This window comes from Hesperophylax consimilis, chromosome 17 (genome assembly GCF_061612785.1).
Source record: "Hesperophylax consimilis isolate HC1 chromosome 17, BYU_Hcon_1.0, whole genome shotgun sequence".
Classification (NCBI taxonomy): domain Eukaryota; kingdom Metazoa; phylum Arthropoda; class Insecta; order Trichoptera; family Limnephilidae; genus Hesperophylax; species Hesperophylax consimilis.
In genome coordinates, this window is record NC_142852.1 from 24,043,192 (window position 1) to 24,187,370 (window position 144,179).

The 144,179-nt window shown below is 34.7% G+C and overlaps 2 protein-coding genes and 1 long non-coding RNA gene across 3 annotated transcripts; 2 read left to right on the plus strand and 1 right to left on the minus strand.

Annotated features, from left to right (window-relative positions):
* The first annotated feature begins 19,475 nt into the window (after positions 1-19,475).
* On the plus strand, positions 19,476-31,147 carry LOC149416303 (uncharacterized). The gene is made up of 5 exons (XM_089642115.1): positions 19,476-19,615; positions 20,752-21,448; positions 22,381-22,558; positions 24,131-24,212; positions 29,785-31,147. The coding sequence occupies exons 2-5, from the start codon at positions 20,796-20,798 to the stop codon at positions 30,048-30,050; spliced, it is 1,179 nt and encodes a 392-aa protein (XP_089498241.1). The 5' UTR covers positions 19,476-19,615; positions 20,752-20,795; the 3' UTR covers positions 30,051-31,147.
* A 9,361-nt stretch (positions 31,148-40,508) lies between these two features.
* On the minus strand, positions 40,509-62,741 carry LOC149416304 (uncharacterized). Its single transcript, XM_089642116.1, has 8 exons — positions 62,586-62,741; positions 54,843-54,931; positions 53,960-54,069; positions 52,110-52,323; positions 48,821-48,892; positions 43,863-43,940; positions 42,549-42,641; positions 40,509-41,014 (listed from the first exon to the last, which is right to left on the minus strand). Exons 1-8 carry the CDS (start codon positions 62,725-62,727, stop codon positions 40,802-40,804), a joined length of 1,011 nt encoding a protein of 336 aa, XP_089498242.1. The 5' UTR covers positions 62,728-62,741; the 3' UTR covers positions 40,509-40,801.
* Positions 62,742-73,160: 10,419 nt separating this feature from the next.
* Positions 73,161-81,629, plus strand: LOC149416305 (uncharacterized). The gene is made up of 3 exons (XR_016303680.1): positions 73,161-73,444; positions 77,980-78,150; positions 80,237-81,629. It is a non-coding gene; the product is annotated as an uncharacterized LOC149416305 (long non-coding RNA).
* Positions 81,630-144,179: the final 62,550 nt, after the last annotated feature.

Sequence of the window (144,179 nt, forward strand, 5' to 3'; positions counted from 1 at the left end):
AAAACGTTGAAGATTCTCGACTACGAATTTAGAGGTATTGGGTTGAAATAATATACATAATACATTTAAGGCGATGCACTACGTCGTGTAATATTTTAAATTGAGCCGCTATCAATAACAACCCTTACGTAGATGGCGATAAGGTTTAAATTCCCGCTTAACACCATCCACCTGTTTTGTTTATGCAAAAAAAAGACATGACCAAAAAGTGCCTTTTATTTTATTTTGCGGATGTTCAGGCATAAATATTTAATTTTTTCCGATCATTTTATAAATTACTTAATTTGCCACATTATACAATAAAATCATAACCGAAAATGGGTTCGTAAGTAGGAGATTTTGAACTTTAAAGCAGTTTTTATAGGCCTTATACATTATTTTTTTCTGGGCTTATAAAAAGACTTATCTAAAAAATACTCGATTATTTCAAAGGCCAAGATGTATTCTATTCGCAGTATTTAATTAAAGCATCTGAACATTTCTAGGCGACCAAATTTTCAAACCAAAAACACATGATTTTGCATTACTACGTAGAGCATCGCCTTAAGAGGAAGCTACAGGCCAAAAATGTGTATATTCTTGGTATACCTTATATCGTATGTAATAGGCATTAAAATCGCTTGACAAACGGATTCTAGAAACGTTCGATTTCAAGCAAAAAACTGGTTTTTATTTATTATGTAAATAATTTTATAAGAAAGCAAAAAAGTTAATCAATTGAAACTGTCACAGATATTTTTTGCCAGTATACTGTATTTTTTTTAAGTTGTTTCCTTTATGCGTTCATACATATTTGTATTGAAAAAATTTTTTTTTTGTAGTTTGCATTTATATTTTTTATTGAGTAATTTATTATTTCATTTGTATTTTACTCAAGCGAAACGATAGGAAAACCTTCAATTTATCTAAAGCATATGTTTTTGTATCCATAATGTACACCAACTCGTTACCTATAAAGATTAATCAAAATAGTGATTTGGCATATATGAAATAGTGTTTTACGAGAATCCCAACTGCCAGAGAAATAATGGAATTCCCTATTGGGGTGTGGTGTGAGGCTGAAGGTAGAGGAGAGGAGAAGTAGACGGAGAAGAGGAAGGTGACCTGGCTATTCAGATCTGGTCACCGAACACTACCAAAGCCATTTAAAGCAACGTTTCAACTCTCAGTGGGGTCTTACACCAGGGCTATACTGAGAGTATCGTCCACACTGGAACGTGCCGCAAATATACTATATATTATTTTAAATGAGTAAACTATGAAATAACAGAATTTAATAAAATATAATTTACTTACGCACGCCAGGATTTGAACCCTAGACCTGCAGCTTGCTAGTAAAGAACCTCACCCCGGTGCACGGAGGCCAACTAATAGTAAATGTTTTATTTATTTTTTGTAACAAATACGTATAAGCATGAAATGTTCACTGGGATCTCCAGTGCAGAGGATTTTACTTAAACGTTTTTTTTTCAAATTTAGTGTTATTGATATTGTTGAGTTGTTTCGGTTTTAGTCTGTATTTTGTGTCAATATATTATCTGTTTCTGATCTCCTTGTGTTTTACAAAATACATCCTGCTTTTTAATTGAGATTTAAATGTTGTTATGAGTATTGAATGAGGGATTTTACTGTCGGGTTTAGCAGCATAGTATATTTTGCCCAAATGTTGTATGATGTAATTGCTTGTTAAATAGTTTTAGAACTGGAGATCTCGAGTTCTAGTATATTATGTGTTAGTTATTATTTCTTATGTTTCTTTGTTTAACTGTTTAATTGACATGATGTTAAGATCGTTGAAGATTTTAACATCATGTTAAAATTTGTTGATTTCTTATAGGTTTGGTCAGTGCTAGTTCTTATAGATTTGGTCAGTGCTAGTTCTTATAGATTTGGTCAGTGCTAGTTCTTGAAGGTTTGGTCAGTGCTATTTCTTATAGATTTTATCAGTGCTATTTCTTATAGATTTTGTCAGTGCTAGTTCTTATAGATTTGGTCAGTGCTAGTTCTTATAGATTTTGTCAGTGCTAGTTCTTATAGATTTGGTCAGTGCTAGTTCTTATAGATTTTGTCAGTGCTAGTTCTTATAGATTTGGTCAGTGCTAGTTCTTATAGATTTGGTCAGTGCTAGTTCTTATAGATTTGATCAGTGCTAGTTCTTATAGATTTGGTCAGTGCTAGTTCTTATAGATTTGGTCAGTGCTAGTTATTATAGATTTGGTCAGTGCTAGTTCTTATAGATTTGGTCAGTGCTAGTTCTTATAGATTTGGTCAGCAATCGCAGCGGGAGGGATAGATTATTCGTTTCCTACCCACCCCTCACATCACTTTTTCCTTCTCAAAACAGCCTCTCCTTTAAAATACCCTCCACGTAGCATCTCCAAAGATGACACAGGCCCTGAAGGAAAATATTTTCCTCAGGGCCTCCTGTGTGTGATGTCCAGTGTTATTTTCCAACATTTGTAAAACAAAATGTGGTAAGTAAATAATGATAATAATAATTACAAAACGCTTTATCTAATTTTTACACATCTGCCCATATAAATCATTAAATGCTAAGTAATGGCTTCACATTTGTCCAACGTCCAGTTTCCTTTGTCAAATATCCAACTTTAATTAACAAAAAATCGTTACATTGTCTTAAATCTAAAATTAAAAACTTGTTTTCTGTGTAATTTCAAACATATCTTTCTAGTTTTAATCATTTTGAAGAGTGCATAGATGCAATCAACAAATTAAATGAAGACCTACAAAATATAGCGAATGGCTGAAATTAAACAAATTAAAACTAAATGTAAACAAAACAAAATATATGGAAATAAGCAACAAAACGCATAACACAGACTTAAAATTGACAATTAATGATGAAAAAATTGAAAAAGTTAATGAAATTAAGTACCTAGGTAATACTCGATTCAAAACTCACTTTAACAGCAAATTTTGAATATGTGCTAAAGAAGGTATCAAAACAAGTCAATTTTCTTAGAAGATTAAGAAATAAACTAAATGGAAACACTACAGAACTGATTTATAAAACTATAGTTACTCCACATTTAGATTATTGTTCTACTATGTTATATTAAATTTGGCCAATGAAGGAAATTTGAACAAATTAGATGCTATACAGAATAGAGCCATGAGATGTATACTGGGAAAAGTCAAATACGAAAGCATTAATCAAGATGTTCATAATTACGAAACCAGAAATGTAAATATAATTAGATTGCCACATATGAAGAAATCAAAATCACAGAACTGCCTAATGTACAAAGGACTAGAGATGTATGATGAAATGCATAAAAGTCTGAAGAATTGAAGAATGAATGTATTTAAAAAGAAATGTAATGTTTATTGAAAAAATATTTAAAGTTACAAAATGAAATATTATCTTTCAAAAACAGACATAAACCCTAAAACGTACTTTAAGAGGAAGCTACAAGCCAAACATGTGTATATTCTTGATATACCTTACATCGTATGTAATAGGCATTAAAATCGCTTGACAAACGGATTCTAGAAACGTTCGATTTCAAACATAAAACTGGTTTTTATTTGTTTTGTAAATAATTTAATAAGAAAGCAAAAAAGTTAATCAAGTGAAACTGTCACAGATAATCTTAGCTATATTACTGTATTTTTTAAAAGTTGTTTCCTTTACGCATTCATTCATTAAGTAGTTTGCATATATATTTTATATTGAGTAATTTATTTTTTATTTGTATTCTACTCAAGCGAAACGATAGGAAAACCTTCAATTTATCTAAATCATATTTTTTTGGTATTCATAATATACACCAATTCGTTGTAAAAATTAATCAAAATAGTGATTTGGCATTAAGCTTCGCCTTAAAAGATTTGGACTTCTAGTCGTAAACAGCATTATTGCAATTTAAATATTTTATTATTTCTATAATGTGATTTTTTTTACAAAAACAGCGCTGTAAAAAATCATACAAATATTATTATTATAAGAAATCGTTTCTGTGTACGCACGACGAACGTCACGATACAAACAGCGCGGCCGAGTCTAAATACACATACATTCTAAAATACTGTGAAACGCGTAAAACACACATATACAAGCAATAATACTGTGGTGTGGAAGCGATCTGTAAACAGCATCCAATATGCTAGAACGTGCGTTCTTTCCGCGCATGCGCACTGAGACCCGCAAGCCAATATCTTCGTCAATCTTATACGATATCAATGACAGCATCCAACGTACAAAAACCGTATTTAATGCTCATATGTATAATGCACAGAATCGTATACTCTATTACTAATCCATTGGATTGTATGCGCGCGCTGCTTTGACAGTTTGCTTTGAGCTTGAATACTGAAGTCGAATTCTTATTGAATATTATTAACATGCGATTTACTTTTTAATCATAATTTAAATAAATAAAAATGAATACCCAAAATACGATGGATCCATAGACATATGAATATTAGTAGACCTGCCCTAAGTGATTAAAGCGTATTATTCCCCACTCCCCATACCGGTTCCATTGGAGCCGGCTGGGCTCGCGTATGGCTTCCCGTGAATCTTGAGAATGTGACGTCATCATTCTTGTTCGAACTAGCGTCGAGCTATGGTCGAGGCATTTTACGAAATAACACGGCAAAATGGTTGCTTGTGATATGAAAACTTGTAAAAATAGATGTGAAAAAGAGAATAAACCCAATTGTCGTATAACATTCCATAAGTAAGCATTATTTTACTTTATTTTAAGCTTATTCACACCGTATTATATGGATCAGTTTTAGAAACATATACTATCACATCACAATGTAGCGATTCTCAAGTGTGCTCATCGTTGTTTACTGGGGTAAGTAAATTATGAAACATTTGTAAAAGTGTCTTAACTAAATATTCTGAAACTAACTACGACTCTGAAAATAGAAGAAATTTACTTTGCCGAATTTGGACTTCGCAAATTAGTTAATAACGTGGCGAGTAATTTGCGCTCCCATGTAAAAATGTCTATTCATTCAAAAGCAGATTTTACTTTTAAGAACTAAATGGTGATATTATAATGCGAGATGCCTATATCCTGTCAGATTGATTTATTGACGAATCACAGTCAGCTTTACCCCCTTCGTTCTTCAACAGTTGATTTTACCCCTCACCTTTAATTTCTAGTCTATATATTCTTATGTCTGTGGATGGATCCTTCGCCAACGTGTTCTAAATGATAATAGTGAATTGTTTGGTTGTATAATTGAATCATTAATGCGAAAAAAGTTTTGTGTCTCGGCCATTTGAAAAAAAAACAACTTATTCTGGATACTGGAAATATTGAGTTATGGAGCTTAAGGCGATGCACTACGTCGTGTAATATTTTAAACTGAGCCGCTATCAATAACAACCCTTACGTAGATGGCGATAAGGTTTAAATTCCCGCTTAACACCATCCGCCTGTTTTGATTTATGCAAGAAAAAAACATGGCTAAAAAGTGCTTTATATTTTATTTTGTGGATGTTCAGGCATAAATATTTAATTTTTTTCCGATCATTTTATAAATAACTTAATTTGCCACATTATACAATAAAATCGTAACCGAAAATGAGTTCGTAAGTAGGAGATTTTGAACTTTAAAGCAATTTTCACAGGCCTATACATTATATTTTTCTGGGCTTATAAAAACACTTATATAAAAAAATACTCGATTACTTCAAAGTTCAAGATGTATTCTACTCGCATTATATTTAATTAAAGCATCTGAAATATTTCTAGGCGACCAAATTTTCAAACCAAAAACACGTGATTTTGCATTACCTACTACGTATGGCATCGCCTTAATGGATTTATGGAGATAATTTTAGACAGTACCTAATTGTATCTTGTTCGTGGGCTAGCGTCTAGATGTGCATATTTGATATCAAATACGTAGTTAGTACAAGTATAAGCAATTGATGTCCAGCATCCCTTCTACAAAAAGTCACCGACCGCCACTAATGCGTAGTCTAGTTAAATACGATATATAATGTAGTTTTTTTTATCGACAACCAAGAGGATAACATGATACAAAATTATTGAATGTAGAAAATGTCGGGGGTGTACGAGGAAGACACGAATTAGATAATTATGTAGAATGTCGGTAAAATGTGAATGCGAGATGAACAAAGAAGGAGAATGTAAAAGGTGAATGGAAGTGAACTAGTGAAAAAAATACTTATTACAATACAATTATATTATTTATACCTTAAGGCGAAGCTTAATGCCAAATCACTATTTTGATTAATCTTTACAACGAATTGGTGTACATTATGAATACCAAAAAATATGCTTTAGATAAATTGAAGGTTTTTCTATCGCTTCGCTAAAGTAGAATACAAATAAAAAATAAATTACTCAATAAAAAATATAAATGCAAACTACTAAATGAATAAACGCGTAAAGGTAACAACTTTAAAACATACAGTATTATAGCTAAGATTATCTGTGACAGTTTCATTTGATGAAATTTTTTGCTTTCTTATAAAATAATTTACAAAATAAATAAAAACCAGTTTTTTGCTTGAAATTGAACGTTTATAGACTCCGTTTGTCAAGTGATTTTAATGCCTATTACCTACGATATAAGGTATACCAACAATATACACATTTTTGGCATGTAGCTTCCTTTTAAAAATGCACCCAGCTTTCAGTTGGACAAGAATTCACAACCTCAACACCATTGATTACCCCGAACAACTCCGGGCACACGTTATATATTATATACTGTAAGTACTTACATTCAAAACGATTATCGCCAAAAAACTGAAGTTCAGAACTGTCCGCAACTTTTTCATGGTGAATTTCTGTTTGAACAGAACGCTAATGAAATTCACAAATTTAAAAGACTCCGTTGGAAAATGCTTACACCAAATCACAAAACTCTTTCTAAACTGTCACCTCGTGCAATGATCTTTTGGAAGATTGAATACTGTTTTAAACTTGTGGACATTTAATTATTCAACGAACTCCGCACAATAGTGCCGTAGTTTTGTTTACAGACTTTGTTTGAGTGCTTTGGCGTAATTGCGATCCGTTTGGCAAAATGATTGATAGCATATGTGGAACAGTCTGTTTATACAGAGTTTTTGGATGGGCATAGAAGAAAAATTAACGCAATATAATGATTATTCACAGCGCAATTAATATGTTTGCTTAATTTTTTAATGGGAATCAATTGAAGTACAATGTAATCATGGAAAGTTGTATCAAATACACTGAAATATTAATAATAACTCCAGCTTCTGATATTTCCCATACATTCTGATGGCAACATTCGTTCCATGTTCCTAGCAAGACAGTTACATGGTGGTACATACTTATTGTAGCAATTCTTCTATTCTTTTATGGGACCAATCCAAAATTTAGTCAAAATATATATAAATTTCATCATGTAAATATATATGTCATTAACCTTTCCTTATCTATGGTTTGTTTCTAATAACTTTAATAACTCTATAAATATAATAAATTCTGTGTTCAGATTTTAGGTATTCCTCCGTTATACATTTATGCACTGAATTAAAAAATAACATATCACATAAGTTTCAAATTCAATTAAAAATAAGAGATTTTTGTTAAAAATCAGAAACAAATACACCAATACAATCAACCGTGTGATACTGCTACGCGAAGAGTGTGCGAGGAAATGACACGCTATCGATGTCCCGCTTTAGTTTGCTACGCGGGAACATGATAAATCCACACATCCGCAGTTGTATCATCGATACCTACGACCGCATAGCTGTGTGTGTGCCAGACGCCAGCCAGTCGGTCGCGGACCGTCGTTAGATGTGGCCCCCTCGCACGTTTTTCTTTAGCATCTGCCGATGGTTTGTTCATGTTTTCAGCAATTAAATTACAATTATTATCACTTTTGATATGAAATATAATAAACATAAGCGATAAACTATGAATATTCATATTTTTCCGATATTAAATCCCTTATTTTGAGATGTGTATTGACTACACAGCACCAGAACGTGAGGATTTTTTTAGGACAGTACCTACTAGCCATAAACATCATATTCTATTATAGCCTCTTGAAGGACAGATCTGATCGGTGCGTCAATACATTATAAAAGTATTTTTATCTTTTTTTCTATAATGCGTAGATAAGTGATTTGTTTGTCATTGGAAAGATAAATAATTATTCTTCACAGTTTGTATCAAATATTAATACATTATTACATATATAAATTTTTTTTAAATTTTCAAAGTGCATGATTACGAATTTCGGCATTTTTTCATTAAGTTGAAAGTTAAAAAAATATTTATATTTTTTTATTGTATAAACAGTATAAAAAGTGAAGTAACAGTTTTATTACTTATCACCTGCAGAAAAGAAATATGTTTTATAAATATCGATTTTTTTTTTTAATTATGGACGTTCCGAGTCAAAATGTCCTGGTTAGTTTTTTTGCTAACATTTTCATGTTTGATATTAAAAATGTATTGTTTAGAAAGGTCAATATTTTTTTTAATGCAAATATTTCAAAGATAATTTAATCTAGTTTTTAAAATAGTATTTCTTTTAATGACAACTTTAAAAATAAGTAATATGTAGGATATTTTAGATACCTCGGGAGCTTTCCAAAATTCCAAGAAAATTCACAAATGTCGTTGGGACTAGTTGGTAATTTTTTTTTTAAACCTGAAGTGTTAAGAGTTAGTTATAGGCCTTAGTCTTAAGTTACTTACTAGATATAAGTCAGTAGTTATGAACCTTAGTCGTAAGTCATTAGAAATAAGTATTAGATGTAAGTCACTAGTTATTATGAATCCTAGTTGTGAGCCAAATGTATTTATTATTTAGTAAGTATATTTGTACAAGTCCCTTGAGATGATTTTTCAAGAAAACGACGCTATATAAATTATACAAATATCATTATTATTAACAATATTGCATGGAAAGTTGGCGTTTTGTCTTGAAATAGACCAGATTTATTTAGTAAAACAGTTTAGCTCTGGATGTGCATAATGAAGTTGTTTGATGTCTGAAAAAATATATTTGATAAGTGCCAGCAAAGTAACACGAAAAAAAATTATTATACCTAATGATAATTATTATTTGAATGTATATATTATGTCTGAATTGTGCTATTTTATTTAATCCAAAGGCATAGGAAATATCTAGTACGGATATGTGCTATTTTATTTAATTCAAAGGAATAGGAAATATTTAGTACGGATATGTGCTATTTTATTTAATTCAAAGGAATAAGAAATATCTAGTACGGATATGTGATATTTTATTTAATTCAAAGGAATAGGAAATATCTAGTACGGATATGTGATATTTTATTTAATCCAAAGACATAGGAAATATCTAGTACTGATTTGTGCTATTTTATTTAATCCAAAGACATAGGAAATATCTAGTACTGATTTGTGCTATTTTATTTCATCCAAAGGCATAGGAAATATCTAGTACGGATACGTGCCATGTTATTTAATCCAAAGGCATAAGAAATATCTAGTACGGATACGTGCCATGTTATTTAATCCAAAGGCATAAGAAATATCTAGTACGAATATGTGATATTTTATTTATTTGTGTTTTAAATTATAAAATAAAGACAATTGAAGAGGCCATCAATGTTGCATGAATTATGAGGCAACATTGGAATTTTAATTATTAAATACATAATTTTGTTGAATAAAAACATAAATTAAAATCCTGAATCGATAGCTTGCAATTTAAATTTACGCTCATTTCATGACACCATTACATATACTCAGCTGTTAAATGTTTTAACAAACTCTCTAAAGATATAAAAAAATCTTTCATATGGATGGATTATATATTATATATTCAAACTCCGACAATAAATTCAAGCTTTGGACAAAGATACTACCAATACCATGCTATAAATACTTTCAACAGTCTAACACTCGAAAATAAAATTGAGGAAGGCAAAAATAATTTCAGACACAAAATTACAAAATGGATTAATGAACAAAAAAGACAAAAATACCAAAATTTCATAGCATAAAAATAATAAAACCTAACACACAAAACCAATATAAAACACACATCACTCACAAACACACAAGATTATATTTATTTCTCTTTAACTGTATTATTGAGTATATTATAAAATGAAGGCCTCAGCACGGGCAATCCATCCAGTGAGGCCAACATTACTGGATAACTATGAAATGTAGAAAAATATTGTATCAATATTTAAAAAAAACTGTCATGTTTCAGGTTATTTACACATTCGACCTTCTCAGTCATGGACGTCGATGTAGGACTGCTGTTGAAGGGTTCCGATTTATCACAATTGATTGGTTTCTCCTCGGAGTCTTTACAAAAACACCCGCTGGACATCTTGTATACAGACCCTTACCCCAGCGATCTCACCCTCGTTCTGTTGGCAGCCAAAGTCTATACACAGAAGAAGTCAGGAGAAACGAATGAAGTTTACGCGAAGAGACTAGTTCTTCCCGATGACTGGAGTCTCCTAACCACCGGCTGCAACCCGAATTGTACCAATGGATACTTTGGAGTGGCATTTGTGAACGTCAATTTACAGCAAGTGGTGGTGGCCCATCAGGGAACCATTTTAACCAACACGGGAGCGCTGTTCACCGATGCTTTCGGAATCCTTGGAACCAAATATACGTCGTGTATGAACTCCGCAGTCACTTTTGTGGAGCACATAAGGCAAGTAATTCATTCTGTTAACACTCAACATGGTTGGAGTTATAACCTGGCCATTACAGGACATTCCCTCGGTGGATGGCTGGCGCAGATAACAGCATTCATTGCCAAGTTTGTGACAGTGTCTCGCGGCGCGCTGGTGAAGAACTCCAACTGCGGAATTCACGCCAAGACCGTGGTGTTCGACAGTCCGGGCGCTAAGTCCATGTTAGATAAGATACGTGATGACTATTACAGCAGATATGATGTCGAAGTTTTGGACAAGTTGGATAGGTTAGATATATCGCTTTATGTTTCGGCACCAAACCGTATCAACACGTGCGGTGCGCATGTCGGAACAGTATTATATCGTGTTTCAATTGATTTTTCCAAATTCGATATTAACTATGCTTCGTACAATGTGAAAACTCACGAGATTGATAATTTCGTGGATGCTTTTAGAAACAATTACCCTATAAGCGAAGTATTGGATTGGGCCAAGGATAAATCTGAATATTCTTTACTGTTTAAGAATCTGCCGTTGATCCAGGACAATAATTACCACACAGATTCTAAAATTCATAAAAATTTTAACTACTTAGATAAAATAATTAAACGCTACCAAGTGGTTCCACATGGGCCTCAATCGTACCGTGAAATAAACGCTAAAAATCATCTCAATGTTTTTTCTGAAGATGACCTCTCCTCTTGAAAGTTGGCCTCTCAGAAGCTGGGCGTACTGTACAGGGCCCGCAGATACTTTAATAGTCACAACTGCTGACCCTGTACAAATCGCAAGTGCGCCCTACTGTCGAATTTGGCAGCCATCTCTGGTCCGGAGCCCCTAAATACCTGAAAAAAACCCTTGACTCTGTGCAAAAACGGGCGGTCCGTTTGATAGATTCCCCAATCTTAACAAACGGACTGCAATCTTTAGAGCACAGGCGTCAGGTAGGTATGCTGTCCTTGTTCTATCGGTATTACAATGGAAGATGCTCTGAGGAACTAGCGTCATTGATCCCTTCGGCACCGGTGCGTAGTCGGGATACACGCCAAACGCGCGCCCAACATTTGTACACAGTTGACATTTGTCACATGAGAACGGGTCGCTTCTACGATTCGTTCTTAAGTTCAACAGCTCGGCTGTGGAACTAACTGCCGGCCTCTGTGTTTCCTCCCTCCTACAACATGGGACTCTTCAAGACCCATGTTCACTCCTTCCTCTCCACAAAAAGACCCTCCACACAGCAACCCCAAAGATGACATAGACCCTGAGGGAAATTATTTTCTTCAGGGCCTCCTGTGTGGAGATAATATAAAAAAATATATATAAACTAATGTTTATAAGACAAGATTTTTTATGAATAGCACAAAGGATAACAAATCATTATAAGCAATAATTAGCTGCCTGAAATATCCATGCAAATTGAAAATATCTCCCGAGTAAAAATATTACTTCAATCAAATAGAACATATTTGATTATTTGGCTTGTTGGAAATAAGCCGACGTAGCTCAGTGGTCCAAAGCACCTGACCGGACATCAGAAGGTGCGGGTTCAATTCCCGTTGGCGGCATTTATTTATACTCGGGAGATATTTTCAATTTGTATTGATATTTTAGGCGACTAATTATAGCTTATAATAATTTCAAGTATTTTAACATAATTTTTGTGGTTTGAGTTCCTAAACGTAAGATTATTTAATATTTTAATTCCAATAAATATTACGAATTTTTTATAACTTTATAACCATTTTCATGTGATAATCTTGAAAAAAATAATTGAATCTGATCGCTGCAGCAATAATATTTGTAAAAAAGCTCAGATTTATCTAAATAAAAAGTTTTTTAATTAGTTTTTCAAACGAGAATGTACTTTTGATCAGCTGTATGAAGTGTTGGTCTACCGCTTGAGATCTATGGAACTCTCCAGCATTTCATATGTAGACATTTACGGGTGCGCCTGTTCTCACATTGCCGGAGGATTGGGGGCGGAGCTACGAAATCCGAACTTCACTTCATATCTGCCCGGCAAATTTAAACCTGTGACAATGAGAACTTGGCTTTCTTGGTTGGTTGTTATTTCTCCATAAGACTGCATAACAATTACATCGAAGAAGGCACTTTGTCATAAAAATACAAGTAGTGCATTCAAGTTTAAATGATCTTAAGAGTTACTAGTGAAGTAGGCCTATCGTAAAGGAATATCAGGATAGGTCACGGATTAAACACAAATTTCTTCTACTTTGTGATTTTATTCGGAAAACCTAGAATATATAAGATTAAATAACAATTGTGAGGTCAGGCTTCTGGCAGAAAGCTTAAATAATACAAACATAACCTTCAAATATCAATACAAACTACCAGAGCTAGGTAAGTTGGAGGTTAGTAATAAAAAGTACAATAACCTATCCTAGTAATGGTTTCGTAACCAGGAAGTAGAAGGTTAGGTTAGGTTAGGTTAGGTTAGGTTAGGTTAGGTTAGGCTAGGCTAGACGCTGCACGCTCTGTGATTGTAGTAGGGTAGGGCTACATACCTTTTCTACCATAACTGGTTCTGGTTGAGAATGAAAACCCTGAAGCCTTCAAGTCAGTATTGAATGCAGCGCTTCGTTTCTTTCAACTCAAAATCTCCCTCATACTTGAGAGATTTTCGAACGTCGAACCACAGTCAAACTTCAAGACTTCAAACAAATTATTCAAAATCAAGTTGATTGTTGCCAGCCTTCGTGTACACTCGGCAAACTTCGTAGTTCCGAGCCGCTTTGAGCCTTCGTGTTCACTCGGAAAACTTCGTAGCTCCGCCCCCAATCCTCCGGCAATGTGAGAACAGGCGCACCCGACATTTACCGCAAGCAAAGTAACAGTCGTAAGTCGCGAAGCCATTTGCAAATAATATTTTATTATCAGATGAATTGTCTTATTTTCGAAATGCTACCGAGGTATCTAAAATGTCCTACAAATTACTTATTTTTTAAGTTGTCGTTAAAAGAAATACTTTTTTAGAAACTAGATTAAATTATCTTTGAAATATTTGCACTTGAAAAATATTTTGATCTTTCTAAACAATAAATTTTTAATATCAAACATGAAAATGTTAACAAAAAAACTTACTAGACATTTTTAATCGGAACGTCCGCAATTTTGAAAGAATTCGATATTTATAAAACATATTCCCTTTATGTATGTAATAAGTGATAAAATTTTTACCTCACTTTTTTACTGTTTATACAATAACAAATTATAAATAATTTTTAACTTTCAACTTAATGAAAAAATGGCGAAATTCTTAAAAGTGAACTTTTTTTTAAATTTTATTCATGAAATAATTTATAAATATTTGATACAAAATGTGAAGAAAAATTATTTATCTTTCCAATGATGAACAAATCACATTTCTACGTTTTATAGAAAAAAAGATAAAAATACTTTTATAATGTATTGACGCCCCGGTCAGATCTGTCCTTCAGAGGCTATAATGGAATATGATATTTGTGGGTAGTTATGTCCTTTCAAGACCTGAAGGGTTAATTAAAAAATCAATCTTTTTTCTCGAGCACATGAATAATATTCACAACAATATTTTTACAAAATAGCGAAACAATTTTGAATTCTCATAGAGTAAAACTGTGTTACACAACGGAACTTTTAACATAAAAAAGCCCTGGACGGAGCAATTCGAGAACAATTTGAAGAAAGGAGAAGATGTATGAAAATTGCCTAAACCTACTAAAACTTTTAAAGAAATATCCCATTCCTTGTCTTCAAATAACAAAAAAATTACAAGCCATTCTAACTGCACTAAAAACACTAAATAAAATAATAATATTTAATTATGCACCACTTTGCATACAAATCATCCCAAAAGTTTGTCATACAAGATGGCTGCTAGAAAATTTCTCCTTACCCTAGATTTTTCTTTAATGCCGTTCGTACAAAATCGCACCAATGCTCTGTCAAGAGTTTTTAAGGTCCATGAGAAAAATCACGGATAGTCTCACAGACATTCAAATTAATACACGAGTCAATCAGGGAAAAGTGAACAAACCAAACCATCGGTGATTCGACAGTAAACGAATCTGACAGTATACAGGCAACTCGAATTGTAATATCACCATTCGGTCCTCGAAAATAAAGAAAACTTTACTAAAATACATATCTCGAGTCGGGTAAACAAAAGATCGGATTTGTTTACAAATTGTAATATTTCTTTAACAGTATTTAGTTAGACACTTTTAAAAATCTGTTATAATTTACCCACCTCAGTCAATTTTGGCGTCACTACGCCAGGCAATTCGTTTAAGAAAGAATTTCTTATGATTACACTTAAATTCAAAGCAAATTGAAGAGTATATTGAGCTGAAGTAGTAAACAGAGTCACATCCAATTATTATTTCCATTTATAATTGTTATTTTGTAAGAAGTTAGAGAGAGAGAGAGAGAGAGAGAGAGAGAGAGAGTGAAAACTTTGTTTTGACAAAGCATATAAAAATAATTTACGTTTAATTTTCTTCTTTTCCTGGTTTTGGGCATCGGGTTATTTTTATTATTATTTATTCCAGAAACATTCATCTCTCTCTCTTTCTCTTCTAAATTAAGATAATTGTTGTTGCTGATACCTATGTTTTGTTACTTCATGAAAACAAATTATTTTTTACAAAAATTCCATCCATCTTTTTGTTTTGTCTCTGAAACGTTTTTTTTTTGTTATCCTTGCTTTTTTATATCAAGTGGAAGATTGTTATATGCTTTTATTGCCTGGTATTTATGGTGTCTTAGTCCAAAGCTTGTGTTTACCGTCGGAGTTTTTATGTCATTTTAATGTATGTGGTTAACAGAGATAAGTCATGGGAAATGAAAGAAAAATCATATGTGGAGAGCGAGGAATAGAACGAAAAAATAATAAAAGTGTAGTGAAGCATGGAATTTTACTAAATGCCACAAGAAGAATATGCTGTTTAGGTAGTCAAAAAAATGAGGTGGTAATATGGAACCAGTTGAAAATGACTATATGTTAAAAAAAAATCATTCAAGGAGATGCGAAAATGACTATATGTTAAAAAAAAATCATTCAAGGAGATGCGAAACCACTTTGAAGTCAGCGCACAAGGTAAGCTGCTTGCAAGTAAGGGTAAGTTTACGTATTTAATCCCCTCCTCTTTAAAATAAGTTTGTACAAGTGTGTGATTGCACTTCGCTTCTGTAAACATGAATAGCTGCAGTAGCAACATAAAGAAGGTTTTCTCCGCGTATTGTTTAAGTGTGATGTTTTGAAGTTTCCTTTTGTGAACATGAATAGCTGCATACAATGGGTCAGCAGTCAGCGTTTGCGACATTAACTTCCATTCCTTTGAAAATGAATACTTTCAGTCGTAACATTAAAAATACTTTTATCCACTGTTTTAAATTAACCCTTCTGTGAACATGAATACTGCATTAGGAACATGAAACAGGTTTTTCGCCAATGTCAGTAAGCAAATGATTTTCGAGCATTCCAAGCATGCGAATAATATCCCGTGTGGGTTCTCGTATGAAAAACTAATTTATTTAAGCAAAAACACTTTTAAGTGCATTCCGAGCATGATAATGGTTTCTCTCTAGTCTGGGTTTTCAAATTAATTACCAAATTGTTATTTTGATTGCACCTGGGTATGCTTTCCGAGCAAGAAAAATAGTTTCTCTTCAGTGCGAGTTTTAGCTTGATAAACTTTCATGCATTCCGAGCAAGATAACGCTTTCTCTCCTGTGAAAACGTTACGTCCTGTTTAAATATGTTGATGTTATCAAAAAGCATTATCAAAAACATGGTAAAGTGAAGATATATATCCTGTGATGCCATGCCACGAAAATTAATATCGGTAGATGTTAGTTGAAAAATTCGGTTGATTGGTGGCAAAAATCGGTAAGCCATTAATATTTGTAGGATTGTGGCCTTGTGGGGTGGCTAGAGAATTTCCAAAAACACGATTTCCCTATAATAAGTCGCATCCTGTGGGGGAGGGAAGAGAGAGGGTAGCTAGAAAAATTCCAACTGGTGGATTTTTATTGAATACGGTAGTAGTTGTGACGAACTCGTAAAAACGATCAACTGTCAGACACAAACTAAATGGCAACTAAATCAAAATATTCAAAGTGATCTTAGAAACTTGTAAAATAAATTAAGGTGTTCAAAACTTATCTGTTAGAACTTTTTCATACGGAAATACAACACAGATGGCTCAGAAAATTATTCATTGAAAATGTTGTTATTTTTTTAGCTTAACTCGTTGTCCCACAGGTCTGTAATCAATCAACATAAACCAAACGCTGCAACATCCTGAGCAGAAAAGTAAGTTCGCTGTGATAAGGTAACGATCTGCAGCGCAGTTCCGAGTGAAGCTTTTCTCCGGAAGGCAGCGCAAGGTCTTGCAGCATTCGGTTTATGTCGATTTGCTAACAAATCCGTGAGACGACAGGCTTAGTTTTCATTGGTTTTCATATAAACAACAATAATTTCAGATGATTATTTTGTTGAAGTATTGTAATTATCTACCCCAATTTTAGCAAGAGACTTTTGCCAACTTTTTACGTATTATTTTTATACAGATTTTTCCAAAAAAATTCAACAGATAATACAAAAGTAACGAAATGGAGTTTATTGCAATACAATAAATAATACAACTGTCCCTCGCCAGATATAATTATTTCAATTGTTTTTTCGTTAAAAATCTATTATTCATCTATCCCATTATTAGTATGGACACGTTCATTTTAGCCACACCCAAATAATAAATAAGAAACGCATTGTGTTGAGGTTGCCATGTCGAGAGATTTTTCCCTACATCAAGGGAGAAATGAAGAGTTCCAGGAGAGAAAGGGAGTTTTTGATCAAATCTAGAGATATAATGCAATTTTTGTTATTTATAAATAATACGGAAATAAGCCTAGTATGGTAGTTGAGAAAATCACCAAAAATGTAATATTATAAAAAAAATCAATTTTCGTAAACCACGAGTGAAAGATACGAATAATATTTTTGTTACATTATCACTATGAAAATATTATAACCATGGTCTGCCCTAAGACAAACGGCGATTGGCGATACTTAAAACCTCAAGTGCGTTGTGTTAGGTTATTATCAGCGCCTTGGCTCCTCGGTGCCTTGCCAAGTTGGTGCCGTTACGAACTCCTTCAATTGCGCCTGCACAGTAACGGTCCTGATTATAATGTAACTGAAATTAACAATATTTTAACGTAACTTTAACATAGCTTTGAACGAAATTATAATATAACTAAATGTGAATGAGGCAAAAATTGCGTACCAAGACTGAGTTGTTAAGTGGTCCGTCCTCTCCGCCTACCCCAGCGGAGAAACGGCAACATGGTTAGTTAGTTAGTAAACTGAAATATGGGTGAAAACGCGGGATTCTATAAACGGAATTTACGGAATACTAAATGGGGTATTTGCTAAGAAAAAGTTACCAAAAATAAGCTAGGCTATCAGCTGAAGTCCACAATGGTGTTAATAAATGATAACCAACCTTTTTGTGTGGCAGTGAGGCATCTAACTGGCATAGGAAGAAAGAAAGTGATTGACTGCTGTAAAAATGAGATCCACGAGTTGAAATTCCCCATGTAATTAACCATGCTCTTTATACCTTGTATAATAAAATATATTAAATTATTTTTAATTTTCCATAACTCTAACATCGAAACTTTTTTGGATTCACTGCCCATATTTAAAAGGAGCGTCATGTCAATGATATAACTGTTTAATGCATAAACGCATCCCTTCACAGATCACCACTTCTCACTCCTTCTAACACACTCACACATACACATTCACCTTTACACTACGTAATATGTCACCCAGTAATATTGTTATTAAATATACATACCACGAAAAAACATTACAAGTAAACATATTATAACAACAGTGTAATATTTTTAACATCTGTCAATTGTCTCATCACTGTAACCCATGTTTCTATACTAATAATAATAATAATACTACCAGAATACGGACATGTGTCTAATGTGGTAGTCGAAAAGCATGTAAAAAACTGAATGCAAATATATTTTACGAATAAAGGGAAAAAAATAAAAACCTTTCTTTATTTTGTAATGTAAGGTTATTGCGAAACGTAAGTCCACATTGCACCGTGTTACCAATTCGGAGAGCTGTAGAATCAAATTAAAGTAACGACAATAAAGGAACGATATAGTATTACTATTTGAGCATGTAGAGTGGATGGACGGGAAAGGAGTATAAGAAAAAAATGAAGGGAAAGTGAATGGTTTAATTTTATTTATCAAATACACTTTAGTCGGGTCAGTATATTGTCATGAGTTAGAATATAATTTTGTGTAATAATGTCGCCCACATCACAAATAGGCGTATATCATATTATTAATTTTTTAGGAGAGCCAAAAACTGTAGTTTTTTTTTGCCGGATTCCACATTATTTAAATTGGTTAAAACTGCATAATTAAAAGTACTAGAGAAACCCGCTAGCGAAATATTAAATAAGATGTACAAGAATCCGACAAAAAAACAGTTTTTTTGGATATACTAAAATAATTCTAAATATGGGATACGCCTGTTTGTGATGTGGGCAAAGATATGAGATAATTTATGAATGTGAATGCAGAAACAAATGTGCGCCAAGGTGGAGTTGTGTGGTGATCCATTAGCTCTGCCTACCCTGCCGTAACGGCATGTGGAAAACTTATTTGTGAGTTGTTAGAGTGATTGTCTAAAATCTAGGGATTTTATTGCATTCTAGGGATTTTTTATCCCTTTTTATGAGGTTTTTGATCTGGCAACATTGTATTGTTGCTTTTACATTCTATTTGACGTTCTCTTGTTTTTGTGAATTGTGGATAATGTGGCCAAATAATATCTTATAAATAATGTTATTCTGAAATAAATAACACAAAAAAACATTCTTAACAATACATTATTGATGTCATATTATATATAAATTAATCTCAAAGGTAAGTAATTTGTTTTAGCTATTTTTAAAATGAAGCCGGAATTATCAAAATCTTACTTTTTCTTTCGCTTTCCGTTGTATTTTACATAAAATCTTTATTAGACTCAAATATTTTCATAGCAGTTGTTTTAATAAGTAATTTGTTATTGTCAATCGGTTATATTTAATTAATTTAGTATTGTTTGACGTTTGAGCGTCTCGGTCATAACCTCAATTTCGTTGTTAAAAGTAAGGCAGCCGAGTTGATTTGAACACAGGGCACACACAGATGCAATGCTAGAGTACAGCATGTTTAAATCTTGTTTTCGTAAACTTTTCGAATTCCGCGGCATGCAAAGGCTCTTAAAAAAAAACAACACTTGATTTCAACTTAAATATCTAATGGATACAACTATTTAAGTCGGGGGTTTAAGTGAACATTCACAAAATACGTTTTTATGTTGTTAGTTTGGGTTATTTTAATATTTTTTTGCGTATTTCTTAACCTTCAAACTTAACTTTGATAAAAAATGGAACTTTAATGCATCTCACGACATAAATAGTTATTTGTTGTAGTAATTAAGTTGAAACCAAGTGCTATTTATATAGTTTTTTGCGTATTGAGCAGCGTAATTCGACAACCGTCTGGAGCGAGTGAGACAATGGCATCTCCAAGTAGGGTATTTTAGGCAGAAGTAGTGTAGAGTAGAAGAGAAATGTATCTTGCTTTTAAGATCTGGGTAAAATTCTATAATTTCGCTTCACGCTTTATATGCATAAATGATCGAAATAACACTGTTTCAACTTGATTACTACGAGAAACGGTTAATATGCAGAATAATTTAATAGAAGAACCATTGTGCTTCAGTCAGATAACAATGAGAAGAAGTGTGGCGAATGCGAGGGGACGCGGGGGACGGGAATCACGCTGCCGAACGCTGGGTACATGCGAAGAGGTATTCAGGTCTGAGTTCTCTGGGTGTGGTTGATTTGAAAAAGGAGTAGCAGTGGAATCCCGTAAAAAAACTTGGGTTCAAGAAAGTTAGTTCCTTGGTAGGAAGGTACAATCCAATACATACCAACCAAATTTTTTAAAATAGCTATAATATTGTAAAAAAAAACTTCTGGTTTTATAAGTTGATTTTTTTCTATTTTCAGATTTGTGCCGAGTATCTGAACTATTTTAAAACACGAAAACAAAGATGGACAGCCAAGATCTCGTTGCTTACTTAGCTCAAAAGGGTTTCAAAGTCCGTAGCGTCTCGACGGTGGATTCTCTCGGTAACACACTGGACAAACGCCCGGCGGACACAACCAAAAACCTTCCCATAATACGTACGCCGATATCCAAAGGCATCAGCGGAATGCCGAAATGCCGCCAGTGCTATAAATCATTTGCGAATAATATCGCTCTACGAAATCACGCTAAAATCACCCATTTTGAAACCATAGACGACGAGTTTTTAAAGCTCGATGCGAATTTGGGTGACGAAACGCTCGATGGGGATCAAATTGAAAGCAGTATGCCGGTCGGGAGTCAGTATCAAGTCGTCGATTCGAGCTTCATCGGCGATGGCACCGACGCCGAAACCGCCGATGAAATCAGCTATGTCATCATCAAGACTCCGAGTTCATCGAATGTGAGTTATTCCGGGCCGAATCGAAAGGCTAGAAAGGTGGAAACACGTCCGAGAAAACCGTACGAGAGTAGGATGAAACAAGAAATGAAGGATGTGAAAGTGGTGGAGTTTGGTGGACCGTTCCGGTGCGTGCAATGTGACGACACTTTCAACGAATGTTGCCAGTACTCTCAACACTTTCACAGTATGCATTCCAAGAGAAAACGCCTTACAAGGTTGGTGCATTCAATATATTAATTTCTTATAGAATGCAAAGTAAAAATCCAGAATCACATTGTTAATATGTGTTATATCTCTGCCTTTACTTGCAGATTTAGTGTGTTGGGAACTCTTGATAAAGTAAAAGGTTTTTTACAATAATTGCGTGTATTTACGTACAATAAATAAGTCTGGATTTAGCTACACTGTTCATTACCCGAGGGTTGGTAATTCTCTGTTTCTAGAAGCTTGAAGTCTGACAATGATACCCCACAGGCAATTGCTACACACTCTAGCGACATCTGTCAGACTCTGGAGTAAGCTTTCTGACTAGTGCCATCTATCGCTTGAATACCCAACTTATTACCATACATCACACCCTCCCCGACCTAATCTGAAACCCTAGTCTACAAAAATTACAATACATCATTATCACAAGTGATGCTATACAAACAAATAAATAAGATTTAAATATTTCACTTTAACACGATTTTACATTCTAAATTCAACAACAAAAGACATGATTTAAAATATTTTATCTTAAGTATTTCTGTTTCTCTGGGAGGAACGTTCAGGACGCCTTGAGCGAAGTCTTCCGTCCCATGGTCTTGGTTGAGTACTAGGCTGCTCTCGATCTTCCATCGGTAATCTGAACTACCAAACTTTTTACCATACATCACAATATGTCATACAATCTTACTTCTAAAAGAGATAAAAATGAAAATTATAAAATAGTCTCCTTGTTGTTGTCCTTGTTCTACCGGTATTCTAATGGAATATGCTCCACGGAACTAGCGTCATTGATCTGAACACAGCCAAATGCGCGCCCAACAGTTGACATTTGTTACATGAGAACGAGTCGTCTCTACTGCTTGGCTGTTGAACGATTTGCCGGCCCCTGTGTTTCCTCCCTCCTTTGTGAGTATAATGCTTTTTTGTTGAATTCCAGATGCCAGATTTGTGAGAAGCGATTTGACCACGATCTGGATGTGTCGCGGCTGGGCACGCTGTCCAGGGGTGTCGATGAGGTTGCTGCGCCGAGCGTTCTGCTCGCATGCCCCGTCTGTTCCGAGACCTTTTCCAGCGCGGCCCTGCTGCAGCACCATCACAAGGCACATCACTCCAAGGTGAGGGAAAAGCTCACATTCTCTTTTATGTTCTTTCTTAGAGAGATTATCAATTTTTTATTTTTTTATTGTTGATACATTATTTTACAATATTTCATATTTTAATTCAGTAATTTAATGGCCTCACTGGGTTATTTACCCGTGCTGAGGCCCCCATTTTATAATATAAGAATTTATACATTTAAAAAAAAAAAGAAAAACAAAATTAAAATAAAGATAAAGTTAAACTAAAAATAAAGATTAAAAATTAAAATATAATTATCACACTAAAAGAAAAATATTAAAAGAGAATGTAAATCGGCATTTATAATGATTTATGTTTTTGTGCATGTTGCGTGTTTTATATATTTTTTTGTGTTGCGTGTATATGTTTTATTCTTTTATGTTATAGAATTTTGGTAATATTGTCTTTTTGTTCTTTAATCCATTTTTTTATTTTGTGTTTGAATTTATTTTTATTTTTCTCAATTTTTGTTTCAAGTGGAAGTCTGTTGAATGCTTTAATAGCGTGGTATTTATGGTGTCTTTGTCCAAAGGTAGTGTTTACCGTCGGAGTTTTTATGTTTTCTTTGTACGCTTGTCTGACCGGTCTATTAGTGATATTTTGTGTTTGTTGGGGTTTGTTTTTTTGGTCGAAAATGTAGTTTAGTAGTGTTTTAACATATAATCGGCGTATATCAAGTACGTCACAGCTTTTAAATATTTGGTCTGTGTCGGTTAGTTTATGTTTTTTGAGTATTACTATTATTTTTTTATTATTTCATTGGACTGTCTGGGTAAATTTGCGACATCACAAGACGCAGCACTCCAAGATGAGGGAAATGCTCACATTATCTTTCAGTTCTTTCTTGATCGGATGATCAATTTTATTGGTGTGTCTGGAGTCTTTGAATCAGCAGATCTTTTGTAAAATTGTGACAACAAGACGCAGCACTCCAAGGCGAGAGAAATACTCACAGATATAGTTTATTTTTATTTATAAATATTGTATCATCATTTGGCATACGTAGTGAGAGAGAAGGAAGTGGGAAGGCGAAACAGATGGGCTAGAGGAAGGTTAGGTTAGTTTGGTTACAGATCTATTTAGATCTGGTTACAAGGCGTTATACCCGGCACTCCAAGGTGAGGGAAATGCTCGTTGAATGCCAAATTCTTACATTTTTTGCATTTTAATTCTTTCTTGAATAGATATATTCAATTTTATTGGCCTGTCTGGGGCCTAGGAGTCGAAAGGTCTTAATAATAATAATAATTGGGATATTTTTATGTTAACGAAAAAAAATTCTATAACGATTTGCAATGTGCTATTTTTGATTTGTCGCCAAATCGACATGTTTGTTTTTATTTGTGAATTGAATCGGTCGACGTTGGTGACAGCCATCTTACTGGAAATTGGCTTTTTCTATGTCATAATGATGTTGTAGTCAGTTGGAACCGTTTAGAAACAGTGCGGTTTTAGATTGTTTTTAAAATCAATAATTACAAATGAAAATATTAAATAATTAGAAACCAAGGCAATACGTTGAGTTAATTAAAAAAAAATTACATTTCATGGTACTTTGTCTGTTGCAGGTGAAACCATTCCAGTGCAACCTTTGTTCCAAAACTTTCTCCCAGGGAGCTGGCCTCAGTCAACATTTGAAGATACATTCAGGTACAATTACAGTTAAGTTTTTCAATTTGCTTGATCACCCCTCTCTCTCTCTCTTAATGTAAATACAGTATTCTCTTAGTAATCCGCTGCTCGATTATTCAACAACTACTATTATGATCTGCCGTTATTTTTACTAGTTGAAAGCACAAAATCAAGCTCTGTAATTGGCCGGTATTCGTATGTCGAATTCAGTAGTACTTGTCGTTCCTAGACTGGAGAGCGCAGCCAAGTACGCTCGCTCTAGTTATCGTACTCGTACACGCGCAGTCTCTATACCTCCGCGTCTACTTTGGTTTATACCAGGGTACATTATTGTTGTTTTAGGACATGTTCTCTTTGTATTCTAGCTACTGTTGTATGAGTTCTATTTTCGTTTCTTTCTGCTACGTTTTTTTATTTTAAAATTCTCTCGAGACATGATACTTGATTTCTTCGGCACTGGTGCATAGTCATGCCCAACATTTGTAAACGATTGACATTTGTCACATGAGAACGTATTGTTTATACGACTCCCTCATCACAGCATCCCTAAGAGTTAACCCATTCCACCACTAATAATATGACTAATGACTTAACCTCTCAGACAAAGACTTTTATCTACTATGTGTTCCTTTGAGAACTGTCAAAACGTGATAATTTTTGTGTTATTTACGAGTTTTGCTAAAAACTTCATAACTCACGTTTTGGGAAACGTAGCCTCATTCTAAAAAATGTTTTGGAAATATTATGAAATCCACTATCGCATTGTGTAGTTATACGTAAATATTTGCGTTTCTAAATATACATTTTATGAAAACGTCAAAAATATGTAAAAATCGCTTACAATTATTTCAAAGCCTTGAAAAATGTACTTTTTTCTGAGTATCATAAAGAAATAACACTTTATATATTGAAGAAATATAATTAAAAACTATTAGTCACCTCAAAATATTAACCGTCCAAACTAAAATATTTTTAATAAATTATTTAGAAACGCAATAAATTATGAACGAACAAGATGACAGATTCAATCGGCTTAGATAATGAAACTCTACGTTCCATAGATATTGTTGAATACAGACGCGTAGCGTTATTCATTATCGATACTCTGTTTTTTAAATCATGGCAATCCGTATACTAGTGATGGAAATAAATCGATTTTTGTAAAATCTCCCGCGTTTACGTGAAAAGACGTTCTAATGTCTTGACCGCTATTATCATATTTACGTCTTTTGACGTTCTAATGTTCTGAGTGGTTAAGTAAAAACACTATTTTATTATTACAACTTTTATTTCAAAGAAACCTTAAGAGGAAGCTACTAGCCAAAAATATGTATATTTTTGGTATACCTTATATTGTAGGTAATAGGCATTAAATTCGCTTGACAAACGGAGTCTAGAAACGTTCGATTTCAAGCACAAAACTGGTTTTTATTTATTTTTTTAATAATTTTATAAGAAAGCAAAAAAGTTAATCAAGTGAAACTGTCACAGATAATCTTAGCTATAATACTGTATTTTTTTTTAAATTGTTTCCTTTACGCATTCATACATTTCTATTGAAAAAATATTTTTTGTAGTAGTTTGCATTTAAATTCTTTATTGAGTAATTTATTTTTTTATTTGTATTCTACTCAAGCGAAACGATAGGAAAACCTTCAATTTATCTAAAGTATATTTTTTGGTATTCAATATGTACACCAATTCGTTATAAAGGTTAATCAAAATAGTGATTTGGCAGCTTCGCCGAAACACTAAACTCCACATAAAATTAAAATGGTACAACATAGAACTATAATTATTTTTTTTGTAATTTTGATATTTGTTTAATTTTGTGGTTATCGTGGTGTATAAATGAAAGATCTCTCCAACTCAGGTATAGTGTTTATTGATAAGTTGAAAGCTGATTTACAATCACAATATTTCACGTTTATTTATACACAAATACTATGAATGCTCGCGAAACTAGGTCGTAGTACTCGTAGGTAGGTGCAGCCGACGATAGTAAATACTGAACACTAATAATATGCTGGCTGCGTCGGGCTTATTTATATTGTTCGGTCGGTGGCAACAGCAGGTAGTTAAACGGCAACTAAATCGAGACCACTCGCTCGGTCTGGCCCTTTCCCGAAGTTTCGACGGCGTGGCAATTATGCCTAGGCCGTAGACTCGAACCTTCTGGCGAGTTCTCGTAATGTGTAAGACCGACTTGCGATATTATTGTCGTCGTTAGACAAGTAGGTGCTTGTAGTACGTAGATCACTTTGTTTACGATGCGATTTGGACTGCAGGTACATAATTCGGGAGTAGGTACTAAGTAGGTCGAGCGGTTTATTATTAATTAGTTAATCTAGATTTTTCTCGACGCTACAATTTTCATCTCCAGGCAGTTTTGGAAGGGTATGGGTATTTTTTGAAAAATTCTGACATGTGGAGAGCCACCAAGCATTTCTCATATTCCCAACGTGATTTACAAAGCCTGGACGGGTTTTGTTTGACAGGATTTGGAGGAATTTGTCTGCCTGTAATCGTAAAGGGAAAGCTCCTCCAGATGCCCTTCCTCGCATTTTGATGGTGGTAGCGTAATATTCTTATGCGAGGTTTGTTCAAAAGAAAAGGTGAATTTCGAATTTTATCGAGAAGTATTTATTTATTTAAATATTGAAGACAATATTAGTGATTTCTAAACGAAAATCTGAAACAGAAAAATCAGAAAAGGATACGGTCACATCTAGGACTCGAACCCAGGACCCTTGTCTTTCCGGGACACTGCTCTACCAACTGAGCTAATGGGACCCTATTCCCCTCGGTCACTTTTAACTGTATCATACTTCGAATAAGAACTACCAACATAATTTTTTAACCGCACATTTAAAAAAAATAAGATAGGTTTATCTAAAAAGACGCTGTCTAGATTGCATTTAGTTCGGGTTCAATCTTGCGATCATACATAAAGATAGTTGCCAATAAAAATGTGCGGTGAAAAAATGAAGACAATGTTGGTAGTTTTTATTCGAAGTATGATACAGTTAAAAGTGACCGAGGGGGATAGGGTCCCATTAGCTCAGTTGTTAGAGCAGTGTCCCGGAAAGACAAGGGTCCTGGGTTCGAGTCCTAGATGTGACCGTATCCTTTTCTGATTTTTCTGTTTCAGATTTTCGTTTAGAAATCACTAATATTGTCTTCAATATTTAAATATTACAATTTGAGGTTTTACTCAATAAAGTTATTCCGAAAAATAAATATTTATTTCTTCATCAATATCCATTTTCTCCCCTTCAAAGTAATCCCCCTCAGATATAATGCAATTATGCCAGCGCTTCTTCCAATCCTCGAAGGTTTGAATTCTGAAATGCGCTTTTCGGTATGGCCGTCAGCTCGTTCTTCGATTCTGACTTTATCTCATCAATTGTGGCAAAACGCTTTCCTTTCATTGGTCTCTTCAGTTTCGGGAATAGGAAAAAGTCAGAGTGAGTCAAATCTGGTGAATACGGTGGTTGAGGCATGGATTACGGTGTTGTTTTTGGCCAAATAATCACGAACAAGCATTGATGTGTGAGCTGGTGCATTATTGTGATGCAAAATCCACGATTTGTTTTTCCACAATTCCGATCGTTTGAGCCGTATTGCTTCACGCAAACGTTGCATTGTAGTATTCCTTATTAACCTTACGACCTGTTGGCAAGAACTGATGATGCATCACCCCATTGTACTCGAAGAAAACAGTTAGCAAAACCTTCACATTTGATCGAACTTGGCGCAACATCCTCTGCAACTTCCCTAATAGTGATTCGACGATTTTAAAGCGCTTGTACCACTTATAAACACTTTTTTGAGACAAAGTAGACTCGCCAGATGCCACAGTTAACATTTTAACTGCGTTGGAGCACTTTATTCCATTTTTAACGCAAAATTTAATACATATTCTTTGGTCCATTTTTTTCAAAAGTAAAAAATTGAAGAACCCAAAAAAACGTGACTAACCTTTCCAGTTGTCAAAAACAAACCACTGATGCAAAATGGCTGATAATGCTAACATATGATAAACATATGTGTACCAACATAACAACAAAAGAAATTCGATAATCGAATGTACACAGCCCGCAAAAATGCCATGTCGGCCAAATAACACAAAAAAAAATTGTATCCCTTGGAGTACCCCCGCATTAGTGGAAAGGAAGCCAAGCACTGGTCATTTATGTCGACTCCACCCATCCAACGATTATAATCCATGACTGCCTTGTGTTTTAGAATAGGATTCCCAGTTTTGTAGTCTTTTTTACCCGTATCCGTCGTTAAGTTGTCAATGATTTTTTATGGATAAAATGACTACGGAAAGACAGACCGGCGCTTCGACGGCTTCGTGTATCAATGGGTTAATATAAAAAAAACTACATATTATGTAACTAATTTCTGTAAATATAAGGCAATGTCCGTATGTGTGTGCCCTATAGACTGTTCTTATTAGTGCCAAGAGTGTTTAGATAGTGATTTGAATTGTAGAAGTCCGGTACGCCCAAGGAAGAATTTATTTTTTTATATTTTTTTTATATTAACTCCACACAGGAGGCCCTGATGAAAATAATTTCCCTCAGGGCCTATGTCATCTTTGGGGATGCTGTGTGGAGGGTCTTTTTGTGGAGAGGAAGGAGTGAACATGGGTCTTGAAGAGTCCCATGTTGTAGGAGGGAGGAAACACAGAGGCCGGCAGTTCGTTCCACAGCCGAGCTGTTGAACTTAAGAACGAATCGTAGAAGCGACCCGTTCTCATGTGACAAATGTCAACCGTGTACAAATGTTGGGCGCGCGTTTGGCGTGTATCCCGACTACGCACCGGTGCCGAAGGGATCAATGACGCTAGTTCCTCAGAGCATCTTCCATTGTAATACCGATAGAACAAGGACAGCATACCTACCTGACGCCTGTGCTCTAAAGATTGCAGTCCGTTTGTTAAGATTGGGGAATCTATCAAACGGACCGCCCGTTTCTGCACAGAGTCAAGGGTTTTTTCAGGTATTTAGGGGCTCCGGACCAGAGGTGGCTGCCAAATTCGACAGTAGGGCGCACTTGCGATTTGTACAGGGTCAGCAGTTGTGTACTATTAAATTAACGTATTATAACGAATTAACGTTAATAAAATGTAGTTTTTTTAACAGCAACAATGGATTTCATGATACTTATTTCAGGATTTCATGATACTAATTTCAGGATTTCACAATACCAATTTCAGGATTTCATGATACTTATTTCAGGATTTCATGATACTAATTTCAGGATTTCATGATACTAATTTCGGGATTTCATGATACTAATGAAGTAAATGATCGAAAAAGCCAGGGAAGCCCGATGAAGACATGAATCAAATAATTATTTATGTTAAAATGAGGCGTACATGATGAACAACGAAAGAGGCGTAAGGAAAATGTATGACGTGGAAGTGAACGGTAGAAGAAATCGAGGACGCCCGAGGAAAACATGGCACGATCAAGTGAAATAAATACTTCAAAGTGCGCCCAGTTTTCAGTTTCACTAGAATTCAAAACCACAAAACTTTAAAAAGCATCGTATAAATAAATTTTCTTGTTTGTTGCAGGAGTGAGACCGTACGCTTGCCAGGTGTGCCACAAGTCCTTCACGCAGAAGGGGGGGCTGGATCAGCACGCGCGAACGCACTCGCCCCGCCGGCCGTACGCTTGCGTAGTGTGCGCGCGCGGCTTTCGACAGAGCGCTCACCTCTCCCAGCACATGCGCACGCACACGCGCCTGCAGCCTTTTCGCTGCGGCCTGTGCGAGCGCTCCTTCAAGCAGTCCACACATCTCAACTTCCATCTGAGGACGCACCACTCTCAAACAGAATAGACACATGTGAGGACATATATATACATGTGAGGACGCACCACTCTCAGGCAAACTGGGGAGTTGTTTGTTTGTATAGTATATTTGAGGACACAGACGAGAGTTATTTGTATATTATATTATATTTAAGGACACACTACTCAGGCAGACTAGAGAGTTACTTGTATAGTATTACATATATACTATATTTGAGGACACATTACTGTCAGGCAGACTGGAGAGTTATTTGTATATTATATTTGAGGACAGTTTACTCTCAGTTAGACTGGAGAGTTATTTATATATTATATTTGAGGACACTTTACTGTCAGGCAAACTGGAGAGTTATTTGTATATTATATTTGAGGACACTTTTCCCTCAGGCAGACTAAAGAGTTATTTTTAATTAAAATGGTGTCACAAAATAATTTTGCAGTGTTTGAAGTAGTTATTTGTATATTATAATACGTTGATGATAATCTCTCATCTCATTGGTTGACACCGAAGCAATAAACCAATGAAAGTTTGGCGGTTAGCCCAAAGTAATAATAATATTTGGCTAATTTTAATTGCGCCGTTTTTGTGAAATATCACCTCAAGGGCGCTGTACAATATATTTATTAAATAATTAATACTAGAACTACTGACTTAAAACTAGTGACTTACAATGTACTACGTAATTGTATATCTTAAAAAGTCCTCACAACCTCGAAACTTAAATTACGACAAACTGTCAACTAGTTCAAAATAAAAGAAAAATTAGTGTCTAAACCTGATTTGTATAAAGCTACGGATTTCAGATATCATTACTATAAATGTTGAACAAGAGTGGACTCAAGTGGGATCCTTGTGGAATATAACTGCACAAAGTTTACGCTTAGTTTAAGCTTACATCAGATGAAAATGATCATACATTGGACAGATGATCAATTTCATTGGCCTTTCTGGGGCCAAGGGGTCGCAAGTCGTAGATAAATAGGCGACAATATTTTTTTTTTTAAATCGTTATACACAGACAACACTTCTGGAGACCATTAATTCACTGGTTGTTGTTGACCTGTCGATCTCTAAATGAATTTTCTTCCTTAGAATTAAAGCAACTAGTTTTTAATTTACTAATCAATGTCTTTATAGTAATTCAAATAAATATTAATTATTGTCCTTTTTTTATTTAATTTTGAGAGGTGTATAATCAAAACCTCTGCCATAAGTCACCCCAAGTGGCAAGATACGTCCGGAAACTTAGCAGTGGCGCAATGGGGTGAGGTTTGTCCAAGTCTTGACGACGGATGCGTCAGCCCATCTGCTGCGTGGCGGACCTGTTTAGGGAGACCCTTTGACTTCTCCAGCCGGACTCTCTCTAATGAAAAACTACATACATGACTAGTTTTTGATTTATCAATGAACAACGCTTCAAGCCTGCAAAAAAGGGTCTTGTTAAGCTGCTATATCTTCGAAAATAATACACATTTTTGAATGATTTATTTTATTTAAATTTAGTAGTATAAAAGTACTGTCTGAAATTAAAGCTTACCTTGTAATACAACTTCATAAACTGAAGTTGTATTACAAAATGCAAATCAAGTGTATTTCTATATCAGGTCCAAAACTGACTTTAACTTCAGTTTTTATATCAGGTCCAAAACTGAATGTAACTTCAGTTTATATCAGGTCCGAAACTGACTTTAACTTCAGTTTATCAGGTCCAAAACTGACTTTAACTTCAGTTTATATCAGGTCCAAAACTGACTTTAAACTGAAGGTAAAGTCAGTTTTGGACCTGATATAGAAATACACTTGATTGCATTCTGGGATATGTATCCATAATTGATATAGATTTTGTGTCAATAATGATAAGGGACTTTTAGATGGCAATATTAACAAAAGTTACACTAGGAAGGCTGAGAGTAATTGGTTCAATTCACACGTTTGACTTTACTATTGAAAAATAGAGCGCCAGGTGATTCTTCCAGAATGCACCGCCAAACATGGAACTTTGGGGTTCTGGTAAGGAGACAATGAAAGATGATAGTGTATTGTGTCACAGCGCTTATTGCGAGTCTGTGGAATTGCGCAGTTGCGAGATGACCGGGACCGATGAGGATGACACCAGGTGTAGGCGGCGAAGCAGTGAGTCGACACTGCGTTGGTGGAGACCGGACTCGTGGATGTGTTCAGCACTGGTGAAGACGTGGAGTCTTCCGGGTACTCCAGTGAGAACGAGGTAGCCGAAAATGTGATGGACCTGGTCGGCAGATGAGCGGGAGATGCAGGCCGGGACGATGCCGCGGAGCCGAAGCGCAGACCGGCGAAGTGGTCGCAGGGTCTAGGCGCGTGAGGTCAGCGGTGGCCAGGAACGATGGCCAGGGCGCGAGAACATTTCATAACTGTAGGTAGGAACGCCGAACGCTCGCATTTGTATCTTATCCGAGTTCCCGCTATAATGCATTTATAAAAGCAAATTACATATAAAAACTTGTAATATTTCTTACATAGGCCCAATAATAACTAAATGGTTGATTGGACTGGGTAGAGGAGAATCTGAAAAAATGTTAAAAAAACGTCACATAATAAATAGACCTAGACTAATCACACACTATATATATCTTCCATTATTCTAATTATTGCTCATACACAATTGAAACATACACAACAGCTCAAGTTCGACTCTATCATAAGATTGTAACGATTAAACATCACAAATTAAAACATTAATGAGATATATTATAGACATAGACAAATCACACACTTACTTTCACATATTTTTGGTTCCTTGGAACGGGCAATTTGCCTAGTTAGGAACCAATAATTTCGACCTGATAAGGTACAATAATCTATAATCACTAAAAATATTTTAATATATCTTGTATCATATTGTACTGCGTGTAAATCTAAAGGAATAAATAAATGTGTTTTGTATTGGCGATCGTTCTAGAAAATTCTCGTAGCATCGCTATAGAACCAATACAATATGAGCTCAGGGTGGAACATAGATTCTCTCTCTCGCAAGATCGTGGGGACTGCTTTTTTTGTATGGTATAATCACAGAGATAGGAATTAATAGACGAGAAGATAATGGCGAGGGGTAAAATCAACTGTTGAAGAACGAAGGGGGTTAAGCTGACTGTGATTCGTCAATAAATCAATCTGACAGTAAATAGGCATCTCGCATTATAATATCACCATTTTCTTCTTAAAAGTAAAATCTGCTTTTGAATGAATAGACATTTTTACATGGGAGCGCAAATTACTCGCCACGTTATGAACTAATTTGCGAAGTCCAAATTCGACAAAGTAAATTTCTTCTGTTTGCAGAGTCGTAGTTAGTTTCAGAGTATTTAGTTAAGACACTTTTACAAATGTTTCATAATTTACTTACCCCAGTAAACAACGATGAGCACACTTGAGAATCGCTACATTGTGATGTGATAGTATATGTTTCTAAAACTGATCCATATAATACGGTGTGAATAAGCTTAAAATAAAGTAAAATAATGCTTACTTATGGAATGTAATACGACAATTGGGTTTATTCTCTTTTTCACATCTATTTTTACAAGTTTTCATATCACAAGTCAACATTTTGCCGTGTTATTTCGTAAAATGAACCGATGATGCCTCGACCATAGTTCGCACAAGAATGATGACGTCACGTTTTCAAATTTCACTTGAGGCCATACGCGAGCCCAGCCGGCTCCAATGGAACCGGTATGGGGAGTGGGGATAATACGCGTTTAATCACTTAGGGCAGGTCTACTAATATTCATATGTCTATGGGTATAATATAGATGTGGAATTGCAATTAAAGTCATCATATATTTAAATGTAAAACATGTAGAGAATATACAAGATATACCTGTGGACCATGTTAAACCTGATTCTACCCTGAACTAAGAAGTTTGCTGGCTGGCAAAGTCTCCGATTCCTCCCTCAGCTGCGGTCAGGTCTGGAGTCATCCATCCCCTGGGATAGCTGTACGTGATGTAAAGGAGCTGACCATGTGTAGGCTCCGTGATCTCCATGTGGTAGGTAATGATGAAGACTCCCAAGTCTTGATAAATAACAGCTTTAAGGTTGCGGATAAAGCATGTGACAGTGTTCTAATCATCCTCCATCACGGATGATAACGGATATCGCCAATAAACTCTGATTATGTACGGTGAAGATCGGTCGCGTGGCTGCCATTACTAAATTTGAAATAACATACTTTATGATCTCTCAAACGTTTGAATATAAAACTAGCACAATCATAACTCTATCGGCCGTGCAATTAATATAACACTTGAATACACTGTTTGAATGCGTATCGTCGATATTTCGACGATTTTCGCTTCTTTAGTACGCGTTGAGAGTTCAGCGAGCGAGATAGCATGTGTGCTTATTTCAATTACAAAAACATTGAATTACGAGCTGTGATTTCACCGCAAAAATACGTAGGATTGTAATAATTTTTTCCCTGTTTTTTAACACCCAATTTTAGTACATATTAGAGAAAAAAAAGGCCAACCACTCAAACGGTTAAGTCACATTTTACTTATTTTAAAATTCACAATTTTCGAATAAATCGAAATGACGTCGTCCCCCGTCGACATTAAATCGAGAAGTCTGAGCGATGTTGTCGTTCTGTGTTGCCTACTGTAACATAGAGCGATTACAATAATATTTTACCGACCAGGTAAATATTATAATTTAATTAATTTAATAGGGGGTCGGTCGGTTTAATGTTAGAAAATAATTATTTCATAACAGACCATTTAGTGATGTTTTGTGTGTAAAATATATATATGTATTTTACAATGACTAAAGAAAATACCGTTATTATTAGTGTATGAATGTTATTACCAAAGATATTAGAAGAACGAGATGTGCTATGAGCAGTTCATACTGTGTGGAATTGTTTTGCCCAGTGTCGCCGGTTTTGTTCACCAATACTACTGCACGCCTTCGCTTACGCTAAGGTATCCGCACTAATACATAGAACAGATTACTGTGCGTACACGTCCCGATACTGTTCAAAGTACCCTAATTAGGTAGTACTCCGCCTACGGTCCGGCGGCCAACATAGCATATCTCGTTCTTATAATATCTTTGGTTATTACCCGTTTTACAGGTTTTAATTGACACAGATATTGAAAGAAGGGTAAATGCAGGTAACTCCATTCATGGAGGATTGAACGCAGTTGGCGCTAACAAAAAATTGTCCAAAGAAGCGAAGCTAGTAGTCCACAATGGAGTGCTGGTACCTACCCTGATGTATGGAAGTAAGGCATGGAACTGACAGAGAAAGGATGAAAGTAGACTGAATGCCGTAGAAATGAGATCCCTGAGGCGTATGTGTGGTAAAACCATGTATGATCGTGTGAGAAATGTGAAGATCTGCAAAAAGTTCAAGGCTGATGTAAGAGTAATGAGTAAGATTAAGAAAGGGACGCTTAGATGGTTTGGGCATGTAGAGCGAATGAGCGAAGAAAGGAGTGTAAGGAGAATTTATGATGCCAATGAGAATGGAAACAGACAAGTTGCTAAAACATTTCATTTGATTGAGTATTTTATATACAATAACCTTCAGGTTTTTAAATATTTTTACCAACAAGTCCCAACGACATGGTGAATTTTCTTGGAATTTCGGAATGCTTCCGAGGTATCTAAAATGTGCCACATATTACTTATTTTTGAAGTTGTCAGTAAAAGAAATACTATTTTAGAAACTAGATTAAATTATCTTTTAAATATTTGCATGTGAAAAAAACATAAATCTTTCTAAATAATATTTTTTTAATATCAAACATGAAAATGTTAACAAAAAAACTTACCAGAACATTTTGACTCTGAACGTCCATAATTGTGAAAAAATTCGATATTTAAAAAATATATTCCTTTTGTGTAGGTTTTAAGTAATAAAACTGTAACTTCACTTTTTATACCATTTATACAATAAAAAAATATAAATAATTTTTTAACTTTCAACTTAATGAACAAATGCGGAAATTAGTAATCATGCACTTAGACAATTTAAAAAAATTTTATTCATGTAATAATATATGAATATTTGATTCAAAATTTACAGAATATTTATTTATCTTTCCAATGACGAACATATCACATATGTACGCATTATAGAAAAAAAGATAAAAATACTTTTATAATGTATTGACGCCCCGGTCAGTTTTGTCCTTCAGAGGCAATAATGGAATATGATGTTTGTGGCTAGTAATGTCCTTCCGGGACATGAAGGGTTAAGATAGTTTTAAATTATTTGTACACAACACATTTCTTTTTTAGTCAATTTAATTTCATTAGAATAAATAAATAAAAATGTATCCAAAAGTTTTAAGTACATTAACCGGTCAGCAACGTAAGCAGATATACACGATAAAATAACGATAGCAGTCAAGTACAATAAGCGTGTTTACACGTCAACGCGTGTGTTTCCACAAAAATCGTCATAACTCCGTTATTCTTCTAGTGACATCCCTAAAACAAAAAGTAGAATATTCGTATTGAATGAAGCTTCACATCTCTATTCAAAGTTATCCATAGAAACCCGTAAAAAGACCTACTCAGTGGAAGCAAATTTTACCCGCCAAATCGTAAAACGACGCCAAGAAAGCCGTTTGACGTGCCGAGTTTAATTACTTTTTTAAAAATATATTTTGTATGAAATGGTCAAAAAGTGAAGTGACAGAATTGTTTATTGTACATTTGTACGATGAAATAAGTGTTTTTTTTTTACATTATCCGTGATTTTAGTATCGTTTTTACATAAAACATTACAGGTGAGTAATTTTTACAATTTTTTCATGTTTCCATTCTAAATTTAAATATTTACAAATGTTAATATTTATTTATGATACAACAATTTGAAAGCCTATTTTGTAACCTTTCTAAAACAGTTTTTACTATTCGGCTCCGTTCAGTAATGTTTCATTTATAGAGCTTTGATTGTGAGGCGGTAATAACACAACGTTTTCGTGAAATTGACATTTCGGTAAAGACATCTTAGCTTCAAGTTCGCGAAAAGTCGGAGGGGTTAATGGTGAAATCAATTTTATTTCCAATCAACATATTATAAGTTAATTTTTACACAACATTTTGATTTCACTACGTAATACTAGAAGTCAGGATTTATTTCAGTGCAGAAATTCTGGGACTAACTACCATATGTACTCCTCATTACCCAGAATACTAACGGAGGGAAATAATGATGAGTCAATGGACATCTTCAATTTATCATTCAAAGACTACAAAAGATTGTTGCGGGGACATTTCAGTTATGTTTAAAGAAAGTTTCATTATGTGTAACAAAGTACACAATTAAAAAGTTTGAGATCTATAAATGTACAATACTCTCTCGTTAATACACCACCCTAAAAAGCCATGCAGATGTACGATTTGTGAAGGCGGCAGATAATAAACAATGTATATAGCGATGAAGATACATCTAATTATGGAATCCCACAAGGTACGGTACTGGGTCCAATATTATTCATCTTATATGTAAACGGGATATTTTCTCAACATGGTAATATAACCTCTTATGCTGACGATACAGTCATAATTGAAAGTGACGATACATAGGAATTAGTAAAACTAAAAGCAACAGAAGACATAAACACTCTTAAATACTGATTTGACATAAACTTACTATCTCTAAATAGTGAAAAATCTCATGTTATACCATTTGCAATAAAATCAAATGACGTTCCACAAAATTTTGACATAATTATACATGACAATTTAAAAAAACACAATAAAAAAAACTACAATAAACTGTTGAAAATTGAAAATTTCAAATTAAATTAAATACTTAGGAATAATAATAGACAAAAACCTAAACTCGAAAGATCAAATCAACCAACCGTCAACAAAATAAGAAAATGAATTTATATATTTTTGAAAATTCGAAATTTTCTCTCATTGGAAATTCTAACATCAGTCTACCATGCTTTAGTACAATGAAATCTCCAATACGCTGTAATCAGCTGGGGAGCTGCATACAAAACAAATCTACTCCCTGTTGAAATTGTACAACGTCTAATTATAAAAATAATATTGAAAAAACCAAGAGATTATCCAACACACCTAATTTTTGAAGAATTTAAAGTATTAAAATTTGATGATCTTGTCCAAAAAAACATAATAACTCAAATAATAAAAGAAAAACAAAATCAGAGCTTTTTAACTGAAAGTCGTACTCGTCAAAAATATATATTTCTAACACAAAAATGTAACACCACTTTTGCTCAACATCATTACATATATCTAGGAAAAAAATACTTCAACAGCCTACCCGAAAATATCAGAACAATAGAAAACGATAAACACCCACTAAAAGCAATTAAAGAGAAGTTCAATGTAAAAATACCAAAATGTTGAAACTATATTTGTAATTAATTATAAATTTTAATATTCATAATTACAAACACTAAGGACGGGTTGTTTCGGAGAATTTGAACAATTCATCAAATTTCAATGTTCATTTTCGAGTTCTGTGAAAGACTTATCCAAGTTCTGTTTTTATATCATTGTAGGCTAGTTGCTTGACAAAACTGAAATAAAAACAGAACTTGAAAAAATCTTTCACAGAACTTGAAAATGAACGTTGAAATTTGATGAATTGTTCAGATTCTCCGAAACAACCCGACCTTAATATTCTTCATTTTGATACTCACCACTCTTCTAGACACAAATGCTAGCTTCTATAGAAGAGGAACATTAAAAAATCAAAAGCACTGAAAACTAATTGTACAAAAAAAAAAATAGCGGCACATACATACAAAATATGCTAAAAATTAAGACAGATATTTCGTAAAAACAAACATTGCTATCGATCTTTCGTAAAATTTCTAGTTTTCGGTTTGAAGTGAAGGTGTCATGTTTACGCTTGCGAGAAGACTCCATTTTTGTAAACTTATTCAAACAAAAAACGTGGCAGAACAAAACGAGCAACAAATATCCTACAACAACGATAATGAACCCTGGTGAGTGGTGAAATGGTCAACTATAGCAAGTTAGACGCGGAGGAATATTGACTGCGCGTGTACGAGTACGATAACTAGAGCAAGTGTACTTGTCTTGGCGCTCAAGTCAAGGCACGTTAAGGACTACTAAATTTGACATGTGAATACGGAATTGGTGTAAGCGAGTAAGCGTATCTTGTCATCTCAGTCACACCCGTGGTGTAGAATGTAGTATTCGCCGCAACTTTGAAGTGCACAAACGCTGCCTGGTTTTATATCTATTTCGTTCATACATACATATCCTTTGAATGTCTATCTTTGTCACACATGAACAACGTTTGAATTAAGAACGTTCGTTACTTGCCACATTTTGGTTAAACCCCTCAGGCCTCTGGCATATTGACAGTTATATTATTCAGAAATTTGCAGATTTTGCGTACTTTTCCGCACTATCCCCTCAGGCCTCTGGCATATCCTGTCAGAAGGTCGGAGTATTTAATGGAATAAATGGAATATTTCTGAATTTATCCAAAAACAAAAAAAGTGTTTTTGAAAAGTGTTAAAATACACTTTAAAATTTTATTATTGCTAAAAAACTAATTTTTAAAATTTTGATATCAAAAAAAAAAAATTGTTTTAAAAATGGCTCACTTCAGTTTTTCCATTTAAACACTGAAATTTAAAAAAATGGCTAAAAAATAAATAAAAAAACACTTATTTAAGTAGACAAATATATAATAAATATTATTGCCACTTCATTTTTAGTCTAGTTTTCTAGTTGTTCAAAAAATCATAAAATTGCAGTGAGAACCTTTGGTTTAACAGAAGTATACTTTTTGATACTTCTGTTTTTTTTTTTTTTTTTTTAATATTAACTCCACACAGGAGGCCCTGGGGACAAAGAATGTAAGTGTATTGAGTAAGATTAAGAAAGGGAGGCTTAGATGGTTTGGGCATGTAGAGCGAATGAGCAAAGAAAGGAGTGTAAGGAATATATATTTCGCAAATGTGAATGTTAAAAAAAGACGCCCAAGGACATGACAAAATTAAATGAATCAGATACTTGAGTCGGGCCATTTCAAGAGTCAGAATAATAGAAGAGCATGTACGAGACGATGTATGAATGCGAATGAGGCAAGGAATATGTTACAAGACCGAGTTGTTTGTTAGTTAGTAATTTCGAGTGGAGATTACCGAGAGAGTATTGTACAGGGTTTTCCAATAAGAGGTGTCATTTTGATATTCAATCGTAAAAGATCAATGGTTTCGTTGCTTGTGTGGCACGTAGCGCCGTATTGTTGAAAGTAAACGTTGTCCAGATCAATACCATCCAATTCCGGCCATAAAAAATCATTAATCGTCTCTCGATAGCGCAATCCATTCACCGTAACTGTTGCTCCAGCCTCATTTTCGAAAAAGTAAGGTCCAATGACTCCGCCGGACCGTAAACCGCACCAAACAGTCACACGTTGAGGATAGAGAGGCTTTTCGACAATAACTCTTGGGTTTTCCGAGCTCGAGATGCGACAATTTTGCATGTTGACGAAGCCACCGAGGTGGAAATGGGCCTCATCACTCAAGATGATTTGCATTTGATTCACTCAAGTGAATTTTAATAATTTCAATGCGTTTTTGAAGCGTGTATCGTTCCACTTTTATTAATGGCGTAGTTTCTACTTGTCAAATATCAAAAAATGACAGCTTCAAAAGTAACATCTACCGAAATAGCGGGGTATTCAAAATAACACCTCTTATTGGAAAACCCTCTATTTAGTTTACAGTAAAACCTTATTAAAATAAAAAAAAAAACAATTACTAATCTACTGAGTTCAGTTTTCTTATTTTTGCATCATGCAACTCTCTTAATAAAATCAATTTTAATTTATTTTCTTCTTCCATTAATCTTATTTTGGCCTGCGATTCTTCTTGCATGTGTTGAATTCTCTTTTCATGCTCTTTGCAAAGCATCTTTTTCGTCTCTTGAAATACCATTATTTTCAATTTGTTGTCGGTAATTATCTTTGCCTTCTGAAAAAAATAAAAAAAATTATTAACTTAGTCGACTATGTTTAGGAAAAAGACAGTAGTCCTCAAGTTTTGTGAAAATTACTTTTTTTTTACATACTTGGCCACAGGAGAAAGGAATCAGGTCAGAAAACCAAAGGACCGGTTATTTCACAAAATTGAAATAATGTCAGAACTCGAATAGAACCTTCACAGAACTTTGATGAATTGTTCAAATTCTGTGAAACAACCGGTCCTAAATCTTTGTAAAAATTTAGTTCCAATAATCTAATATTTAACCTTTCCTCTTGTCCTCTAAACTACTGTTCACACTAGGTCAATGGGTCTGAAGCTGGGACGAGACAGTATTGTACTGTCCTCGTATGAAACGTAGATTAATATTGTTGAAATTTAAATATAAATCTAGTGTTATAAATCCCAACATTTGTAAGCCTTTGTTAGAGATTTCCGCTGTGTGGTTAGCAAAAAAAAAAGATTTGATTTAAAAGTGATGCCTAAGTCTTTAACTTGTGTTAACCTTTCACTTACTGTGCTAAAAAAAACCACGTGTTCCAGTGCTGTGTAGTCAATACACATCCCAAAATAAGCGATTTAATATGGGAAAAATATGAATATTCATAGCTAATCGATTATGTTTATTATATATTATATCAAAAGTGATAATAATTGTAATTTAATTGCTGAAAACGTGCGAGGGGGCCACATCTAACGACGGTCCGCGACCAACTGGCTGGCGGCTGGCACAGACAGCTATGCGGTCGTAGGTATCGATGGTCTAAATCAAAATACAACTGCAGACGTGTGGATTTCTCATGTTCCCGCATAGCAAACTAAAGCGGGACATCAATAGCGTGTCATTTCCTCGCAAACTCTTCTCGTAACAGTGTCACACGGTTGATTGTATTGGTGTATTTGTTCCCGATTTTTAACAAAAATCTCTGATTTTTAATTGAATTTGAAAACTATGTAAAATATTATTTTTTAATTCAGTGCATAAATGTATAACGGAGGAATACCTAAAATTTGAACCCAGAATTTATTATATTTATAGAGTTATTAAAGTTATTAGAAGCAATGTGTAGTAAATACACACCACAGATAAGGAAAGGTTAATAATTAATTAAAAATATAAATACAGGTTGGTCAGTTGTATGTAACTACATAAAGTAAATGTGCATGTTAAAAATATATAACTTTCAAATATTTTACAATACGTAATTATGAAAAAACTTATCAAAATCGTGGAACATGACAAAAACGCAAAAACTCAACTTTGAAAAAAATTCCCATCTATTTTTAATTGTCTGTTCCGACGGTGAGATTTGAGACGCCCGGTCTACAAAATTATTATATCTATGGTCGGTCGCTAAACCGGCTCCCATCACAGGACACGGGTGCTGACGATGGAATCTTTTTTTTAAAAGTGACTTGATCAATAATCGGTGGTTCGTTAGCGGGTTACAATGATTGGGTAGTTAACGATAGACTCAGGGCTTCTTGAAAGTGTTTGGCACCTTTTAAATTTTTTGATACTCACTTTAGTGCATGCGCTCCTTGTTGAAGGACGTGTCTCGGCAGTGTGTGGTGGAGAATTATCATCCTCGCTACTGGACATATTATCCTGGACCACCTGAAAATTACATTTTTTGAATATCAGGTGTAGGCTTAGCGTGCAAGTCAAAATGTCGAGCGATCTGCCATGCGCCGGCTGACACTATTTTTTGGTAATAAATTACTTTGCTGATTGCTAACAGTATGGAAGATCTACAGTCTCTCGTGTCTAGGATGAACGAAGATGTAGGAAGAATGAGTTAATGATGAATGTAAGTAAGTCTAAAGTAATGGTGTTTGAAAGAGAGAGTACGAAAACAGTGTGCAATATAGTTGTTGCTGAGGAATACTTGGAGAGTTTGTGTATTTAGGAAGTATGTTCTAGAGAGATGGGAAGGCTGACAGAGATATTGAAAGAAGGGTAAATGCAGGTAATTCCATTCATGGACGACTAAACACAGTTGGCGCTAACAAAAATTTGTCCAAAGAAGCGAAGCTAGCAGTAAACAATGGAGTGCTGGTACCTACCCTGATGTATGGCAGTGACGCAAGGAAATGGCAGAGAAAGGATGAAAGTAGACTGCATGCTGGAGAAATGAGATTACTGAGGCGCATGTGTGGTAGAACCATGTATGATTGTGTGAGAAATGTGCAAGGCTACATGTAAGCGTAATGAGTAAGTTTAAGGCGATGCCACACGTAGTAATGCAAAATCATGTGTTTTTGGTTTGAAAATTTTGTCGCCTAGAAATGTTTCAGATGCTTTAATTAAATACTGCGAGTAGAATATATCTTGGCCTTTGAAATAAACGAGTATTTTTTAGATAAGTCTTATTATAAGCCCAGAAAAAAATAATGTATAGGCCTATGAAAACTGCTTTAAAGTTCAAAATCTCCTACTCACGAACCCATTTTCGGTTATAATTTTATTGTATAATGTGGCAAATTAAGTCATCTATAAAATGATCAAAAAAAAATTAAATATTTATGACTGAATATCCACAAAATAAAATAAAAGGCACTTTTTGGCCATGTTTTTTTCTTGCATAAATCAAAACAGGCGGATGGTGTTAAGCGGGAATTTAAACCTTATCTCAGATACTTGAGTCAGAATAATAGACGAATATGTATGACACGATGTATGAATGTGAATGAGGCAAGGAGTGTGTGGTGTGACCGAGTTGTTTGGCGGTCCGTCCTCTCTGCCTACCCGTGCGGAGAAACGGCGTGATGGTTAGTTATTTAGTAAGCCAACAATATCTGCTAGGGATACGCCGGCAAGCTGTTAAAGCATACGCACCTCAGTATGTAACTTCTTCTGAGGAGAATGAAGCACGGGGGTCGGTCCATTTGAAATCTGACTGCTTGAAGCTGTCACCTATTAATATAAATGAATGATTATTAAACAGTGTCTGGAAAATCATACAACAAGCTGGAAACTGGCGAACCTACATAACATAACCCAAAAAAACATTTTGATATTAAAAAAATATTTTGTCTATTTTTTTTCGACTAATTGAAAGGTTAAAAAAAAAAATTTCGGTGCCAGTTCTAATCTATGATTTAAAATTTTTTTTTTTTTTTATATTAACTCCACACAGGAGGGCCTGAAGAAAATAATTTCCCTCAGGGCCTATGTCATCTTTGGGGATGCTGTGTGGAGGGTCTTTTTGTGGAGAGGAAGGAGTGAACATGGGTCTTGAAGAGTCCCATGTTGTAGGAGGGAGGAAACACAGAGGCTGGCAGTTCGTTCCACAGCCGAGCTGTTGAACTTAAGAACGAATCGTAGAAGCGACCCGTTCTCATGTGACAAATGTCAACCGTGTACAAATGTTGGGCGCGCGTTTGGCGTGTATCCCGACTACGCACCGGTGCCGAAGGGATCAATGACGCTAGTTCCTCGGAGCATCTTCCATTGTAATACCGATAGAACAAGGACAGCATACCTACCTGACGCCTGTGCTCTAAAGATTGCAGTCCGTTTGTTAAGATTGGGGAATCTATCAAACGGACCGCCCGTTTCTGCACAGAGTCAAGGGTTTTTTTCAGGTATTTAGGGGCTCCGGACCAGAGATGGCTGCCAAATTCGACAGTAGGGCGCACTTGCGATTTGTACAGGGTCAGCAGTTGTGTACTATTAAAGTATCTGCGGGCCCTGTACAGTACGCCCAGCTTCTGAGAGGCCAACTTTACTCTGGCTTCGATGGAGCCCCCGTACCTGAGCTGGTCACTTATAGTTACACCGAGCATATCAATGGAAGGCCTGTTCGGAAGATTGCTTCCGTTGAAGGACACTAGATTATCATTTGGATCCCTTTTAGACGTAATCAGACAGGATTGGGTCTTTGAAACATTAAATTCGACGAGATTATTTTTACCCCAGATGTAATTTAAAAAACATTAAACGGTAGATTTTGTGAGAACTGTGTAAAAAACAATAATAAATTAAATTTTTTTAATAGGACCCACAAAGAGTGTTAATACACTTTGATTGATTTGATTGATGCTTAACGCCGGGAAGGGTAATTCTACCTTTTGCGCCGTCCTCATTTCAATGGCAAAAAAGACGGAATTATTCAATGTTTTCATATGAATATTATCATATTAACCTTTCCTTATTTGTAGAGTGTATTTACTACACATTGCTTCTAATAACTCTATAAATATAATAAATTCTGTGTTCAGATTTTAGGTATTCCTCCGTTATACATTTATGCACTGAATTAAAAAATAATATTTTACATAGTTTTCAAATTCAATTAAAAATCAGAGATTTTTGTTAAAAATTGGAAACACATACACCAATACAATCAACAGTGTGATACTAATACGCGAAGAGTGTGCGAGGAAATGACACGCTATTGATGTCCCGCTTTAATTCGCTACGCGCGAACATGAGAAATCCACACGTCCGCAGTTGTATTTTGATTTAGACTATCGATACCTATATCGCATAGCTGTGTGTGTGCCAGCCACCAGCCAGTCGGAAGCGGACCGTCGTTAGATGTGGACCCCTCGCACGTTTTTTTAGCATCTGCCGATGGTTTTTTCATGTTTTCAGCAATTAAATTACAATTATTATCACTTTTGATATAAAATATAATAAACATAATCGATTAGCTATGAATATTAATATTTTTCCCATATTAAATCGCTTATTTAGAGATGTGTATTGACTACACAGCACCGGAACGCGTGGATTTTTTTAGCACAGTAAGGGAAAGGTTAATACAATCTCTTTGTAAAGGTCTCAACTATATGTACGTAATTATCTAATTGTAATTTATTTATTTATTATTCATTAACGCCCTATTGGGATTTTACAGCGGAAATTGATAAATTATGTATGTAAGTGTAACATAATACATGGATAATAGAATAATTATATACAAAAAAATCTCATATGCCAATACTAAGATTAACAACAAATCCAAATAATAACACCTGATATTGTAAATAAAGCAAAGTTTCAAATATAAAGTAAGTATGTACATTGTACATTCGTATATGCATACAATTATTCATGTTTGTTGCAAAACAGTAACACTGAAAACAGGAAAATAATTTACTCGTAAGGTATATAAAAAATAAATATACATGGTTTTCCAATAAGAGGTGTTATTTTGAATAGCCCGCTATTTCGGTAGATGTTACTTTTGAAGCTGTCATTTTTTGACATTTGACAAGTAGAAACTACGCCATTAATAAAAATGGAACGATACACGCTTCAACAACGCATTGAAATTATTAAAATTCATTTGAGTGAATCAAATGCAAATCATCTTGAGTGATGAGGCCCATTTACACCTCGGTGGCTTCTTTAAAAAGCAAAATTGTCGCATCTGGGGCTCGGAAAACCCAAGAGTTATTGTTGAAAAGCCTTTCTATCCTCAATGTGTGACTGTTTGGTGCGGTTTATGGTCCGGCGGAGTCATTGTACCTTACTTTTTCGAAAATGAGGCTGGAGCAACAGTTACGGTGAATGGATTGCGCTATCGAGAGATGATTAATGATTTTTTATGGCCGGAATTGGACGGTATTGATCTGGACAACGTTTACTTTCAACAAGACGGCGCTACGTGCCACACAAGCAACGAAACCATTGATCTTTTGCGATTGAATATCAAAATAACACTTCTTAATGGAAAACCCGTTATTTTTTTTATAAAAGAGAAGATTAAAAAAAAGAAGAAAAATAATGTCTTGTATCTATAGAAAAAAAAAACTAATAAGTAATGGCAAAATATCAACGCTGTAATCAATATCGAATTTAAATAATAGTACTTGAAATGGTAAATAAATCAAAGTATAATATACATATCAAGAATGTCCGTACATGCGTACAGTCATTGATATGCGTGTAAAAAAACAAATAAACAATGTGATTATATAAAGTATGTGATTTAAATGTTCCAAGATATAGAGACAAGATTTTTTTTTTAAAGCTAATAAATAATACAAGTTAATGACTAGCAAATAGGTCTGAAATTAGTGGCCTTTTGAAATTCACAAAATTATTAACACCAAATATAGGGTTTTCCAATAAGAGGTGTTATTTTGATATTCAATCTTAAAAGATCAATGGTTTCGTTGCTTGTGTGGCACGTAGCGCCGTCTTGTTGAAAGTAAACGCTGTCCAGATCAATACCATCCAATTCCGGCCATAAAAAATCATTAATCATCTCTCTATAGCGCAATCCATTCACCGTAACTGTTGCTCCAGCCTCATTTTCGAAAAAGTAAGATCCAATGACTCCGCCGGACCATAAACCGCACCAAACAGTCACACGTTGAGGATAGAGAGGCTTTTCAACAATAACTCTTGGGTTTTCCGAGCCCCAGATGCGACAATTTTGCTTGTTGACGAAGCCACCGAGGTGGAAATGGGCCTCATCACTCAAGATGATTTGCATTTGATTCACTCAAATGAATTTTAATAATTTCAATGCGTTGTTGAAGCGTGTATCGTTCCGTTTTTATTAATGGCGTAGTTTCTACTTGTCAAATGTTAAAAAATGACAGCTTCAAAAGCAACATCTACCGAAATAGCAGGCTATTCAAAATAACACCTCTTATTGGAAAACCCTGTATATCAATGCAAGTCTTTTCTTTATATTTATCTTCGTGCCTTTCGTTTACATCGGTATTTCAACAAAAGGATAGTATATTATTTGTTAGTGAAATAATTCAATTGCTGAAATGAGGGTTTTTATGACCGTTTGATTCGAATCTTTATCTCTGTTGCGCCCCACTCAACTCCTATGTGCAAGCGAGTGAGAGATGTCGATTTAAAGAAAGCAGGTATGAGCAAATACCGATAGGCAGAACGTAATAAACATATTACAAGGTTAATTGAGTTGCTTTTCAAATAATATTCCATTTTTGTTTAGTACTTTTATAGCGGGGTATACATAGAAACTTTGACTAAAATATTTTAATTATTTTCGAAGGTATAGCGATTTAAGCTGCTGACTGTAGGCCGAATGCAACATCAGATGAGAGTAGAGATGGCAGGAGTTCCACTAAAGAACACCAAGGAGTTTGTCTACCTCGGGAGCAAAATAACATGGGACGGTCGGTCTAAGAGCGAGGTCGACAGCCGTATACATCAGGCTAGGCTTTCATTCAATAAAAGGTCGAAAATAATAGAATCCAATAATATAGACCTAAAACTGAGAATACTCCTCATCAAGACCTATGTATGGAGTATCTTGATGTACGGCTGCGAAACATGGTGCCTATCTGAAAGAGATAAACGGAGACTAGAGGCTTTTGAGATGTGGTCCTATAGAAGACTGTTAGGAATTTCCTGGAGAGACCATGTTACAAATGAGGAGGTTCTCCAAAGAATCGAAGGAGGAAGGCACCTGCTCAGGACCTTGTCCGAGAGGCGTGCAAGATGGATCGGCCATGTTATACGACAAGAAGGCCTCTTGCATGTCATAATGGAGGGTATGACCGAGGGGACCAACTCTAGGGGACGCCCACGCCGAGAGTACCTGGAGGACCTGCTGGTGGACGTACGCTGCTCATCATATGCAGAAGTCAAAAGAGCCGCACAAGACAGGGAAGAATGGAAGAGGAGATTAGATAAAATTGCTGCAAACCAATCCCAGGATTGAAACCAGATAGAGAGCGATTTAAAACAAATTAAAGAAATTCAAAGACAACGTAGCGCCAGTGCAAAAAATACCTGTCAGAAATGGGTTAACATACACAATAAATGTTTATTATTTAACTGCTAAGTACTTTTATTACCTGGTTAGGGGCGGGGTACGGCAATTGCTTCACAGAAGGTTCTTTTAATTTTGGAGTGTGTGTGTATTCCATCTGCAATAATAACAAAACTAATTAACTTAAAAATTTGCAATTTAAATCTACGAAAACAGTGAAATCTCTGTCTATCGTTTTTGAAGGGTTCTATTTAAATAATCAATGGCTGCAAGAATACAGGGTGTACCGGCACGTACCCGACAAACTTTAACCAGCTATTCCTTAGCACATTTGGAGTAAAAAATCTTATGTGCACTTTGCTGCCCGGTAACGTTTTTTTTTTAATAAAAAAATTATTATTCATATTTTCACCACATGTCACCACTGTTTTATCCTTTGTCAAAGTTTGAAAACACATCTGACAATATTTTATTCGAATTCCGTTGAATAATGCACGTGTGTACCTATATTGGCGCACGTTTACAATCACAACGAAATGGCACGGCACCATTCGTCTCATTTTTAACTATTATTATTTAGTGTGTGCGAAAGAGCGAAGACGCTTTTTGACATACTTGCTTATAACAGCTGTTGAACACGAAACGCAATGCCAATGACAGTGATGTAGTGTGGAAATTTTAAATTTTTTTGTTTTTAATTGAAAAAAAATGCTACCGGACAGCAAAGTGCCCATAACATTTTTTACTCCAAATGTGCTAAGGAATAGCTGGTTAAAGTTTGTCGGGTACGTGCCGATACACCCTGTATAGAAATAGCTACATTCATACTTAACCACTCAGGACTCGGGCTTATTCTGTCAGAAGGTCGGAGTATTTTCGATTTGCAATAAAATCCAAAATGGAATATTTCTGAATGAATCCGAAAACTAAAAAACAAAATGGAATTTAAATATTTAAAAAAATATATTTTTATTTATAATAACAAAATTTGAAAACGTATTCGATGTATTCAGAAATATTCAATTTTTTGGATTTTATTGCATTGCGGAAATATTACGATCTTTACACAGAATATGCCAGAGGTCTGAGGGAGGTAAACTCCACATTTTCAGTAAAAATTAATCACGATATTTTGTAATCTCTTAGTTCCCTCCAGAAACATAAATCCAGTCCTCTTTTTTATTCTGGTGGTCACTTTGTATACCTTCTTCGAGTGCTGACAGTCTCCATTAAAAGCTCTGGAAAAACCTTAAACCCCCGCATACCCAATTTCTACCCATTTATAACAAGTTTTGCGTTAACCATAGACATATGAATATTAGTAGACCTGCCCTAAGTGATTAAGCGTATTATCCCCACTCCCCATACCGGTTCCATCGGAGCCGGCTGTGCTCGCGTATGGCCTCAAGTGAAATTTGAAAACGTGACGTCATCATTCTTGTGCGAACTATGGTCGAGGCATCATCGGTTCATTTTACGAAATAACACGGCAAAATGTTGACTTGTGATATGAAAACTTGTAAAAATAGATGTGAAAAAGAGAATAAACCCAATTGTCGTATTACATTCCATAAGTAAGCATTATTTTACTTTATTTTAAGCTTATTCACACCGTATTATATGGATCAGTTTTAGAAACATATACTATCACATCACAATGTAGCGATTCTCAAGTGTGCTCATCGTTGTTTACTGGGGTAAGTAAATTATGAAACATTTGTAAAAGTGTCTTAACTAAATACTCTGAAACTAACTACGACTGTGCAAACAGAAGAAATTTACTTTGCCGAATTTGGACTTCGCAAATTAGTTCATAACGTGGCGAGTAATTTGCGCTCCCATGTAAAAATGTCTATTCATTCAAAAGCAAATTTTACTTTTAAGAACTAAATGGTGATATTATAATGCGAGATGCCTATTTACTGTCAGATTGATTTATTGACGAATCACAGTCAGCTTAACCCCCTTCGTTCTTCAACAGTTGATTTTACCCCTCGCCATTATCTTCTCGTCTATTAATTCCTATGTCTGTGCTTTAAATGCAATTAAAGCATTTGTTGAGAGAGTTTTGCTCTATTTCAAACGAGTCATGTTTAATTAAATATTTTCACCATTTTCGCTTAATTATTATTGTTTTTTAATATTAGCGTCTTCCCTCTAACATTCATATTTACATATCTCCTTTTCAAACTATCGTTGAACGCTTACTGCGGGGTCTTAACTCTGATTTGGATTCCTGGACTTGTTGGCATCGAGGGTAATGATATTGCGGATTCCTTCGTTAAAACGAGCAGCATCTAACCCTGTTGTTACCCTCGTAAACCACTTTCCCCTATCTGAGATTTTTTCCATCATCAAAGATAGATCCCGCAATGTTTGGGCAGAGTATTGGCACATTGCTAGTCAATCCAAGAAAGCCTGCTACGCCTCTGTACAAAGGACTATCCTTCAACAATTCCCCGTTTCTCAAAAAAACAAATTTCCTTACTTATTCAAATGAGAATTGGACACTTCTCACCTCTTTAAAATGCACATGCTTGACTCCCCAGATAGTACTTTCTGTGGTCTAGAAGTGGGAACTTTAGATCACATGTTTTTTTGGTTGTCCCTCTCTAAACAAATATCCTCTCTTCTATCAAGCCTTATCTAACATTGCCTCCCCTCCATTCAACATCTCATCTATTCTAAGTCTGAATTCACCTTCCCTTTCTCCATAATTTGAAATGATAGCCTAGAACACCCTTGAAGGGTGAAAGACAGAAACATTAGAAAAAAAATAATTTTAGGTTAGGTTTGATCATTCTCTTTACTAACCATCACACCGTTTCGCCGCAGGGTTAGGCAGAGGGGACGGACTGCCATACAACTCGGTCTTGGCACACACTCCTTGCCTCATTCACATTCATACATACTGTTATTCCGACTCTCGACACGTCCCGACTCAAGTATCTGGTTCACTCGATCGTGCAATGTCTTCCTCCGGCGTCCCCGAATTTTCTACCATTCACATTTGCCGCATATATTCTCCTTACACTATTTTCTTAATTCGGTCGCTCTACAAATGTAAGCGTCCATTTCTTAATCTTACTCATTACGCTTACATCGGTCTTGCATTATTTGCAAATCTCCTCATTTCTCACAAGATCACACATGGTTTTACCACAAGTACGCCTCAGGGATTTCATTTCTACAGCTTTCGTCCTTCCTCTGCCAATTCCATGCTTCTCTACCATACATCAGAGTAGGTACCGGTACTCCATTGTGGACTGTTAGCTTCGCTTCTTTAAACAATATTTTGTTAGCCAACTGCGTCTGACTTTTTTTCAATTTTATATTTTAACTTGGAACCTTAGGATAGGTACATATTTATTAACCTCAGGTTTAAAAATTGCTGATAATTCATTTGTGGTTTCGTCTGCCACAGCGTGGTCATATTGCAGTGGACTGGCCACTTTTGGACTGCCGTCTCCTATTGAAGTAGTCTCTCTTGCACTTCGGCTTCTGTTGGCCTTAGCGATCAATTTCATGGTCTTCCACTGCATCTGAATCTGCGGTAGATCCCTCTGGCGGTCATTGAAGGTGTTAAATCTGAAAACATACAGAATATAAAGTAGAATAGTTTTATATAGCAACAGCACAAGAGGGGTAACGTTCTCCACCACAAATCTAGCGGTCGCAGGTTCAAATAAACATTATTTGATTCATCGAAACTAACTAACCACCACGATTTGACATGGCCCGACTCAAGTATCTAATTCACTTGGTCGTGCCATGTCTTTCTCGGGCGTCCTCGACTTCTGCTACCATTCACATTTGCATCGTATATACACTCCTTTCTTCGCTCATTCGCTTTACATCCCCAAACCATCCAAGTGTCACTTTCTTGATCTTACTCATTACGCTTACATCAGCCTTGCACTCTTTGCGTATCTCCACATGATCATACATGGTTTTACCACACATACGCCTCAGGGATTTCATTTCAACAGCATTCAATCTACTTTCATCCTTTCTTTGCCAGTTCCATGCGTCACTTCCATACATCAGGCTAGGTACCAACACTCCATTTTGAACTGCTAACTTCGCTTCTTTGGACAATTTTTTGTTAGCGCCAACTGCGTTCAGTCCTCCATGAATGGAGTTACCTGAATTTCCCCTTGTTTCAATATCTCTGTCAGCCTTCCCATCTCTCTAGAACATACTTCCTAAATACACAAACTCATCCACCTGCTCCAAGTATTCCTCAGCAACAACTATATTGCACACTGTTTTCGTACTCTCTCTTTCGAACACCATTACTTTAGACTTACTTACATTCATCATTAACTCATTCATTGAAGAGGCAGATAAAAGTAAGAACTCTAAACGAAACATGAAACAGAACAAAACACAGAAAGAAAAAAGGTAAAGGTCTCAACTGGGAATCGAACCCAAGATCTGTCGCTTACCGGGAACCTGTTTAAACCTGTATGCCATGAGAAAGTGTATACAATTTTTTGACAGAATCGCTTGCACTTGAAACACTTTAAAGTTCATATTTGATTCCATTTTCGATTTCCCTCAAAAAGGGTCTGGTGTTCCAAAGGTTAAAGCAGATTTTTTATGCTTCTTGATGAAATTTTGCACACCATCCGAGTCTGTCTGTTTGTGCGTTTAGTTCTTCTAAACTACGCAACGTAATTTGACGGGGTTTTCAATATCATTTAGAGTATTACTTCCGGAAGGTTTATAAATATAATGATATACATGCATATTATATTTAGTTAAAGAAGAGAAGTCGATGTTTTGTAATCAAGTCGTAAAAAAAATATTAATGCTGAGAAACGCTGGCTAAACCTTATGAGATATATCTAAATAATAATATTTGGCTAATTTATATAGCGCCGTTTTCGTGAAAAAGTGCGCGGTACAAATATATTTATTAAATAATTAATACTAGAACTAATGACTTATATCTAGTGACTTACAATGTACTACGTGATTGTATATCTTAAAAACCCCTCACAACCTCGAAAATTAAATTACGAAAAAACAATTTATAAGTCCCCGAGTAACGCTGGGTACATGTCAACTAGTTCAAAATTAAAGGAAAACTAGTGTCTACACCTGATATGTATGAAGCTAGGGATTTCATATACTATTACTATAAATGTTGAACAAGAGTGGACCCAAGTGGGATCCTTGTGGAATATAACTATTATACTTAACAAGTAGGTGTATGTACTTTAACAGTATAGACTTCCAAGCTTTTCTCTTGGCAAACAGGGTGTTGGTGTCACTTCTTTTATTCTCCACTACCTGCAAACTCTCCTTAATGCACCGTTTCAATAATACCTAGAACCAAAACATCTTCATTAACTCATGCACTTAATAATAACAAATGACTGGACAAACATTAACATTTTATTATATTATTGAAGCGATTCCTAAACGCAAATTTGAAACAGAAAAAGATACGGTCACATCTAGGACTCAAACCCAAGACCTTTGCCTTGCCGGGGCACTGCTCTACCAACTGAGCTAATGGGACCCTATCTCTTTCAGTCATATTTAACTGTATCATACTTCGAATAAGAACTACCAAAATTTACATTTTTTGTAACTAAAATCAGTGATAATGAAAAAATATATAAAATCACTTATTTTATAAGACAAATGTATTACAGATGTTACTATCACCTCACTGTTTTGTTTTTTCAAATTGCGGTTGGTACTTTTGTTTTCATGTGCATATTTTACTTGTTTTGTGGCTATTTTCAAGATTGGAATATAAAGCTTGGTGTTTTCTCTTTCTAACACCATTAAGATCATATTTCTAAGTACAACAGTAAGGAAGAAACAACGACTTCAGTGAGACCATATTTTGTTTCCAAAAGCGAACAATTAGCATGAAGAGAAGGAAAATTGACAAAGTAAATTATTCCTAGATGAAGTAAGGTATCTTTTTTCTTTATGTATTACTATTATTTGTACTAGGACTGTTAATAATTATTAAATGGCATTTGTGTCGTTAATTCCAAATAAATAAATAATATCAGAAGAAAATTTGACCGGCGGGTGATCTTCCAATTATAATGATGAAAATAATAAAAAGCAAAGAACCAAACCTTTTCGCGCTCTTCCCAATTCTTGTTTCTTTTTCTCTTCTTTTGGTTTTTTGTGTTCATTTTAGCCGAGTTATCCATCATGTGCGACACTAAAATAATATGAAATTTTAAGATCCGGTCTACAAACACGGTTGACGGTTGTCTAAATGACTACCAGGCAGTAAATAAGTTTTTATTTATTTATTGAATATAAACGGTATAAATATACCACACACCATAATTCATGTCACAGAATAATTAACTGTGGCATTTGATCATAAAATGATGACAGAAAGAATAAAATTAATTATTGAAGACAAATTTCTTAAGTATGTAAATTTTAAGGTCAGAATTCCTATTGATTTCATTAATTATGTCAGTTTGATGAATCAATTGCATCTAATAACACTGTCTGACAAGAGAATAATTTCAGACCTGGTTGTGTTACACAGAGTCATTAACAACTTCATTGATAGTCCTGCCATCTTTGCCACTATTAAACTCCATGTACCGACTAGGAATACGAGACAAAATATAACATTCTTCTGCAATACATACACGACCAACTATCAGACACACTCACTGACCAATAGGATGCATGATCTGGGCGACAAGTATGGGGGTGCTATTGATTTATTTATTGAATCCATATATAGAATTAAGCATAATCTATACCAGCACTTTGTCGAATCCTACAAATTAGAGTAGCGTTGGTAAATTAGTTATAATGTTTTGTCTTATATGTAGTGTTGTTGTAATTTATTTTTTACTTTATGTTACTCTTACGTTTAAACAGATAAACAGATCCGCTACATCTGCGTACCTATTACTAACTTCATGTAATCTAGGTACAAGCAAGTGTTTGAAATGTTCAGTCTTAGAATTGTTACAATTAAAGAGTGTTTTAGAGCGAGTAGCTCTTATGGGTACATGCAATTCAATGAAGTTTATTAAATCAAGGCTGTCTACACTACCATTTACAATTTTGAACATAAATATTAAGTCGGATATAATTCTTCGATCTGAGAGTTTTAATAAATTTAATTTTACGTCCCATGTGATAATCATTTATTTTTTTCGTAAAAAGATTCCCTTACCTTGCCTGCCCAACAAACGGGTGGCGGTATAGTTGCTCTGTCTTTACATTGTGCAGACAGGGGCGCCCTTGTGAGGTATTACACCAAATGACAATGAATCAGGATAAGCAACGGGAATTTCTTTCTGTAGCTGGCCCTATAGAACTCTGCTCCTTAAGTTCTTTGTTAGCGCTTATTCCGATCAGTTCTTCTTGTCACGTGATATCCGATTCTTTAACATTCCATTTCGATAGTAAAAATATCCTCAAACTTAGTTTTGAAGTCTGTGTAAAGTACATTTCAATGTTGAACGTCATTATTACCCTGGACATTTTTCAAAAACAAGTTGGGGAACTAGGAAAATTCGCAGCTTCCAATGTCCAATGTTTTGCTTGAATATATTAATTCTGACGAGAAAAGGAACGTAGACTCTATTTATATACCTCAATTAACAACTTTACGAAATATAAAAAATGCAAATATAAAAAATAAGTAATTTCTCAGTCTATTATTTATTTATTTATTTCACGCCTATTAAGGCTTTTACATACATATATATAAAAAATATTTACGAAATTATACATGAAAATAGTGCAGGAAACGACTATTAAAACAATTGCAGAAAAATAAATATAAAGTCAAAATATCACTCAACTTGATTTGATCTACACAGAATGCAGGCACAACATATAAAAAATCCAAAATATTTTTTTCTATTTCAGTTGACAAAATTATTATATGTTAGTCAAATCAAATTAAATACCTTTATTCAAATATTCCACTACTCGATGAAAAAAAAAACTTCAATAGGGTATGCTTATATATTGAAATTGATGTACTAAATATATCAACAACATCTGAATATTTGTTTCCTAGCTGTTGAATCCGTCGCATAGGAGTATGATATTGGGACGTTGACATAGAATTGCTACAATAATACGGTAGGTACTGTCTTGAAACCGACCTGCTTGGAGTATGAAAAGAGATTACATATAATAAATCAGGGGTATCAAACATTGAATTAATGATTTTATACAAACAGGTTAAATCGGAAATAATTCTGCGATCAGATAATTTTATTAAATTTAATGAACAAAGTAAGTTATCGTAATTTAGGTTTTCTCTAGGAATGCCCATTTTGAAATTTACATATCTTAAAAATTTATTTTGGATTCTTTCAATCGCATGTGAATGAACCTCATAATTTGGGGACCAAACCGTGGAATTGTATTCTAGATGACTCCTTACTAGTGACATATATAATGTTTTTACAGTATTTACCTTATTGAAATCACTAGATACCCTTAAAATAAATCCCAACATTTTCAAAGCTTTATTGGTTATTATTTCAATATGCTTGATAAAGTTAAGTTTCGTGTCAAACCAAATACCTAAGTCATTAATTTCCGAGACAGATACTAACGACATGTTGTTAATGGAATAATCAAAAAATATTGGATACTTTATTCGATGAAACCTCATAATTTGACATTTGCTTATGTTAAGTTGCAAGCGGTTATCACGACACCATATAATTAATCTTGACAAGTTATTTGACAATATATGGCAATCGTTAATGTTTCTGATTGCTTTGAATAATTTCAGGTCGTCTGCAAACATTAACACTTGAACATCATTGAAAATATACAATACATCATTGACAAATAATAAAAACAGGATTGGTCCTAAGTGTGATCCCTGGGGAACACCACTCGTAGCAGTGAATTTGTATGAAAATGTGCCATCAATTTTAACAGCCAGTAATCTGTCGGTCAAGTAACTATTAAACCACTTATATAGTGAACCACCTATACCGAATTTATGGAGTTTATTCAGCAATAACTCATGATTGACTTTATCGAACGCCTTGCTAAAATCGGTATAAATAGAGTCAACTTGACATTTACTAGACATGGAATCAGATATATAGTTTTGATAGGTTAACAAGTTAGTAAGGGTAGATTTTCCAGTAGAGAAACCATGTTGCTTAGGAGAAATGACGTGGTTTAATCGGAAAATAACTTTTTTAAGAAGAATTTTTTCAAAAACTTTAGGAATTGTTGATAAAAGGCACACCGGTCTGTAATTAATCACCTCGTGTTTATCGCCTTTTTTAAAAATAGGTGTAAGAAAGCTGAATTTCCATTTAGTAGGAAAACATCCTGTTCGTAAAGACTGATTAAACAGCAAATATAAAGGATACGCCAGATTGGTAGCACAATTATTCAAAAATACAGGAGGTATTTTATCTGGTCCACCACTTTTGCTTTGATCTAGTAATTTTAGTTCAGTCAATATATCATTATATTCTATGTGGATAAAAGATAAATTAAGATTATGATCAGTAGTAAAATTTGATACTGTACTAGCAGAAACTGGTGTCTCACATTCATAAACGCTTTTAAAAAAATCAGCAAAAAGGTCAGCGATACTTTTAGTGTCTTTGGCCTTTTTACCTGCATATTCCAAGTTGGCGGGTATACCAAAGTTGTTATTTTTCATTGATTTTGCATAGTTCCAAAAATACTTTACATTATGATTTATTGAAGTTTCAACATTATTAATAAAAGAATTGTAGCACATTTTTGATAAGATTTTACAATCTTTTCTAACGTTTTTAAATTCAATATAATTTGATAAAGACCTGTCTTCTTTATATTTCTTATGTAAAACTTTTTTAAGGGCAGTTAATTGAACAAGTTCCTTGTTGAACCATCTCGGATATTTTGATTCTTTAAAATGAATGAGTGGGATGAGATCTGTAATAATTTTATCCAGCAAGTAATAAAAAGATTCAATATTTTGATTAATATCGCCTTCCTTAAGAAATGACCAATCTTCCTTGTGGAGACGATCATTTATGTCCCGATAATTCGCATTTTTAAAGTTATACGTAGGAATTGAATTATTTTGATTGCCTTCTTTAGTACAAGAGATAAGTATTGCTAGTGGGGGATGGTGGTTGTCTATCGGAAGAATAGACTCTAATGATTCATTTATAATAACGTTGCTTTCATTTGACAAAACTAGATCAAGAACACGATTATTAATATTACGTACATGGTTATATTGGGTTAAATTAAAAAGTAAAGACATATCTAGAATTACTCGTTCGCAGGCGGTTGCTGGTATTGAATTAAAATTACTGTCTAAAACGTTGAAATTGCAATTAGGTAAATTATAATCACCGCAAATAATTATTTGATGATTTGGATATTTTGTTTTTACTAACTCAACATCTTCACAGTGTTTTTTATAGATTGATATGTTGACATTAGGAGGAATATAAACAGTTCCAATAATAGTTTTCTTGAAATCACCACTTAACAATACGAACAATTGTTCCACATCAGTATTTTTGATTTTGAGTGCTTTCGAAGTAATATTTTTGCGGACCGCTATCAGGACACCACCTCCTCTTGTATTGGAGCTGGTATTCTGACTCCGGTCTGCTCGGTGGACATGGTGCCTATGTAGTCCTAGCTCCGCTGAGAAGATTGATGATGTTAGCCATGTTTCAGTGAGTATGATGACATCATTTGAGAAAGATGGAGCATTTACTCTGAACTCCTTTAATTTTGTTCTGATGCCCCTGACGTTCTGGTAGTAGATGAGGCGTTTATATGGCTGGAGTTTTTTGGTTGAACATTGATAATTTTAGGTGAGTTGTTAATATATTTTATGGTTAAATTATTTTCTCCCTTATTTTTCCGGTTTTCTAACTCCTTCCATACATTTTGAATTTCTTGGCGCTGAACCCATGTTAAGTCTTTTTTGGTTTTAATACTGAAATTTTTGTAGTCTATCGCCTTTTTTTGAAGAACCAGTTTCACTTGATGTTGATCTGACAGTTCAATCTTGATCGGACGTATTTTATCCATTTCTTTTTTACCTAAACGGAACATTTTTATTTCAGAGGTATCAACATTTTCAACTTTGCTTAGAATGCTCAAAACTTTGTTCTTATCCTCCCTCATGCAGTCAGTTTGAGTACCAGTTGAGCACTCAGGTACATTAAACATTATAATATTCTTAGAACGTAATTTTCTCTCCTCCATTTCCGCTAGTGTTTCGCAAATTCCAGGTAGGTCTTGTATGGTGTTAGGTAGAGGTTGGACCTGAGGTGGCTTCTGTTGTGAGATGTTTGTATAGGCCTTCAGCTCTCCTTCCAGGAAGCCCACTTTCGCACCAACAACACTAATATTCCCCAAAAGTTCCGAAAGTTTAGGAGTTAATTTAGCCATTTGCTCTTTGGTAAATTTATTCGATGGATCCATAATGGTACTGTTCATAGAGTTTATTATATTACTTGCCATCGTAATAAAATGGTAGGGATCACACGAATCCATAATTAGTAGATCGAAGCAGAAATATAAAATATGAAAAAGTTTAGCTGCCCTGATCACGTACTCGGGATAGTATGCGTAAATGTGAAGGTAACTTTACTTACACACACACTTGAAGCAAGTGCGAACTAACGAATCGACAGTTCGATTGACAGATTTATATTTATTTTGTTTTTGATATATCTTTTAACTGCGAGATTGGAATCACTTGGAATTCTGTCACTACACTAAAACTCGATTTGCACTTGTAATTTAGTACTTCCTATACGCACAGGTATAAAATTAAGTATTCTTATTTATGTTTTAAACTGGAGCAGAAACAAAACCGTGCACTGTTTACATGTAGTATTGTTGTGATATATATGATATTTGTGTTAGGTATATTGTGTCATTTACGGAACTCCTAAATGTTGACTTGAGGTAAATGGGGGTCTGCTTGTATGTACATTTGAATCTCGTGGACCCCAAATATTTTTCTCGCTGACATAGACCCCCAGCAAGCCGATATCGACTCCTGGGGGTCCATATAGACCACTTCGGGAACCTCTGGTTTATACTTTCAATGGGAATACCGAGTATAATAAGATATTGAAGGATGACCAAAAGTGTTAAAAATAATTTCCCTCTGGCCTATATCATCTCCGGGGAAGCTGTGTGGGGGTTTTTTAATCTTTGATCTTGAAGGGACTTATGTTGTAGGAGGGAGAAAACACAGAGGCCGGCAAATAGTGTCACAGCCGAGCTGTTAAACTCAAGTACAAGTCGTAGAAGCTATCCGTTCTCATGTGACAAATGTCAACTGTGTACATAATATATGTTGGGCGCGCGTTTGGTGTGTTTTCCGACTCTGACTACGATAGTTCCTCAGAGCATCTTCGATTGTAATACCGGTAGAACGAGGACACCTACCTGACGCCTGAGCTTCAAGGATTGCATAGATTTTACAGGCGTCAGGTGCGAATTCTGTCCCCGTTCTACCGCAATTTCAATGAAAGATGAAAATTGACATTTATCTCCTCAAAAAGACGTTCCACAGAGCATTGCCAAAGATATTGTAGGCTCTTAGAGAAATCATTTTCCTCTAGGACTCCTGTGTGAAGTTAACTAACTAACTAACTAACCATCACACCGTTTCCCCCCCAGGGGTAGGCAGAGAGGACAGCCAACAACTCGGTCTTGGCAAACACTCCTTGCCTCATTCACATTCATACATACTCTTCTATTATTCTGACTCTTGACATGGCCTGATTCAAGTATCTGATTCACTTGATCGTGCCATGTCTTCCTCAGGCGTCCCCAACTTGTGATACCATTCACATTTGCGTCATATATTCTCCTTACACTCTATTCATCTCTAATTCGCTCTACATGCCCAAACCATCTAAGTATCCCTTTCTTAATCTTATTCATTACGTTTACATCAGCATATCCAAATTTCTAACACGAACATACATGGTTTTACCACACATACGCCTCAGTGATCTCATGTCTACAGCATTCAGTCTACATTTATCCTTTCTCTGCCAGTTCCATGCCTCACTTCCGTACATCAGGGTAGGTACCAGCACTCCATTGCTCGTTTGCTCGACTCGACTCGACTGCTCGTTTCTTCGTTCATTCGCTCTACATGCCCAAACTATCTGAGCGTCCCTTTCTTAATCTCACTCATTAAGCTTACATCAGCCTTTGCGGATCTCCGCATTACTCACACAATCATACATGTTTTAACACACATTGGCCTCAGTGATTCATTCAGTATTTCATTCTTCCTCTGCCAGTTTCATGCCTCACTTCATCAGGGTGGGTACCAGCACTCCATTGCGGACTGCTAGCTTCGCTTCTTTGGACAATTTTTTGTTAGCGCCAACCACGATAATTTCTCCATTAATGGAGTTATATGAAGTTAATGTGTAAAAAAAACACACCACTAAATTCTAAAATATCTCTAAATAGTATAAAATAAAGTCGCTATCCGCGTCTGTCTGTTTGTGCGCTTAGTTCTTCTAAACTACGTAACGGATTTTGATAGGATTTTTACTATCATTTAGAGAACTTCTTCCGGAATGTTTACATATATAATACATGTATATTATATTTATGGAAGGTAGAGAAAAGTCAATGTTTTATAATCAAGTCGTAAAAATATATTTTCAGGCACTACATTGCTAACGCTGGCTAAACCTTATGAGATACATCAAAATAATGTACTACGGAATTGTATATCTTAAATAGGCCTACAGAAAAGTCCTTTATGATATATGTCTATCTCCTAAGGATAACTCCCAACATCGCCGGATACACGTCAACGAGTAGAAAAATTTGTTGAATATTATGCTTCTTACTTGATATTCTGTCGACATTCTCAGAGTACTGCGGGCATTCATCTGTCGTATTGGGGAATCCTATATCGATGTACAACATCTCCCCCTCGTCTGCCACTGGCTCTGTTTTGATGGCCACACTGTCTGTGTCAGAGAAGTCCATGGCAACACTATTGAAACACAAGACTCAGCGAGACAATACTGGCTAGGATCACAATGTGATATCTGGAACAAAGCAAAAAAAATACAATTACACAAAAATAATTATGCACTAATCGAAGACAGGTAGACAAAGAGGGAATTTAGTATACCTCTAGGAACAAATTGCACTGTATTTCAAGCTGAGGTGGAGGCCATCTTAGCTTGTGCGCAGGAGAACATATGTATAGGGTACAGGAATAAGAACATAGGCATGTTCTGATAGCCAGGCAGCCATAATGGTACTGCAAAGTAACCGATGCCACTCCAGACTTATGTGACACCTCACAAGAGTGTCCCTGTCTGTGCAGTGTACAGACAGGGACACTATGTCACCACCCGGTTGGGCGGCGTTGTGAGGCGGAATAAGGTAGGGGCTGTAGGAAGGGATTTGTTAATGCGGGCCTTGAAGAGGCTCGGATTATAGGAGGGAGGAAAAACAGATGCCGTTCCACATACGAGCCGACTTACACAAAAACGAGTCGTAAAAACGGCCCGTTCTCATGAAGCCAACGTCAACCGTGAACGGGTGTTCAGTTCGTGTCCGTCGAGTTTCGCGCACGTGCACCGGTGCATCAGGAATCAATGCTGCTAGCTCCTTGGAGCAGGCTCCATTGAAATACCTGTAGAACAGACACAGCATGCCTACATTGCGTCTATGCATTAGAGAAGGCAATCGGTCTGTTAACAACGGATTGTCAATCAGACGGATCGCTGTCCTTTGCACAGATTCAAGCAGGTTTATCAAGTATTTTGGGGCACCAGCCCAAAGGTGGCTCCCAAATTCAATAGTTGGGCGGACTTGAGACTTGTACAGGGTCAGCAGCTGGTCACTGTTGAAGAATCTCCTAGCCCTGTACAAGACCTGATTTACTTGGGCTTCTATGGATCCCCGAGACTTGAGCTGGTCTGATATAGTAACTCCAAGCATTTCAATGGAGTCTTTATTGGGGAGAGTGCTCCCATTAAATTGCACCAGACAGTCATTGATCTCCCTCTTTGCCGAAATCAGACACGCTTGGGTTTTTGAGACGTTGAAACTGACCAAGTTGGCCTTACCCCAGGCACGAACCATCTCGAGGTGGTGGTCAATTTTTTGCTTCAAAACTTCCCGAGCTGTTCGGACATCATAGGTGGAAGGGAGCCTGTCAATGGAATGCAAAACCATTCTTGAAGAACTTGTTACCATCAATAAAATAACCCTAATCTGGGTACCAGACATAAAGGAATTTAGGGCAATCAGCAGACTGATGGACTATCAAGGAAAGGGGCGAAAGCAACACTTGTAGGATCCAAGCCAGCCGTAGGAGTAGCAGCTTGCCATACTAAAATACATATTGATAGGTGGGTCAAATCCCAGCACCGCAAAGAATGGGAGAGGGCACTTGGAATGAGACAATCCAAAGTACTCATAAAAGGACCAGACCCTAGACGAACCAAGAAACTACTCGATATGGACAGAAACTCGCTGAGGGAACTGGTAGGACTACTAACGGGACACTGCCATCTCAGGAGACACATGCAGATATTGGGAGTGGAAAACACCAATGGATGAAGAGACTCCAATTCACCTATGGTGCCAATGTCCTGCCCTGGTGGGAACTAGGCTCAGATACCTGGGGAGACATACAGTAGAACCAGAAGACATAGCCACATACCCAATGACAACCCTGGGGAACTTTATTAAAGGGACTGGGTTGTTGTTAAAGGATTGAGGTAAAATGGGAGATAGCATAATGGGCCTATGGCCTAAGTGCTCACGGGAACTACATGTAAACTGTCTCCGCTTTATAAATAAATAAAAATAATAAAAAGACAGGTACAAATAGATAAAGAAAATAAATATCTTCTTTGAATAGTATAAAATAAAGTCGCTTTCTGCGACTGTCTGTTTGTGCGCTTAGTTCTTCTAAACTACGCAACGGATTTTGATACGGTTTTCACTATCATTTAGAGAATTTTTTCCGGAAGGTTTATATATGAATCCTATAATTTCTATACCCCCTATATCCGATTTTTTGACAAAATGATCTGAGTATGACATCTTGTTCACATTTTTGCGAGCAACAAGAGGAGCCTAAAATTGAGTTTCAAAACCCTCCTTATCACGACCAAAAACCATGTTAAAACTGCGAGTGAGAAACCAAATCCGCTATATCATACAGAAAGTTACTATCAAAACCCGCTATATCGGATTCAACGAATCACAAGCAGTTATTTTGCCAAAATACAATATGGCCGCCGCTCTGACGCCACGCTCGTGTGTCAAAATGATCTACGCGTGAGTTTCTAAACCCGCCATGTCGGCTCAGTTGACTTTCAAAATCACGAAGTGAGTATCAAAATCCGCTATATCCATTTTATTTATCGAAATTACTTAATTATTGCTATATATATATAGAAAAATAAATGCTTTTCGAAATTTTATTACTCCAATTCATTATATAAAAAATTGTAATGCATTTACTTATGCACGCTAGACATGTGACAGTTTTTTGCGGTTTTCTCCAAATCAATGAAAGTTGATATAGCAGGTATAGAAATTACACGACTCATATATAATACATGCGTATTATATTTATAGAAAGTAGAGAAAAGTCGAGAAACGCATGGTAGATGTTTGTGCTCGCAAAACTCGAAAACAAGTCAACCGATATCGTTGAAAATTTTAAAGTTTGCTCTTATTAGTGCCAGGAGTGTTTAGAGAGCGGTTTTAATGGTATAAAAAGTCGAGGATGCCCGAGTAATACTTAACGCAATATCTCTGTAACGGAATGAGACACCGAGTCGGGGTAGTGTAGTTTTTTAACGGTAACATTGTGTTATACAGTAGTGAATAATGGAAGAAGTTGGAGACGTCCGAAAAAGACATTAGCAATAACGAAGCAGTACAGCTTCCACTACTTGTATATAAAAACACTAGGCTTCGTATTAAGAACAACTAAAAACTTGTAATTCTTTACAAGCCATTAAACTATTATACGTATCTCTAGTAAGAAGTCTAATTGAATATGTATAACTCAGTAGTTTGGTCTCCATCTTACAAAATTCACATTAACAACATTGAGCGAATACATTTCTACGTTTTATAAATTTTAAATTAAATATCCCTGTCGAAGACTTAAAATCCAATTTCTTATTAAATACTCTAAAAATACATACATTAGAAGATAGACGTAAATAAACGATTTAACGTTCTTATTCAAAATACTTAACTCTAAATTCGACTGTTGTGAACTCCTGCAACTTATAAACATACATACACCCACAGTAACAACACGACAAAATACAATATTCTACAGCAGCACACATAAGCGTAACTACATTGCCCACTCTCCGATACAACGACTTCACACCATGGGAAATCATTACTTGGGTGATGTTGACATATTCAATACCAACCTTTTGTGGATCATTTAAAACATTTATTTCAACAATACTCCTAAACACATCATGTAAACCAACAAATAGCTGTAATTTTCTGTTTTTGTTTCTTGTGTTTGTATGACTTGTTGCATAGCTTTTATCAAATGTAATTTTATTCTTATTTTTTATGTTTCAAAGTATCTGTCAAATTAAAATTATACTATCAACCATGTAAAAGCCCTCTGGGCGTTAAATAAATAAATAAAAATAAATAAATATAATATAACAGTATTCCGAATACTGATTCTCAGCCCAGCGGCAGTGTACTGCCAACTGAACAATTTTACAGTGACCGAATTAGTGCCAAATGAACTCGGATCACCCCTAGCACGCCCTTTTTAATTCCTCAGGCCTCTGACATATTCTGTCGGAAGGTCGGAGTATTTCCGCTTTGCAATAAAATCCAAATAAATGAATTATTTCTGAACGTATCCAAAATCTGAAAACTGTTTTTGAAAGGTGATTTTTATATATATATATTTTTTTTGAAACATTAATAAAAAAAATATATCACAATAGCTCATTATTTGTAACTAACATTAATGAATATATAAAAACACACTTATTTTATTAGACAAATGTATAACAGATTTTAATTTTTATATTAACTCCACACAGGAGGCCCTGAAGAAAATAATTTCCCTCAGGGCCTATGTCATCTTTGGGGATGCTGCGTGGAGGGTCTTTTTGTGGAGAGGAAGGAGTGAACATGGGTCTTGAAGAGTCCCATGTTGTAGGAGGGAGGAAACACAGAGGCCGGCAGTTCGTTCCACAGCCGAGCTGTTGAACTTAAGAACGAATCGTAGAAGCGACCCGTTCTCATGTGACAAATGTCAACCGTGTACAAATGTTGGGCGCGCGTTTGGCGTGTATCCCGACTACGCACCGGTGCCGAAGGGATCAATGACGCTAGTTCCTCAGAGCATCTTCCATTGTAATACCGATAGAACAAGGACAGCATACCTACCTGACGCCTGTGCTCTAAAGATTGCAGTCCGTTTGTTAAGATTGGGGAATCTATCAAACGGACCGCCCGTTTCTGCACAGAGTCAAGGGTTTTTTTCAGGTATTTAGGGGCTCCGGACCAGAGATGGCTGCCAAATTCGACAGTAGGGCGCACTTGCGATTTGTACAGGGTCAGCAGTTGTGTACTATTAAAGTATCTGCGGGCCCTGTACAGTACGCCCAGCTTCTGAGAGGCCAGCTTTACTCTGGCTTCGATGGAGCCCCCGTACCTGAGCTGGTCACTTATAGTTACACCAAGCATATCAATGGAAGGCCTGTTCGGAAGATTGCTAATTATTGAGTCTCGTTTTTCAAATTGTGGTCCGAACCTTTGGTTTCATAAAAGTGCACATTTTAATTCTTCCGTGATAAATTTCTAGATTTGAATATAAAGCGTGGTGTCTTCTCTTTCTAAGACCAATTAGATCATATTTCTCACCACAAGAGTGAGGGAGACGCAACGGTTTCTATGAGATCATATGAATTGTTCCCAGAAGCGAACAACGATGTTTTACCAAATGATTCAATTCAATATTGTATTTGTATGCCTTTGTTGAAAGAATTGAATATTTTACAGACAAAACCGTTTATTCATACTCATATTGCGTACGTACGGTGCAAAAAATTATTTGTCTTAATATTGTATACCAATACCTTTGCGCAAAGCGTATTTTAATAACATAATTCAATTAACGCAATCTACGAGCACCTAGAATAACGAGCGTCGTGATAACCTTAAGTACTTATTTTGTACTCTTGCTATTATTTATGTATTTATTTATTGACGCCCATTATAGCGGCTTTTACAAAAGAATAACAATTGTTTTACATATGAATACAGAATATATATAGATAAAAAAAATATAAATATAAAATACATAAAAGAGAACAATAGAAATAGTACATAGTATCAAGATAAAAAAGTACAATGAGTAGGTTATTATAAATACAATACAACATATTATAAATCCCGGATATTATGTAATGAGTGTTAAGAAATTAATACTTTAAAACTGTATTTGATTATAGGCAATCTGAGAAGCGCTGACAGACAGTTTTAATTAAGTAGTGTTTGTATGAGGTTAAACTAGCAATGTTTATAGGTTCATCCAAAACATATTTATTTCCAAGTACATGCAGGCGATTCATTATGGAATTGAGTTCAGCGTTAGATCCTGTATTGTTGCAATGATAGGGTAATTTGAAACGAACTGATCGACTAGGTACATGGAAACATATTAACGAAAGAAGTTCAGGGGAGTTCAACAGGTTGGTAACGATTTTAAATAAATAAAATAGGTCTGAACAAATTCTTCTTTATTTTAATGTATCGAGTCCCAATAATTGTAACAGAGAGGGGTAATTAATGTTTTCGATGAATATTCCCAATTTAAAATTAATATTTATGTATACTAACTATAATGTATACTAACTATATGCAAAAATGTAAAAATTATTGTCAAATAAACGTTTTTATTATTATTATTATATTATTATATAACGTAAAAATGTATGTTGGACTCGCTCAAGGGAATTCTCATGTACACTGTAGTAAGGACTCCAAATGGTGGTGTTAAATTCTAGTTGGCTTCTAACAAGTGAAGTGTAAAGTAATTTGACAGTTTTCAAATTTTTAAAATCCCTTGAAATCCGTAGGACAAATCCTAACATTTGCATTGCTTTACTGGTTATATTATTAATATGTTTAATGAATGTTAATTTAGTGTCAAAGGTTAACTTATTTCATCAACAGATAATAAGGTGTGATTATTGAGAAAGTAGGTGAACAACAACAACAATTATGTACAATTATTGAACTCATTTGTACAGCGAAACTCTCTATGATAACTTGTGTTGTACCCGCTTATATAGTTCATTCTCCGCTTATTATGTTATGTGCTATACACTTATTATTGTACTTCTGAACAACTTTCCTGTAACAATGTATACATATGCCTTATACGCAGAGATGTGCTTTATTTCAAATAAATCCATTTCAAATGGAAATGCAAAATGCAAAATGGGTATTTTCCATTTTGCATTTTAAATGCTTTTCTCAATGCATTTTCCATTTTAAATGCTTTTTGCAACATTCTTCCTACTATCTCTACTCATCTTTTTTTCATAAGCCCCAAATATCAGTCGGTCCTCAACCTCGCTATGAGAGATAATTTCCATTTGTCAAGTTGCTCCCTGGTAGAAGCCCTGGCAATTGAGTGAAACCATTACAAAAAATACTGATTCAAATACTGAATATGGGGCCATGACGCTGTTATATTAAATGTTAGATATAGTTTCTATGTTTTTACGTTGGCAACATTAGTCCCGCGCAAATTATTTGTGGTTTCATAATGTGTAGTCGTGGTGTTTTTGGATTTACCATCATATATAATGTTTGTTCTACATTGATGTCCATTATTAAATGACAAAATCGTTTAAAAATTCTATAATTATTTTAATTGTTTGACCTGAGAAACCATTTTGCATTTTCAATGCATTTTGAAAATAGGTATTTTGCATTTTGCATTTGAAATGCTTTTCTAAAAACCATTTTGCATTTTGCATTTTCAAATGGAAAAGTTTTGACCCATTTCCATTTTGCATTTCAAATGGTTTTGGGTACCCATTTTGCACATCTCTGCTTATACGTGATAAATAAATATGTAAAAAATATTAAGTTCTAAGTTTGGTTGAAATGGAACGTTCCACTAAATGTCAAACAAGAAAAAAAACATGGCCGAAAACAGTAGTTTATTGTTGTAACTAGCTGACGTGTACCCGGAGTTGCTGTGGGTTATCGTTAGGAGATAGACATATGTCATTAAGGACTTTTCTGTAGGCCTTTTTAAGATGTACAATTCCGTAGTACATTATTTTGATGTATCTCATAAGGTTTAGCCAGCGTTAGCAATGTAGTGCTCGAAAATATATTTTACGACTTGAATATAAAACATCGACATTTCTCTACTTTTTATAAATATATTATGAATGTGTTATATACGTAAACCTTCTGGAAGAAATTCTCTAAATGATAGTGAAAACCCTATCAAAATCCGTTGCGTAGTTTAGAAGAACTAAGCGCACAAACAGACAGACGCGGAGAGCGACTTTATTATTTATATGTTGTGTTTATTAAAAGTGCGGCAGTTCAGTAAAAATATTTACAGTGATGTTTTGTGTGTAGGAAATGTGCATATTTTATTGAATATCAAATGGTTATTGCACAGACATAGGAATTAATAGACGAGAAGATAATGGCGAGGGGTAAAATCAACTGTTGAAGAACGAAGGGAGTGTAGCTGACTGTAATTCGTCAATAAATCAATCTGACAGTAAATAGGCATCTTGCATTATAATATCACCATTTACTTCTTAAAAGTAAAATCTGCTTTTGAATGAATAGACATTTTTACATGGGAGCGCAAATTACTCGCCACATTATGAACTAATTTGCGAAGTCCAAATTCGGCAAAAAAATTCGGTTGTATTTTCAGAGTCGAATATTTCGTTTAAGTATTTAGTTAAGACACTTTTATAAATGTTCATAATTTACTTCCCAGCAACCAACCAGCTTTGTGTTTCGCGTCCAGACGTTTCTCGATGTGATAGTAACAACTGATTCATATTATACGATGTGAATAAGCTTAAAATAAAGTAAAATAATGCTTATATATGGAATGTAATACGACAATTGGGTTTATTCTCTTTTTCACATCTATTTTTACAAGTTTTCATAGTACAAGTCAACATTTAGCCGTGTTATTTCGTAAAATGAACCGATGATGCCTCGACCATAGTTCGCACAAGAATGATGACGTCACGTTTTCAAATTTCACTTGAGGCCATACGCGAGCACAGCCGGCTCCAATGGAACCGGTATGGGGAGTGGCGATAATACGCTTTTAATCACTTAGGGCAGGTCTACTAATATTCATATGTCTATGGGTTATTGTTTTCGCTTGTTCCAAACATAACAAAAATACAAACAATATCAGCAAATTTACTGTCATAAGCATATATAACTAGCACTTGGTTTCAACTTAATTACTACAAGAAATGACTATTTATGTCGTAGGAGATGGAAAAAATGCATTAAAGTTCTATTTTTTCTCAAAGTTATGTTTGAAGGTTAGGAAATCCGCATAAATTATTAAAATTAACAAACTAAAAACTTATTTTGTGCTTGTTTACTTAAATAGTTGTCTCCGTTAGATAATTAAGTTGAAATCAAGTGTTGTTTTTCTAAAGAGCCTTTGCATGCAGCGGAATTCGACAAGTTTACCAAATTTGCTTTCGCACGAAAAAGATACTGAGGAAAACAATATTCATAAAAAAATATTGTAAAACAATTCCTTTCCCGCCAAAGGACTGGCAAGATGTAGATAATCCCGTCTTGCAAATAGTTTGTCAATGTTTGGAGATAACTTGATTGAACTATGCGACAGTCGCCAGAAACAGAATAAAGGAAATAATCACACATTGTATACTTACTGTTGAAATGTTTTGATTAGCAATACATATTTAAGCTTACTATTATTATTTATAATTATACAATTGGGACGCTTGCGGAAATGTCAGAATAAATTGTCAGATGAATCCAGTGATGCCATGCCGAAAACATAAATCTCCCTAGAGTTTTTGCCAAAACTCCCCAGTTTTCGTGAAAATTCCCCATATTTGAAAAACACTGTATATCAACTGTGTAATTAAAAAATATGATTTTTAATCAAATCTCTAAAACAGTATAAAATTAAGTCTGTTTGTGCGCTTAGTTCTTCTTAAATACGAAACGGATTTTGATAGAGTTTTAACTATCATTTAGAGAATTTCTTCCGGAATGTTTCCAAATATAATACATGCATATTATATGTATAAAAAGTAGAGAAAAGTCGATGTTTTGTAATCGAGTCGAAAAAATATATTTTCGGGAGCTTACATTATTAACCTTGGCTAAACCTTATGAGAGACATCAAAATAATGTACTACTGAATTATATATTATCTTAAAAAGGCCTACGGAAAAGTCTGCGATAGTTGTTTTCTATGTCTTAAAGATAACCCCCAGCAACACCGAGTACATGTCAGCTAGTACAGGACAAACTTGTCGATGCATAATACGCAAAAAATGTATAAATAGCACTTGGTTTCAACATAATTACTACAAAAAATAAATATTGAGGTTGGGGATAGTAAAAGATGCACAAAAGTTTTATTTTTTCTCAATCAACGTTAAGTTTGAAGGTTAGGAAATACGCAAAAATGCTTAAAATGACAAAAACTGACACCCTAAAAACATATTTTGGGCATGTTAATTTAAACCTCTGACTAAAATAATTGTATCCATTTGATATCTAATTAGTTGTAATCAAGTGTTTGCATGCAGCAGAATTAGATAAGTTTGCCGTGCCTGAAAACTTCAGCCGTAGTCGTTGCCATGACTTGTTCAATATACCACACTGCAGAACAGATGTTTTAGCACACAATAGCGGAATGGTGCTATGGTTGAGATTTCTGAAACAGTTGATGTATTTAATCTATCTTTAAATAGCCTTTAGACTTTTGTATAATTATCTTTCCAGATGTTAAGAGTGTCAGAATGAAAATATTGTACTGTAGTTATCGTACACTATATTAAAAAAAACATAAACATATTATTCTTAAGCCAGTCGTCTTAGGGATCGGTAAGCAATCGACATAAACCAAATGTTTTGACCCTGTTTATTTAGGCTTTACACATCACTCACAGATAGATATTGAAAAAAAATATGACGATGCCTTCGCCCATAATTCCCTAGATTTTTATTATTTAAACAAAAACTCCCTTTTAAATTCAAAAACCCGTATTACTGAAACATTATTTTACTTTTTATATGGTACCTACGTTGGGGTAGAATGTTTTTTTACATCACAACATTGCAGTTAATTTCTATGCAAAAAATAATCTATGGTTTACAAATCTGACATTACTTGGTCGGTCTTATTGAATATGAAAAGAATATTACATACCCTCAAGCATTTAAACGAGCGCAGCGCCCCACGTTACGCTACATTTTCAGGACGGACTCTAAATGTTAATAATAATCATATTCTGAGAGATAGTTGAAAATTTCTTACAGAACTGCCATAGATATCCCTAAACCCGACAAGACGGAACCAGGGTCCAACGCAGAAGACGAAATGGAATTTCGTATACACAAATAGATATAGACCTCACGGACGTTAAAAAGGAATGTTTGGAACAACAGATATCTGGTGAGCACGATGTATTTTATTTTTATGCCGGTGCACGCATCGTCCGTGTTGTGTGATGTGCCGCAGCTTAAAGGGGGTACGAGGGTGCTACCCCCAGCCACGCATCGGGAACAACACAACACATCACACAACACGGCCGGTGCACGCACCGATGTGTTGTGTTGTTCCCGATGCGTGGCTAGGGGTAGCATCCTCGTACCCCCTTTAAGGGCCCGCTTTCCGCGTAAAGAATTTAGATTTGGGCAATACCCACAAAATAAACAATATTTAGTGTTAAAAGAATCCGACAGAGGTGTCTGAATTCGTATTAGGAATAATTTTGGGGATTATGAAATTAAATTACCGACATCTATTGCAATTTTAGAAAAACAGAACCATTTTTAGTTAGCACCGAGCAAATGAGAACGAAGTCGAAATGAAGATGGTTCTCAAAATATGGGTTTTATTACGGATTTAATTATTTTTTTTTTTTTTAAATTTTACAAAAAACATTTACGAAAGTTATTTGTATAGGTATAAAAATTACTTTACTTTACTAAAATACTATTATCACTTTTATAAAAGTAATTTATAACTTTTATAAAATCAATAAATATATTTTTACATCAATAAGGTTTTTCTTATATGGTTATCTTTATAGGGTGTCCGGGGTTAAAGTGCTCAAACTTCAGGAGGTTATTCTAAATGCTAGAAGAAGTAAAAAAGAAATGGAAATTATTCGAATTTCCAAATTTTTTCCACAAAAATTTATTTTCCGTAGAAGAAATTGTTTTTTTTTTCTATACAAAAAATTAAACTTTTTTACTCGAAAACTATCTTAAAACGTTGGAATTCCAAAAAACGTTTTCTTTCTTTTTTACTTGTACTATCAATTAGAATCACCTCCCGAAGTTTGGGCACTTTACCCCCGACATCTTGTATAATATGCGCAATATAATATTTATACACGTGTAATATCTACTTTTGTACATTTATATAAATTATATACACGTTTACATTTTTATGCTCATCAAATTTATTATATTATAAAGATAGATAGAAAGATCCTTAGTGCTTCCTGGGGACTTACAAATCAGAAGACTTTTTTGTAATTATTTATTTATTCATTTAAACAATTCAATAATTATAAAGAGTAATAAAACATGTAAGCAACATAAAATTACATTCTAAAATGTGAAAGGGGCTCTATTTATTTACATTTTTATGAAATTACTACTTTTAATAGTTTAAGCTTTCAGTGAAATTTCAATTTTATTTTTAACTTCTCTAAACATTATTTGTTTAAATTGTCAAATATAATTTAATCACAAACACAAGATTCACTCAAAATTAAAGATTGGTGGTTCTGAAATGTTCCCATAAATACGGTGAAAGAACCCTAAACATGCTTCGAGCGAAATGCGGATCTGGAAACATTTTATGACCGTCTTTGTGTTGCTTATATTTGTATCATGTTGTCTCCCTCTATATTTTGTTATATATATGCACACATTATGTACTTCTTGTTTAGTATTAATTTGTACCCTGATGATGCTTAAGTAAAGCGAAACCGGTCGGTTCTTAAATTAATAAATATCGTGGTTTTAAAACAAAAAAATATTTTATTTTATTAAATTATATTCCCCACAGTTTCAGAACTTTCAATAGCTTTTTTCGCTCGCACGCTTTTTTCTGGATTCCACGTTCGAGTATTGTTATTTGAAACAGGTGGCCCATATATTATTATTACATATTATATTATATTTCGGACATCGTTGCATTGTGAATCATTAGAGCAGATCTTCAAACGGAGAACAACACGACCGTCCGCGAAGCTCTCTAAGCAGTGACTGAAAGGCAGATAGCGTACGCGCGTGAGGAAGTGAGAGGGGCTGAAATAATCATGCTTAGAATCATAAGACGTAAGCGACTGTTGTGAAATGTTTAATAAATCACGGCGTATTTCAAAAATAGCAAAAATCACTTTTGGGGTCTATTGAGTAGCATTAAAAGAAGCATTGTGGTTTTTTTTCATACATATAACTTGTAAAATAACAGAAATAAAAGTGTTAATAATATTTTTCGGAGCATACTTTGCGATTTATTTCTATCGAGGGAATTTCAAATAATTACCGTTTCGGCTTTTGGAACAAATAGATACTATCTTAAAGAATAACATATATTTTTTTAAGAGCTTAAAAACTTCAAACTTTTAAGGAAAATATCTCGGAAATTGGATGAAATTCGAATAGTGGGCCCTTAAGCTGCGGCACATCACACAACACGGACGGTGCGTGCACCGCCCGTTTTTCTTTTTCGGTTTTCTTTTTCATTTTTCGCCATTTTCTTACACACTTGCGGGGGTTTTGTTCCAGATTGCTGGAAAGCATATGACACTTTGAATTGTGAAGGTTATATTCATATGACTGTAAATCATTCCATCAACTACGTTGATCCCACGACAGGTGCGTACACCAATGCCATCGAGTCCACCTGGCGGCATACGAAGCGATTCCTACCTACAGGAGGAAAGGAGATTACAACAAATATTTATCTCATTATATGTTCTTGATTAAAAATAAGTGCTCATTCATATCATTTTTCAAAGCAGTAAGCAAAGTCAATTTTTCTGATGTTGAAAATGTCGACGCAAGTGAACATTCCAGTTATGAATAGTTTTAAATTCATCGCGTTTTATTAGTGTTTTTTTCTGTTTTAATGTTGGCAAACTTGTATAAATAATTACATCATTAGAAATCAACATGGCCGCTTATAATTTGTTAATAAATGTCTATCTCAAGCTATTTTCTGTTTTTTTTTCATGTTTTTCCTTTATTATTTCAACTAAAATGAAGCATAATACGTTTGCCCCAAGGTAGTAAGTTCATAATTACTTCTCATACCGTCGAGATTTGGCTTAATTTGACAATTTTAGCGCAAAAACAGTGATTACACTGCTAGACGGCAAGTTCCTAATTTTATTTAGCTACTATATAAAACTGCAATACATTGTACATACAATATAAAGTGGTGATTTATAGTGTAGGGATTGTGTTTCATAGACCTCACTTGAGCGTGTTGTACCGAGGTGGACTAAAGTTATTTTCTTATTTTATTTTTGGAATACTTAATCAGTAAACCATCAAATTGTAATATATAATATAGCGGCGCCCAACAAGGTGAGGGTCTTGGGTTCATGTCCTAGTTTGCGATTCTTAATTTTCGTTTAAGAATCAATAAAAATATCTTGAATTAAAAATTAAAATTCTCACTCACTCAATTAAACTTTTCTATTTGTTTTATATCTGGGGGGAGGATGTTGTGAAAGTGCTTTGTCCGAATGTTATTTTTCTATAACTTGATATATTTTTGAAGACATTTTGATTTGATACGCAGTCCCGTCGGAGGATTTTGTATTTTTTAATAGTTTATTAAATTAGTTTAGTTTAATATTAAAAAATTACAAATTTGGTGACTTTCTCAACTACCATACTAGGCTCATGCCCGTATTATGGTAGTCGTACACGATTTACGTAAGAATAAAAATAATAAAACATAATTGAAAATAATTTTATTGATATATATTTTATTTTATTGATATATATTTTTCGTATTAATAATTGTGACAATAGATTTCATATTCTATGGGGGTATTTTAAAGTCTGTTTTCCCCACATTAATGTTATCTTAATTGTTTAGTAATGATGTAGCAGTTATTAATTTATTTAAATGTGTTATATTGTTTAGGTTTTGTGAACATACTTAGAAGCGGGGAATAAATAATTTTCCTTACTTTATTAATTAATGTTATATTAGGGTCATTGGTTCTTTTATTGATTTCTAATTGTTCAAGTAAATTTAATCTAAGGCGCTTTCTTTCTATGTGCAAGGGTTTAAGTTCATTGTTGTCAAGCGGGACGTGATTATTTACTAAGAGATGTTCTGCACAGAATATTAAATCTATTGTCACAATTATTTTTATCAGTAAATTAGTTTAACCGCTAATAAATCATTTTAAATTTGGGAGGGGGTAAAATAGAATCATATTAATAAGTCGTCTAAACGTGGCTAAACCACAGTTTGAAAACGGCCTTGAAAGCCGAAACAGCTGTAACAATAACAAAAACCATAAAATACTTGCAGAACTTAATAATTATATTATTAAATTTGATTTTAATTAAATAAAAAATAAAAAATTCAATTTAGTTTTTATTTTAACAAAACTCACGTTACAATAATTGTAGGAACAAAACAGATCACGTATGTTAGAGGAGATTTAGGGCTAAACCGGCGGCTAGACCACCGGAGAGAGAATGAAATATTTGCCGCGCGAGGTATCGCGCGCAGGTTTACAATGATACCAGTCTCACATAAATGTGGGTAAAAGTAATGTTGTTATTATTTTCTGGAGATGTAAACTTCCTATGATTTACCCTACAGCACCCAGTTTTCGGGTACACTAGAATTCACAACCTCATAATTCTACTCTAAATCACTCATAACCCCGATCATTGCCTAGTCAACTAGCAATTGAATAATTTACGGTTTTGTTTTAGGCATCACATTGTGACCTCCTACAACTTGGTACTTGACTTGAACGCTCTGTGCCATGGATCTCAAGATGGAACCAGGAACTCGAGGGTCAGACAAAGGAGAAATGTTTATGAATATAGACCAACAAGATATAAAGAAGGAACGCGAGGAGCAAAGCGTTGAGCAAACGGCAGGTGCGTGGAAAATTAAATAATAATGTCTATATCCAGATATCGCCATGTTCAAACACCACCCTTCAGCATCGAAACCTTGCTTGAAATTGCTTTAGCCAAGTGTTTAGCCCACCTTCCTTCGCCTGCAAGCTCCCACTTACCTCAAATTTTCCCCAATTGGAAATGGCATAGTCCTTTTGACTCCGGACGGTTTGGTCTTTTAGAGTTGGCGCTGTTTGACGAGTGTTTTTTTACCTTTGAACCATCTTATATCTTTTCATGGATTTTAAGAACAGAATATAGTGAGCTATCAAAAATTGTACATAAAGTTTTTAAATAATGCTAAACTGATTTCCTGAACATGAAAAAAATATTAGTAAAACATGTAACAGTAATATAAAATGATATAGAAACTTGAAAAATACTACATGTAAGACAAATCAGTAAAACTAAATTACCATCGCTAATTTAATTTGTAGGATTCAACCAAGTGCTGGTATAGATTACGCTTAATTTTATAAATGGAGTCAGTAAATATATTTCAATGGTACTTCAAAACTTCATTGGTTAGTGAATGTTACATTTTGTCTTGTGTTCCTAGTGGGCATATGGAATTTGATAATGGCGACGATGGCAGGGCTACCAATTAATTTTTTAATGAATCTGTGTAACACCAGGTACGACATAATTAATAATAAGAATGCCCTCAACTCGTTGTGAATTCTTAGCTACAGGACTGTGCAAGCGAAGTAGTCTCACTCAATCAACTTCTGCTCGGCCGACTGTCATATTTTTGGCTACAAGCCGCTGTCCCCAATTTTGGATTTTCGGACTAATGAGAGTGGAGATGGGAGTATATTGAAAAGAGGATTGTTGTGAAGTTCCCGGCTATCAACAAGGTTAAAGTAATTTCAAGCAACGTTTTGACTCTTGTTGGTGATCTTTTCCCACCTCTATAGAGCTATTATCTACACACTTGAACAAGAAGGGAATATTCTGTGTGTAATGTTTATTCTACTTTTGTAGACATGAAACTTGGGCACCAATTAAACACAGAAAGATATTACCGTACCTCTTTTTAATCGGCTTTCTTGTAATTTAGCCTATGCGTGAAAAGTTTAGGAGTAAAGAGGTCAATGGGTTACAAATAAATCATCAATTTTAAAGGTGAATCACAAAGAATGATGAGTCAATGGATACTATTTGTTCAAGTGATTCACTAATATTGCATTACATTTATATTAAGTATTAATGTTTAATATCTTTGACATGGTCATATATGACATATATGATTTAATTGCTTAAGATTTAGAAAGTTGACTGTTTTATTTTAGTTTATTTAGGAAACAGACAGTTGTACATGTGAATTAATTTTACATTTAAGTTGAATATAAGATAATCCAGCTAAATTCCATTTACAACATTTTTTATGGTTACAGTTTAGGAAGAAAGCATTATATTTAAAGACATTGGTAAAAATGAATTAAAAGAATAGACGAACAATAAAAAAATGATCGTTTTGATTATGGTACATTGTTATGTTCATTTGTTTTTAAAAGTGTTTAGCGTATAGTGGAAAATATTTTAAAGAACCCGCGTTGTAAAACATAAATAAGATATCACAAAAATTCCATTTTCATAATAATACTAAAAATAATGATATGATAAAATAGTAATGCGAGTTCGATTTATGTAGACAAAAAAGCGTGCGATGTAAATTTAAACTCTTACGAGACGTATGATATGCCATCACTTGATTAAAATTAATTTGTTTACTGGAAGTTATAAGATCGAAGAATAGTTTTAAATTGTGTATGCTACTTAAAAATACTAAATGCGAAAATATATTAAAAGAAAAAAGATTATTATTAAATAGTGTAATTGAAATCATTGGAGTATTTGAAGGAGTTATGCTAATTTGTTTATATCTGCCTCAGAGGAAATTCGAATAACAGGAGAACCGTCATAATCTAATATAAATTGGGCTTTGGCAGAAATAGTATTTGTAGATTATTATAGAACAATTCTATGAGAAATCTCTATTTGTTGCCACTGAATACTGAAAAACCGTTTTTTTTTTACGATGCTTAACGTTTATTTTTTGCAGATCTTGGATATGATCTTGAAGAAAGTCAGAATGCATTTCATCCAACCAGCCGCAAAGAAGAAATGCATGAAACGATGGTTGAGGCTTACTATTCCTGTTCTGAACCCGCGAGCCATCTTGTGATGAAACACTCCAGAGAAAAACCATTCTCATGTTCCGATTGTAGTTATTCATTTTCTCAAAAGTCGCGTTTGAAACGACATATGATGACGCACTCTGGCGTTAAACCATTTTCGTGTTCTGATTGTAGTTATTCATGTTCACGTAAGTCAGATCTAGATAAACATTGTTTAACGCACTCTGGCGTTAAACCATTCTCGTGTTCTGAATGTAATTTTGCGTGTTCAAATAAGTCATATTTAAAGAAACATATTATAATGACGCATTCTGGATTGAAACTATTCTCGTGTTCCAAATGTAATTATTCATGTTCCAATAAGTCAAATCTAAAAAGACATTTTTTGACGCACTCTGTCGTCAAACCATTTTCGTGTTCCAAATGTACTTATGCATGTTCAAATAAGGCGTATTTAAGGAAACATGTTATGTCGACACACTCTGGCTTGAAACTATTCCCGTGTTCTAAATGTAATTATTCGTGTTCAAATAAGTCAAATCTGAAGAGACACTCCTTGACCCACAACAATGGCTTTAAACAGTTCTCGTGCTCTGAATGTAGTTATTCGTGTTCTCTTAAGACATATTTAAAGCGACATATGATGAAACACACTGGCTTAAAACCATTTTCATGTTCCGAATGTAGTTATGCGTGTTCAAATAGGTCACACTTGAAGACACATATGATGACGCATTCTGGCGAGAAACCATTTTCGTGTTCCAAATGTAGTTATTTATCTTCGAGTAAGTCAGATCTAACGAGACATTTTTTGACACACTCTGGCTTAAAACCGTTTTCGTGCTCCGAATGTAGTTATTCATGTTCTCAAAAGTCAAGTTTGAAACAACATACGATGACGCACTCTGGCGTTAAACCATTCTCGTGTTCCAAATGTATTTATTCATGTTCTCAAAAGTCATGCTTGAAGCGACATGTTATTATGAAACACCCTCATATAAAACTACTCTAGTATTCAACGTGCTGCATGCTTGTTCATATTAGTTTGCCGCTGTTGCTCGACTTGCAATCCTGAGGTCGCTGGCTCAAATTAATTTAATTTGATTGATTTGTATTATTTTTATTTGTATTTGTAGTTCAACTACTCATCTGGAATTCTGTTCCGAGCGACTGCTATGCTATTTGCTACTGCGAATATCAGTATTTTAATTTTTTTGTTTCTTTAGTCGATTTTTGTTCTTGTGTCTAGTATTCGGTGAGAACTTTCTCTCAGTAAAAAAATATATTCATAAATATTAATTTATACTCTACGGTGACGCCATTGACAATTTGTATCAATAATTGTAACATTATTTAGTTATGTACATCTTCTGAATAATTATTGCCTAGTATTTTGTTTTACTAATGCTGCTAAAAAAGGACCTCAAACATTGACTTCACGTTTCAAACTTTTGTAGTGAAATTATTTATTTCGTTTTTTTTAGCTACATTTAAATACATGTTTTAATCTTTTTTTAAAACCTAAACATATACGATAAACGTTGAAATGTGGGGGGAATCATTGGCTTTAAACCGCAATAAGCAGTTCATATGTTCCATATTAACATTTGGAGGTTTGATTTTAATGGCTGAATCGATAACCGAACACCCGTATATCTGCGAAAGAAGCAAAAAATGTGTTTCAGTTTAAGAAAAAAGTGATGGAAATCAGTAATTTGCAATTTTAAAATTTAGTTTTTCATTTTTTCGAACTTTTATTGCGAATAATACAAATTGCAATTGCCGCTGGACGCACTGACCTCCAAATTCCTACCCACCTCTCATACCTTTTTCTTTACTTCGAAAAAGACCCTCCACAGCATTACCAAAGATGAATCAGTCCCTGCGACATTTTTTTCCTCAGGGCCTCTTGTGTGGTACTAATAAAAAAAAACTGTGGCACTTGAAAGACTAATCTGGTGTCAATTTTCATAAAATTTATAAAAGTGCCAATATCTCAAAAACTAACAACATATTAAATATTCTGGTCTGTCGTGAGTTTGTCTATTACACCCCCAGGGAGTAACGTTTACTTTTGGGATACCCTGTAAATATTTATGCAAATGAAAACATAATGTATACATAACGTAAAAATATGTACAATTTTATATTAAATAAATAAATAAAATTATATTCATTTCCTTATTGGTTTTTCCATTTCCCAAATTTATTTATTGAAGAAACAAAAAGCTTATAGTGTAATTAGTCCTGCATTTGATCCAAAGAGATATTTAATGCTAAGGTTGTTTAGTGATAGAAGTTTTATTATGTCTTAAAAATAATTAGTAAGATATGGGCAGAGGAATAGGAATTAAGGATTAGGATAAGAGATGCTGGCCATACATTACATGCTCGTATATTGTTAGGTGTTACTTCTGTTCGATATTTCTGAAGGTTATATTGAAAAGAATGGGTATGTGAAGAATTTTGTTTTACTGCGCACATTTACGAGGAATTTGGGATGTTTTTCAAAGGTTAATTCTGCATGTTGGCAAACGTTAGAAATCGCTTTGTCGGATTGATCTTGACGGTATTTGAATGTTTATTAAATTGGTAAGCTCTGCCAGAATTAAGAATTTTAAATACATAATAAGATTTAAATGTCACGTATGGAGGGAGTTGAATTTGCGAAATTTAATGGATCGGTGTAATTTGGAAAATGTAAGTAAGTTTTTTAATTTTTAGGTATAATTTATTTGGTTGAATTATTTTAATGCCTTCAACGTGGCTTGGTATGCAGGAGTCCAGATCGGTTAACATTGTTCTAACTAGGGGGGATATATGCTGTGTAAAGGAAAGACAGAGTCTTTATTTTGTAGAATTGTTTTGATTTACGAATTATAAATCGATCCTTTTGGTAACTAATTAATTAATCATTCGAAGCCCGTCGTTCCATGGGTCGGTTATAGTAAGGTATCAGCATGGTAAGACAAAAACAACATTAATCAACGTAATACTCAATAAAAGTATAGTTTATTCAACAAAAAATAAAAAGATGAGAAAAAGTATAGTTGCCGCCTACAGTAAATAGAAAAAATCAATATTGAAAGAAAAGGTAGGGTATTTGGAAAAATCAGCGTAAAATAAGAAAATAGGATATAAATGGTAAAAACAACATAAAAATAAAAAGTAGGGAATAGGGTACAATCAACATGAAAATATAAAGTAGGGAATAAGGTTAAATCAACAGAAAATAAAAAGTAGGGAATAAGGTAAAATCAAAAGTAGGTTATTAGGTAAAATCAACAAGAAATTAAAAATTAAGGTATAAGGTAAAATCAACATAAAATAAAAAGTAGGGTAAAAGGTAAAATCAACAATGAAATTAAAAGTAGAGAGAAGGTAAAATCAACAATAAAATAAAAAGTATGAAGAAGGTAAAATCAACATGAAAATCAAAAGTAGGCAATGAGGTAAAATCAACACGTAAATAAAAGTAGGGTATAAGGTAAAATCAAAAGAAAAAAGTAGATAAATTGTAGTAGGTAAATAAAAAGTTGAGAATAAGGTCAAATCAACATGAATATAAAATAGTAGCGAATGGGGTATAATTAACGTGAAAATAAAAAGTAGGGTATAAGGTAAAATCAACATGAAAATAAAAAGTAGGGTATAGTGTAAAAATCGACATAAAACCATTTTCAAGATTGATATTAAAATTTTATTATTCAGAGATAGAAAAGTTTATTTTAAACACATATACCGGAAAGATAAATTTATCTAGTTTCTAAAACAGTATTTGTTTTAATGGAAAATAGAAACACATATATACACAGAAAACATTGCAAGCTGTATTTTTATGACATTATTACAGCCTCACGCATTATCTTTTTTTTATTAACTGAAACTCAAACTAGAGTCCCAACTGCCCGAAGCCATTGAAATTATGCCATCCCCAACTAGGTAAATGCTGTGAGACTGAAATAAATGGAGAAGAGTAGATGGGGAGAGAAAGCTTGATAATTAGGTCTTTGAAAGACATATATACACGGGAAAGTAATTGGATCACAAACAGACCGCACATCAAATTTCGCTCTTCTGAAATCACCTTAATTAAACTATACAATACACAGTTATCCAAGCAATTCACCGGTAAACGTGTTCCTAAAAACCAGTAAAGTGAATTTTCTACTTTAGTGAACTATAAAAATTCGGTTTTACTCTCATTTTAAGTGTTTTAATATTAAGTGTTGTGACAGAAGTGTTGTTGCCTAAAACAAAAAATCATCATTATCGGATTCACCAAATAATAACAAGAGTGAGCGAGTTAATATTACTCTTAGTTGTCTAGTGACCGTAACCGGTTCGTGGTCTATTGGTAAGAACGCTCGGATAGCTAGCAGTCTTTATTGCATTCTCGCAGACATCCGAAGGACCCCGGAACGATCCCAACTGCCGCCAAAGATTTTTATTTTTATTTCTTTTTCCTTGTGCACAACTGAAATTAATAACAAGAAAGAGAACGGGATACCATTACTCAGACGCAAGACAAAAATAAATCGAACTACACTGAATTGTGAAGCCTGCTTGAACATTATCTCCAAAAATGACCATGCACTTACGTGCGCCATCTGCAAGATTGCCTTTCATAATAACTGCCTAAATATCTCTGATACCAGCTTTAAAAAAATGGCATCTAAAAATAAACAAACATGGAAATGCCCAAAATGTAAAAGCCGGCCGAGCTCACCTGCTCCGTCGGCCTCAACATTAGGTTCAGAAGCCGATATATTATTTGATCGCCTCACTAAACATTTTGACAACAAAATAAGTGAAATGAAAAAAACTGTTTGAGGTAGAAATCAGCGATCTTAAGAAAAGCACTAACTTTATTTGCAACCAGTATGATGACCTGATCACACGCTTTAAAGATTTGGAGGAGGGCCTCAAAGGTATAAAATTATTAAAAGAAGAGAATGAAAAAAAAAAACACAAGAATCTCATCCCTGGAAAGCCGTCTTGCAGATCTAGAGCAAGTGAAGCTCTCCGACAGCTTGGAAATGGCGGGCGTGGAATTGCGGTCGGGAGAACAAGCCTCGGAAGCAGTACTTCGAGTAGCCAACTCACTGGGACTGCCCTTGCAACCACAAGATATACGCATGGTGACCAGGACTCAAGATCGAAGACAAAACACCCCAGACAAACTCCACATCACCTTCTATAATCAAAATACAAGGGAATCTATGCTCTCAAAAAAAAAATGCGGCCAAAACCATAGACTCAAATTCTCCCATTTTCATCAGCGAGGTGCTCTCACCGTACTTTAAAGAACTTCTGTGGAAAACTAAGCAGACGGCTAAAAAAACCCACTACCAATACGTGTGGTTTAAATCAAATAAATTGCTTGTCCGCAAAGCAACTGGCGATAAAATCTTCCAAATAAAACACGAAAATGACCTAAAAAAAATGGGGAAACAAACTTAGACGACTTATCTACCTAAAGTAAATTAAATATATTGCTTCTAATTTAATATGGCCGAATTACTAAATACTATCCACTCAACTAGCACTCGCTCACATTATTCAACCAATAATACAAAACTATGCGATTCAATATTTAGCACGCCAGGCACCCTTACTCTATTAAACCAAAACATAAGATCCCTTAACAAAAACTACGACGAACTAGACATACTCTTGTCCTCCTTTAAAATAGACTTCAATATTATTATACTAACAGAATGCTGGATCCCAACCTCTTTTACTGTAAAACACAAAAATAACTACTCCTCATATTTCACAACAAAATACCAAAACCAAAATGATGTAGTTGTCGTTTACATAAAAGATAATTTTATCGTATCTGTCTCAGAATTCACCCTAGAAAACTCAAATTGTTTACAAATAATCGCTGACCCAGATACGTGCATACTCGCTATTTACAGATCACCTTCATCACACAACATTACGCCCTTTCTAACAGCTCTCGACACTCATTTAAAAAAAATTACCCACTTCAAAAACATCATCGTAACTGGTGACCTCAACATAAATATACTTCCACAAGGCCATCCCCAGAATATCGAATACCAACTGATGCTCCTGGAACATGGCATAATAAGCGCAATCAAAACTCCAACCAGAGTTACCAGAGACTCGGAATCATGCTTAGACCACATAATGATCAAATCCAAAAACAAATTCTGTAGCGTAGTATTCGAATCCACAATCACAGACCACTACACAACAATGATAGGACTGACCACACAGACATTGAACCCAACAATTCAAAACAATATCACAAAATTTGAAACTGACTACGTGAACCTAAAAAATTGCCTAGAAAAACAAACGCGGGAACACCTTAAAAAAATTAACAACACTGAAGAAGCTTGGAATTACTTAATAACATACCTACAAACGCTCATCACTCAAAACACCACAAAAACATTCAAATCTTTCACGCACCGCAAAATAAGACTAAAAAAATGGATTACTCAAAGCATAATAAATTGCATTAAAAAACGGGATAAACTACACAAACAAGTCACACGCAACCCAAATGATACTTTTCTGAACTCTTTCTATAAAAGGTACAGAAATACTTGTTCTCTAATTATACGAAAAGCCAAAGAATTATATTACAGAAACAAATTGATTACTGCTAACTTTGACCCGAAAAGCGTTTGGTCTATTCTGAGGGAAAGTACAAATACACAAAAAAACAAAGATGATGAAATAAAAAAAATTACTTATCAACGACGAAGAAGTCGACTTCCACAAAAATCCTACACTTATCCTTAATTACATAAACAGACATTACACAAATATCGGAGCAAGCCTAGCCGAAAATATAAAACAAAAGTCGTCTAGTAACGATAATCAAGAACCTCAAAAAATTCCGACTCAGTGCACACACAAAAATAGTGTCAGTCTTTTCAAATTACATAGAGTAACTCTGGAAGACACCAAAAAAATAATACATTCCCTAAAGAATAACACAACATCAGGTCCTGACGGAATAGACTCTAAAACAATAATAAAACTAAGCCAACAACTACTTACTCCACTAACATACGTTATTAATCTTAGCCTGAAAGAAGGAATTTTTCCGAGCATCCTAAAAAAGGGTCTGGTTATTCCTATTCATAAATCAGGACCTAAAAATAATGTAAACAACTTCAGACCCATTACACTATTAAACACGCTGTCAAAAATTCTTGAAAAAGCAATAAAAGAACAGCTGCAACATTATCTGGAAAACATGCAAATACTCTCAGTTAACCAACACGGCTTTAGAAAAAATAGGAATACAGAAAACGCAATTGCCACTGTAACCGAGTTTATTACACATAATTTAGATGCCAAAAAAAAGTAATTTCAATCTCTTTGGACTTATCTAAAGCCTTCGATACAATTTAGCAAAAACAACTTTTCAAGAAGCTAAAAAACATTGGCATTAATGGAGTAGAATTGGAATTAATGAAAAGTTTCATGTCTGACAGAACACAACAAGTCAAAATTGACAACAAGACAAGTGAACCACTTTTAATCACGTACGGAGTCCCACAGGGGAGTGTACTTGGCCCACTAATATTCCTCATATACATTAACGAATTATGTGACATTGAAATTGATTGTAAAATCGTGACCTTCGCTGACGATACAGTTCTTCTGTGTCAAGCAGCCACATGGAAAGATTAATCACAACAGCTGAAAAAAGTTTGTCAATTGTCATGAAATGGCTAAACAGAAATACTCTTACCGTTTAGCGATGTGTAGGTTCAGCCGGATTGAGTCCTTGAGCCCGAGTCCTTTGCGGGAAGCGGGTCCTACTCCCACTCCTTTTCGTAATCAACTACTCCCAGAGAACTCGGTCTGGGACTCGGACCCGAATGCCTCCAATCAACGACTCCCAGAGAACCCGGACCCGAGAATGCCTCTAAGGACTTGGACTCGGATCCGAATGCCTCTAATCAACAACTCCCAGAAAACTCGGACTCGGGGTCTCGAACCCGAATGCCTCCCTCCACCACCGGCCTCGCGAGTCCTGCAGTGAGTGGTAAGTTCTGGTGGTGAAGACATCTTCTGTTTACCTGCTTTACAGTAAGTGGATGTTTTGTTTATTGTTTAATATCTAGTACTTATTGGAGTTATTTGGGGTTATGAGTTGCTTTTCTAAACCGATGAGCTAATTAGTTAAATAATAATATCGACTGACATGTACTAATAAATCAATAATAGCAATAAATTATTTGAGTGATGTAAAAAAAAATAAGTTAAGTAATATTTAATTTAATTAGGTGTATAAAAATTAGGCTGTGACTGGGGTTTTCACTTTAAAAAAAATTGATTCTTACCCTAGTATTGTCGATAGTTTTATCAATCAATTCTGTTTCAGCAATCAATTCTGCCATTCGATACAATTAACAGCATTCCTCAAAATATTAGTATTGAAACAATAAGAAATGATTATTGCGGCTTATAGCCAATGAATTCACCTAGATTTTACCATTTTTCCAATATTTTTAGACTCACTAAGTACTCTAGGATGTACCTAGAGGTGCTAGTAAGATATTGCAATACTTGCAAAAATTTGACGAAAAGCGCTCCAGTGGATGTTTTTATTTATCTTCTAAAAAACACAAGCCACTAAAAAGCATCTTGCCTATTATTTATAATATCCATAACACTTCATTGTAAATATTGTATTTTTTGTTGTCACTGTTAATAACTACAACGACTACAGAAAACAGATAAAACAAGTTCATTGGATTTTGAAGGAACAACCTTGGAAGGCTCAGCCATCCGAAAGTTATTACCTTAAATCAAGCCCATTGTTCGTCCCTTTTTACATATTTTTAAAAAAATTGTTGGCTAAATCAGATAATTCGGGAGTTGCAGCCAAGCCGATTGTTTGTTACAGCGTTTCCCAAATGGTGGGTCTGGAGTCTGGATAAAATAAAAACTCTAATTAATTTATTATTTTACAATTAACTTCATCTCATAACAAAATATTATTGTCTTCTGTTATGAATTACGACTCTCATTTTGTGATACCTATGACATATTACAGCGCCCATAAGGTGATTTTTTCACAAAACGGCGCTATGCCAAATATCCAACATTATGTGCATCCTGTACTAAATAAATAAATAAAGATAATCTTAGGAATTTGATTCAGGTGGTTGTGAAATGGCCTCTGTCTTCCCTGACTTATACCGCAAATCAATCTTCCATATTACACACACACTAATCTAATAATCTCCTGAAACACCTTTCTCCGCTCTTCATGTCCAAACTATCTAAGCGGTCCTTCGACCAAGTATCTCTAGACAAGCCCTGTGATCTTAAAAATGCCACCCGAACCAAAAACATTGGTTTACGTAAACATTTATCAAAAACAAAGTGCATTTTCTCGCAGTCCAAAGATCACAATAAGCATTGGTTTTTTACCTTTTATTGGTCTGTGTGGAGCAAATTTGTCCTCCAGTAAGTTCGCGGCAACAGAATCGCTAGTTTTGTGAAAATCTTTTTTTTTCAAACACAAACATGAGGCAGTCCGTAGTATTTTAGGTACGGGCTATCGCAAACTTTATTATTAACAAATTGATCAGTTATATGAATACTTCAAAAATAGATGTACCTAACAGATAGATCCGAGGCAGCGTACAAAGAAAAGTAACAAAAGATCAAAATGTTTAAATTCTTCCTAAGAAAAAAACCACGTTACGCAACAGATGCGACGGAACTCGATCGGTAGGTAGGTACCTAGTAGTATTATGAAATGACGCGTTAGGTGGTATTACTTTTGGATTGAAATTAGGTATGGGAGGGCTAATCTATACTTATTATATCGATGAAGCGGTAACTTCTTAATCTTGTGCATTACGCCGTGCAGTTTTTCTCCATATTTATACTGTCTTACATTCCTTTAAAAAATATTAATTAAGGTTAGTTTTTTTAATGTAAATAGGTAGGTTCTAAAATGTGTAGGTACTGAATTAGATTTTATTTAAGCAATACGTCAATATTGAGTGAAATAAAATTTTGTGGATCTGTGAAAAAAATAAAACCAAAAGGACTGCGGAAACAAGTTTGGGAAACGCTGAGAGGAATATAATATTCATTTTGTCACAAAATCATATCGACTACACGTGCTCCACGGCGCGGTGGGAGGTCTGCTGTGCACGCGTTTGTCTCGTGTGTTTTGCTGTGTGCCGGTTTTTAGCATGCGTTTTCTCGTGTGTTTCACGTGATAATTTCGCGGAACATTTTTTACTTTTTCATATTTTTCATGGCTGTTTTAGAAAGTATCTAAGTATTCGCGTTTTTAGTTTTGCTCCCAAATCTGCCTGTATTATTTTTCTTTTCAATTCTCCCACATTTCTTGTGAAAGGCAGTATTTTTTAAATTACTATTTTTATAGCGCCGCTTGTGTGAAAACCTCCCCAAGGTTGCTTTATACCTAACTTTAAGAAATTTAACGTAATCATAATATGATTATAAATATATTTTTAGGAATAAATAAATAGGGGAGGTATGATAAGAAAAAAGCAATGTTTCGCATTATTTTTTTTCTTCGATCCAGATACAAGTAACGTTGTGACGAGGTAGATATTTAAATATAGTCTATGTTCCTTACAAAACCCTACTTTCCGATGAAAGGTTACATCATTGATAGTTGCTATTTATTTCTTTTCCAGAACGATTTGTGCAGTACTGACCTATCTTACAGAACATATTACATAGGTAATTGACAGTTATCGCTGGAAATCCGTACCCGGTGAGCGCTTGTCTTGTAACTGACTCCGTGTTGCGTACATTATGAACAATATGCCTCCACACAATGCAAAGAAGAGTGAAGTATGGAAGCATTTCGACAGCCCTAATGAAGTAGAACAGAAAGCTAAGTGTTCTTACTGTCACAAGTACATCAGTTATCGTGGTGGCGGCACTGCTAATCTATCACGTCATTTGAAGAGGACGCACCCAACGGTCCCTTTATTAACGAATGTTACTTATAATGCCCGTCTAACTGTACAAAACTTTCAAGAAGACCCATCTGTCTCTTGTATACATCAAGAACCGCTTCAGCCTCTAGAACACGAAAATATAAATCGGCGAACTCAAGAAGCACCGACAACTAGTCAAACACAAGCTAGTATTGCTAATTATATTCATGTTGTTCGACCTATCTCGGTTTTGAGATCAAAGCAGTTGGATGAGCAATTAGTGAGGGTAATAATAAAAGAATATCAACCATTTAGTATAGTAGAGGACGTGGAGTTCAAAAAATTAATACATATGTTATATGCCCCGGATACAAACTGCCAACTCGAAAAACAATTTCTAACAGTATAATCCCACGGCTATACGCGAAAACTGAAGAGATAGTGAAGGAAAAATGATTTAAAGCTAATTATGTTTGCATAACCACAGATGGATGGACATCAATCACGAATCAAGGATTCTACAGCGTCACATGTCACTTCGTAAATGAGGAAACTGAATTGAGTTCGGTTTAATTGGGATGTGAACAATTTGATCACCGTCACACATCTGAAAACAGTCGCCAAATGGGGGTTATAAAATAAAGTAATTGCAGCAGTAACAGACAACGCTAGTAACATGACCCGTGCAGTCCAATTATGTCAATGGGAACATTTCCCGTGTTTTGCACACAGCGTACATTTGGTTGTGCAGGCAGGATTAGAAAAGGTATTCTAGATAAAGTCAAGGTCATTGTCAAAGTTCCCACGCACAAGCAGAGTTACACGCTGCACAAGAACGTATGGAATTACCCCTCTTCAAATTAAAACAAGATTGTCCAACGAGGTGGAATTCCACATACGACATGCTCAAACGCATATTAACTATTAAGAATGCAGTGGTATCGGTTTTAGCAGTTGAGATGCCCCAATACAATACTATAACATCTATCGAATGGGAGGTCATAGGAAAATGTGTTCAAGTTTTAAAAGTGACTACAGCCATTTGTGCGGAAAAGACCATTAGTATCTCAAAAACCATTATATTTGTCACGGCAATGAAAGAACATGTCGAAAAGATGATGGTGGAACTCATGGATGCTTCACATGCAGGCGCTCAAGAAATGACAATTACTTTGAAAGAAAGACTTGTAAGCAGGTTTCATTTTATAGCTCAGAATACTTTAGCAGCACAGGCATCATTTTTGGATCCTCGATTCAAAAAATACGCATTTTCAGATGATTTGTCTTACCTTAAAACGTACGAAGACATAAAACATATTATCAATAGTTCCGAAGTTTCCCAGCAACAAGTAGTAATAGAAAGAAATCTACCATCCCAATCTAGTACTGACATAGAGTCATTACTGTACAAATGTTTTGATGAGAAAGATCAGTTTTCGGCACAGCCCCAAAGCGTGTCCACGTTATCTACAGCTGAACTAGAAAAATACGTTGATGAGAAAATCCTTGACAGAAGAGAAAACCCTCTCAGATGGTGGAAAGAACGTAAACATATTTATCCAATATTGTACCAGCTAGCAATGAAGAGACTTTGTGTTCTAGCCACCTCCGTCCCCTGCGAACGTTTATTTTCGAAAGCTGGACAAATCCTCACCGAGAAGAGGAATAGACTATCTACCCAAAAATTTGAGAAAATTTTATTCTTAAACTCCAATCTCGGACTCGAATAATGGATATATTATTGGGTATCAAGATATTTTACATTTGAATATTTAAAATGTGTTGTATTGTTTACTAAATATTTGTATAACTATATATATGTATAACAATATGGGACGTGTGGGATTGCACTATCCTCCCCACATCCTGGAATAAATTATTATTATTATTATTAATGTTATTCTTGTTTTACAAAAAGATACCTCTGTATTATAACTGTGTTGTATTATAACTCTATGGTTTATACCTGATTGTAAAATTTTATTTTCCGTTTCGGAATGAATGAAAAAAAATCATACTGATTTTATTTTTCAATGCTTTTTATGTCTTATGAATAATACGGGGGGATTTTGCGATATTGCTGATTCTTTTAACTCTTTGTAACAATTTGTATAATTTAATTTTTCAATTCGCAATTTAAAAAAAAAATATTACATTTTTTTATGTTCATTTTTTTTTATGTTTTATCTTGATTTAAAAAATTCAATACGAAGATATTTTGAGTTTATTTATGATTCTTTTGACTGTTATGCCTATTTGTACATTTTTTTTTTCGGATTCAGAATTTAAAAAAAAACTTACTGATTTATTATTTTTATGTTCAATTCTTATGTTTCTTTTGTTTCATGATCTTGTTTTAAAAATCAACACGTTGGCATTTTGAGATATTGCCGATTAGTTTGACGGTTTTTATGTAAAATCTCAATGATTTATCGCAATTCTTTGATGTTTTATATTTTTATTTTAGCCCCTCATATTTGTAGGCGCTAGGTACCTACTGTAAGTAAAAATTATTGTTTTATTTTAAAGTTTTATTTTAATTATCGTTCACTATTTTTTTGTGTTATTAAAAATACAAATTTCAGTGGTGTCTGTCTGTGTATCCGTAACTCTGGTTCAATGAACTCTAGAATATGGATTTGCTTTGATTTTAAAAATTGGAACTGATTGTCAACTGGTATTGGAAAGATTCAGACAAGCGATAAATTAGGTACCAAGATTATTTTATTCAATAATTGTTTATTTAAAATGGCTATCTTTTGTTAAAATTTTTTAGCTATGTCGTAATAGTGTTCATTCGAAAGGCAAATTTCTGGCAAATGTTTATTTTTAATGATCCTGAGACATATATATGTATATATTTGTGAAACCAAAAGGAAAAATATACAAATCAAGTATATAATATACACAAATCCTACAATAATATATTGAACAAAGTGTGTATGTATTGTAAAAGTAAAAAAAATTGGACTGGAATAAATAGATATTAAAACATGTTATTAATTGTTAAAATTTTAATAGTTCAATGCTGTACCTAACTACTTCCTGACTTTGTTTTTAAAACATCTCGCCTTTACTGAGTTTCATTTGATAGAGGCTTCGACCAAGTACCTTTATCTATATCGATGGACAGAGATTATGAAAACGACAAATTCTCAACGACAACCGAAATTTATGTTACTACATTTGATTTATTACTGCTTACGCGTGTGCTAAAATTATCATCTGGAACTTGGAACCTAATACTACATCCGTTACGGCCTCGCATTAGCCGTAGCCCAATCAGCTGGAACACGACAAGACACGAATGGATTTCGTTGAACTTCGCCAAAATGTAAACTGCACAACTCGCGACTCGGGTGCGATGGGTGACGGGATTGACTCCGTGTTCTCGTGTGGGTCCGAGTTCTTGTGCGGGTCCTTGTCCTGCTACGGGTCCGAGTTCTTTCGCGGGTTCTATCCGAGTCCGAGTGCCGAGTCCTTGGCCGGACCCGTGCGTCCCGGTAGTCACCCAGTACCCAGTCCGCACCCAAGAACTCGGACCCGGGACCCACTCCAAGAACTCGAGTTCTTTTAAAAGGAAGCAGTCCTCGGATGCCTCCGGAAAAATGCAGAACTCACCCACCTCTATTACCGTTAACACAGTCAAAACAAAATACATCACACATAGTATAACACAAAGAGGTCAACCTCCTTCTAACTTGAACTTGTTTTTGCATGACTGTAAACAAACATCATCCTATTGCCAATGCGAACACATCGAAAGGGTAAAACAAATAAAATACCTAGGAGTTATTATTGATACACACTTACAATGGACTGAACACATTAATTTTATCACTAATAAACTAAAACGAGTCTTGCACCTAATAAAATCCATCAAAAACATTTTTCCACTAACAATACTCAGATCAATATATTTGGCACTGTGTCAATCCATTGCCACTTATGGAATATTAGCTTGGGGAAGCGCTACAAACATAACAATTGACCCAATTCAAAAAGTTCAGAAGGCAATAATAAAACTCATACTGCAAGTACCATTCTACACAGACTCAAACAAAATATTCAAAATTGTAGACGTCATGTCAACAAGACAACTTTACGCCAAAACTGCTCTCCTACATCTCATCCATAATAATCTTCATATTACAAATCAACCAAAAGCCATAATAAAAACCAGGTCATCAACAAATAAAACACTGAACATTCCGATAACACACACCACACACGGACAAAGACACTTTCAATACTACGCAACCAAACTTTTTAACAGTATGCCCATTACTTTGAAACAACTAATGACTACAAATACATTTACAAACTTTCTCAAAAAACATATCGTAGCCACTAAAAAATCAAGATATTCACTTTATTCAAAAGATTATAATTCCAAACCAAACATAACCAAAATATGATAAATAAAATTAAATATTATACACGTTTTTTAAGAATTATCCAAAAATTACATACACGCACATATATATATGTGTGTTTTCATGTTTCAATATGTCTGTGAAAAAAAAAAAAAATAACTTTCTACTACAACACATAAATACCTGTCACACTTAATCACAAACACGTAAACACCTCAGCACAGGTTCTCCTATTGAGGTGTTCACGTAACATACAATATCAACCACACACAGTTTTACCTACATCAACCTATGTTCTTTATTTTTTATACCTATTTTTCTGTACTTTTTCTCTGTACTACAATATAAACCACTGTAAAAAATTGTAAAATGTGTATTCAAGAAGAGACAAAAATAAATAAATAAATTAACACTTTTTTTATTAACTGAAACTCAAACTAGAGTCCCGACTGCCCGAAGCCATTGAAATTATGCCATCCCCAACTAGGTAAATGCTGTGAGACTGAAATAAATGAAGAAGAGTAGATGGGGAGAGAAAGCTTGATAATTAGGTCTTTGAAAGACATATATACACTTTTTTTATTCACTGAAACTCAAACTAGAGTCCCAACTGCCCGAAGCTATTGAAATTATGCCATCCCCAACTAGGTAAATGCTGTGAGACTGAAATAAATGAAGAAGAGTAGATGGGGAGAGAAAGCTTGATAATTAGGTCTTTGAAAGACATATATACACTTTTTTTATTAACTGAAACTCAAACTAGAGTCCCAACTGCCCGAAGCCATTGAAATTATGCCATCCCCAACTAGGTAAATGCTGTGAGACTGAAATAAAAGGAGAAGAGTAGATGGGGAGAGAAAGCTTGATAATTAGGTCTTTGAAAGACATATATACACTTTTTTTATTAACTGAAACTCAAACTAGAGTCCCAACTGCCCGAAGCCATTGAAATTATGCCATCCCCAACTAGGTAAATGCTGTGAGACTGAAATAAAAGGAGAAGAGTAGATGGGGAGAGAAAGCTTGATAATTAGGTCTTTGAAAGACATATATACACTTTTTTTATTAACTGAAACTCAAACTAGAGTCCCAACTGCCCGAAGCCATGGAAATTATGCCATCCCCAACTAGGTAAATGCTGTGAGACTGAAATAAATGAAGAAGAGTAGATGGGGAGAGAAAGCTTGATAATTAGGTCTTTGAAAGACATATATACACTTTTTTTATTAACTGAAACTCAAACTAGAGTCCCAACTGCCCGAAGCTATTGAAATTATGCCATCCCCAACTAGGTAAATGCTGTGAGACTGAAATAAATGAAGAAGAGTAGATGGGGAGAGAAAGCTTGATAATTAGGTCTTTGAAAGACATATATACACTTTTTTTATTAACTGAAACTCAAACTAGAGTCCCAACTGCCCGAAGCCATTGAAATTATGCCATCCCCAACTAGGTAAATGCTGTGAGACTGAAATAAAAGGAGAAGAGTAGATGGGGAGAGAAAGCTTGATAATTAGGTCTTTGAAAGACATATATACACTTTTTTTATTAACTGAAACTCAAACTAGAGTCCCAACTGCCCGAAGCCATTGAAATTATGCCATCCCCAACTAGGTAAATGCTGTGAGACTGAAATAAATGGACAAGAGTAGATGGGGAGAGAAAGCTTGATAATTAGGTCTTTGAAAGACATATATACACTTTTTTTATTAACTGAAACTCAAACTAGAGTCCCAACTGCCCGAAGCCATTGAAATTATGCCATCCCCAACTAGGTAAATGCTGTGAGACTGAAATAAATGGAGAAGAGTAGATGGGGAGAGAAAGCTTGATAATTAGGTCTTTGAAAGACATATATACACTTTTTTTATTAACTGAAACTCAAACTAGAGTCCCAACTGCCCGAAGCTATTGAAATTATGCCATCCCCAACTAGGTAAATGCTGTGAGACTGAAATAAATGAAGAAGAGTAGATGGGGAGAGAAAGCTTGATAATTAGGTCTTTGAAAGACATATATACACTTTTTTTATTAACTGAAACTCAAACTAGAGTCCCAACTGCCCGAAGCTATTGAAATTATGCCATCCCCAACTAGGTAAATGCTGTGAGACTGAAATAAATGAAGAAGAGTAGATGGGGAGAGAAAGCTTGATAATTAGGTCTTTGAAAGACATATATAAACTTTTTTTATTAACTGAAACTCAAACTAGAGTCCCAACTGCCCGAAGCCATTGAAATTATGCCATCCCCAACTAGGTAAATGCTGTGAGACTGAAATAAATGGAGAAGAGTAGATGGGGAGAGAAAGCTTGATAATTAGGTCTTTGAAAGACATATATACACTTTTTTTATTAACTGAAACTCAAACTAGAGTCCCAACTGCCCGAAGCCATTGAAATTATGCCATCCCCAACTAGGTAAATGCTGTGAGACTGAAATAAATGGAGAAGAGTAGATGGGGAGAGAAAGCTTGATAATTAGGTCTTTGAAAGACATATATACACTTTTTTTATTAACTGAAACTCAAACTAGAGTCCCAACTGCCCGAAGCCATTGAAATTATGCCATCCCCAACTAGGTAAATGCTGTGAGACTGAAATAAATGGAGAAGAGTAGATGGGGAGAGAAAGCTTGATAATTAGGTCTTTGAAAGACATATATACACTTTTTTTATTAACTGAAACTCAAACTAGAGTCCCAACTGCCCGAAGCCATTGAAATTATGCCATCCCCAACTAGGTAAATGCTGTGAGACTGAAATAAATGAAGAAGAGTAGATGGGGAAAGAAAGCTTGATAATTAGGTCTTTGAAAGACATATATACACTTTTTTTATTAACTGAAACTCAAACTAGAGTCCCAACTGCCCGAAGCTATTGAAATTATGCCATCCCCAACTAGGTAAATGCTGTGAGACTGAAATAAATGAAGAAGAGTAGATGGGGAGAGAAAGCTTGATAATTAGGTCTTTGAAAGACATATATACACTTTTTTTATTAACTGAAACTCAAACTAGAGTCCCAACTGCCCGAAGCTATTGAAATTATGCCATCCCCAACTAGGTAAATGCTGTGAGACTGAAATAAATGAAGAAGAGTAGATGGGGAGAGAAAGCTTGATAATTAGGTCTTTGAAAGACATATATACACTTTTTTTATTAACTGAAACTCAAACTAGAGTCCCAACTGCCCGAAGCCATTGAAATTATGCCATCCCCAACTAGGTAAATGCTGTGAGACTGAAATAAAAGGAGAAGAGTAGATGGGGAGAGAAAGCTTGATAATTAGGTCTTTGAAAGACATATATACACTTTTTTTATTAACTGAAACTCAAACTAGAGTCCCAACTGCCCGAAGCCATTGAAATTATGCCATCCCCAACTAGGTAAATGCTGTGAGACTGAAATAAATGGACAAGAGTAGATGGGGAGAGAAAGCTTGATAATTAGGTCTTTGAAAGACATATATACACTTTTTTTATTAACTGAAACTCAAACTAGAGTCCCAACTGCCCGAAGCCATTGAAATTATGCCATCCCCAACTAGGTAAATGCTGTGAGACTGAAATAAATGGAGAAGAGTAGATGGGGAGAGAAAGCTTGATAATTAGGTCTTTGAAAGACATATATACACTTTTTTTATTAACTGAAACTCAAACTAGAGTCCCAACTGCCCGAAGCTATTGAAATTATGCCATCCCCAACTAGGTAAATGCTGTGAGACTGAAATAAATGAAGAAGAGTAGATGGGGAGAGAAAGCTTGATAATTAGGTCTTTGAAAGACATATATACACTTTTTTTATTAACTGAAACTCAAACTAGAGTCCCAACTGCCCGAAGCTATTGAAATTATGCCATCCCCAACTAGGTAAATGCTGTGAGACTGAAATAAATGAAGAAGAGTAGATGGGGAGAGAAAGCTTGATAATTAGGTCTTTGAAAGACATATATAAACTTTTTTTATTAACTGAAACTCAAACTAGAGTCCCAACTGCCCGAAGCCATTGAAATTATGCCATCCCCAACTAGGTAAATGCTGTGAGACTGAAATAAATGGAGAAGAGTAGATGGGGAGAGAAAGCTTGATAATTAGGTCTTTGAAAGACATATATACACTTTTTTTATTAACTGAAACTCAAACTAGAGTCCCAACTGCCCGAAGCCATTGAAATTATGCCATCCCCAACTAGGTAAATGCTGTGAGACTGAAATAAATGGAGAAGAGTAGATGGGGAGAGAAAGCTTGATAATTAGGTCTTTGAAAGACATATATACACTTTTTTTATCAACTGAAACTCAAACTAGAGTCCCAACTGCCCGAAGCCATTGAAATTATGCCATCCCCAACTAGGTAAATGCTGTGAGACTGAAATAAATGGAGAAGAGTAGATGGGGAGAGAAAGCTTGATAATTAGGTCTTTGAAAGACATATATACACTTTTTTTATTAACTGAAACTCAAACTAGAGTCCCAACTGCCCGAAGCCATTGAAATTATGCCATCCCCAACTAGGTAAATGCTGTGAGACTGAAATAAATGAAGAAGAGTAGATGGGGAAAGAAAGCTTGATAATTAGGTCTTTGAAAGACATATATACACTTTTTTTATTAACTGAAACTCAAACTAGAGTCCCAACTGCCCGAAGCTATTGAAATTATGCCATCCCCAACTAGGTAAATGCTGTGAGACTGAAATAAATGAAGAAGAGTAGATGGGGAGAGAAAGCTTGATAATTAGGTCTTTGAAAGACATATATACACTTTTTTTATTAACTGAAACTCAAACTAGAGTCCCAACTGCCCGAAGCTATTGAAATTATGCCATCCCCAACTAGGTAAATGCTGTGAGACTGAAATAAATGAAGAAGAGTAGATGGGGAGAGAAAGCTTGATAATTAGGTCTTTGAAAGACATATATACACTTTTTTTATTAACTGAAACTCAAACTAGAGTCCCAACTGTCCGAAGCCATTGAAATTATGCCATCCCCAACTAGGTAAATGCTGTGAGACTGAAATAAAAGGAGAAGAGTAGATGGGGAGAGAAAGCTTGATAATTAGGTCTTTGAAAGACATATATACACTTTTTTTATTAACTGAAACTCAAACTAGAGTCCCAACTGCCCGAAGCCATTGAAATTATGCCATCCCCAACTAGGTAAATGCTGTGAGACTGAAATAAATGGAGAAGAGTAGATGGGGAGAGAAAGCTTGATAATTAGGTCTTTGAAAGACATATATACACTTTTTTTATTAACTGAAACTCAAACTAGAGTCCCAACTGCCCGAAGCCATTGAAATTATGCCATCCCCAACTAGGTAAATGCTGTGAGACTGAAATAAAAGGAGAAGAGTAGATGGGGAGAGAAAGCTTGATAATTAGGTCTTTGAAAGACATATATACACTTTTTTTATTAACTGAAACTCAAACTAGAGTCCCAACTGCCCGAAGCCATTGAAATTATGCCATCCCCAACTAGGTAAATGCTGTGAGACTGAAATAAATGGAGAAGAGTAGATGGGGAGAGAAAGCTTGATAATTAGGTCTTTGAAAGACATATATACACTTTTTTTATTAACTGAAACTCAAACTAGAGTCCCAACTGCCCGAAGCCATTGAAATTATGCCATCCCCAACTAGGTAAATGCTGTGAGACTGAAATAAATGGAGAAGAGTAGATGGGGAGAGAAAGCTTGATAATTAGGTCTTTGAAAGACATATATGCACTTTTTTTATTAACTGAAACTCAAACTAGAGTCCCAACTGCCCGAAGCCATTGAAATTATGCCATCCCCAACTAGGTAAATGCTGTGAGACTGAAATAAAAGGAGAAGAGTAGATGGGGAGAGAAAGCTTGATAATTAGGTCTTTGAAAGACATATATACACTTTTTTTATTAACTGAAACTCAAACTAGAGTCCCAACTGCCCGAAGCCATTGAAATTATGCCATCCCCAACTAGGTAAATGCTGTGAGACTGAAATAAATGGAGAAGAGTAGATGGGGAGAGAAAGCTTGATAATTAGGTCTTTGAAAGACATATATACACTTTTTTTATTAACTGAAACTCAAACTAGAGTCCCAACTGCCCGAAGCCATTGAAATTATGCCATCCCCAACTAGGTAAATGCTGTGAGACTGAAATAAATGGAGAAGAGTAGATGGGGAGAGAAAGCTTGATAATTAGGTCTTTGAAAGACATATATACACTTTTTTTACTAACTGAAACTCAAACTAGAGTCCCAACTGCCCGAAGCCATTGAAATTATGCCATCCCCAACTAGGTAAATGCTGTGAGACTGAAATAAAAGGAGAAGAGTAGATGGGGAGAGAAAGCTTGATAATTAGGTCTTTGAAAGACATATATACACTTTTTTTATTAACTGAAACTCAAACTAGAGTCCCAACTGCCCGAAGCCATTGAAATTATGCCATCCCCAACTAGGTAAATGCTGTGAGACTGAAATAAATGGAGAAGAGTAGATGGGGAGAGAAAGCTTGATAATTAGGTCTTTGAAAGACATATATACACTTTTTTTATTAACTGAAACTCAAACTAGAGTCCCAACTGCCCGAAGCCATTGAAATTATGCCATCCCCAACTAGGTAAATGCTGTGAGACTGAAATAAATGGAGAAGAGTAGATGGGGAGAGAAAGCTTGATAATTAGGTCTTTGAAAGACATATATACACTTTTTTTATTAACTGAAACTCAAACTAGAGTCCCAACTGCCCGAAGCCGTTGAAATTATGCCATCCCCAACTAAGTAAATGCTGTGAGACTGAAATAAAAGGAGAAGAGTAGATGGGGAGAGAAAGCTTGATAATTAGGTCTTTGAAAGACATATATACACTTTTTTTATTAACTGAAATTCAAACTAGAGTCCCAACTGCCCGAAGCCATTGAAATTATGCCATCCCCAACTAGGTAAATGCTGTGAGACTGAAATAAATGGAGAAGAGTAGATGGGGAGAGAAAGCTTGATAATTAGGTCTTTGAAAGACATATATACACTTTTTTTATTAACTGAAACTCAAACTAGAGTCCCAACTGCCCGAAGCCATTGAAATTATGCCATCCCCAACTAGGTAAATGCTGTGAGACTGAAATAAATGGAGAAGAGTAGATGGGGAGAGAAAGCTTGATAATTAGGTCTTTGAAAGACATATATACACTTTTTTTATTAACTGAAACTCAAACTAGAGTCCCAACTGCCCGAAGCCATTGAAATTATGCCATCCCCAACTAGGTAAATGCTGTGAGACTGAAATAAATGGAGAAAAGTAGATGGGGAGAGAAAGCTTGATAATTAGGTCTTTGAAAGACATATATACACTTTTTTTATTAACTGAAACTCAAACTAGAGTCCCAACTGCCCGAAGCCATTGAAATTATGCCATCCCCAACTAGGTAAATGCTGTGAGACTGAAATAAATGGAGAAGAGTAGATGGGGAGAGAAAGCTTGATAATTAGGTCTTTGAAAGACATATATACACTTTTTTTATTAACTGAAACTCAAACTAGAGTCCCAACTGCCCGAAGCCATTGAAATTATGCCATCCCCAACTAGGTAAATGCTGTGAGACTGAAATAAAAGGAGAAGAGTAGATGGGGAGAGAAAGCTTGATAATTAGGTCTTTGAAAGACATATATACACTTTTTTTATTAACTGAAACTCAAACTAGAGTCCCAACTGCCCGAAGCCATTGAAATTATGCCATCCCCAACTAGGTAAATGCTGTGAGACTGAAATAAATGGAGAAGAGTAGATGGGGAGAGAAAGCTTGATAATTAATAACAATGTAACAATATTGCTAAAACAGTGAACAAGCACAAATTTCGCTCCTACAAAAATCTAGTAAACTATATGTAAAGTGTGTTATTTGTGAAACTCGAATTAAAATATTAAATTCAACAATATACATTATCCCAATACAGTGAACAAAAGTGATAAAACTAAAATAAACATAATTTTGTGCTAATCGCCACACTCTGTTATATGTTTCGAGGTTATGTTAGTTGTCAATCCATTAATAACAACAGCAACGAAAGTTAACTGTAATTAAAACAATTTAAACTTAAACTAAACCATAATAAACCATAACAATTATTAAATCACGCCGTAACATTGCGACATTTTGTGAGGTTAAGTGATCATAACATAAAAAACAAAAAACAAAACACCAAATGAACTGAATGTGAACTGTAATCAAGAAAAAATAAAATAAAAACTCCAATTAAATAACAAAAAGTTGCTGAATTACTACAATTAAAACGAACAATTTATTTAAATTCTAAATTAATAAAATTTAACAACTCTTTCAAAAACAGTTCTACAGTGACATCTCTTGGCGCAAACACAAAGCTAATAATAATAATATTATTTAGCTCCATCTTTCAATAATTCTTGGAGGTATAACAATAATATTCTCATATCATTATAATAAATTTAATATAAACTCGACATTCCAAAATGAAGAATACGAGGGCAAACAAAGGCGCTGAAGAACCTTTACAATTAAATGAAATCGTAAACCAACTTACAAAAACCATCGTTGAAAAATTTAAGGAGTTAGAAAAAAACATTATGTGTAGACTTGACACAAAATTAAAGGAATTTACGGAACAATTAGAACCCTTTATAAAATCAGTAGAATTCTTATCTACGGAAGTTGAAACATTAAACGGCAAAGTACTAACTTTAACCAGTAAAATCGCTAAAATTGACCCTCTCGAATGTGAAATTATTAATTTAAAGGAGATTATTAAGGAAGTAAATACCAAAAATAATCAACGAGAACAATTTGATAGACTGAGTAATATTGAGATTCACGGAGTGCCAACTTCTAAAAGTGAAAACCTTCTTAATATCGTGGAAAATATATCCCAGAAGGTTGGATTCCAAATACAAAAAAATGACATTGATTTTATCCAAAGAGTGCGACCATGGCCAACTACAACTCCAAAAGTTGTACCAACATCCACAACTACTTCCAATATTATCGTACGTCTTCTTCGGCGGGATTGCAAGGATGCTTTATTGACAGCTGCCCGTCGCCACCGGACCCTGACCACAGCAGACATCGGCCTTCCAGGAGTAGCAAGCCGCATATTCCTCAATGACCACCTCACACCTTCTAATAAACTTTTACTGAAGAAAGCAAGGGATCTGAAGACTAAAAACCACTTCCAATATTTATGGACAAAAAACGGCAACATATTTTTAAGAAAAAATGATGGTTCCCCCGTGATGCGGATTTCTTGCGAGGCAGATCTAAAAAAAATCTCTTGACATATTCTTTTTAAAATTGTTTCTCCATACTTCTTACTATTTTATTATCATTACTACTTTCCTAATCACCTTTTACTATTTCTTTACAATTTTTCTCTAAACTTATATACTATTATATTTATCAAAATTTAAAGGTACTTTACATATTATATAAAATTACGATGTTCACAATACATCCATCTCAGATTTTATTATATTACATTTATCAAAACTTAAAGGTACTATTATGTACCTAAGTTAAAAATATTACTTCTGTATTGTTTAGTATTCTCTTTTTAATCATTTTTCACACACACTATGTACTTTATTACTTTTTATTAATTTATAGCTTTTATAAATATTATAAATGGAACTTAACTGGTTTAAATCATGTTCTATATTTTATGTTCAATTATTTTTTGTAAAACTGTATGTTTCCTAAATAAACTAAAATAAAAAAAAAAAAATTAGGTCTTTGAAAGACATATATACACTTTTTTTATTAACTGAAACTCAAACTAGAGTCCCAACTGCCCGAAGCCATTGAAATTATGCCATCCCCAACTAGGTAAATGCTGTGAGACTGAAATAAATGGAGAAGAGTAGATGGGGAGAGAAAGCTTGATAATTAGGTCTTTGAAAGACATATATACACTTTTTTTTATTAACTGAAACTCAAACTAGAGTCCCAACTGCCCGAAGCCATTGAAATTATGCCATCCCCAACTAGGTAAATGCTGTGAGACTGAAATAAATGGAGAAGAGTAGATGGGGAGAGAAAGCTTGATAATTAGGTCTTTGAAAGACATATATACACTTTTTTTATTAACTGAAACTCAAACTAGAGTCCCAACTGCCCGAAGCCATTGAAATTATGCCATCCCCAACTAGGTAAATGCTGTGAGACTGAAATAAATGGAGAAGAGTAGATGGGGAGAGAAAGCTTGATAATTAGGTCTTTGAAAGACATATATACACTTTTTTTATTAACTGAAACTCAAACTAGAGTCCCAACTGCCCGAAGCCATTGAAATTATGCCATCCCCAACTAGGTAAATGCTGTGAGACTGAAATAAATGGAGAAGAGTAGATGGGGAGAGAAAGCTTGATAATTAGGTCTTTGAAAGACATATATACACTTTTTTTATTAACTGAAACTCAAACTAGAGTCCCAACTGCCCGAAGCCATTGAAATTATGCCATCCCCAACTAGGTAAATGCTGTGAGACTGAAATAAATGGAGAAGAGTAGATGGGGAGAGAAAGCTTGATAATTAGGTCTTTGAAAGACATATATACACTTTTTTTATTAACTGAAACTCAAACTAGAGTCCCAACTGCCCGAAGCCATTGAAATTATGCCATCCCCAACTAGGTAAATGCTGTGAGACTGAAATAAATGGAGAAGAGTAGATGGGGAGAGAAAGCTTGATAATTAGGTCTTTGAAAGACATATATACACTTTTTTTATTAACTGAAACTCAAACTAGAGTCCCAACTGCCCGAAGCCATTGAAATTATGCCATCCCCAACTAGGTAAATGCTGTCAGACTGAAATAAATGGAGAAGAGTAGATGGGGAGAGAAAGCTTGATAATTAGGTCTTTGAAAGACATATATACACTTTTTTTATTAACTGAAACTCAAACTAGAGTCCCAACTGCCCGAAGCCATTGAAATTATGCCATCCCCAACTAGGTAAATGCTGTGAGACTGAAATAAATGGAGAAGAGTAGATGGGGAGAGAAAGCTTGATAATTAGGTCTTTGAAAGACATATATACACTTTTTTTATTAACTGAAACTCAAACTAGAGTCCCAACTGCCCGAAGCCATTGAAATTATGCCATCCCCAACTAGGTAAATGCTGTGAGACTGAAATAAATGGAGAAGAGTAGATGGGGAGAGAAAGCTTGATAATTAGGTCTTTGAAAGACATATATACACTTTTTTTATTAACTGAAACTCAAACTAGAGTCCCAACTGCCCGAAGCCATTGAAATTATGCCATCCCCAACTAGGTAAATGCTGTCAGACTGAAATAAATGGAGAAGAGTAGATGGGGAGAGAAAGCTTGATAATTAGGTCTTTGAAAGACATATATACACTTTTTTTATTAACTGAAACTCAAACTAGAGTCCCAACTGCCCGAAGCCATTGAAATTATGCCATCCCCAACTAGGTAAATGCTGTGAGACTGAAATAAATGGAGAAGAGTAGATGGGGAGAGAAAGCTTGATAATTAGGTCTTTGAAAGACATATATACACTTTTTTTATTAACTGAAACTCAAACTAGAGTCCCAACTGCCCGAAGCCATTGAAATTATGCCATCCCCAACTAGGTAAATGCTGTGAGACTGAAATAAATGGAGAAGAGTAGATGGGGAGAGAAAGCTTGATAATTAGGTCTTTGAAAGACATATATACACTTTTTTTGCCTTAACTCCACACAGCAGGCAATGACGCAAATAATTTCTCTTATGGTCTAGGTTATCTTCAGAGATGCTGTGTGAAGGATCTTTTTGATGAGAGGAACTATGCACCGGTAACGAAGGATTCAATGTCGCTAGTTCTTCGGAGCACCTTCGATTGAAAAACCGATAGAATAAGGAGAGCATTACTTACGCTTGTGCTTTAGATAATGCGATCCGTTTGCTGAGTTCCGTGGTCGAGGAGTTATACCTCGACCAGCAATTCGGAGGTGACGGGTTCAAATCCCACAATACAATTTATTTGATTAAGATGTTATATTTCGCAATTAATTCATATCAAAATAAAATAAAGTATATTTTGCGCTCGTTGCAAGGCGGAAGATACTCTCTATATCGCCCGTGTGCAAGACCACCACCCAGAATTGACGACATAGAGCCTGAGAAAACTGCTTCCTAAGTAAGAACCCAAGTCTGAAATTGACGTCCATAAAACTCATGATTTTTCTATGAATAAAACTTTATGGAGATTTTGTGATTGAATTCGATTTGTACCACGATTCTTATCACTTTTCCAAAATATCAGCCAGCTTAGTAACAAAGAGCCTAAGAAAACTGCTTCCAAATTTCGAACCCAAGTCTGAAATAAGCATCTTTAAAAACCATGATTTTTCTAAGAATCAAATTTATGGAAATTTTGTGATTGATTTCGATTTGTACTACGATTCTTATCACTATTCCAAAATATCAGCCAGCTTAGTACCAATGATCCTAAGAAAACTGCTTCCAAAATTCGAACCCAAGTCCGAAATAAGCGTCTTAAAAAATCATGATTTTTCTAAGAGTCAAATTGATGAAAATTTTGTGATTGATTTCGATTTGTACTACAATTCTTATCACTATTCCAAAATTTCAACCCCTTTGGTCTCATAGAGCCTGAAAAAACTGCTTCAAAACTTCGAACCCAAGTCCGAAATTAGCGTCAGTAAAAATCATTATTTTTCTTACAATCAAACTTTATGGAGATTTTGTGATTGAATTCAATTTGAACCGTGTTTCTTAACACTATTCTAAAATTTCAGCCGGTTAATTACCATAGAGCCAGAGAAAACTGCTTCCTAAGTTCGAACCAAAGTCTGAAATTAGCGTCCATAAAAATCATAATTTCTCTAAGAATCAAACTTCATGGAGATTTTGTGACTGAATTCAATTTGTACAACGATTCTTAATACTATTCCAAAATTTCAGCCAGTTTAGTACCATAGAGCCTAAGAAAACTGCTTCCAAAGTTCAAACCCAAGTCTGAAATAAGCGTCTATAAAAATGATGATTTTTCTAAAAATCAAATTTTACCGACACTTTGTGATTGATTTCGATTTGTCCCCAGACTCTTATCACTTTTTCAAAATTTAAGCCCGTATGTTCCCATAGAGCTTTAAAAAACTGATTCTAAAGTTCGAACCTAAGTCTGAAATTAGCGTCCATAAAAATCATGATCTTTCAAAAATCCATTTTTTGGAGATTTTGTGATTGAATTTAATTTGTACAACGAATCTTATCACTATTCCAAAATGTCAGCCCGTTTGGTACCATAGAGCCTGAGAAAACTTCTTCCTAAGTTCGAACCCAAGTATGAAATTAGCGTCCATAAAAATCATAATTTTTCTAAGAATCAAACTTAATGGAGATTTTGTGATTGAATTCAATTTAAACCGTGATTCTTATCACTTTTTCAAAATTCAAGCCCGTTTGGTCCCATAGAGCTTTAAAAACTGATTCTAAAGTTCGAAAACAAGTCGGAAATGAGCGTCCATAAAAATCTAGTTTTTCTAAGAATCCAACTTTTTGGAGTTTTGTGATTGAATTAATTTTTTTCAACGATTCTTATCACTATTCCAAAATTTCAGCCCGTTTGGTACCATAGAGCCTGAGAAAACTTCTTCCTAAGTTCGAGCCCAAGTCTGAAATAATCGTCTATAAAAATCATGATTTTTCTAAAAATCCAACATTTGGAGATTTTGTGACTGAATTCAATTTTCACAGCGATTCTTATCAATATTCCAAAATCTCAGCCCGTTTGGTACCATAGAGCCTGAGAAAACTGCTTCAAAGTTCGAACCCATGTCTGAAATGAGCGTCCATAAAAATCATAATTTTTCTAAACATCCAACTTTATAGAGATATTGTTACTGAATTCAATTTGTACAACGATTCTTAATACTATTCCAAATTTCAGCCCGTTTGGTACCATAGTGCCTGAGTAAACTTCTTCCTAAGTTCGAACCCAAGTCTGAAATTAGCCTCCATAAAAATCATAATTTTTCAAAGAATCAAATTTAACCGAGATTTTGTGATTGATTTCGATTGGTACCACGATTCTTATCGCTTTTACAAAATTTAAGTCCGTTAGGTCCCATAGAGCTTTAAAAAACTGATTCTAAAGTTCGAACCCAAGTCTGAAATGAGCGTCCATAAAGATCATGATTTTTCTAAAAATCCAACTTTTTGGAGATTTTGTGATTGAATTAAATTTGTTCGACGATCCTTATCACTATTCCAAAATTTCAGCCCGTTTGGTACCGTGGAGCCTGAGAAAACTTCTTCCTAAGTTCGAACCCAAGTCTGAAATTAGCATCCATAAAAATCATTATTTTTCGAAGAATCAAATTTTACCGAGATTTTGTGATTGATTTCGATTTGTACCACGATTCTTATCGCTTTTACAAAATTTAAGCCCGTTAGGTCCCAAAGAGCTTTAAAAAACTGATTCTAAAGTTCGAACCCAAGTCAGAAATGAGCGTCCATAAAAATCATGATTTTTCTAAAAATCCAACTTTTTGGAGATTTTGTGATTGAATTCGATTTGTACCACGATTCTTATCACTTTTCCAAAATTTCAGCCCGTTTGGTACCGTGGAGCCTGAGAAAACTTCTTCCTAAGTTCGAACCCAAGTGTGAAATTAGCGTCCTTAAAAATCATAATTTTTCGAAGAGTCAAATTTTACCGAGATTTTGTGATTGATTTCGATTTGTACCACGATTCTTATCGCTTTTACAAAATTTAAGCCCGTTAGGTCCCATAGAGCTTTAAAAAACTGATTCTAAAGTTCGAACCCAAGTCTGAAATGAGCGTCCATAAAAATCATGATTTTTCTAAAAATCCAACTTTTTGGAGATTTTGTGATTGAATTAAATTTGTACGACGATTCTTATCACTATTCCAAAATTTCAGCCCGTTTGGTACCAAAGTGCCTGAGAAAACTTCTTCCTACGTTCGAACCCAAGTCTGAAATTAGCGTCCATAAAAATCATAATTTTTCTAAGAATCAAACTTTATGGAGATTTTGTGATTGAATTCAATTTAAACCGTGATTCTTATCACTTTTTCAAAATTAAAGCCCGTTTGGTGCCTAGCGCTTTAAAAACTGATTCTTAAGTTCGAACCCAAGTCTGAAATGAGCGTCCATAAAAATCATGATTTTTCTAAAAATCCAACTTTTTGGAGATTTTGTGATTGAATTCGATTTGTACCACGATTCTTATCGCTTTTAAAAAATTTAAGCCCGTTAGGTCCCAAAGAGCTTTAAAAAACTGATTCTAAAGTTCGAACCCAAGTCTGAAATGAGCGTCCCTAAAAATCTAGTTTTTCTAAGAATCCAACTTTTTGGAGATTTTGTGATTGAATTAAATTTGTACGACGATTCTTATCACTATTCCAAAATTTCAGCCAGTTTAGTACCATAGAGCCTAAGAAAACTGCTTCCAAAGTTCGAACCCAAGTCTGAAATAAGCGTCTATAAAAATCATAATTTTTCTAAGAATCAAATTTTATGGAGATTTTGTGATTGATTTCGATTTGTACTACGATTCTTATCACTATTCCACATTTTCAGCCCGTTTGGTACCATAGTGCCTGAGAAAACTTCTTCCTAAGTTTGAACCCAAGTCTGAAATTAGCGTCCATAAAAATCATAATTTTTCTAAGAATCAAACTTTATGGAGATTTTGTGATTGAATTCAATTTAAACCGTGATTCTTATCACTTTTTCAAAATTAAAGCCCGTTTGGTCCCTAGCGCTTTAAAAACAGATTCTAAAGTTCGAACCCAAGTCTGAAATGAGCCTCCATAAAAATCATGATTTTTCTAAAAATCCAACTTTTTGGAGATTTTGTGATTGAATTAAATTTGTTCGACGATCCTCATCACTATTCCAAAATTTCAGCCCGTTTGGTACCGTGGAGCCTGAGAAAACTTCTTCCTAAGTTCGAACCCAAGTCTGAAATGAGCGTCCATAAAAATCATGATTTTTCTAAAAATCCAACTTTTTGGAGATTTTGTGATTGAATTCGATTTGTACCACGATTCTTATCGCTTTTACAAAATTTAAGCCCGTTAGGTCCCATAGAGCTTTAAAAAACTGATTCTAAAGTTCGAACCCAAGTCTGAAATGAGCGTCCATAAAAATCATGATTTTTCTAAAAATCCAACTTTTTGGAGATTTTGTGATTGAATTAAATTTGTACGACGATTCTTATCACTATTCCAAAATTTCAGCCCGTTTGGTACCAAAGTGCCTGTGAAAACTTCTTCCTACGTTCGAACCCAAGTCTGAAATTAGCGTCCATAAAAATCATAATTTTTCTAAGAATCAAACTTTATGGAGATTTTGTGATTGAATTCAATTTAAACCGTGATTCTTATCACTTTTTCAAAATTAAAGCCCGTTTGGTCCCTAGCGCTTTAAAAACTGATTCTTAAGTTCGAACCCAAGTCTGAAATGAGCGTCCATAAAAATCATGATTTTTCTAAAAATCCAACTTTTTGGAGATTTTGTGATTGAATTCGATTTGTACCACGATTCTTATCGCTTTTACAAAATTTAAGCCCGTTAGGTCCCATAGAGCTTTAAAAAACTGATTCTAAAGTTCGAACCCAAGTCTGAAATGAGCGTCCATAAAAATCATGATTTTTCTAAAAATCCAACTTTTTGGAGATTTTGTGATTGAATTAAATTTGTTCGACGATCCTTATCACTATTCCGAAATTTCAGCCCGTTCGGTACCATGGAGCCTGAAAAAACTTCTTCCTAAGTTCAAACCCACGTCTGAAATTAGCGTCCATAAAAATTATAATTTTTCAAAGAATCAAATTTAACCGAGATTTTGTGATTGATTTCGATTTGTACCACGATTCTTATCGCTTTTAAAAAATTTAAGCCCGTTAGGTCCCAAAGAGCTTTAAAAAACTGATTCTAAAGTTCGAACCCAAGTCTGAAATGAGCGTCCCTAAAAATCTAGTTTTTCTAAGAATCCAACTTTTTGGAGATTTTGTGATTGAATTAAATTTGTACGACGATTCTTATCACTATTCCAAAATTTCAGCCCGTTTGGTACCATAGAGCCTGAGAAAACTTCTTCCTAAGTTCGAACCCAAGTCTGAAATAAGCGTCTATAAAAATCATGATTTTTCTTAGAATCAAATTTAACCGAGATTTTGTGATTGATTTCGATTGGTACCACGATTCTTATCGCTTTTACAAAATTTAAGTCCGTTAGGTCCCATAGAGCTTTAAAAAACTGATTCTAAAGTTCGAACCCAAGTCTGAAATGAGCGTCCATAAAGATCATGATTTTTCTAAAAATCCAACTTTTTGGAGATTTTGTGATTGAATTAAATTTGTTCGACGATCCTTATCACTATTCCAAAATTTCAGCCCGTTTGGTACCGTGGAGCCTGAGAAAACTTCTTCCTAAGTTCGAACCCAAGTCTGAAATTAGCATCCATAAAAATCATTATTTTTCGAAGAATCAAATTTTACCGAGATTTTGTGATTGATTTCGATTTGTACCACGATTCTTATCGCTTTTACAAAATTTAAGCCCGTTAGGTCCCAAAGAGCTTTAAAAAACTGATTCTAAAGTTCGAACCCAAGTCAGAAATGAGCGTCCATAAAAATCATGATTTTTCTAAAAATCCAACTTTTTGGAGATTTTGTGATTGAATTCGATTTGTACCACGATTCTTATCACTTTTCCAAAATTTCAGCCCGTTTGGTACCGTGGAGCCTGAGAAAACTTCTTCCTAAGTTCGAACCCAAGTGTGAAATTAGCGTCCTTAAAAATCATAATTTTTCGAAGAGTCAAATTTTACCGAGATTTTGTGATTGATTTCGATTTGTACCACGATTCTTATCGCTTTTACAAAATTTAAGCCCGTTAGGTCCCATAGAGCTTTAAAAAACTGATTCTAAAGTTCGAACCCAAGTCTGAAATGAGCGTCCATAAAAATCATGATTTTTCTAAAAATCCAACTTTTTGGAGATTTTGTGATTGAATTAAATTTGTACGACGATTCTTATCACTATTCCAAAATTTCAGCCCGTTTGGTACCAAAGTGCCTGAGAAAACTTCTTCCTACGTTCGAACCCAAGTCTGAAATTAGCGTCCATAAAAATCATAATTTTTCTAAGAATCAAACTTTATGGAGATTTTGTGATTGAATTCAATTTAAACCGTGATTCTTATCACTTTTTCAAAATTAAAGCCCGTTTGGTGCCTAGCGCTTTAAAAACTGATTCTTAAGTTCGAACCCAAGTCTGAAATGAGCGTCCATAAAAATCATGATTTTTCTAAAAATCCAACTTTTTGGAGATTTTGTGATTGAATTCGATTTGTACCACGATTCTTATCGCTTTTAAAAAATTTAAGCCCGTTAGGTCCCAAAGAGCTTTAAAAAACTGATTCTAAAGTTCGAACCCAAGTCTGAAATGAGCGTCCCTAAAAATCTAGTTTTTCTAAGAATCCAACTTTTTGGAGATTTTGTGATTGAATTAAATTTGTACGACGATTCTTATCACTATTCCAAAATTTCAGCCAGTTTAGTACCATAGAGCCTAAGAAAACTGCTTCCAAAGTTCGAACCCAAGTCTGAAATAAGCGTCTATAAAAATCATAATTTTTCTAAGAATCAAATTTTATGGAGATTTTGTGATTGATTTCGATTTGTACTACGATTCTTATCACTATTCCACATTTTCAGCCCGTTTGGTACCATAGTGCCTGAGAAAACTTCTTCCTAAGTTTGAACCCAAGTCTGAAATTAGCGTCCATAAAAATCATAATTTTTCTAAGAATCAAACTTTATGGAGATTTTGTGATTGAATTCAATTTAAACCGTGATTCTTATCACTTTTTCAAAATTAAAGCCCGTTTGGTCCCTAGCGCTTTAAAAACAGATTCTAAAGTTCGAACCCAAGTCTGAAATGAGCCTCCATAAAAATCATGATTTTTCTAAAAATCCAACTTTTTGGAGATTTTGTGATTGAATTAAATTTGTTCGACGATCCTCATCACTATTCCAAAATTTCAGCCCGTTTGGTACCGTGGAGCCTGAGAAAACTTCTTCCTAAGTTCGAACCCAAGTCTGAAATGAGCGTCCATAAAAATCATGATTTTTCTAAAAATCCAACTTTTTGGAGATTTTGTGATTGAATTCGATTTGTACCACGATTCTTATCGCTTTTACAAAATTTAAGCCCGTTAGGTCCCATAGAGCTTTAAAAAACTGATTCTAAAGTTCGAACCCAAGTCTGAAATGAGCGTCCATAAAAATCATGATTTTTCTAAAAATCCAACTTTTTGGAGATTTTGTGATTGAATTAAATTTGTACGACGATTCTTATCACTATTCCAAAATTTCAGCCCGTTTGGTACCAAAGTGCCTGTGAAAACTTCTTCCTACGTTCGAACCCAAGTCTGAAATTAGCGTCCATAAAAATCATAATTTTTCTAAGAATCAAACTTTATGGAGATTTTGTGATTGAATTCAATTTAAACCGTGATTCTTATCACTTTTTCAAAATTAAAGCCCGTTTGGTCCCTAGCGCTTTAAAAACTGATTCTTAAGTTCGAACCCAAGTCTGAAATGAGCGTCCATAAAAATCATGATTTTTCTAAAAATCCAACTTTTTGGAGATTTTGTGATTGAATTCGATTTGTACCACGATTCTTATCGCTTTTACAAAATTTAAGCCCGTTAGGTCCCATAGAGCTTTAAAAAACTGATTCTAAAGTTCGAACCCAAGTCTGAAATGAGCGTCCATAAAAATCATGATTTTTCTAAAAATCCAACTTTTTGGAGATTTTGTGATTGAATTAAATTTGTTCGACGATCCTTATCACTATTCCGAAATTTCAGCCCGTTCGGTACCATGGAGCCTGAGAAAACTTCTTCCTAAGTTCAAACCCACGTCTGAAATTAGCGTCCATAAAAATTATAATTTTTCAAAGAATCAAATTTAACCGAGATTTTGTGATTGATTTCGATTTGTACCACGATTCTTATCGCTTTTAAAAAATTTAAGCCCGTTAGGTCCCAAAGAGCTTTAAAAAACTGATTCTAAAGTTCGAACCCAAGTCTGAAATGAGCGTCCCTAAAAATCTAGTTTTTCTAAGAATCCAACTTTTTGGAGATTTTGTGATTGAATTAAATTTGTACGACGATTCTTATCACTATTCCAAAATTTCAGCCCGTTTGGTACCATAGAGCCTGAGAAAACTTCTTCCTAAGTTCGAACCCAAGTCTGAAATAAGCGTCTATAAAAATCATGATTTTTCTTAGAATCAAATTTATGGAAATATTGTGATTGATTTCGATTTGTACTACGATTCTTATCACTATTCCGAAATTTCAGCCCCTTTGGTACCATAGAGCCTGAGAAAACTTCTTCCTAAGTTCGAACCCAAGTCTGAAATAAGCGTCTATAAAAATCATAATTTTTCTAAGAATCAAATTTTATGGAGATTTTGTGATTGATTTCGATTTGTACTACGATTCTTATCACTATTCCACATTTTCAGCCCGTTTGGTACCATAGTGCCTGAGAAAACTTCTTCCTATGTTTGAACCCAAGTCTGAAATTAGCGTCCATAAAAATCATAATTTTTCTAAGAATCAAACTTTATGGAGATTTTGTGATTGAATTCAATTTAAACCGTGATCCTTATCACTATTCCAAAATTTCAGCCCGTTTGGTACCATAGAGCCTGAGAAAACTTCTTCCTAAGTTCGAACCCAAGTCTGAAATAACTAACTAACTAACTAACTAACCATCACGCCGTTTCCCCGCAGGGGTAGGCAGAGAGGACGGACCGCCAAACAACTCGGTCTTGGCACACACTCCTTGCCTCATTCACATTCATGCATCGTCTCATACATACTCTTCTATTGTTCTGACTCTTGACATGGCCCGACTCAAGTATCTGATTCACTTGATCGTGCCATGTCTTCCTCGGGCGCCCCCGACTTCTGCTACCATTCACAATTGCATCGTATATTCTCCTTACACTCCTTTCTTCGCTCATTCGCTCTACATGCCCAAACCATCTAAGCGTCCCTTTCTTGATCTTACTCATTACGCTTACATCAGCCTTGCACTCTTTGCGGATATCCACATTCCTCACACGATCATACATGGTTTTACCACACATACGCCTCAGGGATCTCATTTCAACAGCATTCAATCTACTTTCATCCTTTCTTTGCCAGTTCCATGCCTCACTTCCATACATCAGGGTAGGTACCAGCACTCCATTGTGGACTGCTAACTTCGCTTCTTTGGACAATTTTTTGTTAGCGCCAACTGCGTTCAGTCCTCCATTAATGGAGTTACCTGCATTTACTCTTCTTTCAATATCTCTGTCAGCCTTCCCATCACTCGTAAACATGCTTCCTAAATACACAAATTCATCCACCTGCTCCAAGTATTCCTCATTTACAGCTATATTACACACTGTTTTCGTACTTTCTCTTTCAAACACCATTACTTTAGACTTACTTACATTCATCATTAACTCATTCTTCACGCATATTTCGTTCATCCTAGACACGAGAGACTGCAGATCATTCATACTATTAGCAATCAGCACCGCATCATCAGCATACAACAGGCAACATACTTTCAGATTACTCAAATTCGCGCCCAATCCCACATCTTTCAATTCTTGCATACAATTATCCATGTATAGATTGAATAACCACGGCGACATTACGCAGCCTTGTTTAACACCTTTTGTGATATCAAACCACCCCGTAAAACCACCGTTCACCCTAACACATGCAACGCTTCCCTCATATAGAGACGCAATTGCCTGAGTCAGATTCGCATTCACTCCATACTTGGACAACAACTTCCATAGCTTTTTCCTGTCGACTCGGTCGTATGCTTTTTGTAGATCTACAAAGGCACAGAAAAGTTTCTGGTTTTTTGCCAGAAACTTCTCGGTGAGCATACGCAATGAGAAGATCTGGTCCATGCACCCCCTTCCACTCATAAAAGCACCTTGCACATCCCATATTTTATCCTTTGTTTCCTTTCTTACCCTTTCAATCAAAATTCTACCATACAGCTTGCCAACTGAACTTAGCAGGCTAATAGCCCTATGATTCCCACATTCCATACGTGACCCTTTACCTTTGTATAATGGCATGATCACTGCTCTTCTCCAATCTAAAGGCGTGTAACCTTCCTTTAAACATTGGTTAAAAAGATTGCACAACCATGTGAGAATTATACGGCTACCTCCTTTAAAATATTCAGCAGCAATATTGTCGAAACCGACAGCCTTACCATTCTTCATACACTTAATTGATCTTTCTACCTCATCCATGCTAATTTCGGTAACATTCAGTCCATCATCGTTCATATCTGATTCGCCGCTAGAATCACTGTCACTCACTTCGCTTTCAAAGACTTCCTCGAAATACTTCATCCATCTCTCTTTTATTTTTTCCTCATTCGTCAACATTTTTCCATCTTTCGATTTTATTACTTTCATGCTTCCGGTTTCAGGGCCACACCGGGACCTTTTGACTTCCTTCCAAAACAACTTAATGTTTTCTTGGAAATGGTTTGTCATTTTCATTCCTTCTTCCTCTTCCAGGCGTTTCTTTCGTTCTTTCACTCCAACTCTTACTTTTTTCTTACATTCCTTATATACTTCTTTCGCTCGATCCTTCTCTTCGCTGGAAGCACTGCCAGCCGCAATCAGACATAACCATGCTTTCTTCTTCTCTGAGACCAGTGCTTTAATATCATCATCCCACCATGCATCACCTTTCTTTCTACCTTGCGTACTTATTCCACACACCTCTCTAGCAGATTCACAAAGACTCACTTTTATGTGGTTCCATGTTTCGTCTATGCTTAGACCATCCATTTTTTTCTCATTCAATCTCATCTCTGCACAATTCACATACTTACTCCTCTCATTATCGTTTTGTAGTTTTTCTATTTTGATTCTTGTTGGAGTTAGTACCGTTTTCACTTTAGAGCGCCAACCGCGAAAGAGGTTTACTCTCGACACCACCAGAAAGTGGTCAGTTTCAACCTCTGCCCCTCTGAAAACTCTCGTGTCCTCGGTAACGGCTCTCAACCTAGAGTCAATTACTACAAAATCGATAATTGACCTCTCATTTCCTCTTTCCCACGTATATTGGTGGATACCTTTATGATCGAAAAAAGTATTGGACACAAAAAGGTTCCACTCTAAACATACTTCAAGTATTCTGTTCCCGTTGTCATTCGTTCTTTTATCCCCAAACATACCTAAGGCCGATTCAAATCCGTCACGTCTAATTCCTACCCACCCATTCAAATCGCCTGCCATTATAATCCTTTCATTAATATTTTTCAGTCTCATCACATCATTCACACCAGTCCAAAAATCATCTTTCTCTTCGTCACTCTCAGAATTGACAGGGGCATAACAAACAACAAGAAACACCCTTGTCAAACCGATTTTGAACCTAATCCACATTATTCTCGGACTTACACATTCATACTGCAACATACATACAAGTCTGAAATAAGCGTCTATAAAAATAAATCAAATAAAATAAAAATCATGATTTTTCTTAGAATCAAATTTATGGAAATTTTGTGATTGATTTCGATTTGTACTACGATTCTTATCACTCTTCCGAAATTTCAGCCCCTTTGGTACCATAGTTCCTGAGAAAACTTCTTCCTTAGTTCGAACCCAAGTCTGAAATTAGCGTCCATAAAAATCATAATTTTTCTAAGAATCAAACTTTATGGAGATTTTGTGATTGAATTCAATTTAAACCGTGATTCTTATCACTTTTTCAAAATTAAAGCCCGTTTGGTCCCTAGCGCTATAAAAACTGATTCTAAAGTTCGAACCCAAGTCTGAAATGAGCCTCCATAAAAATCATGATTTTTCTAAAAATCCAACTTTTTGGAGATTTTGTGATTGAATTAAATTTGTTCGACGATCCTTATCACTATTCCAAAATTTCAGCCCGTTTGGTACCGTGGAGCCTGAGAAAACTTCTTCCTAAGTTCGAACCCAAGTCTGAAATTAGCGTCCATAAAAATCATAATTTTTCGAAGAATCAAATCTTACCGAGATTTTGTGATTGATTTCGATTTGTACCACGATTCTTATCGCTTTTACAAAATTAAAGCCCGTAAGGTCCCATAGAGCTTTAAAAACTGATTCTAAACTTCGAACCCAAGTCTGAAATGAGCGTCCCTAAAAATCTAGTTTTTCTAAGAATCCAACTTTTTGGAGATTTTGTGATTGAATTAAATTTTTTAACGATTCTTATCACTATTCCAAAATTTCAGCCCGTTTGGTACCATAGAGCCTGAGAAAACTTCTTCCTAAGTTCGAACCCAAGTCTGAAATAAGCGTCTTTAAAAGTCATGATTTTTCTAAGAATCAAATTTATGGAAATTTAGTGATTGATTTCGATTTGTACTACGATTCTTATCACTATTCCGAAATTTCAGCCCCTTTGGTCCCATAAAGTCTGAAAAAACTGCTTCAAAAATTCGAACCTAAGTCTGAAATTAAGGTCCATAAAAATCATGATTTTTCTAAAAATCAAATTTTACCGAGATTTTGTGATTGATATCGATTTGTACCACGATGCTTATAACTTTTTCAAAATATAAGCCCGTATGGTCCCATAGGGCTTTAAAAAACTGATTCTAAAGTTCGAACCCAGGTCTGAAATGAGCGTCCATAAAAATCATGATTTTTCTAAAAATCAGACTTTTTGGAGATTTTGTGATTGAATTAAATTTGTACGACGATTCTTATCACTATTCCAAAATTTCAGCCCGTTTGGTACCATAGTGCCTGAGAAAACTTCTTCCTAAGTTCGAACCCAAGTCTGAAATTAGCGTCCATAAAAATCATAATTTTTCTAAGAATCAAATTTATGGAAATTTTGTGATTGAATTCGATTTGTACCACGATTCTTATCATTTTTCCTAAATTTCAGCCCTTTTGGTCCCATAGAGAAAGAAAAAACTGCTTCAAAAGTTCGAACCCAAGTCTGAAATTAGCGTCTATAAAAATCTTGATTTTTCTTAGCCTCAAACTTGATGGAGATTTTGTGATTGAATACAATTTGAACTGTTATTTTTAACACTATTCCAAAATATCAGCCAGTTTGGTACCATAGAGACTAAGAAAACTGCTTCCAAAGTTTGAACCCAAGTCTGAAATAAGGGTCTATAGAAATCATGATTTTTCTAAGAATCAAGCTTTATGGAGATTTTGTGATTGAATTCGATTTGTACCACGATTCTTATCACTTTTCCAAAATTTTAGCCCCTTTGGTCCCATAGAGCTTTAGAAAACTGATTCTAAAGTTCGAACCCAAGTCTGAAATGAGTGTCCATAAAAATCATGATTTTTCTAAAAATCCAAGTTTATGGAGATTTTGTGATTGAATTCGATTTGTACCACGATTTTTATCACTTTTCCTAAATTTCAGCCCCTTTGGTCCCATTGAGCCTGAAAAAACTTCTTCCTAAAATCGAACCCAAGTCTGAAATTAGCGTCCATAAAAATCATGATTTTTCTAAGAATCAAACTTTATGGAGATTTTGTGATTGAATTCGATTTGTACCACGATTCTTATCACTTTTCCTAAATTTCAGCCCCTTTGGTCCCATAGAGCCTGAAAAAACTGCTTCAAAAGTTCGAACCCAAGTCTGAAATTAACGTCTATAAAAATCTTGATTTTTCTTAGCATCAAACTTAATGGAGATTTTTTGATTGAATACAATTTGAACTGTGATTGAACTGTGATGACTTTTTAAAGACGCGGGAGACGAGTTTACTCGTTTTGTTGCGCAAAGCGGTAAGGAGCGGGAAACTTGTAAACAAGGGGTTCTAAATGGGTGCGGGGTCATGTGTTTTCTATTGTCGGCGGTTCCCATTCTATCTACCTATCAATTCAATGAGTTTGAAACACAACAAAAAAATAAAAATAATAAAATCCTTGTCGCGTATGTTCCGCCCACAAACTACGCAGCGATACGCGATACATGTGCAAGTTTTGCAATGTGCCCCTGCATAAAGGAAAGTGTTTCGAACGCTATCACACATTGAAGCACTATTAGGTTATAGTTATTTTTTATATGTATTAAAAATTCCAAAACAATCTTGTAATTTTGCATGAATAAATTTCGATATGTTATTTCGATTGTGAAATACTGTTTCTATGATTCCCAAGAAAGTAGAGAGTTTTTGTTCATAAGAAAAGAAATTACACATATATTGCTCAATCATTAAATAGAGACATCTTTTTTAAGTTAAACACTGAAAGTTTCATCGAAAAAAATCAAATAGATCATATGATATGAATATTTTGCCGAAAGTCTAATTTTGGCGTTAAAATTTACAAAAACACCCGCGCTTTGCCCTGATACCTTTTTTGCCTTTGATACCTCGGATGCAAGTTGTTTACATTTGTAGCGAAGCTACGAAAATATTCTAGAACGCTCGCCAGTGCAAAACGCATTGTAGCGAGAACGCTGTAGACACAATGCGAGCGTTCGGCATTCCTAGCTACTTTTCTGAAATGTTCTCGATGCACTGGGGCGGTTATATAATGAGGCGTATCGAGATGTACTTAGTCAGTCATTAATTAGCAGTTTGCTACAGCTCGCTGCGTACTGATGAAGTGGCCGCTATGACCGATGATTGCTTCACCGCGCCTCTACAGGAACATCACATACACCCGGCTCTGCACGGACTACAATTTATTATAGAGTCTTCGGGATTACACCAGCGCTGACCTCAGGTGCCTAGACTCTGCGACCACTTTGCCGGTCTGCGCCTCGGCCCCGTACATCTGCCGACCAGGTCCATCGCAACTTCGGTTAGCTTGTTCACACTGGAGTACTCATTAGACTCCACGTCTTCACCAGTGCTGAACACATCCACGAGTTCAGTCTCCATCAACGCGGTGTAGATCCACTATCACCTCGACCTCTCCATCACCTCCATCGCCGTCTACATCTGGTGTCATCCTCATTGGTCCAGGGTCATCTCTCAGCTGCGAAATTCTACTGACTCCTAATAAAAGCTTTGACACAAAACAACTATCATATTTCATTGTCCCCTCACCAGATCCCCAAATATTTCAAATTGATTAAAACAGGACATCAACAACATATTTTATGAAAAATGGTTTATAAAATGTATTACAACTATAAAATTAGCTGTAAGCACCAGATTTTATTTTTTCTAGACATAGATCTTGAGATTTTAACAATAAATTCATGCCAATGCCACTCACCTTTTTACGTGTGATGAATATAACCAGAGAGGGGCGAAGATTTCATGCCATTGATTTAAAGTATAAAAATAAGAAAAATTGATTTTAACAACTAACAATATATTTGGCATATAAAACCAAGAAGAGACAAAAATAAAGGAATTTACAAAACGCTGCCTTAGTTCTTGTATGTTCAATAGACCATTTAGCAAATTTTACATGAGACGTTTTTTTTGCTTTTACAGGCAAATTCTAAAAAATTCTCGATTTTAGTCATTTCGTTTAAAACATTTGTGTAACAGAAAATTATTAAAGATCATTTTTCGAAGATTGAAGCTATAATATGCCCATATTATGACTTTAAAGGTGGACGTTGAACATGGCTTGAAAATGATGAATGATTATTTTGGATATTGAACATATCGTCTGGAGATTGAACAATTCGGCTCCCATAAGTTTGAGGTATTTTTTGTTCAATTAGCCAATTAGTGGTAAATTGTATATACAGGGTGATTTTCAGATTTCAAACACTTTACTTTTATCTTAATTAGTAGTTGACTTAAAGTATTACTTTAAAATATACAAACAGAGTCCTTGAGTTGATTTTTCACAAAAACTGCTCTATATAAATCGTCCGTTTTTTTGGAAGTTTGAAAACAATGCACAAGTACAAAGGTACCTACCGCTAATATACTACTATCGGTAGTCAGTGCATGCGTGATGTGAAATATTCTTACATCGTACGTATTACGGCCTCCGTGGTCTAGGGGTACTCTTGACTAGAAATCTGGAGGTCGTGGATTCAAATCCCGGCGTGCGCAAGTAAATTTTATTTGATTCATTTATTACTTCACAAATTATTCATTTAAAATAACATATAGTCTATTTGCGGCATGTTCCAGAGAGGAAGATATGGTGTAAAGACCACCATAAGAATTCAAATGGCTTTAGCTATGTTTGTTGATCAGATCTGAATAGATACTCACATACCATCTCTCTTCTCCTTCATCCTCCTTCCTCTCTTTCTCCTCTCCATCTCCTTCCCCTCCACACTACCTTCAGCCTCACAATATACTAATATACCCCAATTGGGGATTCCATAGTCTCACTGGCTCAAGATGGTTGGGAGCAGTGGAGACTGTGGCCGGTATTTCAAAAAAAATCCCGAGTGATTAATTATTGAAGTTCAATTTTCAATTGAATTTTTTTTTTATTGTTTCGTTACCTACATTTGATAAATGTAATTTTTAAAGTTTACTTACTTTAGAAAGATTTTTTTCTTACGGAAGGTCTTATTTGCCGTGAGCTTATTATTTATGTTGACTATCGTGAATATAATATTATTTTTTTTAAATATTTCAGCTCTTAAAATCCTAAAATTATAATATCCCGCGAATTGGGTTATGGGTGTGCGCTATTTAACATTACATTTATTGTTGTTAGTCGTTTGCCTAGTTGGTTTCATTGTAGTACCTACATATGAATATGTTTATTGTTTTTTATGTGACTAAAAAAAACAAAAACTTTTAATTGAATGAATTCAAAATTGAAATATTTGGACTTCGTTTTCATCAGCAATCTCAGCAGTGATAACGGACTAAATATGTGTCGTAGATGTCTTTCAATCTGACTATGAGGACATTCGACTTTTTGCACATTTCCATTTCCTGGCTCTTTTGTTGTATTTCTTGAATAAAAATAAGTTTTAATGCACTAATATAATTTATTAATACTCATTTTAGGTAAAAGTCCTAAGTTTGTAAATAAATAATTGAATAAATAAATAATAAATGAAGCATACTGTATATTTGCCTAGCAAATTCAAGAAGTACATGTAAAATATGGTGAAAAAGCCTATAAATGACATAATTTTAAGACTTACCTTTCTATTTGAGCTACTGTTCTAAGGTTTATTGATTGTGGAGTCGGTGAAGTCATTTTTTAGTTCAATAACAGTATATATTCGCAATCAAACGTATTTTTAGTGGAACAATTTCGGTGTTAGAAAACAACTAAAAATCAACATGGCCGCACATTTTAACTAGCCAGCTCCTGATTGGTTGACAGTGGAGATTGAACATTCAAGACCTCAACCTTCTGCGGGATGTTGAACAAATATCTATGAACTTTAAAAAAATATTATATTCATGAGTGTTTGAATGTTCAATATCCAGGATATTGAACAAATAAGAACTAAAACATTATTCCGTGAGTGGATATTGGCACTCGAAAAATGCTGAAAATGTCACTTAAAAACCAAAAAAATTGTTTTTTTTTAGCTTCATTAATGCGCAATAGGCTAATAAACATATTGGCATTCATAACTCAGTTTTGCAAAAAAAGGTCTATTGAACATAGAAGAACTAGGACAGCGAAAAGCGTGTTCTTCTGGTTGAAGGTAGCATCTTCTTCCAGGCGTGTTCTTACAGAAATTCTTCTGGAGTGAAGGTAACGAGGTCCATCCCTCGTGTCCGGGAATCAAGCGGCAATCTGTTTCCGATCTTCTCTCAGCCAACTGCATACATGTGAGCTTGATGAAGGTAGCGCGGCTCTCGGCATAATTTACATGGCTTGTTTTCAACTCTTTGATAAGAGGCACAAAACAAAATAAACGACTGCACTAACCATGTCATCAATTTTCATCATTTTGGAAGACTACGAACGCAGGGATAGACTCGTTTAAAAACTCTTCTAATTACCCATTACTAGGTAGAAATAAAACACTCCTTTTAAAACTGCGTCGATATTTAAGGCAAAATCCTGTTTCAGTCTCGCCAAAAGACATTGCAGCCCGAAAAGCAAATCCACGTCCATTTTAATCTTGACTCTCTTGCTATCTCCCCGCTTCGACTTCCGCTGTTTTCACTTCTGCCAGGCTCACCTTGCCATTGCACAAAAACATGGTCCATCGACATTTCTTGATATATAAAGTAACTACTTTATAAAATAAACCCACAGAATTTTCTCGATTTTCTAGGCCTGCTAGGGTAAAGTCGACCGTAAGTCCGTCCATTACGCCGGGGTGCGCGCCGAATATTGTTTTTACACGACTTCATCACTTATGTCGTTAAGATTCTCACTTTATTTCAGAGATTTGCTAGGGAAAATTCAACCGAGGGTTTGTTCAATTCACCAGGGCCGCGCGTCGCATATTTTCGTGCACGGCTGCTCACTTACATTGTTATGATTCTGGCTTCATTTTAACGTATCGTTACAATTCATTTGGTCCAATATAAAGCATCATTAAATTGTGTAAACATAGGTTTTATCAAAAGAAATAATTCATTTATATTGTTGAAGTTTGCGAAAACAGCTATACAAACATAGGATGCAGTTTGTATTATTTTTAGCGATAGTATTTATGGACATTTTTATTAATATTGATTCAAATGGCAAATTAGGTAACTTTGCTTTGAATAAAATAATTTAATAAAGCAGGCAATCTAACAATAAAATAATGTAATAAAGCGGGCAACCTGTTGACAAAAACAATGAAAACAAAACAATATTTTTTTATACCTATTGTAGAAATTGTAATTGTTTAGTCATGGCCGACGAATTACTCAGATTTTTCTTCAGAATAACAGCAACGCGTGGCGGGGTACAGCTATTTAAAAATGATATATAAATATATTAATAATGCAAAATTAAAAATGCAAAAAAGCAACATATATCTTATTCTCCATAAAATACCTAATCAGAAAGTTAAAAGAAAAAATAAAATAGTAAAAAAAAAGTAAAACCATGTTTGATCGTGTGAGGAATGTGGAGATCCGCAAAGAGTGCAAGGCTGATGTAAACGTAATGAGTAAGATTAAGAAAGGGACGCTTAGATGGTTTGGGCATGTAGAGCGAATGAGCGAAGACATGAGTGTAAGGAGGATATATGATGCAAATGTGTATGGTAGCAGATGTCGGGGACGCCCGAGGAAGACATGGCAAGATCAAGTGAATCAGATACTCGAGTCGGGCCATGTCCAGAGTCAGAATAATAGAAGAGTAGGTATGTATGAGACGATGTATGAATGAGAATGAGGCAAGAAGTGTGTGCCAAGACCGAGTTGTTTGGCGGTCCGTCCTCTCTGCCTACCCCTACATGGAAACGACGTGATGGTTAGTTAGTTTGTTGAATTTAAACTGTAAACAACATGATCCTATTTGTATTGTAATCATCTCTTCTTCTGAAATTAAATATCTCGGTGTGATCATTGATCAAAACATGAAGTGGAACAGCCACATTACAGAGCTAATAAAAAGAATAAGGAAATGTATATATATATATATATATTTGTAAGGGAAATATTTTAAATGAGAAAACAATCAAAAATGTGTACTATGCCCTTGTCCACTCTTTGCTTGTCTACGGAATCATAGGCTGGGGAGGATCCTATAAAAACAACCTAAACTGTGTATAAGTTTCACAAATAATCATCATGTATGCACTATCTGAATGGTCGGTGAGAAACAAATTAGATTTCAATAGAAAAAAATGTGTCACCATGTCTTACAATCGTTCTCTAAATACTATACTTTAGGATTACAAGATATAGGGCGAAACACTATAACGTGTAAATTCCGTAAAGGATCTCGGTGTCGTCTTTGATCCCGAACTGAAATTCTCTTGCCACATATCGCAGCTCACTCAGTCTTGCTACAAACTTCTTGGGTTCGTTATTAGGACATGCAAGCAGTTCAATAACCAAGATGCTATGTTAGCATTGTTCGATAGCATACTGAGAAGCAAGCTGGAGTATGCAAGCGATGTTTGGGCACCGTACCACCAGAAGTACATTGATATGATAGAGCAAATCCAGAAGAAATTCCTCAGGTATGTCTATATGCGGACGCATGGAACCTATCCTAGGTTCATGCACCATATCGACTTACTTGAGGAAACTAATTATGTGAGTCTGGAAACTAGGCGGAAAGCAAGTCTAGCTATTATGTCTTTCAAAATTTGGAACAATTTTATCGATAGCCCATTCCTCTTGGGATGCTATGAATTATATGTACCAGACCACTACAGCCGAAGTCGATACCATGACTTGTTCAGAGTACCAAAAGGCAAAACCGACGTCCTGGCAAAGCATACCATGACGAGGGAAGTGGTGCTATTGAACGAAACAAGGAATTTGGATGTAAGTGACTGTTCTCTAAATGACCTAAAACAATTATTGAAGAGTCACTTAGCTCAATGCTGATACGATGTAAAATTGTACTGTAACTGAAATGAATGTTCTGTTGTCAAATAAAAAATAAAAAATAATAAATACAAAATGCACGTATTATACCTTCCGGAGGAAATTCTCTAAATTTTGGTGAAAACCCTTTCAAAATCCGTTGCGTAGTTTACTAATCCGACACTTTCTTTTCTAGTAATTTAGAAATAAGATTAACAGTGGTGGAATTGTTTTTGCGTTTACTTCGTAGAACTCGGTATAATTTTTATAAAGATTTGATGTAAATAAAATTTAATAATGTTATTATAGAGTTCTAAGAGTGATAGTTTTTATTATTGAAACAGCTCTTACGGCGTTGAAGGGAAGTTTTCTTCAATTCATTACCTGTGGTTAGGCCACTTTGAGATGACTTATTTATATGATTCTATTTCAATTTTTATGATGTCTAAAATGATTTATTACAGGTCAACCCGATGTATTGGTGAAAGTTTTTGTGATAATAGATTTTCTATTATCTTCTATTTTCTTCTGATTTTCTATTATTCTATGGGGTATTTATACAATCATACGTCAATCCACTATCACTGATCACTATACTTTAATTCTTAACATCCATGTAAAGGAAAATCGACAATCGACTCAAAATTTAACGGGGAATAGACATGTTATAGACTACGACGAACTAAAAAATTCACTACAAACTGAAACCTGGGAATTAATATATAAAGCTGAAGACCTTGAAGATGATTGGAAATTATTTATTAAACTATTGCAATTAAAAATACATTACCACACCTCAAAAAAAAGTTACACATATTCACACAATAAAATTATCAAAAAAGCATGGATCACACCTGGCCTATTAAAATGTATAAGAAAAAGAGACAAAATCCATCAGCAAGTAAAAAACTATCCATACGACCTTTCCCTAAAACTATTTTACAAAAATTATAGAAACCTCTGTTCCAATCTTACTAAATCGGCCAAACAAAATTACAACAGATCTAAAATTCATCAATCCAATAATAATCCAAAACTTATCTGGCAAATAATCAAAGAAATCACCTACACAAATCAAAACAAAGCAAACCCATTGGAAGAAATCAACACAGAGAACGGTATACTCTCGCTCAACAAAAACTTACATAAACTAACTAACTACACAAACAACTTTTTTGCAAACATAGGCTCGAACTTAGCGAATAAACTAACCAAACCCCAACACTATGACCCGAAAATAAACAAACACCCAAATCCACAAAGGTTTAAATTTGCTCTAAAACAAATCATTAAACAAGAACTAACACTAATATTTTCTAAATTTACACCAACATCTTTATCTGGTAGTGATGAAATCACAATGAAAACATTAAAATTCATACAACTGAAATTACCGAACCGATACTCTTTCTAAGGCTGGCCGCATACATACGTTTTTCGTATTCGATTTCCGAATTCGTTTTCCGTATTCGGACATCCGAATGCACGGAATCAGTAGAAAATACATTAACTGCCGCACACGTTCGTTTTAGTTTCGAACGGAACAAATTCCTTACGCACGTTCCGAATGCGAACCGGCGCGTTCGGAGAAACCGAATGGAAAAAACCTAATGACGTCATGTGGAACGCAGCTATTGCATACAGTTTGTTTGTGCCGACGCAAACGTACGGAAATTTCCGTTCGTAATTCAGTGTTGCCAACGGATCTTGAACTAATATCGCCGTTTCTCATACATAAGGTAGCGTAAAGTAGCCGAATTTGCTGTTTGGTGGGACATGTTTAAAATTGATGTTTTTACGTGAAAATAAAAATTTCGTGGGGGGGGGGGGGGTGGCGAAAAAATTTCAAAAAAATAAAATTTGTCCCCAGAAAATAAAAAAAATTCATGGGGAGGGTGGCTAGAGAATTTCAAGAAAATATAAAATTTGTCCCCAGAAAAAAATTTCATGGGGGGGGGGTGGCTAGAGAATTTCGGGACATGTTTAAAATTGATGTTTTTGAAGTAGCTTAATTGGCGACCAGTCGCCTTTTAGATTTTTTCGGCGCCGATTCTCGCTCTGAGTAGCCTAAATGGCGATATATCGCCCTTGTTGGCAACACTGGTACTGACGTTTATACATTCCGAATGAAGAAAAACGAACGTTTGCGCTAGTCTCACGGAATTCCGAATACGGAAAACGAATTCGGAAATCGAATACGGAAAACGTATGTATGCGGCCAGCCTAATAAACAAATCTATTATGGAAAGCAGATTTCCATCCCAACTCAAAATAGGGACTATTACACCAATCTTTAAATCAGTAAATCGTACAGATATCAATTACTACAGACCAATCACAATTATGAACACATTACCTAAAATCTTAGAAATAACAGAACTCAACTCGTCGATTACCTAGAATCAAATAAACTATTATCACCAAAACAATTTGGTTTCAGAAAATATCTAGGAACATCCAATGCCATAGCTTTACTAATTGAATATATTAAAAATTCTCTAGATTCACATAAAAAATGCATTGGAGTATTTTTCGACCTTTCTAAAGTCTTCGACACAATAAATCACTCACATCTTTTTGAAAAACTAGAGAACATAGGGATCACTGATAATGAACTGATATTCTTTAAAAGCTACATGGGAAATAGAAAGCAAAATGTGAAACTTAACAACATAACCAGTGAGTGTATTGATGTCAAATTCGGGGTGCCTCACGGAAGTATTCTGGGTCCGATTCTGTTCCTAATTTACATTAATGACCTATGCCACATAGAATGTGACGGAGAAATCATCAGTTTTGAGGATGATAGGTACTGTTCTCCTTATAAATGGGAATAATTGGACAGAAACATTTAAGAAAGCAGAAGACACACTAAACAGATTAAAAAATGGCTAGACTACTATTCACTTACACTAAATGCTAATAAAACCAAATTCATCACTTTCAAAATAAAAAATACAAACAACTCTGAAGAAAACCTTAACTTGAAAATTCATGGCCCGCATCACTTAAATGAGCATTGTAATTGTCCCTCATTAGAAAACGTTGACCATATAACGTATCTGGGTCTAAAAATTGATTGAAATTTAAAATGGACCAACCGCATTAGCTATATAATAAAATTAAAAACTAAGTTATTTTTTCAAAACTATCAGGAATGTGCTCTTTAAAAAAGACTTAGTCAAAATCTACATGGCTTTCTGCCAATCACTGTTAGAATACGGTATTATCGGATGGAGCAGTGCAAATAAAAATATACTAAATCCACTAATTATAACTCAAAAAGCCATAGTGAAAATTATACTGAAAGTTCCTGTTAGAACTAGCACTGACGAAATCTTTACCAATCTTAACATCATGTCAATTAAACAACTATATTCTAAAACTATACTCAATTACATTCATAAGTACAAAACCCAAGAAATAACAACAAACACGCACAATATCCAACAAATAACTACTAATACAACTTTTGGGCAAAAAAGCTTCTTATATCATAGTATTTCTACAATAAAATACCACTCTCACTTAAAAACCTCAACATTATAACATTTAAATCTCAAATAAAAAGCTGGATACTTAATAAAGGGAGATCTGAAATAGAAAATATACTGATATCAAACACAGACTAAAACCGAATCTACTAAACTGAACAATACAAAAAAACACTATCTTACTTATTTTAAAATTATTTTACAAAAATTAAAATACATTTATTTATTTATACAGGGTTTTACAGATGATCACACTTACGTGAGAACAATCCACTTATAAAAACTCAGTTATTGTACAATTACAAAAATCTACAATTAAATAAAGATACAAAAAATTAAATACAGATACATAAAATTAGAAAACAAAAACATCAAAAAATAAAAATAAAATACACAATCATATACAAGCTCGCTCAAGTAACACATTACGTTATACATTATTACAAGTGGTAAGAGGCATAAGAAATACGAGAGGTATGCATGGAGAGAAAATTGACACAATAAATTAGCTAATACTTTTTAATAGCGCTAGAATTTTTTTCTGAATCCGTACAAATTATCGACGAAAATATCTATTTCAGCACACTCTATCTTGTTATATAGTCGACACATCTGGGTCAGAGGGCTAAAGTAGGCGATATTATTTTTATAAATGTATTCAGGTGAAAAAAATTATGGCGTCTTAAACCATGGGAATTGGGGACATTTATTTTAATATTGCTAAGACATAATGTAGTATCAAGTTGACCGTGAATAATTTTATGTAAACATATGAGATCAGTCACAATACACATATGTTGTATTGTGGTGAACGAATATTATAACACGTTTGTATTTGATATGTTGTTTATTAAACCAGCCCAGCTGGCGATCTGTTGACAAGTGGTGACAGCTAGGGTTTGTGTAGCACAGACAATATATTAGGAAATGGCGATAGATAACATTATACTAATAACACCAACATCCCTCTTTTCCTAATAAAGAAAAACAAGTCAAGACAAGATGAACATTACAAATATAAATTTTTATTTTCAAATAAACATAATTCATGACATAGTAATAAACCGTAAGTGAAATACAATTACCAAATTTAATTATAATCAGATGGATTATATCTATCAGGTTTATTAACAATTCTGCCCGAACGAGTTCGAATGCTTGCCTCATTGTTTGTCAGCTCATCAGAAGTTGTAGGACCTGGATAAAACGGGATGGAATGAAAATCATTGTCAAAACGTACACCTTTCTTCGATGAACTATTTCCATTCAGCGGTGATGATGATTCCTGACGTGATCTGTCTAAATTTAAGTGTTTCCTATTCCTGCGATATCTTGAACCATCGGGAGTTTCAACAATATATGACCTTGGGCATCCTTTAACAATTTCTACTACAGTAGCTGGTGACCATGAACTTGACACATCTTTTTTAAAAACTACTTTATCGCCTATCTTCAACTCAGACAAGTTCCGAACCTTTTTGTCAAAATATTTTTTCATTTTGTTTTGACGACCCTTAAATTTATCTTCATATTCTTTAAATCGCACGACTTTTGGTCTAAGTTGACTGGATGTTACGGGTAAATTACATCTAAGTTGACGTGACATTAAGAGGCTTGCAGGGGATGGAAAATTATTTTTTGGACTATTTCTGTAATGTAACATAGCAAGATACGGATCAGTTTTGGATTCAAGGCATTTTCTTAAAATATTCTTTACTATTTTTACTGAACTCTCAGCTTGACCATTTGACTGAGGATAGTTTGGACTAGTGGTGATATGTTCAATATCCCACTCATATAAAAAGTTTTTAAAAATGGCTGATTGAAATGGTGGTCCATTATCACTAACAAGCGTTAACGGTATCCCATGACGTGAAAATATAGATTTTAAGTGTGTGACTACAGTTTCCGCGTTATAATTGTGTAACATTGAATTTTCGATGTATTTTGAATAATAATCAGTAACAATGAGATAATTTGAGTTGTTGAAATGCATTAAATCTACACCTACCTTTTCCCAGGGAAAATTAGTGATACCATGGGGCAAAAGAGGCTGTGACGGGTTATTAGGTTTAAATTTAGTACAAATCTGACATTGATCGACAATGTTTTTAATATCAGAGTTAATATTCGGCCAAAAAATCATATTTCTGACTAGACTTTTTGCTTTTGACATACCTAAGTGACCTTTATGTACATCTTTTAAAATTTCAGGACGTAAAATTGACGGTATAATTAAACTAGGTCCCTTAAATACCAGATCATTGACAACATGAATTTCTGCTTGAAAATTCCAGTATGGTTTAACGCAGGGTTCAATTACATTTTTATTTGACGGCCAACCGGTTTTATAATATTTCATTAAAGTTAATAAAGACTGATCTTGTTTCGTCGCCTCAGTGATTAATTTCAGTTTTTCTTCTGAAACTGCCAGACTTGACATCAGTAAATTGATATGTATGTCAATTTCTTTTTCCGCATCTGTTATTTCTGTATCAGGTAACGGCGCTCTAGATAACGTATCGGCAATATACATAAATTTACCAGGTACATATCTGACGTCTAAATGGTAGCATTGTAGAAACATCATCATTCGTTGTAACCTTGCGGGAACTTCAGAAAGTGATTTCTTAAAAAGTGTGACTAGTGGCCATAAATATACTGATGGAATTTTTGACAACCGAATACCACAATACCATGTTGTATTGTGGTGAACGAATATTATAACACGTTTGTATTTGATATGTTATTTATTAAACCAGCCCAGCTGGCGATCTGTTGACAAGTGGTGACAGCTAGGGTTTGTGTAGCACAGACAATATATTAGGAAATGGCCATAGATAACATTATACTAATAACACCAACATCCCTCTTTTCCTAATAAAGAAAAACAAGTCAAGACAAGATGAACATTACAAATATAAATTTTTCTTTTCAAATAAACATAATTCATGACATAGTAATAAACTGTAGTTTTTTATTATTTCGCCTTCTAGTTTTAAGTGTATCAATCTTGAAGTAATCACGACGTACGTCATATGATCTAAGATGGTCATGTAATCCACATTTGAAGGATAACATTCTTAGCATTTTTTTTTGAACGGATTCTACAATGTTTTCATATTTGCAGTAATGTGAATTCCAAATAGAGCTCCCATATTCAAGTTTACTTCTAACTAAGGCATTGTAAAGAGTTGGAATTGATTGAGGATCTTGGAAAGGTTTACATATTCTGTGAATAAATCCCATCATTTTTAATGATTTGCACAATGTCGTTAATGTGTACATCAAATATGAATTTAGAATCAAGAGTGATTCCTAGATATCTAATTGAAGATACTTTTTTGAGAATAATATTATTAATAACATAGGAAAAATCTTTTATAATTCTATTTCTAGTGAAGTTTAAAATGTACCATTTTTCAACATTTAAGTGCATATCATTGACAGTACACCAGTTATTAAGTGTGTCGAGGTGGTTTTGAAGCAGTTGATGATCGGAAACAGACTTGATTTTACGAATAATTTTAAGATCATCGGCGAAAAAAGCATAATCACAATTTAATTTCGAGCCAAGGTCATTTATGAATATAAAAAAAAGCAGGGGTCCAAGATTTGAACCCTGTGGTACACCGGAAGTTACAATTATAGGGGATGATTTGTATCCATTAATAAGAACTAATTGAGTTCTGTTATACAAATATGATTTCACCCAGCGAAGTAGATCTCCATGTATTCCTATTTGTTCAAGTTTTTTTAATAAGATGGAGTGGTTAACTTTATCAAAAGCTTTTTGGAAATCAGTATAAATTGCATCTACTTGTAATCTTTCATTAAAAGAATTACATACATAATTACAAAATTCCAAAATATTTGAGTTAATAGATCTTTGAGGGACAAACCCATGTTGCCTAGTGCAGAGAAGGAGCTTAAAATGCGAAAAAATATTTTTATATATCAAAGATTCGAAAACCTTAGCAAAACAGGATAATATACTGATTGGTCTATATTTTTTTACTAAAGATTGGTCTCCCAATTTTAATACTGGTACCACATGTGCTTTTTTCCACAGATCAGGAAAAGTTCCCGTGGTTAGGGATGCATTAAAAACTATAAAAAGCGGTAAACATAAAGAGTCTGCAAAGCAACTGACAAAGAAAAGAGGAACATTATCTGGGCCTGGACCCTTGTTGGAATCTATTTTACTCAAAAAACATTTTATTTTATCTAAACCTATATGCATTTTACCCAAATTGCTTTGATTGTGTTCAGTTATGTTTGGCATTGAACCATTAGTGGATGATTCCGAATTGGTATAAACAGATGAAAAATATTTAGAAAATATGTTTGCTATGTGTTCACCGTCATTTGCGGAAATATCGTCAAGATGCATTACTTTAGGAATACAATTGGTTTTTCGTAATGATTTGGAGTATGACCAGAACACCTTTATGTTACCTTGCAGACAACTTTCGACAGAGTTGATGTATGATTTATAACATTCGCTTTGTATTTTTTTTTGTAACTTTCCTTAAATAAGAAAATTCTCTATGATCTGACTCGTTACCATGTTTTTTTACCTTAAGTCTAATGTTGTTTTTTTTCTTAAGAAGAGCAATCAATTGCTGATTAAACCAAACAGGATATTGATTTTTTGTTTTAGTAATATATTTTTTAAAGTTTTTGTCAATTATTTCCCATAATTTTTCATAGAACAAGATCACCATACTATTCACATTTTCATTTTTAAAAAGAGTTATCCAATTAACAGATAGTAGATCCTGTCGACATTCATGAAAGTTTCCCTTCCTGAAGTTATATTTTGAGTCACTTCTATTGATTTCTAAAAATTGATCTTTATTTTGTTTCACCATTATTTCAAATGAAGGGTGATATTGATCCAATTTGGTTAAGCCTGGTGCTATATGTATATCTATGTTAACTTTATCAGAGAAAACAAGATCCAATAAATTTTCATTTGTATTTAGTACATTATTGAATTGATACAAGTTGCAAATTGACGAAAGGTTGACAAGACTGTGTGCTTTCATGCTTTTATAATTAGAAGGAGAAAGTACATTATTTTTAAATGAATTGTCAGGTAACCATTTTATTTCGGGCAAATTGAAATCACCAATAATAATAAACTGTGAATTGGAAATTGAATACTTTAAATACAGATCTTGTAATTTTTCAATCTGATTACAATAATTGTCTACAGTTACACTAGGAGGAATATAGAGGATGCAAATACAGATGAGCGAGTTGGAACGAGACTTAATTACAAGCCACAAATCTTAATTGTCACTCTCCCATTCCGTTTTTCTGGACACAAGAAGTTTTTTAGAAACGGCTGCTAGAACTCCGCCACCTTCTTTAGACGCAGATTTGGTTGACTCACGATCTCTCCTAAATACTATATATCTGTTATCAAACAGTTCTTCACTAAACACTGTTGAGTTCAGCCATGTTTCAGAAAAACAAATAATGCCATAATTATTGAACAAAATTTAATTGCGCACACTTACGGTATTTGTTCAAATACCCCTCACATTTTGATATAATATATTTAATGCATCAACAGCAACTGCCTCGCCATCTTTTTCCGTATGATTAAACGCCATAGTCGATGGTGGAGAGATCCTTCAATAAAGCCGCTTTGTACGCCGGGCAGTCTTTATCTCCAGTGGGGTGGGCCCGGGAAGCTGCAGGCTTTCCGAAACGTGCGCATGTAGCGCAACTGGGTGCTGCAGCAGCAGCGGGGCAGGCCTCGCGCGCGTGTCCTTCTACACCGCAGTGAGAGCATCTCTTTGTATCTTTGCAGTAGTTGTGAGAATGTCCAACCATTTGACAGTTCAGACACACTGTAAGTCCTACAAAGTCACGCACCCCTCAAACGGTCCACTCCACGAATACACGACCTTGTTGCACCAATGCATGACGAATGTTAGCGGGCACCGAGTACACTCTGTGGCAAGACGGTCCGGTTCGAGCTCCTGCCATATGACTAAGTTTGCTTTTGGATGCACACTCTTTAAAGTTGTCACCTTCAGAGATTCCAGAGAGGGCATTCTCTAAAAATTTCTCATCCGATAGTTCACGGGGCGCGTTAAAAAATATTAACCTTGGCTGCCTCCAAACTGGAAGACGGGCACTCAGCAAGTCAGAGCTGGATATAACAGGATCATTTCTTGTTCCTGGCTGCTGGCAGTGTGGATAATGACTCCTTTGTTTTTTATGTTTTTTACTCCCGTTATCCTCACTCCTAATTGCGATGGCTTAACGATGTCCTTAATAATTTTTTTAGTCCCATCGCTATCATCGACCCCCGGTAGTTTGGGAAAAAAACATACAGATGGTCTTGGTTTCCCTATTTTGATACTGGTACGAGTGAGTGGTGGAGGCACTGGGAGTTTTTTCTTTGTAACTTCAGCAAATGAAAGTCTAGCCTCTGTTGCATCAGCCACACGGCGCATTACTGGACCCAGATCTGACTCAAGCTGTTGAATTTTGTCAAGCAGCTGTTTTGTATAATTTTCGGCCATTGTTTTCTCGGCCTGCAAGACCTTGATATTAGCTAGGGCCGAATTAAGGTCTCCTCTAAGCTCTTCCTTTTCCTCAAAAGTTGGGCAACGGAACCGAGAACATTTGTCACGTTTCTCGATACTTTGAGCTGCTGCTCTTTAGACACTTTGGATGGCTTTTCAGCCAATGCGTCCTGTAAGGCTTTTAGGGCAATTTGAGTCCCGGATAATATTTTATGTCCTGATTCATGACTCAGGTCAGGATTATTTTCGGCTTCAATCTCATCAGCGTCGGAGTCCGATTCTTCAGACTGGGAGGTATGAGGGGAAGCAATTATAGGGCTTTTAACAGAGTTCTTTTTTTTCCCCATAATTTTTAAACATATGCATCAACGGCAAAGGTTAAACGAAGTATTTTTTTAAATAAAATAATTATTTTCGATTTGTTAGAATGCAGAAGTTATTTAAAGTTTCAAAACACTATGACAACCAATTGGAGCCCAAAAAAGTGAGCTCATAATCAAAGGCAGCCAATGAACGCACTTGTTGTTGTAAATATCACTTGGTAGGTACTTCTGTTAGTGAAACAATTATTATGGATGATTAGTTTATAACTTTAAAAATGTGCTTAAAAGCAAATGATTTAAGAGATAACACTTCCACAAGTTGAACGTTCGTTGTTTTTCACGATAGATAGTTTTTTACTTTCGGCGAATTAGTTAAACTTGTGTTTTTCTTAGTATAAATAACAGCTTGACAGAACACGACAGGTACTTTACGTACGTTTTGTTTATTGAAATATGTTTATAATTAAATTCATATGTTACTTTGTTGTAATATTAATTTCTTATAATTAAATTATAATATGTAAATGACATCCTCAGCACGGGACATCCCAGTGAGGATATCAATATCTCTATATGTTACTAAGAAAAGAAGACAATAAATCATTATTATTATTATTATTATTTTGAAATCCGTTTTCCCCACATTATATGACAATGTTTCTTGTGCGGTTTTAAATTTTAAAAAATTAGAAATAACTTTAAAAGTGGCAATAAAGTATTTCACGTGTTTTGTGCCGATTCTTATAAATGTATACATTGTGGAACTGTTCAAATATTTAAATAATAAACTAACATTTGAACACTTGCAGTGAGAGTAAATTTATCATTGTTATTGCATTTGGGATGGTAACAAAATCAGGGACGTTTATTATGTTTTTAATGATAAACTGATGTTTATAAGAAAATGTTTTATGCATAGCATAAAGGATAATAGATAATTATGAGCAATAATTAATCGCCTGAAATATCAATACATATTGAAAATATCTCCCGAGTAAAAACAAATGCCGCCAACGGGAATTGAACCCGTGCCTTCTGATGTCCGGTCAGGTGCTCTGAAACCACTGAGTTATGTCGGCTTATATCCAACCCGCCAAATGATAGAATATGTAGGTACTAGTACCTCAATCAACAATTACTGCTTATTATATTTTTTCCACCTGTAAACAACCAAATTTATTTTTGTAGGAAAGGCTTTGTCAGTGCTAAATTTCTCACTAGATGGCGTCGAGACATATTATATCTTCATTTACAGGTGAAATATTTTTGACTTGTCAAATATTATTATTAAATATTAATTGTTGATTGAGGTACTTGGAAATACACGGGTTCGATTCCCGTTGGCGACATTTATTTTTACTCGGGAGATATTTTCAATTTGTGTTGATATTTCAGGAGACTAATTATTGCTTATAATTATTTAGGGTTGTTTATGTTTTGTTCTTGTTTTTTCTGTATCCACATGAGCGTACTAAATTGCATGTTAACTTCTGAAAGAAACATAAGCAAAAACATGCTGATTTTGTGGTAATCTTCATCCGTGAAAACCCTATTCAAAACATGGACTTTTCTCTACTTTCCATGAATATAATATGCATGTATTATATCTGTAAACCTTCCGGAAGAATTTTTCTTAGTGATATTAAAAACGCTATCAAAATCCGTTGCGAAGTTTAGAAGAACTAAGCGCACACACATACAGATGCGTATAGTGACTTTGCTTTTTACTATTTTATTTTATTTATTTATTTATTTATTTATTTATTTATTTATTTATTTATTTAACGCCCAGAGGGCTTTTACATGGTTGGTAGTATAATTTTAATTTGACAGATACTTTGAAACATAAAAAATAAGAATAAAATTACGTTTGATAAAAGCTATGCAACAAGTCAGTCATACAAACACAAGAAACAAAAACAGAAAATTACAGCTATTTGTAGGTTTACATGATGTGTTTAGGAGTATTGTTGAAATAAACGTTTTAAATGATCCACAAAACTTGCCAAGTTGGTATTGAATATGTCAACATCACCCAAGTAATGATTTCCCATGGTGTGAAGTCGTTGTATCGGAGAGTGGGCAATGTAGTTACGCTTATGTGTGCTGCTGTAGAATATTATATTTTGTCGTGTTGTTACTGTGGGTGTATGTATGTTTATAAGTTGCAGGAGTTCACAACAATCGAATTTATAGTTAAGTATTTTGAATAAGAACGTTAAATCGTTTATTTTACGTCTATCTTCTAATGAATGTATTTTTAGAGTATTTAATGAGAAATTGTATTTTAAGTCTTCGACAGGGATATTTAATTTAAAATTTATAAAACGTAGAAATGTATTCGCTCAATGTTGTTATGTGAATTTTGTAAGATGGAGACCAAACTACTGAGTTATATTCAATTAGACTTCTTACTAGAGATACGTATAATAGTTTAATGGCTTGTAAAGAATTAAAGTTTTTAGTTGTTCAGCCTAGTGTTTTCATACCTTTGTTCACAATTTGATCTATATGATTGGTGAAACTTAGTTTTTCGTCCATTTAGTGATATATAATATTAATGATAACAACATAATACATTTCAAAGATAAATGTATCTAGTTTCTAAATTTGTACTTTTTTACTACAAATTCGAAAATAAAAAAAACATTTAGTACATTTTAGATATGTCGGAATCATCAAGTATCTACCTATAACTTAGTACCTAAACTTTTGTGAACACTATTTTGACTTTTTTGCAACTGTTCTATACCTATATATAGCATCTTCGTTAGTCTATATTAAAACTAAACGTTTTGAGAGACTATATCAACGAGTCTCACCTAACCTAACCTAACCCTCCGCGTTTCTCTTTAACTTATCTCATTTGACATTTGACTGATATATGATTGTATGTTCTATCTGTTAGGTGAGGTTAGGTTGTGTTTATTTTTATTTAGGTGTATTTGTTTGAAACCCTGTCACATTTAATGAGACCAGAGGCGGATTAACTGTTGAGAGCGCCCTAGGCAAGCACCTCATCGGCGCCCCTCTAGCGACCACATATTATAAATTTTAACAAGTACCTAAAGTAGCCGAATTTGTAGTTAGGTGGGTTTTACGTGAAAATAAAAATTTCGTGGGAGGGGGGGGGGTGGCTAGAGAATTTCAAGAAAATAAAATTTGTCCCGAAAAAAAAAATTCTTGGGGGGGGGGGGTGGCTAGAGAATTGTTTAAAATTGATTTCTTTACGTGAAAATTATGTTTTTAACTTGACTCTGAAGTAGCCCGACCAGTCGCCTTTTAGATTTTTTCAGCGCCGATTCTCGTTCTGAGTAGCCTAATACATGTTTTATGTTCACATGAGTTTTCGTGGCTTTCTAATCTATTCGATGCGTTCTTCCAATCATTAAAACCAACATCTTGTTTTCCAAAACTAGTTCCACCACCGAATAATAAACAAGGTCCACAATAAACTTTACCTGTGCTTGGAGAGTAAATAAGCCATTTCCTTGGAAGTTTTTCTCTATTTAACAACTTTCTTTCAAACATTGTTTTTGTTAAAAAACGTGAGATTTTATCTTCATATATTCTCTTACTCAATGAAAAATCTGCATTTTGATTTTGATTAAATCCATTAATTGCAATGTATTCTTGTGTTTCGTTATTGATATCCCACTTGACTGGGTCACATTCCACGATAAACAGTCTATTTTGCGACTGCTACAAGTGCACAACTTGTACGGCTGACGGAGTAGGCAGCATGGACAAATCGTGTTGTTTAGAACTAGTAGGAATTTCACATTGAATAGACTCGGTAGAAGACGCACTGTGAATTGCGTTAGAAAATTCCGAATCATCACTTTTTAATTTAGAAAAAAATGTCTCAATATGTTTCGTATGCTTTATAATATTTTGATTTTTTTCTTCTTTTTCCTTAGCCTTCCTTTTATAAGCTGCACCACTAGGTTTCTTCTTCAATTCACTCATTATTTGGGTAATGAACTAAAACGCAATGTACTAATTAATTCACACAAATACCGCTGCGAGTACGTAATCAATAGAAGCGCGCGTAACCGGCGACATCCAAGCTGAAAGTGATGAGTGTGACTGTCACCCCGTCATCCGTTCGGAAGTCCGGTGCCGGCCGCTTAGCCCCTGCCCCCGCTGCGTCCTTTGCCCTGCAATCTAGCAACGCCCGCGAACGAATCCACGAGCGAGCGGTCTTCTATTAAAAAATCATGCGATGGAGGCATGGAGGAATAATCAAGAAGGCGAGTATGCTTTGGAAGCTCTGCATCTCTACAGAAGTAAATAATCTTTTATATTGTGTAAGCAGGTGCATACTTACTTACAAAATTAAGTTTATATATATATTTTTTTAATTCTAGGGGCGCCCGCCGGCGCCCCTTTGTAACTGGCGCCCCTAGGCACGTGCCTACTTTGCCTTAGGTTTAATCCGCCACTGAATGAGACGATAAATTCCAATTGTCAACGTACAGTCGCCAAAAAATACGCTTGCAAAAATGAAAAGTCCGTTTGATGTTTGATTTTTGTAAATAACTATTTTGATTAATCTTTATAACTTATTAGTGTACATTATGAATACCAAACAATATGCTTTATATATAAATTGAAGTTTTTCCTATCTTTTCGCTTAAGTAGAATACAAATAAATAAATAAATTACTCGCTTAAAAATATAAATTCAAAGTACTAAAAAATATATTTTTTCAATAGAAATGTATGAACGCGTAAAGGAAACAACTTTAAAAAATACAGTAATATAGCTAAAATTATCTGTGACGGTTTCACTTGATTAACTTTGCTTTGTTATAAAATTATTTACAAAATAAATAAAAACCAGTTTTGTTCTTGAAATCGAACGTTTTTAGACTCTGTTTGTCAAGCGATTTTAATGACTATTTCCTACAATATAAGATATACCAAGAATATACACATTTTTGGCTTGTAGCTTCCTCTTAACAAACGGATGCAATCTTGTCAGGTATACTTTTTCAATTAATATTACAATGGAAGATCCTCCGACGAACTAGCATTATTTATCCCTGGTGCATAGTCGAGAAACACGCCAAACACGCGCCAAGCATATGTACCTATACGGTAGACATTTGTTACACGAGAACAGGTCGCTTCTACGACTTGTTCTTGAGTTCAACAGCTCAGCTGTTGAACGATTTGCCGGCTTCTGCGTTTTGTCCCTCCTACAACACAGATCTCTTCAAGACCAATGTTCACTCATATAATAATAATAATATTTTGATGATTTGTATAGCCCCGTTTTTATGCAAAATCACCTCAATACGGAGTTAATATAAAATACATTTGTACATATTTTACACATATAATGTAGTCCTAAATAAAACAAATGTCTTTTCGTCATGAAATGGAATTACAAAGGGTTCTATAGATAAAGCAATTTAACAAACGATTGTAAATCGCACAGCGATACGATCATCAGGCTGCGCCAATGGCACTTGTCTATGGCATTTATGCGCTCAGTCAAAATACTCATCATTTTCCCCATCAATTGTCAATAATTGTCAATCAGCACCATTTTAAATGACAAATGATCGGAATAACATTCCCAAACCCAAAAACCATTTGAAAATCAACTTGAAATTTTATCGAAAGTTGAAAAAGAAAAAGCACGAAAAAATATTTTTAAAAATCTAGGTGTACATCCTGTGACATTGCGATTTTCATCAGACCA

Bases quoted from the DNA above. Each gene is read 5' to 3' on its own strand.
- LOC149416303 (XM_089642115.1), top strand. From the start codon at position 20,796: ATGGACAGCCAAGATCTCGTTGCTTACTTAGCTCAAAAGGGTTTCAAA. The intron at 21,449-22,380 runs GTTGGTGCATTC...GTTGAATTCCAG, and splicing joins AAGAGAAAACGCCTTACAAG to ATGCCAGATTTGTGAGAAGC. The intron at 22,559-24,130 runs GTGAGGGAAAAG...TGTCTGTTGCAG, and splicing joins ACAAGGCACATCACTCCAAG to GTGAAACCATTCCAGTGCAA.
- LOC149416304 (XM_089642116.1), bottom strand. From the start codon at position 62,727: ATGGACTTCTCTGACACAGACAGTGTGGCCATCAAAACAGAGCCAGTG. The intron at 52,324-53,959 runs GTACATACACCT...GTATGTTTTCAG, and splicing joins TGGAAGTCTATACTGTTAAA to ATTTAACACCTTCAATGACC. The intron at 48,893-52,109 runs GTTAATAAATAT...TTATTATTGCAG, and splicing joins CAGCAATTTTTAAACCTGAG to ATGGAATACACACACACTCC.